At 35.9% G+C, this 144179-nt stretch overlaps 1 pseudogene; it reads right to left on the bottom strand.

Moving 5' to 3' along the window:
• Positions 1-56583: 56583 nt before the first annotated feature.
• LOC127232902 (shugoshin 1-like) lies at positions 56584-93984 on the bottom strand (annotated as a pseudogene).
• Positions 93985-144179: the final 50195 nt, after the last annotated feature.

The raw sequence follows: 144179 nt of genomic DNA, 5'->3' as shown, positions 1-144179 counted from the left end.
ATTTTTAATTTGAATTTGAAACAAGCTTGTTTTACATATCAATCCCAGTTTCTACACCCTCCTGTCCTGCCCTGTTCCCAACACCAAGCCCCATCCCATCCTCTTTCTGCTATCCAAAGAGGGAGAGGCCTTCCATGAGGAGTCTTCAAAGTCTGGCATATCATTTGGAGAAGGGCCCAGGTCCTCCCCCATGTGTCTAGACTGAGAGAGTATCTCTCTCCATGGAATGGGCTCCCAAAATCTATTCGTATACTAGGGATAAATACTGATCCACTACTAGAGGCCCCAGCCTCTGCCCAGCCCAAATAATACCCAAGTTCAGGGGATCTGGGTCAGTCCTATGCTCATTTCCCAGCTATCAGACTGGAGTCCATGAGCTCCTCCTTGTTCAGGTCAGATTGATGAGTACCTTATAATCATTTGTTTTAAGATGTTTTTAACATGCTAGTAATAATTCTTGACATTCTCTGTGTATTTTTTTTTAAGGTCTAACTGGCAATGTTCTAGTTTGCTTCTCCATTGGCATGATATAATATGAACTCAAACTGACTTATAGAGGAAAGTATTTACTTGGCTTGTTTCTAGTCCATTATCAGCAGAAGCCAGGGCTTTGCTATTGGCAGGAACTGAAGCATAGACATTTAAAAATGTTCTTTATTGCCTTGTTATCAAGCTAGTATTCAACCATTTCTTGTAGAGATAGAGCAGACCTACTTGGGGATATTTCCATATACATTGCATATACATGCATTAGTTAGCGACCAAAATTAACCACAGAAATTCCCATATTTCAACATGATTGAAGTAAATCCACAGTTGAGGTTCCCTTTTCCAAGATATGTCAACTTGATAACAAAATTAACTAGACCAGATTTTTATACATCAAACATCCTGCCTAAATTCACTGAAGGAGTGCCACATATTGCAACGGCCCAGAGACAGAACTCTTATGCAGGCAAGGTAATGGAGACAAGACAGACACACAGATACAAGCACAAAAAAAAAAAAAAAAAAAAAAAAAAAACTTGCATTGAATATACCAAGCTCTCTGATGCAGAAGTACCAGCCTCTCTGAACAAAGAGCATTGTCTGTTATATAGCAGACACTTCAGGCCATACAGGGGAAGAAAGCTGTGATGAACATAATGCACACACTGTCAAGATCTAGAGCTGAGGAAAGATTTGAGGTAGGAAGATTAATTTACCAATTCTCAATGGTTCTGCAGCTATGGTCCTTGAGATGTGCTTCTTGTGTGAACAACACATGTCTAGACCTGATTATGTTCAGGTACCCAGGTGGTAGATCCCATTTATTTTATAATGATCACATGTAAATAAAGATCAGGCCTGTAACCCACTCTTAGTAGCTGAATGGAGCTCCCTGGGACTCCAGGTAGAAAGAGAAGCAAATGCTTACTAAATGGAAGGAGTTGTTAATATAAATAGGTATAGGAGTATGGAACCAAGCAGCAAAATAAAGTTTTATAAGCACAAGAAGCTCCTTGATAGGTCTTCCCTGCACTAATAAAATTAACAGATACAACCAAATTGTATACACTGGCTTCTTTAAGGTATAAAGTAAGTAAGATCACACTCCCCCTTTGGGTATACCCTATTCAATATGTATACTTCCATGCTGCAGCTATAAGCAGCTTCTTATCCAGGGCAGAACTTAGAAAATACCTGAGCATATCGTCCTGAGTCAGGGCTATAGGGTGGCTATTGATGCAGGCCTCTAGAAGGGCACAACTTGCCTGGCCAGTCAGGAAGGCCTGATGACTGCCCAACTCTACAACTCCACCTGTGTCCTGCTAGATATTTATATAGCTAAGGGTAACATGGAAGCAATTATATTGAAAGCAAAAATATAAACTAAAATGAAAAATTCCTTCAATGCTGTATCCACACTTCATTTTTCCCTATAGTTTAGTTATTTAAAGTAGTCAAATTCATCTCATGTTCACTGGAAACTGGAGGTAAATGTCACTGAACACAGCCCAATAACCAATGGATAGAGCTGCTATGCCTCCACTTCATGTCTGAGGTTTCCCTAAATGTCCCCCAAAGAATCAAGGTACCCTATTTGCCCCAAATGTACTGTTTTATTAAATTATCAGTCCCTCTCACCTTCTCCTTATTTCTCCCTTTATTTTCATTTCTTAAGTTCTCTTTTTCTGCATGCTTCTTTGAGAGCATACCTGCATCTCACAGATGTGTGTTTTCCAGAAATAGTGTTCATGTTTTTTTACTCATCATCTTCCTATTGCTGCCTCCACTGCAGTTCTGAATATGTACCTGACTAGGGCAGCCAGAGAATGAAAGAAAAAAAATCCAGATCTTCAGATAAGAATATGTAGCCAGTAGTGACTACAGAAATCCAGAAAGTAAAATAGAACCATTACCAATATAATGAGGTTGGTGAGTAATAGAGAGGAAATTGGGGAGCAATAGAGAGGGAATTAGTTGAGTGCAAGTGGCATGGTCATAGGGAAAGCAGGCTCCTAAGAAATGGTGAGTAAGGTAAACGCAGTAGAAGTTTAGAGCAAGGTAAAGGAATAACAAAATACAAGTAATCTGATAGAGAAAATGGGAAAAGGATCTCTTTAGGCAAAGGGGGGTTAAAAGCACAGAAGGAGGAGAAAAGAAGGTAAAATAATCAGAAGAATAACAGAAAAAAAGGCACAAATACTTATATATGTAACTCTCAAAAGACTACTGCATGTCTAAATATACACACATAGTTTTAATGAACCTTTCTCATCAGTGCTGACAGTACTCCCTCCAGAGAAAAACACTATATTGGTTTGAAGATAAAATTGAACACAAAGAAAGGTCCAGAGAACTACAAGACTGCCGCCAACTAACAATTTGAGCTTCCGTGGAAAGGCTACCATAAATGCCCTTCCAGATAGTGAGATCAACAACTAACTTATCCATGGAGCCCTCAAGTAATGCCTGCTGGAAACAAGAGCAAACACCCATACATAAACACTGAGTCAAGGTAGAACCCAGATGCAGATGGAGAGAAGACCAGGTGGCAGAAACACATAGAGACAGCTTACCTGAAAAAAGAGGAGCTAATGGGCCCCCTGACTGATAGCTGGGAAGCCAGCATGTGATTGACTCAGGCCCCCTGAATATGGGTCTCAGCCAGAAGGACAGCCAGAAGGCTTCACTGAGACAGTGAAGCCAGGATGTATCCCTGGTGCACAAAAGGACCTTGCGAACACATCCCCCATGGAGGGATAACTGCCTTAACCTAGATACTGGAGAGAAGCCCTAGTCCCTACTTCACATGACCTGTCAGATCTACATGACCCCAACTGGATGGCATTCCCCTACTTATGGAATTGGGGCAGGGGAATGGGAGGGGAGGGTGGTTAGGGTGCATGTGAGAGGGCAGAGAGGGTAAAAGGGAAGGAGGGAGGGAGGGAGGAAGTGATGGAGAGGGAACTGGGATCGACATGTAAAATAATAAATTAAATTAAAAACAAAATGCTTTGACTCCAAAATTTAAGTTCAAGGACAAGTTACTGGGGAAAAGGATTTCTATTTTTGTTTCCACAGAAAATGAAAAGCTGTGGATTCCTTCCAGACTAATGTGTTTTGACCAAACCAGACCACCTGAAACCAGCTGGACAAAGCAGCCTTACAGACTACAGCCATGATTTCTGCATCTTCTTAGAATCCCCCATGACAGTGCCCCTTACAAGCAGGATGTAGTTTGGAACGAACGATACCCAAATTCCCAAATATTGTCTATAAATGTTTGTTTTCACTTAAATGGACTTGGTTATATAAAATAAATAAATACATTAAAAAAAAAAAAGAATGACCCCAATACTAGGCATGAGAAGTCATCTTTTGAGTTGTTTGCTGATGTTGACCAAGAGAACAAGAGAATTCCAATGCCTACAAACTTTTGATGTTGTTGTTGGTTACCCCTGGGAAATGAAAGGTAAATGAAAGCTCTATTTCTGAAGACACCAAATCCAGGATCACAAGGTTGTCAGACCCTGCACAAATGACCACACAAACCAATCACAAGATAGCTCCACTAGTGTTCATATATGCATTTTCCAATGACTGTGCACATTCAGGCCATTTTGTTATATTAGTACTTTTTAAAGATTTGTTTTTGTTTTTCATTATGTGTACATGTCTCTGACTGTATGGGAGATCAGTGAATGTGACTCTATAGGTCAGAAGAGGGCATCAATTCCCCTGAATCTGAAGTCACAGGAGTTTGCTGCTGTATTTACATAGATAAGAACTGAAAACAACATAAAATTTTATAATTAATGAAAGAATAATGAAATGTATGCATATACACTATGGAAATGTAGGGCCCAGGGAGTCCTGAGCTGTCACTGACCTGAATGCCCTTCCATGAGGACAAGTTTTTGTGGAACCTTTTGGGAAGCATTGAAAGCTTCCAATAGTTCCACCTAGCCATGATGCATCTGAAGCACATAAATTACTACCATGGCACAATAACAGTATGGGTACAATAGTGGGCAAGCAGCAGGGGTCCAAAGCTCACGGGCCTTCAACCCTGCACATAGAGCTACAGGGGCAACAAAACACAGCTAGAAATACGAGAGATTAACTTCTCCATGAAAGAGGACACCAGTTTTGTCCAATGTCAAATAACCCTGAAAACATACATACAGGCATTTATATGAACTTTACAGATTATACTTTGGAATACATATAAATCACACACACACACAAACAAACACACATGCAATTGGTTTAAAAAATAGAACCTGTGAACTTGAAGAAAAATAGGAAGGATCTAGAGTGAGGAAAAGTAAGAAACAAAAATGTAAATAAATTTTAATAATTACAAAAATTTCTGTATTACATAAACTAATAGAATTATTTCTGCTCTGTGAAAGTAAAATCTTATTTAATACAGAAGAACTCTAGTAGAATGAAAATATTTTATATAATATTACAGTGGCAATTACATATTTTACATTTGTCAAACTCTATTAATTAATTAAAACAACAGTAACAATTAAATAACTCTTGACTGTAGTTAATAGTTTTACATCAATATGGACTGATTACATAAAAAAATGTCTTACTCTAGCAGGATCATTTGGTGGTAAAGGAAGCGTTATACAATTTTCATTCAATTATGTTCCAAGAAATGTCTGACAAATATCATCAGATAATTTTCAAGGAGCTATAAAGTGATTTAATAAAAAGTGAGATTAAGTGACAAATTAATGTGAAGCATTGTGACACAAAGCTAAATACACAAATATCTTATCTCTTACTACTCTATATTCTCATTCACTTTACAAATCATTTCTTTTTGTATCACTTACATAAATTCTATTTGTATCATTTGTGTAAATTCTATTTTTATAATTGCCTACCTTTTGTTACACTACTATAAAAGTGCTTTCTCCTTAGCTGTGATAATTTCTCAGGAAGGGGAGGGACCTCATGATTCACTCTCCCAGCCATAACAACATGTTAAAGGGTCCAATCATGATTAGATTTTATGTATATATTGATAGGTATTATGTGATTAAAAGTGTAATCTTCATGCCACACCCAGAATTTAGGGCTTCAACACTACTCTTCCCACTTTCGCTAGTTTTGACATATCTTCCTTTCCTTTTGGATTATTCCCTACACTTTGGAAGATGATCTGTAAATGCTCCATTTATGGATTGGGATTCAACAGTAATTTATTCAATGGTCTGTTAACAAATTGTATCTATAATGTGATGGGAGATGTCATTCTGTAAATATGTTTCTCTTATTGGTTAATGAATTAAGTACTATTGGCCAATAGGAAAGCAACATTGGCAGAACTAGGAGATGAGGAGGAGAGAGGAAGTAGTAAGGAGTCAACATGTAGAGACCTGAGAGAACAGAGGTCTGGGCCTTCTCTCCAGTAAGATGAGACCATGTTGAAATATTTATATAAATAGAAATGGTTAATATTTAAGGCAAAGCTAGCCAATATGAAACAAGTAACTGGCCAACAGCATTTATATCTAATACAGCATCTCAGTGTGTTATTTGGGGCTGACATGGCCCTGGAACCAGGTCGGCAGGGAAAAACTACTCATAATACTGTCACCACTTACTAGTGCAAAATGAAATTTCCCTAGCCACAAATGAGTATAGCACTAACTATGGATATAACATTATTGTTTAGAAAGTTCTTTGGCAGGCACATCATGTCTATTTAGCAAAGCAACAGCAGTCATTTCCATACTAAAATTTACAACCTTGCTAATGATGGCTTTAGATTGAGTTTGAAGTATTGGAGGTGAACCTCCTTCTTGTGGAGGGGTCATCAAAATCAACCAGAATTGTTATCTAATCCATAACAGGATTGGCACTGTATTAATTGGAGCATATATTCCTGGTGGATCAGTTGTAATACATAAAGGATCCACATTTGTATAAGTTCACTTGGTCATGGTATTTGTCAAAGAAATATAAAAAAAGTAACACAAAATGTGAATATACAATGGCATTTCCTTACTGAAAATTTTACTTTCAAAGTTAACTTTTACTTCTTTGAAATAGAGCTTGCTCATATATCATTATGATTCAGAAAAATACAACTAGAAGCATTTAATTCTAATGAACACAATTTCCCTATTCATCAAAGAAAACTTTGGACTGCTGACATTTTAAGCATCCATCAAAATAAACTTAGATTTAAGTCAATATAAATCACAGCAGGTTTTGAAATGAAACAGTACTTTGTGAATATCAGTACTAGTGTTTCTCTGTAACTTCTGAATGTAGAAAACATCCATTTTAAAGATGCTGTGTGTACTATGGGAGGGATGATTATAGTTGGTCTTCCATTTGGTAGTGAATATTTCAGTGTCAAATGGCTACTTGCAACAAGCAGTTGGATAGCTCTTAAGGCTAGTCTATTCTAGCATGAAATGACAGGCTGAAGTAAAATATTTGCTTGGATTTTTTAATCTGCATATAATTACTTGAGTTTTTATCTGTCTTGATATGTAAATAATAAGTTTTCTTTCATTTATTCTTATAAACTTTAATTTAGAGTACAATGATTTGATTTAGACCTTTAATGATGTTATTGTTAATAGTAACATTGGTCAAGTTCATAAATATGTTGTATCCGAGGCAAATTTTTGACAGAATAGATGCTTTTCATAAATTCTGTGAGACTGTCTCTTACACTTATTGATTTAACAGATCATTAAGCATGATAATATGCCTGTACCCTATAATGTATTTGTTTATTTATTTTTGCTTCTATCAAAATGTTTTCAATATGCACAACAGGAGAAATATCTTTATTAGTGCACATTGTTGAAACACACACTAAGAATGTAAATAGATGAGCACCCATATGTTTTATCTGGAAATAAATATATAACAAAAAATAAAGCAGAGTACATTATAAGGAATTACCATGTGATCATTTTCACACAACAGGTGTTTTTGAGGGGTTTTTTTATATATATAAGCAAGTGGAAAGATCATAAATATTCTACTCAAAGTGAATTAGGCAGAATAGGAATGGAGGACACATCTCACAAATAGAAGAGATAGTATCAGATTGGGCCTGGGCATATAGAAGTCTCTCTCTGCTTTATAGAAATATGTATAATATACAATATATATACACTATGAATATACATATATTGTGTATAGCATATACAATGTGTGTAATATATATGTGTGTTATATGTTACATCTCATATATATGTACAAAATATGTTTATGTGCATGATGCAACACACATATCATATATTTTCATATATGTTACACATGTATTTATATGTGACTTATTAAATTATGTGTATTCTTCATATTAGAAAATCTATTCATTTTACAAAAGTGTGCTGCTAGTACGACCATTTTGGATATATTCTTCTTGTAATTTTTAAACTGGAAATACAGTATATTATTTTTCACTATATTTTGGTAATTGTTTCTCCTCCCAATCATTCCTACTCAAAAATTTCTTTATCTTTCTTTCAAAGCAAATAGACAAACAAACAAGAAGAAAACAAACTAATAAACAAAAAGAAGAAACACATACACATACATAGACACACACACACACACACACTCACACAAAAAAATAATCCATGAAACAGAAAATCAGAGACTATAAGACCACTCAAGTAAAAAAAAAAAAAAAAAAAAAAAAAAGCCCAAATCAAGTATTAGGGGATCAGGGGACAGACAATTCTCCAAAAGTATGTTTCAGTTGGTTTGTGTGTGTGTGTGTGTGTGTGTGTGTGTGTGTGTGTGTGTGTGTGTGTGTCCGTGCGCGCGTGTGCTCGTGCACATGCATGTGTGTGTTGACCATTTACTAACAAGCATGTTGCCTACACTTAAAAATAGTTTGCATACTCAGTGAAACTCCATTGGAGAAGCAGAAGCAATTTTTTTCTTTTTAGAGAGTTTCTTATTTGGATATAGTGCCTTGCTTAATATGGGAGTTCTTGTCTCAGTGCTGAAAATTTTTCTAATTTGGACCTGTATAGGATCAATGCATGGTGCCACTCTCTGAGTTCATCTGTGCATCAGTGCTTCTTCAGTGTTCAAAAGACACTACTGATTACAATGTCCCCTGTCTCTTGACATTTCTCTGAGCCTGTGCAGAGGGATTTGATGATGCAATCCTATTCAGGACCCATGATCTCGTGTTCTGTGCTCTACATCCAGTTGTGTGTGTATGTGTCTGATTAGTTTCAATTACCTGCATGAGGTAGATGTTCTGATTATGGCTGTGTGATAGGATGTTCTATGGATGGTCTTTGGACATAGTAGAATTTTGTAAGGAGTCATTTAAATTGTTGTTTTCCTTCAGCAAAAAATTAGTGTTTGGCTATTCCCTAGGGACACGGTTTATTTACACACAGTATTGTAAACCAAATGGTTTATAACTAGTTGTGTGTTTTCCTTTTACTAGTTTACCATTGTTCTCTACTATCATGATTGCAACTCAGTAGGATTGACAGTTTCACATAGGTACTAGCTTGAAGTATCTCTGTTCAACGAGTTACATAGGCTTTGTCTTCAGCAACAGAGATTCATGATCTGTTTATAGAAAGTAACCAGAAGGGTTTGAAAAAGATTGGGTTTTCTTTTGTTATACCCTTTGGCCAATATCTCAAAATGAACTAATTCCTAGGATAAAATATTTCTGCTGTTAGCAAGAGATGTCTTGTTGTGCTATGTCTTTTTTATTTTTTGGTGACAATATGCTTCTTTCAAATATATATATACATATACATATATATGTATATAAATATATGTGCGTGTAGATATATATATACACACATATGTATATATTTCTTTTTTTATAATTTTTCATTTAAATTTGAAACAAGCTTGTTTTAATGTCAATCTAAGTTTCCACACCCTTCTGTCCTCACCTGTTTCCCCATCAAACCCCAGAGAGCAGAATTCCATGGGGAGTATTCAAATTCTGTCATATCATTTGTTTCAGATCTGAGGACCTCACCCATGTGTCTAGGTTGAGGGAATATCCCTCTATGTGGAAAGGGCTCCCAAAGTCAATTCCTATACTAGGGATAAATACTCATCCCCATAGACTTACCAGTCCTCCTAACTAACACCCACGTTCAGGGAGTCTGGGTCAGTCCTATGCTGGTTTTCCAGCCAACACAATGGAGTCCATGGACTCTGCCTTGTTCAGGTTAGCAGTTTCCATGGGTTTCTCCAGCCTGGAATTGAACTCTTTGCATATCAATTCTGCCTCTCTTCAACTGGATTCCAGGAGTTTGGCTCAGTGTTTAGCTGTGGGTGTCTGCTTCTGCTTCCATCAGCTACTGGATGAAGGTTCTAGAATGGCATATAAGGAAGTCAACAATCTCATTATCAGGGAAGGGCATTTAAGGTAGTCTCTCCACTATTTCATAGATTATTAGTTGGCATCATCCTTGTACATATGTGGACATTTCCTTAGTACCACACTTCTCTAAAAACCTATAATGGCTCCCTCTGTTAATGGTATCACTTTTCTTGCTATACTCTATTCTCCTCCCTGTCTCAATCTTCCAGCTCCCTCATGGCCACCTCTGCTCCTATTCCTCCTAACTCCCTCTCCCCTCCCTCTGGGCTCACAATTTGGCTGGGATTTCTTGCCTCTTGTCCCTTCTCCAGGGGACCATGTGTGTCTCTCTTAGGGTCCTCCTTGTTTCATAGCATCTCTGACAATATAGATTGTAGGGTGGTAATCTTGTGCTATATGTCTATAAAAAATATATGAAGGAGTACATACCATGTCCCTCTTTTTGTGGCTGGATTATCTGTCAGGGTGGTTTCTTCAAGTTCCATCCATTTGTCTGTGAATTTCAAGATTCCATTATTTTTCTTCCCTGAGTAGTATAACATTGTGTAAATGTATCACATTTTCTTCATCCATTCTTCAGTTAAGGGGCATTCAAGTTGCTTCCACATTCTGGCTGTTACAAATAATGCTGTTATGAACATTGGTAGAAGAGGTGTCTTTGTTGTATGAATGTGAATTTTTGGGGTTTATGCCTAAGAGTAGAATTGTCAGGTCCTATGGTAGAATGATTCCTAATATAGTGAGGAACCACCATACTGATTTCCAAAGGGGCTGTACAAGTTTGCACTCCCACCAGCAGTAGAGGACTGTTCCTCACTCTCCACATCCTCTCCAGCATAAACTGTCTTTGGTGTTTTTTATTTTACCCATTCTGACAGTAGTAATATGGTTTCTCAGTATTGTTTTGATTTGCATTTCGCTGATGGCTAAGGATGTTGAGCACTTTCTTCATTGTATTTCGTCCATTTTAAATTATTTTATTGCAAATTCTCTATTAAGTTCTGTACCCCACTTCTTAAATTGATTACTTGGTGTTTTGGTAAGATTCATGAATTCTTTGTACATTTTGTAAATCAGTCTTCTGTCAGATGTCAGGTTGGTGAAGATATTTTCTCATTCTGTGGATTTTTTTTTAACTGCTTCTTTTGTTGTACAGAAGCTTTTCAATTTCAGTGGATCCCATTTATTAATTATTGATCTCATGTCTGTGCTACTGGTGTTATGTTCATTAAGTAGTATCCTGAATCAATTCATTCAAAGTTTTCTCTCAGATTCTATTCTAAGAGTTTTAGTGTGGCTGTGATGTTGAGGTTTTTGATCCATTTGGACTTAAGTTTTATGCCTGGTGATACATATTGATCTATCTGCAGTCTTCTACAAGTCAGCATTCTGTTATGCCAGCACTATTTGTTGAAAATGCTTTCCTTTTTCCCATTGTATACTTTCAGCATCTTTACCAAAACTCAAGTATTCATAGGAATGGAGTTTACTATCAAGGTTTTCAATGCTGTCCCATTGGTATTCTTGTCTATTTTTGTTCCACTAACTGTTTTCAGGACTATAACTCTATAGTAGAGCTTGACATCAGGGATGGTGATGCCTTCAGAATATTTTACAGTGTTGTTTTGACTATCTCGGGTCCTAGTTTCTATGGAGAAGTCAAGTGTAATTGTGATAGGTTTGCCTTTATCTGTTACTTGTGCTTTTACCCTTGCTGCTCTTAATATTCTTTCTTTCTTCTGTATGTTTGGTATTTGATTTTTATGTGTCGAGTGAACATTTTTTTTGTGGTCATCTCTATTTGGTGTTCTGTAAGCTTCATGTCCTTTAAATGACATGACCCTTATTAGGTAGGGAAAGTTTTCTTCTATGAATTTCTTAAATATCTTCCCTGCACTTTTTAGTTGTGTTTCTTCCCCTTCTTCTATACCTATTATTCTTAAATTTGGCCTTTTCATTGTGTACCATGTTTCCTGAATATTTTGTGTTAGGGATTTGATGGACTTAGGATATTCTTTGGTCAATGAATCTGTTTCTCCTAGTGTACCCTCAATGTCTGAGATTCTCTCTTCCATCTCTTGTATTCTGTTGGTTATGCTTGCATCTATTGTTCCTGATCATTTAACCAGCTTTTCTCTTTCTAGCATTTCCTCACACTGTGATATTTTATTGTCTCTATTTCAGCTTTTTAACCTTGTACTGTTTCAATTGTTTCTGGCAACATTCACTTTTTCTGTTATAACATTTCTTTAAAGTATTTTCTAATTTCCTTTTTTAGGGTTCCTATCATCTTCATGAACTTTTTTCCAGGGTTGTTTTCTTCTGTTTCAACAGTGTTGTTGGGAGGGTCAGGTCTTGCTGTTGTGGAGTCCCAAGCCTCTGCTGGAGTCATATTTATCTTTCTGTTGTTGCTTGTGTTATTATACTGTCACGTACACATCCCTTCTTCCAGAGGGTACCAGTGGGGCCTCTCCTTCTACCGGTGGGTAAGACACCAAGGTTCTCTTCCAGTAGGTGCAAGCAGGTCCAGTACTCAGAGGGCTTTCTTCTTCTAGTGGGTGGAGGTGGGACTAGGAAGCTGGCAGACTCTAGATAGTCCAGCCCTCTGGGACAGGCTCCCCCGCAGACCGTCCCCAGTCCTCAGGAGGCTCCTAGCAGGGCACTAAATGGCAGGCTCTTTCTGTGGTCTATAGGTGGAAGCAGGAACACCTCCCCCCCCCAGTAATTTATTTTAGACTAAAGATTTTCTTCTATCTTGTCTTCAGTGTCTTAGATTCTCTGTTCCATATCTTGTACTTTGTTGATAAGACGGACTTATGAAGCTTTGTTTTACTTCCTATAGTTTTTATGTTTCTATAGACTCTATTAGTAGATTTATCTACATCCTCTTTAATGTCCTTGAACATATTCATAATGACCATTTTGAAGTCAATATCTTTTTCTTCAACTGCATTACATTTCCTAGGGCCTCCATGGAGACATATTGCCCACATTGTTATTCAATATGCTTTAATAGTAGCATGAGGCATCTGGCTTTGGGATGATTGGAAATCAGGCTATAGATATTTGGTTTTGCTTTGTAGAGGATAATTTTTTTTTAATCTATGGTTTCTGTTGTCTGGTTTTGGTAGTAGGAGAATGTTCTGTCTGTGATTTTTATGGTTAGAAGTTTTTCTAAGTACCTTCCAGTTCTGGACACTGGGGGTATTGGGTAGAACCAGTTTCAAGATAAACACAAATGAATTGGGATATGCTAGAAAAAGTTAAGTGTGAAATATCTGAGAGTATCCATAGGAAGGAACCAGCTGTATGTACTACTAGGAATTGTTGAGTCCCAGGTAGTAGAGAATGAGAAGCAAGACAGGCCGATGCTTTTGGTCTCATACAGGGCTATGGATTAGAATGGGAAATTGTAATTAGAGGACTGGAAGAAGAGTGAGAATTGTCTATATGTTTTCCTAGTTGAGTGTGTGGTCATAGGGTTTCTGATGAGTTTGTACCTCTAGTGTTGCTATTTGAGGCAAAAGGGATGATGTCAGGAAAAAAGACTCAAGAATATCTGTGCATTTCCCAAGGAAAGGAAAAAGATTCAACATTGTATTTTATAATGTCAGCTGCAGTACCATATGATAATGAACAAGAACCTGATGCAATATATGTTTTAGAATATTTTCATATTTTAAATATTCCTTAAGCATCATCTAGGTTATTCTTGTATGTAAAAATATTCATCTAAATTGTATAAGCCTCTTATATGTTGTTTATGATGGAAATTTATTTACTTTGGAACTCTCTCAAGCATACTTCATATTGGAAATACTTACATTCCTTCTTGAAATAAGGCCTGACTTTGGGCATGGATTTCTTCAAGTCAAGACCTTAAGAAACTTCTTATTTTCAAGAATCCCAACAGTCATCCTCACAAACTTTGCTAAATTGCCATTTTATTAACCTGTGGTCCCATAAACAACTTCAGCTTAATGTTTTGATTGCTACTTCCAAGTTTTGAGGTGTGTTTTGTACAGGACTTTAGTTGTTTGATGAAAATAATAGGAGATATTGATTTTTTCAGATATATTTTGTCCCTTTGTAAGAACTAGGTGAAGATTTCCACCTTTCTCATACTATTTTAAAAGAAAGAGTCTCACTATGTAGCCCACTCTAGGCTCAATCCCCAGATCTTTTGATTATAACATGTACTACCACATGGTGTTTCTTAGATTTTGACATGAAAACAAAGGCTCCCATTTTATTTCAGAGGTGCCTGTGCAAAAAGTAAAAATATTTTGAAGGGACTGTTGTAGAAATAAAAGTGCTGGAAGGAGACCACTCTACTAGCAACAGTAACCATTTATGATGATGATGATTTGGTCAAAATAACAGGGCAGAAACTGTTCTAAAAAAATAGACACAATCTAGCACCATTGCAAAGGAAGGAGTGATAGTTTTATGGCAACTTGACACAAGCTAAAAACATCTGAGAGGAGGAAGCCTCAATTAAGAAAATATCTCCATAAGAAGAGGCCTGTTAAATTGATTGGATAGGGAGGGATAGATGATATGGAAGGACTTCATGGTGGGACAGAATATAATCAAAGTGTATTGAAATTCAATATATGTTAGACTGGGCTGTGTATAAGCTTGTAGGACATATTATTATTTAGTGATTCCTGGGCTGTTGTCTTTGTTTACTTAGGAAAGCAGCCTGAGAAAGGCAGAGGGAGTAAGCCTGTAAGCAGGTCCTTCTTTGGCTTCAATGTTATCTACAACCTCCAGGTTCTTTCTCTGTTTGGGTCACTGTTCTAAATTCCTCAAGGGAAGAAATGCAGATGTGCAAGCATAAAGCAAGTAAAACCTCTCCCTCCCTAAATTGTTTTAGTCCTGTCCTTAAATCACAGCACAAGAAACTTGAAGCAATGTGGAAAGTTTTCTTGGTAGTGAAGAAAAGTAGAGAAAATTTTACAGAAACTAGAGAGGAGAAGACAAAGAAAATGATGATCAATATTGGTCAGTGTTGACACTTAAGACTGTATGTGTGTGTGTGTGTGTGTGTGTGTGTGTGTGTGTGTGTGTACTGTGTAAGTGTGGTGAATGCATATGTATGTGTGTTTATACTTGAATAATCCAGAGGAACATTCTTCTATTATACTACCACTTACTACTTTGATAGAGTGACTTAAACATTTTTAGTATGTTAAGAATGTCTGTATGAAAATCTACTACTATGTAAGCTAATTAATATAAATAAGAGGAAAAACAAGTTTGAAATGTAGATAGCTCATGTGATTCATCAATACTTTCACCAGAGGATATGAGTTATTAAATGAAAAGCTTAATATCAGATATGAGATGTTTTCTACAAGTTATTAGTATAGAAGCCCAACAGGCTCACCCCAAAACAGTGACATTGTTTTTTATTGTCCAGTATAATTGGAAAATAAAACCATAAGTCTAAAGATACTACAAACTTTGGTTTTAAGTAATATAGAAATCAATTTATAATTGGTTGGTAAATTTCTTCTCACATGGTTTCTTCCAGTATTAATGTCTGTTAATGTTGAAATGGCACCAGTGGTTTTACCCAGTACTCAATCCTGAATGCTATAATACTGGCCTGCCAGTCAGAGTATGCTCACTGTTGCAACAGTGGCATGACTGTTTCAGAGTGGCCAAATGGCACTTAATTGAATTTGAGGCTTTGTGCACAAATGATAATTCTTATTTGGTGTAGTAAATCTGTTGAAAGGCCCCAGGCTGTGAATGAAGGAAGGAACCATCACAGGAGAGAATTTATACTTATTCCAGTATATCTATTCAAAACAACATAGGCCCTTTGGAGGAACCTACTATTTTTGTTATTGTGCACAATGGTTGTGTTGCTAAATTCCCTTTTAAATACTTATTTTTCCATTTATAAATTTGTCCTGATCTCAACATTGGTCAAAGAGGCTTTTTGTCCCCAGTGAATAAATGTTAAAAGTAGTGGCTTATAAGTTGCCAGAGTTCTTGAAATAAATAAATATTCACTCCCAAATTACACTTTTAAGTTAGAAAGCCCAAGGGAAAATATCAGGCTCAGGTAGAATCTCAGAAGAGAGCATGGAAAAAAGATGAGTGCATGAAGATGGGAGTATATAGTGGGCAATAAAGTCTTATGAACATTTCATGAGCTTTGAATTTATGAGATTATAACAGCTGTGGTTTATTTGCAAAAGATTAACATGGCCAAGATCCTGCTTCCATGGTATAATGGGTCATGAGTCAGCATCCTTACCTGGGAAGCTACTACCAGCTGATGACTGCTGTGTAGTAGGTGTATTCACTTTCCTTTGGGGTTGTGGCCACTGGTAATTTGTACATGATTCACTGGATAGCTTAAACCCCATGAACATACAGGTAACATTAATTGAAATTAGGAGGTTATTTAGAAGAGGAAATAAGAGGACTTAAAAGGGAATGGAACACATGTTGGGGGTTTCTGTGAGAGTTGGAGAGGTTTTGGATGAACAAAACAAACATATGTTATATACATATATAAATTCTAAAAGAATATATAAAAATATGTTATATATAAACTACATGTCTACTTCTTACTCTGAGTGGTTTTACTATTTAGAATGTGCATGCTTCTTTTCCACTGATAAAATTTTAATTATGCTACAAAAATCCTACTCTGCATTCTATTTCATTTGCATAGATATCACTTGACCTTTATTAAAAATATGCAGAATATATTTGAATAGAGTTTTGATAAATGGTCATTCAAACCACAACTGGAATACTGCAATGAATTCTAAAATTCATAACAAATAAATACCTTTCTTATGTTATTGAATATGTATCTTTAAAAAGCAAGCAGTTATGGGTGCATTGTCTAAATATTTGTCTTTCAGATTGACTACAATACTTTCTTTGGAAATACAAGATAATTTGAGTTTGATTAGTTACATACAGTTTTAATACAAAGAAAGTAAATGTAGCAGAAAAATTCTTCCATGACTGAAAAAAATCACTTGAATTTCGTATAATTCTCCAACTTTCTTTCTAGCTCTTTTCTCTCTTGTCAGCAATACACCCTTAATCTCCTGTTTCACAGATTATAATTCATTCACTTGTTGCTAAGATATTATTAATATATACAATTGACATAATCTTATGTCACTGTAAAACAAGCAGCTCTTTAAGAGATTCAATTTAATTGAATATGGGATGTAATTTAGTGTCTAAATTGACTAAGAGTAGCATAGAATAAGAACCCTAATTTTGAATAGTGCAAAGGACTCTTGTTTGAGTAGGAGTGATTGCAGGAAATATTTCTTAATTTCTTTTTTCATTCTTTTTATTTAAATTAAAAATAATCTTATTATACATACCAATCCTTGTTCCCTCTCCGTCTCATACTTCCACTCTCCTCACCATTTCCCATCCCATCCTCTAGCCATTCCTCAGAGAGGATGAGGCCTCCAATGGTGAATAATCATAGTCTGTCATATTATTTTTCGCAGGACAAAGACCCTCTCTCCTGTATCTGGACTGAACAAGATATCCCTCCACAGGAAATGGACAAAAAATAGTAAGTTCCCACATTAGGGATTAATAATGGTTCCACTGCCATTTGGTCCCATACAGTGCCCAAGCCCTCCAATTGACACCCACATTCGGGGGACTAGTTTGGTATTATTTTTATGCATGTTCCCCAGCAGTCCTACTGGAGTCCATGTGCTCCCCCTTATTCAAGTCATCTGTTTCTGTAGGTTTCCTCAACATGTTCTTGACCCCTTTGCTCATCACTCCTCCTTCTCTACAACAAACACCTCTAGGAGTTTGGTTTAGTTCTTAGCTGTGACTCTCTGAGTCTGCTTCCATCAGCCACTGGGTGAAAGTTCGAGGATGTCACTTAAGATAGTCATCAATCTCATTATAAGGTAAGGGCATTTAAGGTAGCCTCTCCAGTATTTCTAAGATTATTAGGTGGGGTCATCCTTGTGGACTCCTGAGAATTTCCCTAGTGTCAAGTTTCCTTGCTCTCCCTCTCTATCATTCCCCCAAAAGTACCTTCCTGTAAAGATATTATAAAAAGAGGTTGAGATGATAGGTATAGTTGTAAAATTATTTCCTCTATAAATAATTTACCATAATGTTCTTTTAAAATTCAAATGGCAATGTACTCAAATATAATCCAAAAGAAGCACTTTAAACCTTTGTAAATAAGTTGTAAGCAGAATTAAATACATAACTGTATCCATAAAGTGAGTGGACAGGTGGGGCACTCCTGATTACAGTAAATCAAACTCAGATGTCAAGGTGACAGATACACAAGATTTAGTAGAGTGATTTTCTTTTTTTTTTTTTTTTTCTCTGAGAGACAGCTAAAAGTTTGGGAATCATCTAGCAAAGAGAATAAATAGAATGATCTAACATATACAGGGATACAAAAATAAAGTCATATTTCATAGGTGAAATATAGGAAAATACAGTTTCAAAATAACTAATATGAGAATTCTATATTCTTTATTTTTACCCATTTGTCCATTCATTAGAATAGGTTCAGTGTAAGGGGCAAGATGCCCTTTGTTCTCATAGATAAGCACTATAGGAATCTGGAATGGTAATCTTACAGAACTTTTCCTTCAAGAAAACAAATGAAACACGCATTATCTCTCCAGAAGCATGGGGATTTTCATATATTTTATCCTGGTGACCTTTGTGTACTCTGTATATGGGAGACCTCATGTGACCTGCCAGATATCTATCATAAGCCTATTTTTCTTGGTCAATCTATAGAACTTACCTTTACAAAAAGTGTCAATATATTCACATCTAATTTTTATTTATCTTAATTTGTCCCTCAAAGAGATAAATAAAAGCATACTATATGTGTGCTTTGTAGTACATATATGGATTGAACTAATTTTCAACAAATTTTGTTATGCTTTGAAATATCTAAAATAAATCACTGAGGCTCAGATCCCAGAAGTTTGAACAAACACCAGGTTTTGAGTAGTGTTGCTCTTGTCTTCCTTTGGGCTTTCTGGGGCTTCTTCCTTGATGACTATGGTAGTGAGAAAAAAGTCTTACATGTCAGTATAAAATCCATAGGAAGGACAGATATTTGGTTTAGAAGACAGTTTGTTGTTTAATATGCATTTCAACATTGGTTATTTAACTCAATTTGCCCATCAACTTATATATGACTCAATGTTTTCATCATTTGAAAATAAACCCTTAATAAATATATTCTAGGATTATTAATAAGGTTTTTAAGATTTTTAGCTTTCAATGTGTAATTTCTAAAGCACATCTGCTATGATTAATTATTCAGAAATTTCTTCATTAATATTTTTATTTTTAAAAAATTTTAAATAATTTTTTTAGATCTATAGGTATTTGCCTACATGTATGTCTGTGAACCATATATGTTCATTGCCTGTGGAGGCCAGAAGAGAACATTAAACACCACAGAAATTGAGAAAGACATAGTTGTTAGCCACCATATGAGTGCAAACAACTGAAGTTTTTCGTCCTCTGGAAAATCCTCATGGTATATAGAAATGTGACTTAGGACATACCAGAAAAGATTCTGAAAAGAATGAAAGAGCCACGGTATGAGAACAAGGGCTGTGTAGGTTCCGTTTGGTGCATGGCATGGCTTGCATCACTCAAGAACTCACAGGAGTTCTTCTTGCTTACACCATATAGATGTAAATTTCCAGCAATTCAACATACCATCGTGGTTGAAACATGCTTCCCTCAGGACACCTCCCCTAACAGAAGAGCTATTGATAATGGTTTTGATGACCAGGTGTTTGTAATTTTTTTCAGTGGTACAGCGATTACTATATGCCAAGCCATACTACAATATGTAATGGGAAACCAGTACTCATGCTGGCATTGAACACCAGTGCATCACAAAACTGAAAAGACTTGAAAAATGCAAACTTGTTGAAAAGAAGGCAGTTTAAGAAGAAATGGGATTAGAGTATGTGACCATAATGAAATCAATTTGTTCTAAAGGCATGCATAAATTTTTCAAAGGAAAAGATAAAAATTAAGAGGTAAATGGTACTTTCCTGGTCGTCTTAGGTGGATCAGAGGTTCAATGTCTATAGCTCTGGGTGTGGGGGGTATGGAAGTGGATGGTGGTCAGGGTGCATGTGAGGTGACAGAAAGGGTTAGAGGGAGGAAGAGAGGGAGAGGGAAGTGGGATCGACATGTAAAATAAAATTAAAGTAAAAAAAAAAAAAGAATAGTGTTAGCATATGGGAGATATTTATTCACAGGCTATTGAACAAATACATGAATGAACGAACAAAGTGGATTTTATTGTAACAGAAAAGATTTAAATAAGTAAAAGAAATGGTTAGTTTTAAAACATCATAGAAAACCTTATATATGCTTATGTCCACATTCCTAAATAAAAGAAAAATATCCAATAATAAAAGAAAAGAACAATGGAATGAAAATGGCCATTTCTTTCATGAACTTTACATCTCCAAGTTTACCTGCTAGACATAGATCCTGGTAAAACTAAACTCTTGAACTTAACTTTTTGTACTGAAATCATTAAAATATATCAAAATCTGTTAAAAAAAAAAAAGAGGCAAGTGTTAGGTGGCATCTATAACAAAGGGTTCTGGGAAATGACTATCTGTGATCTTGCAATAGTACCATTCTTTAACTAATAATTCATGATAGTGATAGCCACAGAATAATCATGGATGTCTTCCTTTCTCATAAGAAATGAAGCTTCTACCTTTCTTTTCTAGACCAAAATCTAAAACCCATGATACCAGTTCATTTTATTTAAGCCAGGTAGTTGAAAACTCACCAACTATTGTCTGTCTAGCAACATGAATTAATTTAGTAGAACAAATAAATATCCAAACTATTACTGTTATATATGTTGTCTGACTCTAGGCAGATATTATAAGGAAGATAAAACATTATAAATTTATTCTTTCAGTGACATAATAAATTGTGTGGGATTTAACATACAGATTATCCATCTTTCCTACAAAAGTAATATATCAGAAAAGGTATTATTTCTAATTTAATCATATGTATTTAATTCAGCTTCAGTAAAAATAAATGTACCATATAATTACATAACAAAATGCATACAAATTATTTACATACATATGTGCATTTAGATTGCTAGTATATTTATCATAGATTATATTATATGATGATTTTACAATTTATCTGATGAAGTGTTCTAATAGATAATATAGCATCTAAATACTACAAATTTGAGACATGGTAATTCCTGTCTCTTTTATCCTAAATTAACTGAAAAGTTAAAATTTGACTTTGATGTTTCTTCAGGTCTTTTAATTTTTATTCAAATTGATCACAATTCAGTATAAGCATTGGCTAAAATTAGGTTAAATTATTTATTGAGAGCCATGGAAATACTGCTTCCTTGAGATTTGAATCAATTTACTTTGAGTTTACCACTTGGAGGGAGTTCCCCCCAAAAGATTCAATGTCAGAAGATTTGATATATCTATCTGTTTCAGTGAACTTTATGTGGTAAATTGTACTAAAGTAAACCAGAATGCTTAACAAGATGTTTAGTGTTAAAAAGCTGTGAACCATATAATTTTGAACATTTTTTTCAACTCTTATACTAAGAAAGAACATTAATTAGTGAGTGCTGATATTATGAACATATCCTTGGGGTGAGAGATCGAGGTGACAGATCATTTATTTCAGCTCTCATTTTGAGGATGTGAAAAATGAATTTCCTAGTGAATAAACAGAGGAATGGGAGAAACAGGAAAAACAAGCTTTGACTTCTGCTTCCTCCCATGGGATCCTTGTGAAGACTGGATTTATGAGAAATTACTGATTTACACCTTCTTAGTCATGTTAGATACTGTGTATGTTTCACATATAGTTATCCTACCGTGACTTTCAATTTCTAATTTTGACAGCTTTCTCTCAGCCTCTATCCCATCTTTAATGCAAAAATGTATCAGAATGGAATTATCATGAAAAGTAATGTGAAATAATTTGTGTGTCAATATTAACTTGTATACAGATTCTTACAAAATTTATGTAAGTATGTGCCAAAAATACTTGTAGATTATTATGCACTCATCTAGCTGTAGTGAAAAGTTCTTCCAATACATTATTAAAAATTGATGTTGGTACTGTGAGAGGGCCCTGCGTGTCTTGCAATCTGAAGGCTAATACATTTCATATTAGCATTTCTACTTGGAAAATCCCATACTATGCTGTCAAAGGGATTAATGAATTTGCATTAGAAAGAGACCTTGTTATTTCCTTCATATTTTCTTCATGATTACATTGTTTAAGATTTATTAGTAGAGTCAATAGAAATCTTTCAAATTGCCTGATGGTATCATAACATAAAAATTAAATGCTTTGATATTACAGATGTTGAATGCCTTGGGTGCTTAAATCATCAAGATTATTGGTGTATTATTTTGATAAATATCTTATATTATGGAGCCAGAGGGTCCACCTCAAACTATCTTTCACTTTACAGCCTGGAATTCCCTTTCTTGATACATAATTTACCAGCTTTGTGCAAACAAGAGGGTGAAATCTTGAAAGTAAATAATTCCAATAAAATACAATGTTTTGGCTTTTTTACATTACAAACAAACAAGCAAACAAACCAAGGAATACTGCTTTACATAACTTGGGGGAAGTTTTTAAGGGATTTATATGACACATGAAGACAAGTGTGATAACTATAATGTATTTAAGTACATTATATATTTTAAATGCTTGTAATTAAAAATATGATTGTGCACAACATACATTATTCTCATCATTTACAAAAAATAAACAAGTCTCAAATATTTAAATTACTTTGTTGGTTTTGTAATTTTACCAGAGGTTAAGTATGACAATGCACCTGTGGTGACTTTTCTGCATTATGACCAATACTAGATCTCTGTAGTAACTATTCCTGTTGCAAAAGATAAGTGAGAGGTACATTTATCTGTCGTAACGTGATCACTAGCATGATGGGAACCTTCCTGGGATTCAATCCACAGATTAAAGTTATCACACTAAAACAACACAATATTCTTCACAAGGATAAAACAATATGTCTTAAACTGGCTACATGGGGGCTCATGCTGTGCCTTTATCCAACATCATGCTATCCAAACATGGAGAACAGAAAGACTCAATATCTATTTCAGAAAAGGTAAAAGTGAGTACTTCTTAATTTTAAAGATAAGGTTCAGAAAGCAGAAAGGTTAAAAATCTGAAAATTATATCCTACTATTGCAAATATAATGAAATTGATTAATGAAAATCTAGTTATAAAAGAATGGAAAGAAGAATAACAAACTGTACAGAAATGGGATGTATAAAAATTGGAATATGTGGTAATTAAATTAAATCAGGAAACATTATAAAATAATACATACTTTTACAAACTAAACCTAATAGTGTATATATCACAGTTATTGAATTAGAGATTGGAAAATAAAATTTTTCTTGGAAAATTTTACAAAAGAAAATATGACTTGAAAGTAGTGTTAGACACAGTAAAAATGAATATGGCACAAATATAATAGGGATTCATCACAGAAAATAAATAAGTTAAGGGACCAAAAAGGCATTTATATATGAAGTAAATGATCTCAAAAATTATATATATATATAATGTCTCATTCTATGAATGGAAAACTCAACATGTATATTTTAATTGTGGTTAAATGGATGTCTCTAATATAGTCCTCAGTCCCTTCCCAGAGGTTTTTCTCACACTCATGTAAACTGAATAATATAGAGCCAGAGTATATTGTCAAGAGACTTTCCTGTCTGTGAATGATTATGTCAATCATTGATTACTTATCATCTCTATGAAAACCACTATAACTATCCTTTCTGCCAAGTGCATTGAGGAAAATCAGAATTTTCTTTTGAAAATAATCACAGAGAAGTCAAATCAAGACATGAGCTGGTTTGAATAATCTTCTTTTTATGTTTCTATGTTCTTATTCAAATAGTTGTACCATTTAAACAATTTTTTTCTTTTCACCAGATTGAGGAAAATCATCTGTGTTTTATTTTTAATTAGTTTGTTCAATTTGCAGAGCCTAGTTTTGTCTTTCTTTTTGTTAATTATGAAGGATAATCTGCAACAAATGCAAATAAAGGATGACCTACTTGAAAACTCAGCAGTTAGCTTTTAATCTTGAGCTGTTGTCACCAGTAAGGAAATGTCAATTCAAGTGGATTCCAGTGTGAACTTGCAAGCATCAGAATAGATTAGTGTCACACTCTCGTTCGTCTTACTGAATACTATAACAAAATGATGATGGGGCAATATTGGATAAAAAGACAATGACATTTCTAAAACCAACATCCTATTGTGCCCATCTGAAACTCAGCATCACTGGTAATAAATATTCATTTTTCCTGTGTCTTGTATAAAGACATTAGTTATAGATATGGACTATTGTCTTTAAGGGTTAAGCTGAAATAAATTTTAATTATCATTACCAGCATTACTATCACTAGAGCATCTACATGTATGCTATTTTATTATGTGCATACTAAATAACACTATTGAAATGATTTATAAAATATGTGCTCTGACCAAGAAATAATATCAAGTACATGTTTCCTGGCCCTTGCACTGGATTCAAATGCAATTTGAATAATGCAAATTGAAATTCTCAGTAAGTATATGTTAGTTTGAAGAAGTAAATGGTTAATTTTGTTTGCTATGCTATTTTAAATTTCATACATATATACTATACAATGATGTGATTATGTCTACCCTTCATTCTTTCCCTTTCAAGAGCCCTCCACTTTTCCCTAACACTATTACCTTCCAATTTCTTGGCCTTGTGTAATTAACCAAGTTTGCTTAGTTCTATCACTATGTATATTGGTAATATTTCAAGGGCTGTATCTACAAAGAACACTGCTTCTCCTTCTCCAAGCATTCATTACTTAACAATAGCTCATTACTGAGTTATGGGACTTTGTGGCCATCTCTCCACTCTATAATAGGAATTTGTATTCAAAACTCACCTTGTATAGAACTTATAAATTAAGATAGATCTATTGCCAGGCCATATGTTCACCTTCCTTCCATGTGTATGGAAATCATTGTTTAGCTACAGTCATCCAGTGCCTCTGGCATCTACAAGTCCCTTATTCTTCAATGATCTCAGAGTCTATGGAGGAGATGGAGTGGTTTCCATGTACCATTTGTGTACAAGCACTCTTCAAACACATATTCACTGAATCTTGACCACTTGTGTTTTCCTGCATTAAAAGCTGTACTGTAAAAAGAAGTTTCATTAATGAGGACTGAAAGATTTACAAATTTATAGGTATAAGCAAAAGTCTGTAGGAGTCAGAAATATTTGGTTCATTTAGCAGCATAAGAATTTTAAGTATTCAAGCATGGACAAGACTTACCTAGGCATGATATTAGGGCTCTGTTAACAATGCTGTGTATGAGTTCAGTATTGTTTAGCTGTCTTATGTATAATTTGAATGTTATTTGTGGTTCCAAAGCCAGTTTTGCCACTGAAGAGTAAATGGTTATATCTTTCCAGGTTTGGGTGTTGTTGCAGTCTACAGACATCACAACCAGGTAAAAATGACGAGCACTTCTCTCACCTACAATAAAACGATCTAGCATAGTGAAAGCTACCCTTTAAGGAGGAAGTTTCCAGTTAAGTAACATCTTGATTTGTATGTTCTGTGATTCAAATGTGTGGTATCTCTAGCAATACGATTTTACTATTAAGCTCTGAAGGGCAGAAAAGAACAATGAAAGTATAACAATAGTTGTCTGTCATTTCATATTTTTATAGTAAATATGAGTTTCTTTGAAATTTAATTTTGAAGTTTTAGATCAACTCTTAATATGCAGACCTATTGGTACTCTTCCATCTTGGTTCAAAATTTTTGTTTAATATATTTTTCTGTGTTTGCATATGTATATATGTATACATACATACTACACAAACATATATAATATAATATAATTAATATATATTATATCCTTGCTTCATAATCTCAAATATTTCCTCTGTGATTCACTTATAGGGCTTGCTAAAGGCTCATAAAACATTCCTATGTGCAACTGCCACATCAGGGACCATGGGGTTTGTTGAATCATATGATTCTACAGGTACATTACTCTGCTCAGAAATCTGGACCTGTTGATGAGCCTTCTCCTGTTTTAGCTAGCCATTTTCAAATCAGTAGGCATATAGACATGAGTAACTCACCCACATGAGGAATATGCTGTCTCTTGAAGCCATATCATCCCACTAATATTCGGGCTTCTTTCTTGGTGGTTGTAGAAACACAGTGCAATAACTTACCCTTTACTTTAGAAGGAATACTTCTACATATGCTATAACACTTGGCTCCTTGAAATTTCACTTAGGTATGAGGCACTTTGATTTTGATTTCATTTATTTCATTTCCTCTAGACTCTCTTGTTTATTGGGGCTTGTGTGTGTGTGTGTGTGTGTGTGTGTGTGTGTGTGTGTGTGTGTGTGTTACCAGCAAGTCTAAAGTGATTAGTTATTACCTTCTGCTTTCCTGGTCTAATCAGCATAATGTCATTATTATAGTGAACCAATGTATTGGAAGAGAGAGATGATGAATATCACTTTGAACTAAATTATAGTGTGGGATTGGAAAGTTAATATATCCTTGAGATAAAACTGTAATATTATATTGCTACTCTTGCCAACTGAACACAAATTGTTTCTGGTGGTTCTTTTGGACAGGTACCAAGAAAAGGGAAATTGCTAGATCAATAAACTATATACCACATACCAGGATATTTGTTAATCTAAATATGAAAAACACAATGTACACAATAGCAACATTCAGAATCACTACTTGGTTAAGTTTTTGATATTTAACTATCATTCTCTATATTCATTCTTTCTTCTGCACTGGCAATAGAGAAAAGTTGATGGCTTATGTTATAGGAATAATCATTTCTGCATCTTAAAGTTCCTTGATAGTGGCACTAACTTCTGCAGTCCCATCTAGGATGTGATATTGTCCTTGATTCATTAATTTCTTCAGTAGAAGCAACTCCAATGACTTCCACTTTGTCTTGACAACCATATTGGCCCCTACCTCTCCTCAGGTGAGGGAACTAATGGTAGAATTCTGGTAACTTCTTCATATATTTATCCCAATTATTTCTGGAACTTGAGAAATAAACACAGGATGAATTCTGAGATTCATTGGTCCTACTGTGAGTTGTAATTCAGCTAAAACTCTGGAGGCTTATGGAATCACAACTTCCATAAGCCTCCACTTTAACCAGAGAGCCACTATACAAGAATCAGAATTAGGGTCCACTAAATCATTGTTCCAAAAACTGTTTTCTGCTTTGCTCCTAGTGCCCAGTTAATCTAGTAAAAGGTCATGTTTCCCAGGCAAAGGACTGGAGAAAGAATAAGAGTAAGATTCTGGGATAGTTTAGCAAAGTCCTTCCTTCTTTCAAAAATTTATTTACGTTTCCAATTTTACATATCAATCCCAGGTCCCTCTCCCTCCCTCCCTCTCTTCCAACCTCACATGCCCCCCAACCAACCTCCCATCACATCCACCCCCCACTCCTCAGGGAAGTTTATACCTTCCTGGAGGGGTCATTTAATCTGTCAAGTCCTTTGGAGTAGGGACTAGGCCCTGCCTCCTGCCCCTAAATTAAGGGAGTATCCCTCCATGGGGAACATGTTCCCAAAGTCCTTTTGTGCACCAGAAATAGATCCTGGTTCCACTGTCAGAGGTCCCTTAGACTGCACAGGCCTTGTAATTGAGACCCATGTTCAGCAGTTTGGGTCAGTCCAATGCTGAATTCCCAGCTATCAGTCTGGGCACCCATCAGCTCCTTGTTCATGTCAGATGTCTCTGTGTGTTTCTGTAGACTATTCTTGTCTTTCCTCTCTGCATCTGAAAGGAATCTTGAAATTCGCAGAAATATGGATGGAACTTGAAGAAACCATCCTGAATGAGGTAACCCAGAAGCAGACACACACAGCTAAACACTGAGCCTAACTGTAATCCAGATACAGAGAAAGAAGACATGACCATGCTAGAGAAACCCACAGAGATAGCTGACCTGAACAAGGAGGTGCTAAAACCCTCAAACTGATAGCTGGGAATCCAGCATTGGACTGACTCAGACCCCCTGAACATGGGTCTCAGTTAGAAGGCATGGACAATTTAAGGGATCTCTGGCAGTGGAACCAGGATGTGTCCCTGGTGCAAAAAAAGGACTTTGGGAGCACATTCCCCATGGAGGGATTCTTCCTTAACCTAGAACATGAGGGAGGGCCTAGTCCCTACTCAAAATGACTGGACAATTTTGTTGACCCCTCCTGGAAGGCATCACCCTCCCTGTGGAATGTGGAGGGCAATGGGATGGGAGAGTGGGAGAGAGGGAGGAAGGGACTGGGATCAATATGTAAAGTAAGAAAAATAAATAAGTCATCATAGACTTCAAAATTTCAACATATTAAAAGATCAGTCTCTTAAACAGTACAAAATATTTTAATTATGATTACTTCAAATTAATAATTAGTTGTTCAGTTTTCAACACATGATAATGCAGAGTAATATTATTATATTTTCAAAATTGACATCCCAAGCAATACTTAAAGGGTAAGATACATTTTTTTTTTAATGCAAGCAAACTATCATGTCTATTTTTAGAGTATCCTAATCAGTCTTCTGGCTTTGGTAGTTTAACCACTATAGCTCTGCCAGATACTGCACAGAGAGCCTCTCTTTTGACCTTGGCTAGCTTGGTGATATACCTTTAACTCCTGTTGGTAGATGTCACAAAGCTCTAACATCTACAATACACTCAAGTTTCCACTGAAGCTGGGGTTCTACATTCAAAGCTGCATACAGTGGTTTGTTAGGGGCCCTTCATAGTTAGGTACAAAATGCTATTAATATATTTGTTTCTTTGCTTGTTTCTGTCTGCATTTACTATTATAATGTTTTTATGTATTACATTCCTGTTTCCCCTGTCTTGCACTCACTGAGTTGATTTTTATTAGATAAATATTGAAATATTATTGTCCACAAGCTACAAGATCACACACAGTTATAATTTATTTAGCTATTGGCCACTCTTCTGAAATAAAGGTTAATGCAGTAACTGCAATATTTCAACATTCATCTTTTTGAATGACATGTAATAATGTACCTTAAATCATCTGTCACTACAGGAATCACCATCAATTGCTTGATAAACTGCATAATAACTACTACTGGTATAATCTTTCATTGTGCAACACTTCTTGTCTTTCTTGTCTTCTCCATGATTTTATTTACTCTTCTCCTCATGTTATTGCTTTTAGTATTTGAGGCCATTTTGTATAATGGTATCTTCAACTGAAACCTCTTGGTATTGGTATGATGATGGATAAGTAACTTGAAGAAAACTTTACTTTTGCTATATAGTGACTATGCTACAGAAAAGGCCTTGGATGTTTTAGAATATTAAGCTTTGGGGATACAATTCCTCATACTGGGTGGATTGCACAGCCTCAATAGTTGGAGTGGTACTTCGTACTATTGCAACTTGATATGCCATGATTTGCCATTAAAATTGGAGGCCTGCCATCTTCTGAGTAGAAATGAGGACTAGTAGATGGAGATGAGATAAAAAGGAGGTAGGAGGAGAAAATGAAAGGAAATTTGTTCAGGATGTGAAATCAATAAATAAATAGAGTTTGAAATAATACTTTTCTGGATTAAGTTTAATTTAATTCCTTAAATAAATTTCTAGATATAGGCTAGAATGAATTAATCAAATTAACACAGCTAATACAATATTTTGCTTAAGAATACAAACTAGTTTTATAATGGAGATGTAAATAATGCTTATGCAGTAATAGCACAGTGTACCTTAGCAAACAACCTGAACTTTCATCAGCTCTCTTAGCATTTAAGAGACAGTGTTTGCCAGTTTCCTTTTAATTAATTAATTATTTTTATTAATTTCTTTCATTCTACCTACCAACTCCAGTTCTTCCTCCTTTTGTTCCACTTCTCTACATGTCCCATTCCCACCCCTCATTCACTTCTCAGAGGTAGTAAGGTCTTCCCTGGGGAGTCAACAAAAGTCTGGCATACCAAATTGAGTCAGGACCAAGCCCCTATCCCCTGTATCAAGACTGAGCAAGGTATCCCACCATATGAAATGGGGTCCAAAAAAATCACATTAATCGCCCAGGATAGGTCCTGATGCCACTGCTCAGGGCATTCCTATCAGATCAAGTCACATAACTGTCACCCATATGTAGAGGTCCTAGTTTGGTCCCGGGCAGGTTTGCCAGCTGTCAAAAAGCTCCCACTAGCTCTAATCAGCTGTTCTGTGTTTTTCCTCATCATGATCTTGACCCTTCTTGCTCATATAATCCTTCTTATCTCTGTTCAACTGAGCAATGGGCTGAACTCCTGGAGTTCAGTTGAACAGAGATAAGAAGGATTGGTCCTGATGCCACTGCTCGGGGTATCCCTATCAGATCAAGTCACATAACTGTCACCCATATGTAAAGGTCCTAGTTTGGTCCCAGGCAGGTTTGCCAGCTGTCAATGAGCTCCCACTAGCTCCATTATTGCTAGAAGTCTTAGCTGGGATCATCCTTCGGGATTCCTGGGAATTTCTGTAGCACTGGGCTTCTCCTTAATCCCATAATGGCTCCCTATATCAAGATATCTTTCACATTGCTCTCCCCCTCCATCCCTTACCTAACTTGGTCTTTCCGATCCCTCATATCCCTGTCAACCATCTTTTCTTTTTACAGACAACTCCCAATGTACCCAAGAGATCTTAACTACTTTCCCTTCCTGGGGGCTTTGTAGAGGAACAGAATTGACAGAATCTTTCTATATAGTTTTCTATATGTCTGTCTATCTATCTATCTATCTATCTATCTATCTATCTATCTATCTTTCTATCTATCTATCATCTATTTATTTGGCTTGGATTTATTAGACTAACTTATAATACATGATCCAAGTAGTCGAAAAACGGCTTACTGACTCTAAAGAGTCCAAAACCTGGCAGGTGCTCATTCGGTGAGACTCTATGTCTCTGTGGTGCCAATATGACTGTGCATGTGTAGAGGATTCCGGTAGAGCTGCTGGTCATCAGAAGCTTAGATGCTGTGCAAAATGAACGCCACAGCAATAGAAAGAAATAGAGTTGGAGGCAGGCATGAACACAAGCAGCTTGAAAGAGAAGCTCCCTGCTTCTGTTTTCTAGTATCTTCATTGTCATTTTAAATAATCCTAAAAAGACAATTCCTTAAAAGAGTGTCCAACCTCTGACTTTTTAGTTAATTCCAAATCAAATCAAGCTCTTAACCAACTTTTGTCATCACACAGATTTCAGGATTGCTTCAGTAATCCCTGGAGACTATGGATTGTCATAATTTTTGTACTTACTAACAAATAATATTCAAATTAAAATTAAACACCAAAACTTCTCATATTAGGAAAAAAATAGATAATTTCCCAAGGAATTGTTTGATACATAGCATGTTTGTAAATTATTCTTACTAGAATTATTTTGTTCCCCTTCTGTTTGTGTGATGTAAAGATTTATGTATATATAATATTGTATAAAATTAATTTGTACTCAGGGTATGTAATATAGCCTATGTATTTTTAATGTTACCTCAGAAAAGTCATACAGGGAGCTAACTGTTTCTCATCTTGCTGTGTTTCATTTTGGAAAGCAATATTTTAGATTGTTCAATATAAAACATTTCTAAAACTAATAATGATGTTTACTAAAAATACCTATATTAAATTGCACAATGAGTTAAATTTTTATATCATATTAATGCTTAAAAACTTTCTCACAAAATATTTTTACTGTATTTTTAGCTCTGCCATATGTCCCTTATTCATGAATCACATGTACTGCCCCGCCTATAAGTCCAATTAAAACAAAACTTAAAATTAAAACAAATGTTAAGAGCTTTTTGATTTACTTGCTTTGCAGTCAAACATTTGGAAAGTCTTTATTCTTGTTGAAGTCACAGACATAGAAATAATTGAAACAGGTGTTTTACTTGATTTAAAACATTTCTAAAATTTCATTGTAGTGTCATTCTCTACAACAAGGCTACAGAAATGAGTAATCAATTTAGTTTTCATCAATCAGATTTTATATTGAAAAATAATAAATGTGACATGAAAATAAGTGCTTGTAGTGATTCATTTTTTACAAGTCTGTAATGCTGTCAGCCAACCCGTGTACTATGGCACTGACCGTATCCTACATATTGCATAAAATAAAGATATCACAATAGGAAATAATGAAAGTAAAGTAGCACATGTGAAATTTCTAAGGGAAAATAGCCTAAATATATTAATTATATACAAGTTGACTTTTGAAAAAAATATATAATTAATCATATAGGTATACAGTAGGCACATTTCTATATTTGTATATGTATATGTTCTATTTATTTGTAAAAGACATATAGAATATATTTATATTAATATTTGGTCATTCTGCATAATTAAGAAAAACTAATTATAATGCTATTAAGTATACTAATATTAATACTATAAACAAGTTCTAAAAAATAATCCAAAATAACACATTATTATTCTATTGATATTGATGATATTTTTCCAGTTTTTAAAAAGAAGTGAATAAATGTCCAAATACATGTATTATAAAGAAGAAAGTATGTGAAATACAAAACTATGAGTGTGAATAACAATCATTAACTCAAGTATCAAATGAGATAGTGTTTTAAATTCTTGTAGAACTCATTCATCAATACTGGTACAATGATTGTATGTTATAGATTTTTTTGAAGAAAATAGAGAAGATTTGACATACATTCAACTGTGGAGTGACTTCGTATTGCAAATGAAGGGAATGCACTTCTAGCATCCTAATGTGTCTGTGCTGATGGGCTCTTCTGTCGTTCAATGTGTCAAAAGCAATAAAATCAGCTTGTAAGCGATGCCTCAGCAACTGAACACTCCATGCATTCTGGTCATTATGGCAGTATGAAGGCTCAGTTGGAAAAATGGCATATAAATAACGAATAACGTGAACAGGGTCTGATTAATCTTTACTGGCCACTTCAGCTTGAAAGGATTTATGCTTCTAAGGAATTGAACTAAGTAGCATGATTCTAGCTGTATTCTGCCAGCACAAAAAGACTTCTTAGAAAAGGCTGTTTTAGAAATGAGTTCTGGAAATCAGAATAGATAGTTTTTGTATGAAAGTATATACTTTTCACTTCCATTGCTATATATGTGATAGTATTTTGTAATATTTTCCTGGAATGTAGATCTTTGAATAAAAATTCAACTTCAAATTTGAATTGGTATTAGTATTTTTTCTTGTTATATCCTTTGAATATATTCTCTGATATTACTCTATTATGCTTTATTTCATCATAGGCAATGTAATATGTTCCTGTCATTCTCTCTGTCTTTGTGTCTCTGTTTGTCTTTCTCTCATTTTCTGTAGATATTAATCTTTCCAAACATTCTCATAATAAAAAGGTACCTAATATTAGCCCTGGAAGTGGTGGCACATGCCTTAAATCCCAGCCCTCAGGTGTTAGGCAGGCAGATCTCTATGAGGTTGAGGTCAGCCTGATATACAGAGTTAAGGTTTTACATAGCTAGTGTTACACAGTGAAGCCCTGCTTTGAAAAGACAAACAAACAAACAAAAAAAAACAAACAAACAAAACATAAATACACATACTCATAAACATAGAAGGTGTTATGGGAATTCATTTTGCCAATAGCTTTTGGGTACCGGCCTTAGGGCTTGACCTGCTGTGCTACATGAGGAATGAAAAGGTGGAGGAGAAAGCAGTCTTTCTGTATTGTGCTCTCTTGCTCTTGCTTGTTCGTGGGGTCCAAACAGTGAAGAGATGGTGCAGGACCAATGATAACTTCAGCTTTAATCTGTATCTGTGAGTCTACCGTTTTAATTGTACTCCTTAATAAATTATTTTTTAGAGTTTTTTTTGTTTTTTTTTTTTTTGGATAATAGTGGTTTTACTTAAATTTGAAACAAGTTTGTTTTATATGTCAATCCCAGTTCCTGCACTCTCCCATCCTCCCTTCTCACCCCACCTGCACTCTCCCATCCTCCCTTCTCACCCCACCAACCCTCATCCCAACTTTTATCTGCCCTCCAGGGATGGTGATGCCTTCCATGTTGAGTCTTCAAAGTCTGCCATATCATTTGGAGCAGTGACCAGGCCCTTCCTCATGTGTCTAAGCTGTGTGTGTGTGTGTGTGTGTGTGTGTGTGTGTGTGTGTGTGAGAGAGAGAGAGAGAGAGAGAGAGAGAGAGAGAGAGAGAGAGAGAGAGAGAGAGTATCCCTCTATGTGGAATGGGCTCCCAAGATCCATTCCTATAATTGGGATAAATACTGATCCACTACCAGAGGCCCCATAGACTGCTTAGTCTGCCTAACACCCACATTCATGAGTTCTGGGTTGGTCCTATGCTGGTTTCCAAGCCATCAGACTGGAGTCCATGAGCTCCTTCTTGTTTAGGTCAGCTGTTTCTGTGGGTTTCTCTAGCTTTGTCTTGACCCCTTTTCTCATCACTCCTCCCTTTTTGAAACTTGAGTCCAGGAGTTCAGCTCAGTGTTTAGCTGTGGGTGTCTTCTTCTGCTTCTATCAGCTACTAGATGCAGGCTCTAGGATTGCTTAAAAGGTAGTCATTAATCTCATTATCAGTGAAGAGCATTTAAGGTAGCCTCTTTGTTTTACATAGACTCTTAGTTGGGGTCATTCTTGTTGGTCTCGGGATAAATCATTTTTTACAATTTTTTCTTATTTTACATATCTATGATAAATCATTTTTTATACCTTAGTAAGTTCATGCTTCATTAAGGCACTTTGGGCGAGAAGTATTAACATGCTTTCTAAATAGGTGTGGTATCTGTGAATTTAATACAGAGGATTAGGCTTATGTACTATTAAAAGAACAATTGTCTATATCAAATATGATATATTTTAGATGTTCATTTTTATTTTCATATAAATAACTGAAGCATGTGACAATGATATAGCTTTCTATGACTTATGCATTGTCCTAGACAGGGAGACTATCATTTGATAAACAATATTACTTGGCTTCTGAGATGCTTTTCTTAAATTCTTAAATACACAGATCTTGAATGATATATAGAGAGATAAGGGTAAATATGACATCTCATATAAAGACATAATTTACTACTACTACAGAGTGTTTAATTTTATTTATGTCTTAATCAAGCTATTCAAATGCCTATTGGCATGGTAACTACTTTTCACATTATAGGTTATCAATGAATAAACAATGAAAGGTTCTAATCTATATTTTCAATATTATTCTAATGTTTCTCAGGTGCTTAATGATATGCTATCATATTTTTTATATTATAGTTGTACTAATACATTAAATATAAATTGATTTTTTTAATGAAAAATATTACACTATAGTTCAAGGTCAGTGGTTTGGTGTATATCTTTGCTTGTGAGAACCAGTTGTTTAATATATATTGTGGATACTTCAGCCATTGTTCAGGAGAGGTATGCTGTGGACTAAGAGAATAAGGTGGAACACCCAGGACTATATTCTAGGTCTAACTAGTGAATCTCTGCTGGCCATTCATGCCAACTGTAGCATACACAGGAATCAGATACCTACCAACATGTGCTCTATAGTGGAAAATCAATTTTAATAGACAAGTTTCACAAATTAAACATAGATGCATGGAGGACAGGCCCTTCCTCTAGAGAACTATGTGTTTCAGGACCACTATGTCCTATCACATAGGTGTATTCTCTACAATTCATAATGTCATTGATGAACAAACAGACTGATAACAGGCTTTGTACATCATTCTATAGTGTTTGTGAAAAATCCAGAAAGATGAAGTCTGGTCTTTGCTTTGCAGGACTAGAACATCAAAACAAAAACAAAAACAAAAAAAAAAAAAAAAACTGGAACTTTTTCCAATGTAGAAATTTTGGTTTCTCTGATGGCTATGGACCTAAAGTGTTCTTTTATTACTTTTTTCCTCTGTCAGTTGGAGGCACCAGTCACTATCTCTTAGCCAGAGCACCACTAAGTTCTGAACAAAAATGTGGATATATTCAGACAATTGTCTTATATACATCGGGAGGAAGTTATCATTCCTTCATGGAAGTGCAAACATTTTACCTAGTACTTTGTTTGTTTTGTTTTTCCTGTAGAAGCAAAGTACTTTTCTATTACCATTTCCTACTCTGTATCTGCCTTATGGTACCTCATCTAATAATTGTGCCAAGTACCCAGAAAAGGAGTTGAAAAATGAATACAAATCTCTTAGCTAGACTGGAGGCACATGCCCTGGTCTACCTCTAAATCAAGGTTATTTCCCTATATTTGGTGTTTTATCACACTTATAGTTGAAGCTAACAAGCAAACTTGGAATGCCTCCCCATATACCTCAAATATTAATAACATAAACACTGTACAGAATCAGAGACCTGAGGAGAAGCATGTGGCAAATTATATGAAAACAAATATTTAATCAAATAACAATCTCCCCAGATTTTCCTGCCTGCATTATTTACCACACACTGTGACTTGAGTCCCTAACAGATGCAATCACAATTTGTGCTAATTATTTTCATTCACAGATGTAACAAAAAAAAATAGCAACTATCATTTTCAAGATTCAATTTCTTTTCTAGATGACTTGATGAAATATATCCTCAAATTTGTGTTTTCCTATAATCTTGTATGTCACTATCCAGAAGAAATGAGTTTGCAAGCAGTCAATGGTCTTTATCAAACCTCAGGCCATCATTGAAATGATGGTGGAAGTATTAGGGAGTCAAAGTTTTTTTCAATAAATGAAGAAATGTGTACACACTGGGAGTAAAGTGTATGGATGTAAAAAATTTACTCCCATTTAGATCCTGGGTAATAGAAAAAAAACTTTTATTTCACAGCTTATAATTTATGAAACAAGCAAACTTATTTACCATTTTCCAAATTTCATTTCTCTAAAATGTATTGACTGAGCTATTGACTGTAAATATGTGTGGTGACCAGGTGGTTTGGAGACCAGGTGTCAATCATCATTTTCAATCTTACCAGCAAAAAAAGCAGGCCTGCTACATCAGACATTCCTCAAAGTCTAGAGATTTAGATATATCAAGGAGAACTATTTGCAAGGACAGAGTTTTTTTTTTTTTCAGTACCATTACTAAGAGATATGTAGAAATACTGATATGTTGAAATAAATTTATCCATATAAATAAGAAACATGATTTCTGTGTATAAACTCTTTCAACCTACGTTCACATTAGTACATTTATACTTTAGCACTCAATGGAAGCTTATAAATATTTAAATTATGTGACACTATGCCAGTGTTCTGGAAAGAAAAGATGTCATAGAGGGATCAAAAAATTAGGGATAATTTAATAGAGATGACATTAAATAGTGTCTGGTTCAATCTGCACAAGATGTAGCTAGCATAAAATATTAAAATGCAAGTTTTCAGATCTTAGGAGACAAGGTAATAGCAAGAAGTAAGTATACAAATGATCAACAATAGAACATACAAGAGCTCATATAAAAGGTATGTATTACGAAGAAACCCAAAGATTGCAACACAAAGAGATTCAAAGGAGTGGGCTGAATAAGCTTTACCTTCTACGTGTCCTAAAGTGGACATTTTATATAGAGCAGAGGAAAGCTGTTAAGTAGGTTACTTTTTCCTGTGTTTTGGCAACATAAAATCATCTACTGGGGGAGAGTTTTAAAATTTCACAATAGGAAATATCCAGTGTGCTTTTGGGACATGTAAGCCAAGCATATAGATCATCTCATCATCCACTCATTTCTGTCAATCTTTGGGTCTCTCTGGAATACTATTTTTGTTCAATAAAACAGAGTCATGTGCATGTTCTGTTCTCTTGGAAGCCAAAAGAGGACATCAGAGCGTATAGGGCTTTAATTATGCATGGCCATGTGCTATCATATGAACACTGGCAATTGAACATAGGTTCCCTCTAAGACCAACAAGTACTCTTAACTACTGGGTCTTTACCATATACAATTTAATCTTAGAATCTTATTTTCTGCTTATCTGCACAGGTATTTCACTTCCAGTTAGTCAATGATATATAGGATATAGAAGAGATACAGGATATAAAAAAGTCACTGTGCCTTCAAATACATCAGTAAACATATTATTTTTTTCTACTATAAAATAACTTCATTTTTATAATCTTATTTTAATTGCTCAATATTTACATCAGGTATGCGTTTTCACTTGAGGTGTTATACATTGATTTTACAGCCATTTAGATGCTTGCCATGTACCATACAAATTCATTATATACTCAGTAGATTTAAGGCTTAAGGTTTAAGATATAAGTTAAGTATGCATACTGAGGGTTGTGGATATTGAGAGTAATCTAAATTTAGGCTAAGCTTTTGTATAACTGGGCAAGTAAATGTATTTAAGGGTCAAAATATTAACTCAGTAGTGTTTCATTTGTCAGTTATCTGATTCATTGCTCATTTCATATACAAACTGATTGTGTGCCTCACTTCTGTGGTTTGATCTAATGAATAAATCAGCAGACTACTATGGGACACACAATATAAATATTCATTTCCCTTGAAATTTATCTGGTACTTCAATCATTTGGTGCATTTGAAATACCTGGTTCTAGAGCATACATATTTCAAAATTTTTTTAAAAAATTTGTTTTATTTAAATTTGAAACAAGCTTGTTTTGCATGTCACTCCCAGTTCCCGCACCTTCTTGTCCTCTCTGTTCACCCCATCAACCCCCATCCTATACCCTTTCTGCTCCACAGGGAGAGTGAGGCCTTCCATGGTGAGTCTTCAAAGTCTGTCATATCATTTGGAGCAGGGCCCAGGTATTCCCATGTGTGTCTAGGCTGAGAGTGTATTCCTCTATGTGGAATGGGCTCCCAAAGTCCATTCATGCACTAAGGATAAATACTGATCCATTTCCAGAGGCACCATAGACTGCCTAGTCCTCCCAACTAACACCCACATTCAGGGGGTCTGGATGATCTTATGCTGGTTTCCAAGCTATCAGGCTGGAGTCCATGAGCTCCCCTTGTTCAGGTCAGCAGTTTCTTTGGGTTTTCCTAGCTTGGTCTTGACCCCTTGCTCATCACTCCTTCCTTTCTGCAGATGGATTCCAGGAATTCATCTCAGTGTTTACTTAAGAAATACATTGACTATTATTCTGAATTAATTAAGAACAAGATAACATTTTATTTTCTGTTAACCATAAATTAACCTAAAATATACCACCAAATTACCAACCATGTTTTATTTATAAAGTGGTTGCTAGAACAATTGCATGCAAATAAAATATGTCAGATAAAAATTTGGTACTAATTCCCTATAAAATGTATGTTTGGTTTCTTTTTAAATTAACATTTCCATTTTATCCTAGGTAAATCTAATGCAATTCATGCACAAAATATCCAAGAGATCTGGGACACTATTAAAGACTAAATCTACAAATAAAAGGAAGAGGGAAAAGAGAAGAAACCTAGGTCAAATGCACAGAACATACTTTCAACAAAATCATTAAAGTAAATCATTCATAACCTGAATTGAAGATGCCTATGATGATACCAGAAGCAAACAGAACCAGAAAGGGACTGGACCAGAATATAAATCCCAGTTGACCCATAATAATCTAGACACTAAAGGTAAGATGATAGAAGGAACATTAAAAGCTAAAAGGGGAAAAAGTAAGTGAAATAGTAAAGGCAGATACACTAGAATAGACCTTACTTTTTAATTGGAGGATACAAATGCCAGAAAGACATGGATACTGTTCTACAAATTTTAAGAGACTACAGTTGTTCACCCCAGCTACCACAACAAACAAAGCATTTCAATCAGAAAAGTGAAATTTCAAAAAATTCTTGGGAAATCCATTTTAAGCAGTACTTGTCTACAAATCAAACTACAAAGAAGGCTCTAGAAGAAAAACTTCAACACGAAGAGCTTAAATACACAAAAGAAAACACAATAAATAAATAATTGCGACAATTAACCCAAAAGATGGGGAAAAGTGTGCTCCCACTTGCTCAGTTCAACTGTTTCTGGGGTTTCCCCAGCCTGGTCTTGACCCTTTTGCTCATCACTGCTCCCTCTCTGAAACTGGTTTGTCTCAGTGCTTAGTTGTGAGTTTCTGCTTCTGCTTCCATCAGCTACTAAATGGCTCTAGGCTCTAGGATAGCCTATAAGGTAGTCATCAATCTCATTATAGGAGAAGGACATTTAAAATACCCTCTCTTCTATTGCTTAGATTCTTAGTTGGGGTCATCCTCATAGATTTCTGGACATATCCCTAGTGCAAGATTTCTCTTTAAACCTATAATGGCCCCCTCTGTTAAGGACTCTTTTTATTCATACTTTTTTATATCATTAGTATTAGGTTTTACCCTAGGTCTTTGCACCATCTATTCTTGAGTAACCACACAGTGTTGGGTATAGGCTCCTTCTCATGGAGTGGGCTATAAATCATGTGTTGGCCACTCCTTTGTTTTGCATCACCATTTCCCTAGAATACCTTATAGTCAGAAATACTTGTAGGTCAGAGGTTTTGTGCTTGCTTTGCAGTTTAGTTTTCTGTTTTGGTAGCCTGCAGAGTACCTGCTTACACACTAGAATGTAGGGGCAAAGGCTTCATGCAGGGATGAAGCATGTTGGATGTCTCCAGGTTCAATGAGTTGTGTGGGTTTTTGTTCAGAAATATGATCTATCTATCACTTTCCTGCAGCACCATTCACCTGAGTAGGTTGCAGAGTTCTATGGCCAACAATTCAACTCAGTACAACCCAGTTCTGCTATTAGAAGCCTCATTTGGTGACAATAAATGGCAAGTTTAGAAAGTATCACCCATTTTTAGGAAAAATCTGTAGGATCACCTTCATATGTTTAAAAGTTTCCATTGCACTAAGTTTCAATATCATCAATACCTTCAATTCCAGGTGTGTCTCCCTGGGTGCACTCCCTCTACCCTATCTTACTAACTGATCCTCTCTTTGCTGTCGCCACATGCCACCAGGCAGCCTATAATGATCTATTCTGTTTTTTTTTTCTCTCAGGGAGATTCTTATGCCAGAGATCCTTTATAATTACCTAGCATTTCTGGATCTATGGATTATAAATTGGTTATCATTTATTTGTGGCTAATATTCACATATAAGTAAATATAAACTTTTATTTTTCAGGGTCTGGGATACCTCAATCAGGATGATTATCTCTCAGGATTATTACCTCCATCTATTAGTCTGCAAATTTTATGATGCCATTATTTCAGCATCTGAGTGAGTCTTCATTGTGTAAATTAACCATATTTTCTTTATTCATTCTTCTGTAGAGTGACATCTAGACTTTTTTTTCAAATTTCTGGCTATAATGGACTACAGAAAAAGAACATTCTTGAACAAGCATCCTTGTGGCAGGATGGAGTATTCTTTGGGCATATGTTGAGGAATGGTATAGCTGGGTTTTGAGGTAAATTGATGTTTGCACCTTACCAGCAATGGCTATGTATATTCCATTTATTCCACATTCTCATCTGCATGAGTTGTCACTTGTATTGCTAATCGTAATAAGTCTACCAGATTTTGAATCTCATAAGTACCCGTTTATTAATTGATCTTAGTGCCTTTTCTATGTTCTTTTCAAGAAGTTTCCTTGTGTGCTAATGTTTTTAAGGTTATTTCCCACTTTATTTTCTGTCAGGTTCAGTGTGTTTGTTTTTTGGAGAATTTACCTCATTTGGCCTGGCTTGGCTCTATTTACAAAAGATTTTGTTATACAAGTCGTTTACTTGATTGGTAAGATTGCCTCAATACACAGTATCTGAAGTTATTTTGAATGATATTGTTTACTTGATTTCTTTCTCAGCCTATTTGTCATTTGTATATATGAAGGGTACTGATTTTTTTTTTCGTTATTCTAGGATCAAGTTACTTTGTTGACAGTGTTGATCAGTTGTAGGAATTTCCTGGTGGACTTCATCACAAATATATTTTCAAAGTTTTTGAATTAAAAAAAAAGATACTTTAATTCTTTTCTTTCCCAATTTGATCTCCTTCCTTTGTCTTACTGCTTGTGCTAGGACTTCCTATATTTTGAATAGATATGGAGAGAGTGTACATCCTTGCCTTAGTCCTGATTTTAGTAGAATTGTTTGGGGCTATTCTCCTTTTAATTTGATGCCAGCTATATTTTCTGCAAACTGCCTTCTTTTATGGTTAAGGATGTTCCTTGAATCCCTAATATCTCCAGGACTTATATTATGAAGGGGTTTTGGTTTTCACAAAGGGATTTATCTAAATCTAGTGAGATGACCCTGGGTCTTTTTCTTGTAGTTTGTATGGTGGATCACATTTATTGACTTTTATATATTGACCTGTCCTTGCTCATTTGGGATGAAGCCTATTTTATCATGGTGGATGATGTTCTCAATGTGTTTTGGATTTAGTTTGAAAATATTTTAAAAACTAGTATACTCAGGAGTATACTCATGACAGAAACTGCTTCGTAATTTATTTATTTTTGTTAAGTTTTATGTAATTTGGATCTCAGGTTAATTATGGACTGAGATAAAGAATTGAACAATCTTTTTCTGATCTATTTCATGGACATTTTGAGGAGAATTAGAGTTAACTCTTCTTTGAAAGTCTGGTAGAATTCTGAAATAAAAGCTTCTAGCCCTGCCCCCTACCCCTTGAGACTATTAAAGACTTTTTTATTTCACTAGGGGATATAGGTCTATTTACATTGCTTTTCTGTTCTTGATTTAATTTGGGAAGTGGTACTTATCAAGAAAATTATTTGCTTCTTTTATATTTTCTGCTTTGGTGGTATACAGGATTTATTTATTTATTTATTTATTTAGTTATTTATTTATTGTATGGCCTAATGATTCTCTGGATTTTTCTTAGTGTCTGTTGTTATGTCTCCATCTTCCTGTCTGATTTTGTTACTTTTGACATTTTTCTCATCCTATTAATTAGTTCGTATAAGAGTTTGCCTGTCATGTTGATATTCTTGAAGAAACAAGTCTTTTTTTCAATTCTCTTTTATTGATTTAAGCCCATAATTTGATGATTTATGATCCACTCATCTTGAATGTAATTATTATTATTATTTATAATTATTATTATTATTTGGTTATAGAGTTTTCAGGTATTCTGTTACATTGCCAAGAAGATATTTCTTTGGCCCACTAGACTTTCTGTTTATGTGTTTATTTTGTGTTGTTTGTTCTTTCGATTTTGATGATCTGATGTTATCCATCCCCAGTGTTTTCATGGGTGTAGGTAACTTCCTTACTTTGGAGTTTTTCTTTTGGAGTATTCCATTGAGCCATATTTGTAAGTGAATATTGTTTAAATTTGGTATTATCATGGAATATCTAATTTTTTTCTAACTATGGTGAATGAAAGATTTCTGGCTGTAGTATGTGAGCTGTCATCTGTGGTCTCATAAAGTTGGCAGTACATTTGTTCAAGGCTTTCTGGCTTTTGAAGTCTCCATTTAGAAGTCAATTGTAATTCTAACATATCATCCTTTATGTTACTTGGTATTTTCCCCTTTCACCCTTTAATATTTTTCTTTATGTGTGTACATTTAATATTTTGACTATGTGGCAAATGGTCTCTCTTTTCTGAACTAATCCATTTGGTGTTTTGTATGTGCCTTTGACATTTACAGGCATCATGTTCTTTAATTTAGGAAAATTATCTTTTATGGTTTTGTCAAAATATTTTCTGGGTTTTTAAGCTGGGAGAGGGGATTCTTCTCTTACCTCTATTCCCATTATTATTAAGTTTGGTGTGTTCATATTGTCTGAAATTTCATGTCTGTTATTTTTTGTTTGTTTGTTTTTTACATTATCTTTGATCTATGCATGGATTCTTTCTATTTTATCAAAACCTGCAATTCTGTCTTTCATCTTTTGTATTCTATTGCCTCAGTAGTTACAATTTGAATACTTATTTTTTTTCCATTTCCAGAAATCCTTCAGTTGTGTTGGAATATTCTGGGCCTTCTGTGGTAAGATCCTAAAGCTCTATAAGAGACATATTGCCCTACTTTTACTTTTATGCTAGCATCTGTGCATCTTGTATTCTGTTGATCATAGGTTTAGGTGCTAATTTCTGGATGTGTCTTTTTTAGGTGATTGTTTTATTTTTTGGTATCTTTCTTTTCTGGGTGTGATGGTTATGTATTGCTTGCTTTTCTGGCCTGCTCAGATAGTATGTCCAAAGGCAATGACTGCTGGTACTAGAAGTTGTGATACTGGAATGACTTCTGGGAAGGAATGTTGGGAGAGAAAGTATATGTAAACTTCAGAAGTGGGGTCAGAGTGGAAGAGGAGGCCACAGCAGGTTTATAGGTGCAGAGATGTTGGTTAGACTGGGTACTGGGTAATTTGGATCTGCAGGCCAGAAAGAGAGCTGTGGTCCTCTTTCAGCCTACTTGTTGCCCTGGGAGGAGAAGCCCTTGGGTTACCAGTGGGTGCTTCCTCTGTTTTGGGGCTTGGATAAAGTAACAAATAGAGAAGGAAAGTTAGAAATGAGTGATCTGTGAGATCCATGGAGATGCCAACAAGAATGAGAGTCCACCACAGGTGTTCTGCTCTATTGCTGAGGATGAGACTGTGGGATTAAATCGGTCATGACAGAGGGAGAAGAAATCTCAGGCAGCCTACCTGATATTCTGGCAGGCACAGATTGTGTTTTCAGGGGGATGCCTTCTAGAGTTAGGGGCTGAGGAACAGTAAAGAGTGGGGTAGAAAATTTAGGAAGGAATGTCTTAGGGACATATAGCAGATGTGGGCATGCAGAAAGGAAATCTGCAGCTCATTTTCAGTTGCAGGAATTGGGATAGTACAAGGATTGGATTGCAGTGAATGGTGAATAACTTCACTTGGTTTACCTGTTTCCCTGTTCTGCTCAGCTGGTGTGTTACCAGTGAGTGCCTCTTGTTGTAGGAGGTTACGATAATAAGATGAACTGGGGAAAGGAGGCATTGTGGAAAAAAACTTGTGGTCTTTATGGAGATGGGAACAAAAAGGAAAGCTAGATGTCAGCAAAAGAAGTGAGGATGAGACTAAGGAGCAAAAGTAGCTATAGGAGTCAACATTATTGAAGTCTCATCAACTAAATATGTATAGAATACTTAAAGCCAACATCATTAATAATTTTATACTTTGTGTTAACTGTTTATTTTTATATTTGAGAAGTCTTGATATACCCACAAAAGGATTATGCTTTCTTTGAATGATATTGTTTGCTGCTGTTATTAGTTTACCAGGCACTCTTCTCTGTAGTTTCTGATGTCATCAAGGGCAGAAATGATGCACTCCTTATTTTTTCTACCCTGTCCTTTCATGACATTCAATAAACATTTGATGATTGAAACTTTGAGTATCTAATGAGTCCTAGAAAAGGCTGTATTTGTGACAGAAATGTACTGAATTTCCACAATTGTGCTAGCAATCAACATCTAAATTGTAAAATGCTTCTGCCTCTTGTGAACTAATTTTTATTCCAAATATATTCAAAGGATCATGGTATGTTTATGAGAAATTACTTCTGTCCATTTCTGGTGTGTTGATCTAAGAGAAAATAATCTTTGCATTCTTAAATATATACTGAAGCCTTCACCCTGAGTTTTGTTGCAAAAGAAAAAAAAAACAATCTCTGCACTCTTCAATTAATAGCACTGGCTTTTGATTAACATTCCCCATGTAGTTCTCCTATGGGAGTTCCTGGTAGTGGGATGTTGAGTTGAAATTTACTTTGAGGATAGGAAGGCCTGGATGCCACAAACATGCAAACAGACTGGACAACTTGTGGAGAATGAATAAGAAATGAAGTCAATTTTTAGACCAGTATTATTTAGTTTTATCCTAGTAATCTAGGCTATCGAGTCTGTCATGTTGAGTCAACCAGGCAGTGTCTACAATTCATTCCATCTTGCAGAATGTGACAAAATAGAAACTATAAAAGGCCTTGTAATATAGTAGTTGCCAAGAACATAGAATAATGTTGGCTAAACCTAAAGACATTAAAAAGTCACTTGACATAATAAAGCCTGAGATCTATGGTGCTAACAATTCATAAGTAATTAATGTGTAGCACTAATAAAATTCCATATGCCCATGGCAATTGTAGGACAACAAACATTCCCTCTTAAAAACTTCTTTATGACTAGAATTTATCACATATTTCATGATATCAGCATGTAGGAATACAAAATATTTTTCATTGGTATAATTGAGGTGCTATTTCATAAAAATATAAAAATGAAAACAATACACATGTGCTATAGTGAGCACAATGGCCAAGTCTAGAATGTGAGTGCTTCTCTCCACATGAATTTGTCTCCATGAACAGAAATGGAAGGCTGTGTCTCATAGACCCACTTACTTTGCCATCAATTTTTCTTCTTTTTCTATTTAAAGTAGTAAGCAAATCAGAGAATGTGATATTAACAGCCATTTCTGGAATAAAATTTTATATATCCATTTCTATACTGTAACATATTTTTTTCTTCTGTCACCTCAGGACACATGGTATTTAAATGTTCTTTAAGAATTTTTCAGAAAAATCTTTGGAAATAGTTGTTTAACTGAACTAAGTCATAATACTTGGGACATAAAATAGAGGAAAGCAGTGAAGATAAAATTAAATTTATGAGCTGGTAGCCAATGGTCATAGTGTATGTTAATTAGACTAATTGTGAAACTGTACTTCCCAATGAATGGGAATTCAATAGAAATATATGTGCACTGTTATACAATATACAGCTATGGCAGATATTAAAAATATTTCCACTACATTTGTGCATCTGATGTGAAAATACAAGTGATCTCTATATTAAATTCCACCATACTTTACTTCCTCAGAGAATCTCTGTTTATAAAATATATTCTAAAATTGAGGTGTTTTATATACTACATGCAGAAATAGATACTTAAACACTGACACTAAATGGGGAAAGTTACATTTGGCTCACAGGTGTGAAAGAGTTTCTAGAAAGTAGATTTGGCTTATAAAATGATAATAAAGGTTATGTAGGAAAAATCATTGTGTAGTAATGGTTTTAGAAAGGAAGAGGTAAAATCTATTGATGGGATAAGTATGTGACTCTCCTATTTAAAATCTTATATTTCATTATGAGTTTCATCTACTTCATGTGCAATCAAATATATTCAACATACATTCCTATATTAAAGTAAATAATCAATAAATTTTTCATAAACATGGATTTGAATATTTGGATCATTTCATATATAGAAATTATTGTTCTCTTGAACTGTTTTTCATTTGAAAATGAAAAATTAGGACTGTAGTCTTTGCTGTATGTCAAATATCCTCTTATGAGTGACTATATACCACATTTGTCTTTCTGTGCCTGGGTCACATCACTCAGGATGTTTCCTTCTAGTTCCATCCATTTGCCTTCAGATTTCAATATTTCATTGCTTTCTTTTCCCACCAAGTAGTACTCCATTATAAAAAATATACCACATTTTCTGTATCCATTCTTCAGTTGAGTGGTATTTAGGTTGCTTCCAGGTTCTGGCTATTCCTAATAATGCTGCTATGAACATAATTGAACAGATGCCCATTTGGTATAAATGTGCATTATTTGTGAATATGCCTAAGAGTGGAATTGCTGAATATTGAGGTAGACTGATTCCCATTTTCCTGAGTAACCACCATATTCAGTTCCAAAGTGGCTTGTACGAGTTTGCACTCCCACCAACAGTGGAGGAGTGTACCCCGTTCTTCAAATTCTCTACAGCATAAAATGTCATTGTTGTTTTTGATTTTAGCCATTTTGAAAGGAGTAAGATGGTGTCTCAATGTTGTCTTGATTTGCATTGCATTTCCCTGATGGCTAAGGATATTGACCAATTACTTAAGGGTCTTTCATTTGTTTTAGATTCCCCTATTAAGAATTCTCTATTTAGTTTCATACCACAATTTTTAATTGGATTATTTAGTGTTTTGGTAATAGTTTTTGAGTTCTTTCCATATATGAGAAATCAGCCCTCAGTCAGATGTGGGTATGTTGAAGATCTTTTCTCATGCTGTGGGTGGCTGGTTTGTCTTTTTTTTATCCCACTTTTTAAAAATTTATTTTTCTTACTGTACATATCATCCTACTTCCCTCTCCCTCCTTCCTCCCCTTTCTCCCACCCTCCCATGCCTCTCAGCCACCTCCCATCCATTTTCCCCACCCATTCCATATGTAGAGTGATGCCTTCCTGGAGGGGTCATATAAATCTGTCAAGTCATTTAGAGTAGGGAGTAGGCCCTCACTCCTGCCTCTAGGTTAAGGGAATATCCCTCCATAGGGAATGCTTTCCCAACGTCCTTTTGTGCACCAGGGATACATCTAGGTTGCACTGTCAGAGGTCCCTTAGATTGCCTTGGCCTTCTAACTGAGACCCATGTTGAGGGGGTCTGGTCAGTCTAATGCTGGATTCCCAGTTATCAGTCTGGGGGCCAATTACTTCCTCCTTGTTCAGGTCAACGGTCTCTGTGGGTTTCTGTAGCCTGGTCTTATTCTCCCTCTCTGCATCTGGATTCAAGATAGGCTCAGTGTTTAGTTGTGGGTGTTCGCTTCTGTTTCCATCAGCTACTAGATGAGGGCTCCATGATGTGGATAAGTTAGTCGTAAAGCTCATTATCAGGGAAGGGCATTTCCACTGTTGCTCAAATTGTTAGGTGGGGTCAGTCTTGTAGGTCCTTGGACATTTCTTTAGGTTTAGTTTTCTCTTCAAACCTATAATGGCTCTCTGTTTTATGGTATCTCTCTTTCTCTCTCTTCCTCTCTCTCTCTTTCTCATGCTGTCCCTCTCTTCTCTTTCTCTCTTTTCACAAGTCTATTCCCCCCCCCATGACTTAATCTTCCTAGTCCCACATGCTTTACTCTTCTCCTCTTCTCTTTCTCATAGCTCCCTTTCCACTAACTGTCTTCCCCCCACTCCCAATATGCTCAGGAGATCTTGTCCCTTTCCCCCTCTGTGAGGGACCTTGGATGAATCTCTTAGAATCCTCCTTGTATCTTAGTTTCTCTGGCAGTATGAATTATAGGCTGGTAATCCTTTTCCCTATGTCTAAATTCCATATATGAGTGACTATATACATTTTCCTATTTTTGTGACTGGGTCTCCTCTTCAGGATGGTTTCTTCAAGTTCCATCCATTTGCCTGCAAATTTCAAGGTTCAATTTTTATTCCTCTGTGGAGTAGTATTCCATTGTGTAAAGGTTCTACATCTTCTTTATCCATTCTTCAGTTAAGAGGCATCTAGTTTGATACCAGGTTCTTGCTATTACAAATAATGCTGCTACCAACATAGTTGAGCACATGTTTTTGTTGCATGAATGTGGATCATTTGGGTTATGCTCAAGGGTGGGATTGCCAGGTCATGTGGTAGACTGATTCCCATTTTCTGGAGGAACCGCCATACTGATCTCCAAAATGGCTGTACAAGTTTGTACCCCCACCAGCAGTGGAGGAGTGTTCCCTTTTCTTCACATCCTCTCTAGCATAAGTTGTCATTAGTGTTTCTAATTTAGACATTCTGGCAGGAGTAAGATGGTATCTCAAAGTTGTTTGATTTGCATTTCCCTGATTTGCTAAGGATGTTGCGTGCTTTCTTAAATGTCTTTCAGCTTTTATGATTTCCTCTATTGAGAAATCTATCTTCAGTTCTGTACCCCATTTTTTAATAGGTTATTTCTTTCAGGGATCATTTCTATAGTGAGCTGGTTTGTCTTGTTGACTGTGTCCTTTGCTTTACACAACCCAAAAGAAGCTGGGAAACAAGGAGGACCCTAAGAGAGACATATGGTCCCCTGGAGAAGGGAAAAGGGAAAAGATCTCCAAATGGGGGGGATGGGGAATGAGGAAGGAGAAATAGGAGGGGAGAAGGAAGGGAAGAGAATATGAGGAATCAGGAATATTGACTTGGGTTAGAATAGAGAAGGAGAACACAAAAAGAGATACCTTAATACAGGGAGCCATTATAAGTTTAAAGAGAAATCTGGTACTACAGAAATGTCAGGGATCCACAAGGATGACCCCAACTAAGAATCTAAGCAAGTGGAGAGAATACCTTAAATGCCCTTCCTATAATGATGCCCTAAGTGCCATCATAAAGTTTTCGTCCAATAGCTGATGCTAAAGCAAGCACTGAGCTCAACTCCTGGTTTCCAGTTATAGAGAAGAAAGTGTGATGAGCAAAGGGGTCAAGACCATGCTGGGATAAAACCACAGAAATAGCTGACCTGAACACGTGGAATTACAGACACCCCAGTCTGACATCTGGATACCAGCAAAGGAGGGAACCAGGCTGCCTGAACTTGCATGTTCATTGGGAGTCTTGGGTAGTCTATGGGACTCTGACAGTGGAGTAAGTATTTATCCTTAGTGTAGCAATGGGCTTTGGGAGCCCATTTTTTATGTAGTCATACTCTCTTAGTCCAGATACATGGGGCAGGACCTAGGTCTTGCCCCAAATGAAGTGTCAGACTCTGACCATCCTTCATGGGATGGGGCATTGGTGGGGGACATGGCAGGATGAGAGGGAGTGGGAACTTGAATTAATATGTAAAATAGGAGTGTGCTTAATTTATCTAAAATTTATTTTAGAAAAAAGGTAAAGAAAAAAATAGCTGAAAAGAAAGGAAAGTTTCAAATAATATAGTATTAATTAATACAATGCAATAAAATCAAATGCCTTATATTATTTGGCAGACTTTAAATTCAGCCTTTAAAGTCAGACTTTAAAGACTTTAAAGTCAGAGTAGACTTTAAATTTTACTTGTATGTTTATATGTTAGATATAATATAAAGACATTTAAATCATGTAAGATGAGATCTTTGAATAGATACCAGTTTCAAAACTATATATTTTATAATATATAATATATTTATATAATAAATATAATACATAATATGTCAAAATACAAAGCTTGAACTCTATGAATTAATTGATATGCTCAGTTTAGTAAAATCATAGTTCATAAACATATTTATTGTTTGTATTTCTATTGGTAAATTTAATAACTATGACATATTTACCATAAATATATCGTTTTACTATTTACTTAGCCATGCCTTTATGCAAAAACTGGTAAACATATTATTTTTAGCATTCTTCCTTGATATGACACATGTCTGTTACTTTTTTAGTGAAATTAAGAATAGTGAGTTTTCAGAGATATACTATTACATAATTCCCACCAACTTTTGTGTCCAATTCATAACGCATAGATTGCAACCAGAAATAAATGTGCTAGTGACTCTTTAGAGTAACATATTTCTAAGAAAGCAGTATAAGAAGTAATTGTAAAATCTGGAAATCAGAAAAGAAAGGAGATGAACGCTAATTATCCAGAGCAGTAATATAGGTGGAACACTTAATAAAATTAGTGAATGACAAGAGCAGTGAGAAGCTAAAATGAGGGGAGTGAATTGCATGAACATTTGTAGAAAGTAAACTTAGAACTTAACACTATCATATATAATGTTGGAAGCGAAAGTTATGTTCTAGTGGGAACTCGAAAATTCTGACAATAAGAATGTTTGGAATTCAGTATTAGCCAAGAAACATTTAACACTGTCTATATGATCCATTTGCTTTATGATACTTCTGTCAGGTAAGGTATTGTTGAAAAGTGATATTGGGCTTCATTAAAATACAGTAGATAAGACAGATCATCAGATATCTGGTAAGAGCTTATAATTAGAAAAGCAAACAGTTCCAACAGAAAGATAAATACATGTATAAGATACAGGGAGCAAAAGTGAACTCCATGGATACAAAGAAGTTCATAAAGAACAGGGTTATTAAAGTAGTAGTTCTAGGTTCTCCACAAATATAACACCCATGACTTCACAAGTAGTCAGCTAGGTTTTCAGTATCAGTTATAAATATAATTAGAGGTATATAATTAGTGGCCAAGTTATACAGGCCACTACCACACCAGTACTATTACTGTGGCATGGAAATTCATTGTAATGGTTCATATATTCCTTTTCAATGAAGTATATTCTTTATCACTAGTTCTATATGTATAGTTTTCTCCTAATTATATTAAATGCAAATGACAAAAAATGCATTGGTAAGAATTATTTTACTTTTAGATGATATGTTTATCTGTTCAATTTTTAAATGAATATGTATGTGTGGAATGGATGTGAACATTTTGACAGGTATATGTGGAAGCCAGAGAACAATTTGAGAGACTCAGTGGTAGTTTTCTAGCATGTGACTTCTAAGGACTGAATTTGTTATCAGTTATTATGGAAATCACCTTTATTGGTTTCTTGTATTGAAGGACAAAAGAGAAAAGTTAATGAAGGAGTGACCTGGAAACCAATATCTGTTCCTTGGAATTTGCTAACATCCTCTCACAAGGCCCTGAGATAACAAAAATTCACACTGCCCCTCCTTTCCTGTGAGTCAACAGGTGGTAAATAGGGTTGTTAAGAAACAAAGAGATAGCTGCAACTCCGGTATGCCCAGACAAAATTAATTAGCACACCCTGAGGCCCTAAGGTCTGTTGACCCTAATAGCAGACCATCAGGCCTCTAAGGGTCATGTACTCAATGGACAGAGGGTCCCATCCCCTCACTAAGCTTTGGGTTTGCCTTTAAAAACACCTGTGCCCAGGGAAGGGGGCTTCTCTCTAGCCTGCGTGCTGGAGGAGCCCGTTTGTGCAAACGTTTCCTGTTCATTAAAGCCTCTTGCGTTTTGTAGCAACTGGACTGGACATTGAGTTATTGGGGTATCGACCGAAACTGGAAGACTCCTCATTCTTAGGGTCTTACAGTATCTCTGGATCTAGAGCCATTCTATTAATAATTTTAGAAATTATATTAATAAAGTCTCACCACCATGACTGGCTAAGCATGTTCTGTACAAGGAAAACAATAACAGACATGCAAAAGTGGATCTGTAAAAGCCCATCATGTTTCAACTCAAGGCATAATACAAAACAAGAAAAACAAATGGACAGTTTAAAGGAGAAAGCAAAACATTATCATTATAATATGATCTCAAAAATTTAACAAAATGTTTTAAAAAAATAAGTAAAGAAAGCTGAAAGAGAAGAAAAACCATTTTCCTCAGAGAAAAGGACACCAATTGGTTATTCAACATCAAATGTTCAGCCCTTCAGAAAGGTCCATTCAAGTTACATTATACATATATCATATATCAAAAATTAAGAATAAGAGGCTATGAATTTGAAATAGTTGGTGGGTGGGTATATGGGAAGTCTTGGAGAGAAAAAAAATTAGGCAAATTATGTAATTATATTACAATTTCAAAATACATAAAATGTGTCAAACATTGAATACAAAGTAGAAGACAGTAAAATATCCAAATTTAATAAGGACTAGAAGTTTAATTTATTTTAATTTCAGGAGGAATAAAAGATGAAGGGTAGAGAAGGGATAACGAGCAAAGAGAAGGGGGGGATTTTGGAATTGAATTGAATTTTAAACCTAGCTAGGAAATTTGGAAAAATAAGTGTTTGTAGCTATAACACACTAATATAAAGAAACCTCATCATAATTATCTTCATTACCTTTACTCTGGGTTTGGTCACATTAATCTACAAGGAGGATGAAAATTATGGGAACTTACACAGAACCATAAACTCACATGAAAATAAAAACCATCAAATGGATGCAGGTAATCTGACAAACCCAAGTGAGTGTGGTAGGATTGTGTCAGTCTCAAATTCTTATGTGATGCAATGAATATGTGTAGCAAGTGCACAACAAAGTATAGGGTTGCAATTTCTGAACTTCCTTTTTTACTTCTTTTTTACTGAGAATCAAGCTCAATATTTTAAATAATAAAAAGCTAAAATGTATCAGTTGTTAAGCTTCTAATAAACAATAAGGTACTCACTCTGATGTCTTTAAGTTCCCCATCTGTAATTTGTACTATTTAGCCCATGTTAGTAAATTCTCATCGCCCTGAAAGTAATTATATTTCATAACTCAAAATTAATACATATTTATTACTCAAAAGTCAATATAAATACATAAAATACTTTTATGTATTGCTGTGATTGTGTGTCTTAGTTACCAAAAAAATAATTTGGATTAAATACTTTTTCTCATTGAGGTAACAATATTAGAAATAGAAAAACAATACAACCATTTCAAGGATTATGAGGTATGTGGTTTATTCACTAGGGAACAGTAATATGAGAAAGTAGGGTTTCAGAAGGTAGTGAGGGGGGTGCATAGCCATATCTAGGCTGTTGGGAATGCTTGTACACTAAACATAGAAAGACAAAAGTATCTAATCATAGCAAGTTCATGTATTTGGTTATGTATTGTACATGACATTATTTCATCATACAACACCTACCCATGAAGAAATGAAGATATTCTAATGTGACTCTGTGATACCTCCATTAATCAACCACACTATTGAAAAGGCAGATACCCAATGAATTGAAATCTTTCCAGAACTCACAGCAGCAGAAAGAAAAGGCTTCTGAAAAAACTATTGCAAATAATCCTTATAACTCAGACCTTATAATCCTCAGGCCATGCTGAGGAAGAGAGTATAGCTGAAGCAGTAATGTGTCAGTGATAGGGACGAGCTATACTTAATAAGGGCTACTTATTTATAAATTTATATAGACCCATGATTAAACTAAACCCAATGTCATCACCCAAAAGATAGAAGATGTATTTGGGGCTTCCCAATTGTTCTTCTAATATGGTCACACTCTTTTCTGTTCTTTGTTATTACTTATCCATATAATTATCACAGTGAAGGAGTCTAGCTTGTTAAGGCTATCAAGAATGAGACCGTGACCCAACTGCTCCAGTAACAGTATTGTAACTGAATATTTCAGTCCCATTGATATTCAAAAAAGCTGCGTAATTTTTAGACACCATGCTGGAAAGTGAGAGCTTTATTGGCAATAAGCCAGCATGTTGGAAGATGAGAACTTAAGCAGCACCTTATTTAAAAACAAGCATCATCTTGTTTATATGTAGCAAGCACAATTTTTTCTTCAGGATTGGAGAGGTGTGGCTATCACCAGTTTAGTTGCATGTATGTCTGTCTAATGCCAAGCTTTCTCTTGTCCTTCAGGCACCAGAGAGGTTGGGATCTGTAAACATAAAGAAAAGTCAGGAATTACTAACAATGCAGAGCATCATTAGGATCCAAAAAGCATCATTATCCCAAGAACAGTGGATGATACAGCAAAGCACATTTCACCCAGAGTACAAGGGAGAACAGCTGTCTTAGACAAGCAGCAGGAGTTGTCTGGAAAGCAGATGCCAGCAAAAAAGACAATTCTGATTATCATTTCTGATTATCATAGAGTAATAAGTTTAGTCTATCTAAACTAAAATGCCAAGCAATTAAATGTGAAATAATAATAATAATAATAATAATAATAATAATAATAATAATAATAATAATAAAAGGCAAGATGGCTTATTTGGTACACTGCTTGCCAAACAAGCATGAGAAATTGAGTTAAGGTCCCTAAAATGCTAGCATGAGATTGCTGATATCTATCTTCATATTGTCATTTAACATGTTTTTAAATTTCAAATCTATTTCATACTATACCTTGCAGAAATGTCAAAATTGAGTATAATGCAATAGAAATTGAAGTTAATGAGGAGAAAATAGGCAAGATAACATCAGCTATGTAAAAGAGCAGAATCTTTACCTAAACTGTTGTGTTGTTTACTTAAAGTTTTACCAGATGAGTTAATACTTACTGTAGATACTTAAAACAATTACAGCAACTGAAGATTAACATAACTAATATGATGCTCATGGAGTATATACTTCAGAAAGAGACAATAATTTCTCAGCAAAATAAAATAATTTGTTCCTAGAAAACAAGGCAAAAGAGTTTAATAAATTAACAATAGACTGAATGAAAGATACGTAGTAGGAATCCTGAGAGTCTATAAAAGTTCCTCGGCAAGAGAAGAAAGATAAAAAGGACAGAAATGTTGCAGTGACCTCAGTATTTCTCCATATTGAGTTTTCTTAGCATAATGCTTTTATACACTGGCAAATACATGCACTTGCATGCACACACACATGTACCTACAAACGTGCAACACACACACGTACATGCTTTCCCTCACACACTTTTATAATCATGTTTAATCTGATGCATGCCTCATAATTACTTGTTAACATATAAGAAAGTTAATATATAAGAAAGTTTCAATTCACATGCAGAATATGTAATGTTTAAATTTGGTTAAATAATTGATCTCACATAATTTTCTTATGATGAAATTGCATTTATTTTTAGATTCACTTAATTATTTTTTATAATTTGTTGGCTTAAATTTCATTTTATATTACAGCCATAGTTCTCCCTCCAACCCTCTGTAGTAAGATATCCATTCGGCCAGCACCTGTTTCATGGACCACGCCCTTTGGGGGTGTTTGGACATATGCAGATGTGATCTGTGGGGTCTAGGCCTGGGGTCCCAGACCCCAGCTTGGACATTGGTTGGTTGTGGGGAGCATATGGGACATCCTTGGAGCAGAAACCCAGGTGGTCATCTGCTCCAGGCAACCTATATTTTGTTCCAGAATCTTATTTCCCTTGCAACATTCTGCTGTCAGAAGTGGGATATTGGTAGGAGTTCCGGTTGGCTAAGCCTTTTCTGCATCTTTTTCATCCATGTTCCTGAGTCTGACTCTTGTGTGTGGTCTTCCAAGTGCTTGCAAGGAAGCAGGTAGGAGTCGTCAGACTCATGCTCAGAGGCAATCAGTTCAAAAGTACTCTCTTCACAGATACTGCTGTTGATGTCACCACTGGAGTAATGGTTCAATTTTTGTTGGAATGGAGTAAGGTGGACACACTCTTCCAGATTAAAATCATATGTGTCACTGGAGCCAATAGATGCACTCAAATTGTGGAGTGTACAGTGTACTCATCTTTGACTTTGCTGCCCTTATACCTCAGTGAGAGTTTTGATTTGCATCTCTGGTTGGCTCTTCTTTGCTCTGCTCTTCTTTTTTGTATAAGTTTATGCTTACTTCTCATTTGTTCCGGTTTAGATGCTAAAATGACTTCTTTTGTTTTAGAATTCTTTCCTGGGTATGTCAGTCTAGGGAATCAGGTAACTTAGACCTTGTTCCACAGACAGTCATTTTGTTTAAATTTTCAAGTCTGTGCAGAATTATAGTTAGGTCTCTACACTCACTTCTAACTTCCCAAGATTGTCCAACCCAGTTACTGGCTTCACAGTCCTCCAAAGCAATGGTGTGACTTAGATTGATAAAATTTTCTTTAAATGGCAAAGGAAAGACACAAGACCAATGTAAGATATCATTAGTATACTTGACTTTACCTGAATCAAAATCACTCAATATTGTGCCTGGAGGAATAAGACTTGGTTCTTTAGTTTGGACTAGTCTTTTTCTTCAAGAGCAGTTTGCTGTCAGGTCTTCCCAGAGATGTCACCAATGGTGATGCCACTGCAGGAGACCACTTCTGAGAGATATCCTTTCTGGTTCTGGTCAGTCTCTCCACTTTGTTGGGAAGTTAGCTTATTTTTTACTAGGTATAATTGGCAGGAAAGGTAATAACTTTCTCTTTTCAGCTGAAGGATAACATTTTGGGCTGAACTTCCTGCCTACCCTAGTATTGTTATCTTCCATCTCAGGTCTTTTATAAGGTTGAAGATTAGACTGTCAAAATTATTGTTCCATCAAACAAGGTAGAAATATTAGGTACAAGATTTAAACTTTCCAGCTTTGGACAACTGTATAGTAATCTCTGTTATGTCTTCACCCTAGGAATGGATATATATATTTTTGGCATTTGCTCCTGTCACTGGAAATAGGTGTGTATGTTCTTACTTTTCCTTCTCCCAGACCATACTTTATATTTATTGTGCTTGCATGTAGTTTTGTATCAAGCCTAAATCTTCTCTTTAGACTAAGAAGGGAATTGTAGTGAGATATCCACCCTGCCCACACTTGTTGCACTGATCATGCCCACTGTGGGGAGGAGACAGGGGCAAATGTGAGCTGTAGGGTCTAAGTCTGGGGTCCTGGTTCCCGGTTTGCACTCTTACTTCCTGCTAGGAGAGCATCCGGGGTCATCCTTGGAGCAAGAACCCATGGCGGTCACCTATTTCAGGCATAAGTAATTTCACCCCAAATAAGCATCAATCATCCTATATTGTGTTCCAGAATCTTATTTCCCATGTAATAAACCTCCTCCTACTCCTTCTCCCAACCCCTTTGTCTCCTCCCACAGTCCACCCCCAGTCTATTCAACATCACAGGTAAGGGCTCACATGAGGAGTCAATATAGTCTGGCACAAATAGCTTGGGGCAGGGGCAAACCCCTCTCCCATGCATTAAGGCTGAGCTTGGCATCCCACCATAGAGAATGGGCTACAACCAGCTAGCTCATTTCCCAGCTTTATATTGTGCTCCTACTGGCAGGGGCCCCTTTGATAGTAAAAGCTTCACAACTGTCTTCCACAAAAGGATGTCCTAGTTAAGCCTCCTGAATCTATGAAGCTATCAGTCTAAAGTTCATGAATTTCCATGAGCTTGGTTCAGCTGTCTCTGCAGATTTCTCCATCAGGATCTTGACCTCATTTGAACATATACTGCCTCCTCCCTCTCTTTGACTGGTGGATCTCTGCATCAGGTTCCATTAGTCACTAGATAAAGTCTCTACGATGGTTAGTTGGGGTACTTACCAATGTGATTACAGGGAAGGCCAGTTTCAGCACCCCTTCCACTATTGCTAAGAGTCTTTGTTATCCTTTTAGATTCTTGGGAATTTCTCTAGCACAATGTTTCTCCCTAACCACATAGTGGCTCTCTCTATTAAGATATCTCTTTCATTGCTCTTCCACTCCATAGCCCCATCTTCGAACATTTTGTGCTCTCATGTTCTCATTACCCATCACCTCTCCCTTACTTCCTCAACTGCCTCGAGTTTACCCAGTAGATCTCCTCCCTTACTTCTCTGGAGCTGTGTATTTTAGGCTGTGTGTATGAGTATCTTGCCTGCATGTATGTGTGGGTACTATATGCATTGTCTGTTGCCCAGGAAAGCCAGGGGATGAAATCATAACCCTATGGAACTAGAGTTAAAAACAGTTGTGAGCTATCATATGGCTCTTGGGGGATCTAATCTGAGTCCTTTGCAAGAACAGCAATGGCTGTTTACTGGCAAAACCTTCTCTCCAACAACTGGATGATGACATTTCTAAAGTCATTTAATTTAGCTATCAAAATGTGCAATGCAGAATTATTATCTATAGTCATCAATTTGCACAGTGTCATACTAGGGCAATTTGACCCTCATTATCGGGGTAAATTAGTACCCATATCTTCAAATATTCAGAAAAAAATATAATCTGTCCTTCCTAATAGTTTTGCTGAAATTACAGTTTTAGAATTCTGTAGGAAATCTATCAATATAATATCATTTAAATAAATTACATTACAACATGATGATCAATAAATATAGTCACAACACCCATGGGGTCAAGGTAGGAGGATTTTTAAGAATTTGAGAGTATCTCAGACTACAGTGAAAACCCAGGCTCCAACAAATTAAAAGCTTAGAAAAAGAATTTAGCATGATTACAAACTATTAAAGTACAAAAAAGAACTTTACATTACGGAATATATGGCCTGGCTTGTGTACCTACAGCTTATACTAGTAATTTGCCATTTGAAAAGTCTTTAGTTCTGCTTGTATGTTATTATAGGACCCGATTACCAATCATAAATTAATACTTTTATCAGTACTGTGAATTATACTTGTAACTTAAAATCAGTTGTTCCTTTGTGGACTAACTTTTGCTTTTGCTAATAGCTTAATTTTTTCAATAAATTATGTTTCATAAAGCCCCTAAATTGCATTTCACACTCAGGAGGGCAATGGTACATATATGTTGTTTTTGTATACTTCACTTTTGAAAATAAATGAGAAGGTAAAACTTAGATACTTCAAGCATGTAGAAAAGTAAAAGGATCAAATAGTATTGCTCTCTACCATTGTTGACTGTGTCTCTATCATCAGAAAAACTCCACTGTTCAGACAGGACCAAGCAATTGACATATCAACAGAAAAATCTTCATGGTGTTGAATCAGTCCTCATTCACCTTTGAGAAAGTAATAAATAGAAAGTTTTAATATAAAAATTTGCATATTTTAGTGTGAAAAAGTGATTGTCTTCCTATGTCTTACTGTTAGTAAATCATATTCAATTGATACTAATTAATGGCTAGGAGTTATGAGACTTTAATACCCATGCAAGAAATTAAATAATCATTCTTAACCGTGAAGACAGTCTACACACTTTGTGTTCAATAGCACGTGATTCCTGTGACTATGAAAAGAGTGTAAACACGTTGATATCTACATGAATTCAAATAGGTGACACATAACAAAGCCTTCTTAGAAAAGAGTATTCAAGACTTCACTGTTAGTTGTTATTTTTTTTTAAAATAAAGAGCATTTTATTACACTTGAAACTGTAATATATGAGTGATGTTTGAAAAAATTGAATATTCTTGGAATTTTCAAAATAACTCATTGTAATACATTTTCTCTGCATCAAAAAACTGTCAAGATATTGGAATTGGTATTTAAAGTATAATGAGAACATGATTTAGAAATCATCCTACATCCTATTTAAAAGCATTATCTGTAAAATGTGAACCCTTATATGTAAAAATTCCATTGAATTTAATAAAAAAGATGACCACACATTTTACAAATGACACTATTGAAACAATAGTTTCAATATCAGTTGAGTCCCCTTTGAGGATCATAAGTAAAGAAACTCTTATTTAGAATACTTAGCAAAGGTGGTCATAAAACAGATATTGAAATATTCTAAAGTCAGCTATCCTTTAAAGATTATATTCTCATACTCATTTCATCTATAATTTATCTATAGCAAGAAAAAATAAATAATTTAGTTAAGAATATGTGACGGGAGATGTCATTCTGTAAGTGTTTCTCATACTGGTTCATGAATAAAGCACTGTTGGCCAATGGAAAGCAAGATAGGAGGGACTAGGAGACAATAAGGAAAGAGGAAGTAGTAAGGAAGAATTAACATGGAGAGACTGGGGAGACCAGAAGCCGGTCCCATTCTCTGGTAAGATGAAACCACGTGTAAATACTTAGATTAACAGAAATGGGTTAATACTTAAGACAGAGCTAGCCATAAGAAACTAGTACCTGGCCAACAGTATTATATCAAATTCAGAGTCTCGGCGTGTTAATTGGTGCTGTCGCAGTGGTGGGACAAGACCAGCGGTGGGAGGAAAAACCTTACTCCTTACAAATATGAAATTGTTTTGTGTTTAATATAAAACCAAAAAAAAAAAAAACAAAACATTATTTTTAAACTTAAAAATAGAAATGAGAAATTTGGGGCAGAAATTTATATTCACACTAATACCATTGGTAACAGGATAAATCTTTTAATTCAGTTTCTTGTTGTGCACTTTCAGGAAATGTGGAAGATTTTTTCCCTTAGGTTTTTGAGAATGTCACAGGAACAGAAATATGCCATTTGTAATCTTGAGAAATTGGATTCTGTCACTTGATTTATACATGGAAACAAACTCACTAGTTTTTTTTTTTTTAAATAACTTTTTAACTTAAATTTGAAACAAGCTTGTTTTACATGTCTATCCCAGTTCCCTTACCTTCCCCTTCTACCCTGCCTCCCCACTAAGTCCCGTCCCACCCCCATTCTGCCCCCCAAGGAGGGTGAGGCCTTCCATGGAGAATCTTCAAAGTCTGTCATATCATTTGGACCAGCAACTTGGTCCTCGCCTATATGTCTAGGCTGAGAGAGTATCCTACCTGTAACAATTGGCCATGTGTTAGGTAATGTTTTATAAGTGTTTTAAGGACAAGATGATGTTTGGGGAAGTGGGAAGATGGTGGGAGAGGAAACTGGGATTGGTATGTAAAATAAAATTGTAATAAAAATGAAAAAGGATTTAAAAAAATAGAGATATGTATAAGACTAAAAAGAAGTGCAATCTTATACTTTTGATTTAGAAAATTACTATCCTAGTATGTATTATGATGAATATAATAATTTAAAATTAATTTTTAAAGTAACAATATACAAATTTTATGAATACATAAATTATGTTATAGATGTGAGTAAAACTCTATCAGATATACTATTCATCTTAAATTATATATTATTTACTTTGAAAGAATATAACTATAAGTAACCATAATATGAAGCAGAAAACATAGGTATTAATAAGCAGAAAAAAAGAAGGACTGAAAAATGGCAGTTCTAGCAAAAGCCTGTATAGTAAGGAGTAATTTTCTCTCATGATTACATGGCCTCTTCTGCTTGCCTGGATCCCACTAGACTGATATATTTTTCAAAAGTAAACATTAAGTGTCCCATAAAAACAGTTTTTTAAATTTATAGCTGTGATTATGAAAGTTGCAAGATAAAGCTATATAGACAACATGTAGCTCTCTTAGGAGAGTGTTTTGTTTTCAAATATTATTCAAATTTCAGAAAGATTCAAGAGATCAAAGAAATTTGAGTCATTAACCAGAATTATTGACAAACTTTATTACTATGTCAGCATTTGATTTTAGGCTTTCTAGGTTAGAATAAACTTGATGGTTCTAAATTTACTAATGAAAATTTCTTCATTTCTTGTTGTCAATCTGTGACTAGCTGTGTAAGATGTTGACAATGGAAATTTTATGTGCATTTTTAATGCATGTATGTCTATGTACCCATGAAAGCTAGAAGATTGTATTTAATTCATGGAAATCAAGTTCCACAGGGTTGTGAGCCACATGTGACTGTTAGGCACTGAGCCACAATTCTATGTAAGAGTCTTAATCACTGAACCATTTTTTTGGCCCATTCTAAAGTTTCTTATTCAACACAGGAGAAATCCATCAAGACAAAGTCTCTATTCTGAATATTTATGCCCCAAATACACAGATACCCACATTTGGAAAAACAACAACAACAACAACAAATTATTAAATTGAAATCACACATAAAACCTCACACACTTGTAGTGGGTGATTTCAACATCCTACTCTCAATACTAGACAGGTCCATCAGACAGAATCTTAACAAAAAATCAAAGGAATAACAGAAGGTATGACCCAATTAGTTTTAACAGACATTTATAAAACATTCCATCCAAACACAAAAGAATATACCTTCTTGTTAGCATCACATGGAACCTTGTCAAAAATCAATCAAATACTGGGCAGTATAGCAAACCTTGATAGGTACAAAAAATTAGAATAATCGCATGTATCTAATCAGACCATCATGCTTTGATGTTAGAATTCAATAGCAACACAAATTACAGAAAACTTACAAAGTCAGAGAAATTAAATAAGGTACAATTGCACCACTCCAGGATCAAGGAAGAAATAAAGAAATTAAAGAATTCAATGAGAATTAAGACGCAACATTCCCAAACTTATGGTACATTTTGAAAGAAGTACTTAGAAAAAAATTGAAAGCACTAAGTGCCCCACATGAAGAAACTGGAAAAAAGTTACATTAGAGAATTAACAGCACAACTGAAAGCTCTAGAACAAATGAAACAAACTCATCCTGGAGGAGAAAAACCAGGAAATAATCCAGTTGAGGGCTGATATCAATAAAGTAGAAACTAGGAAAACAATACAAAGAATCAATGTAATGAAGGGTTGGATCTTCCAGAAAATCAACAGGATAGGTAATCTTTATTCAAACTAACCCAAAGGGAAAGAGAGTACATGTAAATTAATGAGATTAGAAATGAAGAGGGGGACTGAACAACTGACACTGAGGAAAACCAGAAAATCTTCAGGTCATACTTTTAAAACATCTCCTCCACAAAATTCAAAAGTGGAACATTTTCTTGATAGATACCACTTGCCAAAATTAAATCAAGAACAGATAAGCAATTTAAATAGACCTAACATATAATGAAATCGAAGAAGCCATCAAAAGTCTCCCAACCAAAAAGAGCGCAGGGCCAGATGATTTCAGTGCAGAATTCTATAAGAAATTAAAAAAATACCTAATACCAATACTCTTCAAAGTGTTCCAAACAACAGAAACCAAAAGGTCATTGCCATGCTATATTTTAGAGGATATAATTACCTTATTACCCAAGACACACAAAACACAATTAAGAAAGAGAACTATAGACCAATATCCCTCATGAATATTGATGCAGAAATACTCAATAAAATACAGGCAAATTGAATCCAAGAACACATGAAAGAACTCATCCAACATGAGCAAGTAAGCTTCATCCTGGGATTGTAGGGATGGTACAGCAAAAGAAAACCCATCAATATAATCCACGATAGAAGCAAAATGAAGAAGGAAAAACCACATCTCACTAGATGCTGAAAAAGTCTTTGACAAAATCCAACACACTTTCATGATAAAGGTCTTGGAGAGATCAGGATAACAGGAATATGCCTAAACATAATAACAGCAGTATACAGCATACCAACAGCCAGCATCAAACTAAACGGAGAGAAACTCAATGTGATTCCTCTAAAATCAGGAACAAGACAAGGCTGTCCACTCTCTCCATATCTCTTCAATATCTCTTCAAGTACAAACTTGAAATTCTAGCTAGAGCAATAAGAAAACAAAAGAAGATTAAGTAGATAGAAATTAGAAAGGAAGAAGTCAAAGGCTCTATTTGCAGATGATATAATAGTTTACATAAGTGACGCAAAGAACTCTAACAGGGTACTGCTATAGCTGATAAACACCTACAGCAAAGTTGCAGGATTCCTTGATTAACTAAAAGAAATCAGTACCCATAATATATACAGACAATATATAAAAATGATAAAGGGGCTAAGAAAGAAATCAGGGAGACATCACCTTTTACAATACCTACAAACAACATAAAATATCTTGGGGTAACACTAATCAAACAAGTGAAAGACCTGCATAGGAGAACTTTTAGCCTGTTTAAAAAAAAAAAAGAAATTAAAGAAGATACCAGAAAAATGAAAGATCTCCCATGTTCTTGAATAGGTAGATTCTATATATTAAAATGGCAATCTTGACAAAAGAAATCTACAGAATCAATGCAATGTCCATCAAAATCCCAGCACAATTTTTCACATAACTTGAAAGAACAATACTCAAATTTATATGGAAAATCAAAAGACCCAGGACAGCCAAACAACCCTGTACAATAAAGGAACATCCCTGACTTTCAGCTCTATTATAGAGCTATAGTCCTGAAACTGCTTGCTATTGCTTAAAACATAGACAAGAAGACCAACGGAACCAAACTGAAAACCCTGATATTCAGGAGATCTTGTCCCTTTTCCCTTATGTACCTTGTATGTCTCTCTTAGGATCCTTCTTGTATCCTAACTTCTCTTGAAATGTAGGCTCATGATACTTCGCTTTGTGTTAAAATCCATAAATTAGTGAGAACATGAAATGTTTGTTTCTCTTTTTGTAACTGGGTTACCTCAATCAGAATGGTTTATTCTAGTTCCATCCATTTGCCTGTGAATTTCAAGATTCCAATGGGTTTTTTTTTGTTTGTTTGTTTTTTTTTTTTTTTTTTTTTTTTTTTTTTTTTTCTGCTGAGTAGTTACTCCATTGTGTACAGCTACCACCTTTTCCTTATCCATTCTTCGGTGGAGGGACATCTAGGTTATTTCCATGTTCTAGCTACTGCAAATAATGCTGCTATGAACATAGTTGATCTACTGATAATATTGAGAGTAGGGGTGGGCAGTGAGTGGAGAGGGAATTAGGAGAAAGAGAAGGAGAGAAGAGGAGGAGAGAGGAGAACATAAGGGACAAGGGAGATTGAGTCAAGTTGGGGGAGGAATAAAGGAAAGCTAGAAAAGAAATACCATAGTAGAGGGAGCCATTATAGGTTTGAAGATAAAAAGGTACTAAGGAAATGTCAAGACTTCATCTAGTAGCTGATGGAAACAGAAGCAGACACACACTACTGAACACTGAACTGAAATCCTGGAATCCAGTTTCAGAAAGAGAGAATTGATCAGCAAAGGGGTCAAAACAATGCTGCAAGTACCCACAGAGACAGCAGTAGGAAGCTCATGGACCCCCTACTGATAGCTGGGAAACCAATCTAGGACTGACCCAGACCCCCTGAAGGTGAATGTCAGTTAGACTAACTGGGAAAGTTAATGGGACAGTGGATCCAGAATGGATCCCTGGTGCATGAAAAGACTTCAGGAGCACATGCATTTAGCCTATAGAGGGAGGGCATATATGCTAGCCTAAATGATTGACTGATCATGTCTGATAGAAGTTGGAGGGGAATGGGACAGAAGGGAATGGGATATGGGAGGATGTGAGGCAGAGGGAACTCAGAGCAATATGTAAAAATAAAAAGAAAAGAAAATCTCTGACATTAACCCACACACCTATGAACACCTGATTTTTGACAACGAAGCTAAAATTATACAATGGAAAAAAGAAATCATCTTCAACAAATAGCATTGGAATAACTGGAAGCTGGTGTCTAGAGGACTGCAGATAGATTAATATCTATCCCCATTCACAAAACGTAAGTCCAAATGAATCAAAGACCTCAACATAAATCACCCACACAAAACTCTTAGAAGAGAAAGTGGGAGGAACCCTTGAATGAAGTGGTATAGGAGACTGCTTCCTGAATATAACCCCAGTTGCAAAGACAATTGAGATCAACAATTAATAAATGGTATCCCCTGAAATTGAAAAGCTTGTGTAATGTAAAGGACACAGTCAACAAGACAAAAAGACAGCCCCCAGAATGGAAAAGTTCTTACCAACCCCATATCTGACAAAGGGCTGATTTCCAAAATATACAAAGAACTCAAGCAGCTAGTTATCAAAACACAAAATAATCCAATTTATTATTATTATTAAATAGGGAATTCTCAATATAGAAATCTAAAATGGCTGAAAGACACTTAAGAAAGTATTCAACATCCTTAGCCATCAGGGATATGCAAATCAAAAAACCTCTAAGATACAATCTTACTGCTGTCAGAATGGGTCAAACCAAAAACAGCAAAGATGGTTTATGCTGGAGAGGATGTGGAGAAGGGGGTATACTACTCCACTTCTAGTGGGAGTTTAAACTTGTACAGCCACTTTGGAAATCAGTATGGTGGTTCCTTAGGAAAATAGGAATCAGTCTACCTCAAGATCCAGTAATTCAACTCTTAGGCATATACCCAAAAGATGCACATTCATACAACAAAGACATTTGTTCAACTATGCTCATAGCAGCATTATTTGTAATATCCAGAACTCTAAATGTCCTACAAGTGAAGAATGGATGCAGAAAATATGGTACATTTACACAAAGGAGTACTATACAGCAGAGAAAAACAATGGTATCATGAAATTAGCAGGCAAATGGATGGAACTAGAAGAAACTGGATTCAAAGACTTTTTTGGTAGGTAGACTTTGATAACTGCTTTTATTTTGTTAGGGGTTATAGGTCTATTTAAATTATTTATCTGTTCTTAATTTAATTATGTAAGTGATATCTATGCAGAAAATTATCCATTTCCTTTAAATTTTCAAATTTTTTGGAGTACAAATTTTCAAATTATGACCTAAAGTTTCACTGGAGTGCCTTGGTGTCTATTGTTATGTCTCCCTTTTCATTTCTGACTTTATTAATTTGCATGTTCTATCTCTGCTTTTTGATTAGTTTGCATGAAGGTTTGTCTATGTTGTTGCTCTTCTCGAAGAAACAATTCTTTATTACATTGATTCTTTGTCTTGTTTTCTTACTTTTTATTTTATTGATTTCAGTCCTCAATTTCAATATTTCCTTGTATCTACTCCTCTGGGATGAGTTTGCTTCATCTTTGGTAGCTTTCAGTTGTGCTGTTACTTACTGAAAGTAATTGTTCTCCAATTTCTTCTTGTGGGCGATTAGTGCTATGAATTTTTCTCTTAGCACTGTTTTCAAAGAGTTCCAATTATCCAAATATTTGGGTATATTGTATCTTCACTCTTTTTTGAGTTGTAGGAAGTGTTTAATATTTTTTTTTGTTTTTACAACATATGATCTTAATTACTGAATCATCTATCCAGATCATGGCTTCATTTCTTAGGCCTTGAACCACACTTGAGAAGATATCAAATACTCATACTACTGATTTAATTATACTAAAAAGTCTCCATTTTGATGTTTGTTCATATACAAATATGAACAATAATATCTTTTAGAATGGAAATATTGTGACTTGACAAATTCTTGAAAATCGAGTCAAGACATTCAACAAGTTTATTTACTGTATAGTTGTCTCTGATACATAATTTAGAATTCTTCAAAGAACACTGTCATCATATGATGTTTAGTAGATATATTTATATTTTAGGTCTCCTAATTGGAGAACTAATGAGTGTTGATTTTCTTTAGCAATTATCATTCTATTTCCTCTTCCTCCTTGAATTTACTCTTGGATGCATCATATATTTCTTATGAAAATCTGTCTCATCTATCAATTTAAAAAATAATAAGTGTCTGTGTTCATGTGTGCGTGTGTGCGTGCGTGTGTGTGTGTGTGTGTGTGTGTGTGTGTGTGTGTATGTGTGTATAAACTTTCAGGGTTTTTTTGTTTGTTTTTTTTTCTTGTTACTGCTGATGATGTTTTTTTGTTTGTTTTGTTTTTGTTTGATTCTTCTACCATATGGACAGTAGAAATCAAACTAAGTGTGTCTGATTAGGTGGCAAGCATCTCTCCACCAACAAAGCCAATTTAGATTGTTGTCTAAAATATTAAGTAAATTTATGATTAATATATTATAGCTGTTTATACCAGATGTCTATTTTTTTAGGCATGCACCTTACAGTTCTCTATTTATGATTATTCTGATTTATAAATGCAGAGTTTGGATTTCAGTGAAAAAGTAGAGGAATTCTGAAGTTCATATACTTTGTACATAATGGAACCAAATCTTACTTTAAGTGTCCCCTCCCATTCTTTTAACTTCCTCAGGCTTCATACAATAATAATCCTTCACATATGTCTTACAATGCATTTTGGTTTCTTTTATATCAAGGAATTATATCATCTCAGAAAATGTGAGACAACCATTACACTCTCTATTTAACAAGAGAACACTTTAAATAAAAAAAAAAATGTGTCATACAATATAAGCAAATTTTATTGGTATCTATAAAGATAAACTTTATTGGTAAAACACTGGAACAGAATATTTACCACACAGTTCTTATTTCTTAAGTCAATCTTACCTGATTTTAATAAGGAATTTAGGACTAGAAGAGCAGACACTTTTCAATAAAAGAATGAAATATAAAATTTAATGCTAAAATTTTCAAAAGGGTACAATATACCAATACCAACGTATTGTGTTAAAACCTCTATTTGGAAAAATGGAAACTTCTTAGGGACCTGAGTTCTGTTGCAAAAAAAAAAAAAAAAAAAAAAAAAAAAAGAAACCTTATTTTGTCCTTTCCACACAATGTATTCTTTTGGAATTCTGGAAGCTAAATGAAGCATACATTGGGGACATCTACCATTCCCTTCTCATCACATCTGCTGCAATTTCATGAAGCCTATTGCATGCTCAGTGGGAAAGAAACTAACTATCCATCTGTGCCATGTATTTTGTTTGGATACTCATGCTTCATTAGTGGGAGTATTTTCAAGTGTGTGATAATCTTATTATTTCTCAGAGATTTTCCATGAAATCTAGATATGAACAATTCAATATAATACCTCACTTTATCTGAATATGCTTCACATTTATTAACCTTTCAAAATCTGAAAATGATCACACTCTACCAAAAGGATAAATGATGGCACTTCCCTTGAAAAAGATATTCAAGGAAGTGATTATATGTGAATTAGTTATGGAATTAATGGTCTCAAATTTTGGACTGGATAAAAACTACATATGGATCCTTCAGAGAGCAATGGCAAAGAGCTGTATATAAGAAATCTGGTACCTTTTTTTGATGCACAAAAAAGTACAATGGCAGCCTGAACAACATGCTTTGTTTATCATATCATCAATTTGCAATAAAGAAATCCCTTTAGAACTTGGGTGAATTTGTCCCTGCAACCAGAACACCCTCTGCAGGAGAATAGTCAGCATTTATTGATGAACACATAAAAATGAAAATAGATAAAATTATCAGAAATTTATGATATTATTTAAGAAATCATATTAATAAAATAATAGTAATGTATTGCTTTAAATGGTTGTGGTACTTTAACTGCATTCTATAACATATTCTGAACAAGTACCACCGGTTTATGTAATGAGTTTGTAGCATGCTCATGTGTGATGATTTACATCATAGATAAGAAGAACTACTTTTTAAAAATGTCTAAACTAAGGGAATTTTAGACTTTTAATTAAAATCCTCCTTACTTTGTCACTAATAGAGGAAATATAATACACTGGTACTATGCACCAGTGAATCATAACATGTAAATTGATGTATTAGTTATTTTAAAATTCATAACATAGTTTAAATGCAAATAACATTTACAATATAGAGAACATGCAAGTTATCTCTAATAACACTTCTTTTTCATCTTTACTTTCGGATAAGTTCTTAAATAATATGAGGTATAGCCAAAAGTATAATTTCAAGCCATCACAAAAGGAGATAGCTAGAGACAGAGATTAAAAATACCCAATGATTTTTTTTTTTAATTTTAGTTGAAAACAAGCCTCTATGTGTAAGATTTTGGTGAAAAATGTCTTTGTAAAAGGCACCTAAAATCTGTCAATTAACATGCTCATAGAAATGCTATTTGCAAGATATTTGAGTGAAACCAGCACTGGGAGTGCAGGTTGTTACAAGGACAGGTACCAAAGACATTTAGTATACTATCGATTGAAACTGAATTTCCTGGAGTGAATACTCAGCACAACTTTAAATAATTCTTTGCTTCCTACTGTGAGAAATCATAAGTAAAGTGGGAAAATTTGTTCATTGAATATTTTGTTCTATGATAAAAGCCCTTAGATTTTCATTGATCTTACTTTCATCATAAATCAATTAATTCAGTGAATATAAATACTTTTTGAAGGGAATATGATGACAATCTGGGGAAATATTATTGATGTTATAGAATCTCCACTTGTCACTGAATAGTAGGGGTTATTATATTTTTTCTTTGGTTTCAGTATGACTTTGTTTTTTACAAACTTTTCTGCCAGTGGGAAATATGTGTTTAAGTACATATCCACCCAGAAATGCAAAACATACCATCAAAGCATACAGATGAATATTTATCTTTTATGTTTCAGATCGCATAAAGTATTGCCTAAATACAGGGGACATAAAAATGTGAGGATATGTGATCTAAATTCTTAGTCTGCTCTTTAGCACACTTTAATAATCCTTATATGTATCTTTCATTTTGATTACTGCCTTTGTGTAAAAGAGAAATATATTTTCTTATATGAAGACATTTCTCAGTCTTCTCTACCTCTAATAACAATGTGTTTAGTAATAATAAATGAAGTATGTAAGGCCTAGTGCTAGTGAATATCTGGTGGAACACAGAAAAATCTGCTTCTTTAAGTGAAACATGCATGTCTCCCGTGTGTCAAAGACAAAGTGCTTGGTAACTGGTAACTGTGGGAATGTGAAAAGTGAGTTTTCTCAACTGTAGCAGAAGAAAGAATACAAGATATTTGCTTCCATTTCTTTTTCATTTGCTCTTTGACAAAGGGGAATTTATGTTCAGTTATTTATTCAGTATATTCTTGATTTCAGGGAAGATTTACCCAAATTATATGTATGCACCTTCTGTCAACTGATGTAATAGTGGTATTTATTTACAATTTTGTAATTTCTAAGGCCTGATACCACGAAATCAGGTGGAAAGCTCATATCAGAGGGTAAGTTTGTATCTCATAATTAATTAAGCACCAAATAAATTGTAATATATTGGGAAGGCTGAGATTCACCCTCAACAAGAGAGGTATTATTTATGGTCATATTTGAGAATTGTAAAGCCATATTCCAAAAATTAATCAAACAAAGCAATCAAATAAACAAAAAGCTCTTTAAACTGCCACTATTTTCACTGTCTCCAAATAGGATTTCAAGTACTAGGGTCACTTTTCCAGTATTCAGAGCCGTATTTACAATCCTCTGAACCTGCTGCAGAGATCTTTGCATGCCTAGGCAAGGTAATCAGAGACTTATAAACATAATGTCTAAAAGCTGCAAATCAGGTAAATGGTGCTGATACTTCTTCAGTTACGGTGGGGAAAGGGCTCTGATGCAATAACCACATCTTAAAATATTTGTGATAGGAGATGCCATTCTGGAAATAAGTTTCTTGTATTGGTTAATGAATAAAGCACTGTTCGCCAATAAGAAAGCACGATAGGCAGGACTAGGAGACGATGAGGAGAAAGGAAGAAGGAAGGAACAGATTCAACATGGAAGACAGAGAGAGGATAACTCCAGACCCTTGCTCCGGTAAGCTAACACCATGTGGAAACATTTAGATTGATAGAAATGGGTTGATATATAAGACAGAGATAGCCAATAAGTAATGTTAGTAAGAGGCCAACAGCCTTATATCTAATACAGTGCCTGTGTGTTATTTGCCACTGGCGCAGCACAGGGACAAGGCTAGCGGGAAAAATACTTGTAACAAATTTGGAAGTTTATTTTTATTTTGTACTTTCTTTGTGGAAGTAGTCATACAGTACTGAGTCATACTTTGATATATTTATACAATGTATACTTACAAGTCGTAATAACTAGAGCTTTTTATTTCTATAAATATATTTTACTTGTTGTCCTTAGAAACTAAAGGTATCTCTATTTCTTTGTAAACTTTCTAACAAGTTGCTAGGATTTTGGTTTTCCTAATTCTAGTGGTTAGCATATATTTCACATATGTGTTATACAGTTTTAAAAAGAACATCATTTGCCAGTTTAGTCATATTAATATTATTATTGAATTTCAATAACTTATTCATTTTAATAAATAATTTAAAAAACACCTTACCATTTGATATCCACCTCTAAAATTCAGATTTGTTATATAACTTTTTATGCACAAGTGTTTCAATAAAAAAAAATCTGAAGAAGTTGTTAATTCTGTAGTTGTGCATCAAAATTTCATTTGATTGATAAGCTGGTACAATAACTTATGAAAGAAAAAATACAATAAGTTTCAAGTTATCAATGTAGTAAATTATGACATAAAACCAGTTAATTGATATACACATGTGCTGTGGTAATAAAGGTTTTTTTGTTCTTGGCCTTGCCTTTGCAAAGCAGACAGCTTTTGGTTAGCTTTTTGAACAGGTACAGAAGAAAAGAAATGTAATAAACCAACAGTTGCACACCAGCAATGGGGGATTGTGTTAATTTACTAAAGCTATGAAAGTACATCTTTTACATCAGCTGTAATTGAAATCAACACTTGGTTAAGCTAATGACAATAAACTGTCTTTCTCTACAGTCAGTTTGGTATTTTTACAGATTATGTATATGAGTTAAAACATATGTTGAAATCATGATCCCCGTCTTCTTAAGACTATGAAAATGGTACTAATCTTTATAATTTTCAAGGGATTACATATTCCTTTTGTTAACAATTTTTCTAGGTAGAGACTCATTCAAAGGCTTTCACACAGACATTCTAATTCAATAATTCTCATTCTACAGGTTTAGAAAACAATTGAGAGATTTTTCCAGCTGTACAACATGCCAATTCTTAAATTGCAATTTACAATTGGAGAATTAGCTTCATAATCATCCCTGTGATTAATAACCAGTGGTCTGAGAAATCAGACACTCAATGTAATGGATATGAAACAAAATTCTTTTGAATTTCTTGGTTCAGTGAGTTATTAATCTGACTGCTGAGTCACAGGGATATTTTGAGTTCTTCACCTAATATCATGGTCAATTTCTAGAATTCCCTGAAATTTTTTATTAATGTCATTTCTATTTTAAAAATATATAAATTCTCTTGAGAATGCATAGGAAAACTTCACTGCATAATTTTCATAATCTTACTGATTATTTTGTCAAAGTAAACTACCCTCCACTTTTGCTATGGTTTCCTTTACAATCCTTTTGACAGTCACAACTAAACTGAACTCCCAATGCAGAGTACATTTAGCAGGTCTTCTCCTCACTAAGTACATAAGCCATGATATTAGAGCCAATGTGTATGGAGATAAGAAGCCTGGCAAAATATTCAGGTTTGTATCATGTGTTATCTTTGTCTTTTGTCCTTTACAACATGTGAAAATGGGAATTGTCTCAGGGTAAAGGCAGGCATCACTCACTATACATGGACTCTCTTCTCCTTCATCTTGGACCTTATAAATTCTCAGATCATAAAATATGATTTCATGATATTGATAAATTGCCTTGTTTGTCCTATATTGCTAAAGAAGCACAATGTATGACACTTTACTGATTTTGAACCAAATGGTTAATTGAACAACTGAGAGGTCACAGATGCTGAGATTTACACCAGATAAAATTTTCCTGTGAATGTTTACCAAGGAAAAGTTCCATTCTTTCATATCTTTTTTTTTTAATTTCTAGAAAAATCATGATTCAGTATCCCAATTTCCCTTTGCCTGTGGCAATCTCTGTCTGTATATTTGCAACAAGTATTGGTTTCCTCTTTGTTTGCATGAGTCTACCCTTTTACATGTTCCATATCATCAAGAAAACAATCCAGTAGAACTGTTTCTATTCATAGTTGCACAATTAAATAAAAAGTTTTAGTGAAAGTGTCCAATAAAATTTATTTACGCTTATCCCACATTAAATTATCTCTACCAATTCTTTTCCCTATTATTTGTTATTTCTTTCTAGATGTAATGTTAAGATTTTAATATTTGAGCAAAATCCAAGCTAGTTTTTTTATGTTGTGTGTGTGTGTGTGTGTGTGTGTGTAGCACCCCTTTCTGGGATAGCCATTCTAATTCAGTTTTAAAAGTCTTGGGGCCATTTACAGATCTAGAAAAAAAAGTAATATAAATGGTACCTGAAGCAATTTGCATTGTATATTGATGGGGAATGTCCTTCTGTATGCTGTGAATATATGTTTAATCTTGTGGGTTGATGAATAAAGCTGTTTTGGCCAATGGACAGGCAGGATTTTGCCAGGCAGTAAATCCAAACAGGGACAAAGAAAGGTAGTAGGCAGAGTCAGGAGTCTCCATACAGCTGGCAAGGAAACAAGAGGCCAGGGCATCACTGGTAAATGAAGAAAAATTAGAGACACACAGATGAATAGAAATGGATAAATAATTAAGAAATAGGTAGCCAATAAGAAGCCAGACAGTTTGTAATTAAAGTAAACCATTCTGTTTATTTGGAACTAAATGCTGCTATACAGGGTGGAACAGAAGATTACATTTACACGTGGCACCCAAATATCTGGCAAGAATTTCAACTTTATCTTGGCAAAAGTTTAAAAAGAGTTCTGAATACACAGAATTGGAGCAGCACTGGGCTTTCTGGTCTCAGAGTCTCATGCAGGCAATGATGCAGAAACACCTTGACATTGAGGCTTGAGCACAGCATGCTGCATGGAAGATTTAACTTTCACTCATATAAGTACAGACAAACAGGTTTATGGGCAGTGTGCTATTAGCCACTTGTTGAATGCATAGATCATAGTAGAGGAGGCAGTGAGCACAGTTCCAAGAACTGGCAGTAAACATACCACCACCATGCCAGAAAGTCTAAATGGCTGAAGGAAGCAGACAAAATGTCCATTTTAATCCCAGCCATGAAGTTTAGCTGAATAAAGACCAATATCATCAGAATAAGATAGATATATAAAGTAAACTATGGAGGACCCTGTATTTTATAAAATCTAAATGGTTTTGAGGAGGCAGTGAGCACAGTTCCAAGAACTGGCAGTAAACATACCATCACCATGCCAGAAAGTCTAAATGGCTGAAGGAAGCAGACAAAATGTCCATTTTAATCCCAGCCATGAAGTTTAGCTGAATAAAGACCAATATCATCAGAATAAGATAGATATATAAAGTAAACTATGGAGGACCCTGTATTTTATAAAATCTAAATGGTTTATGGTGTGTTTTAAAATGTATGTAGCCTTGGGATGGAAAAAAAGATTGAGAAAGTCCTTAAAAAAGAAATAGAGTATATGGCTGTGGTTGCACATGCTTTAATCCCAACACAAGGGAGGCAGAAGCAGAAAGCTCTCCCTGAGTTCAAGGCAAGCCTGGTCTATAGAGTGAGGTTCAGGGCAGCCAAAGACACACAGGAAAACCCCATCTCAAAAACCAAAAAGTAAAAACAAAAGAAATAGACTATTTAAAAAAGCCACATATATATGGAAAATACACAGAAAGTCTGGATAGTCTATGGTATTGTGTTGTCTTTGAATTATTTGACAAATGAGGTCAGAACAACAGCTGGTAAGACATTTAATCATAAATGCTGCTGGTTTAATACAATGTATTAACATGTATTAAGGAAATGTTACATTGGAAAAAAGAGTTTCTGCTTTTGTTTCCACAGAAGATGAAAAGCTGTGCTGTCCTTCCAGACTAATATGGTTTGATAAAACAAGACCCTCTGTAGCAGTGGCCCAGGTGATTCAACATCTAAAACAGTATCACAGACCACTACAGCCATGATTTGGACATAGTTCTGTTTTTTTTTTTTGTTTGTTTTTTTTTTTTTCTGGATCCCTTTGGGATTGACAGAGCCCCAAACAGCAGGTACAGTTTGGAGAAAACTATAGCCAAATTCCAAAATATTGTTTATAAATTTTTGTTTTCATTTAATTGGGATTAGTTATAAATGGTTAATGATCACAGCCAATGTCTTCCTTTAAAAAGAAGGTATGGATGTGATACAGGAATGGATATTTTGCATTGTTATGGATTTTGGCTTATTGATATGAATTTTAGATCAATTGTATTTTATGTATATTTCTTCTCTAGTTTATATATTGTGTTTATACAGCTCACTTAAAAATGTAACGTATAATTGAATACAGATTATAGTCAGTCAACTATAATAGTAAAAATTCATAGTTATGTCAGTTAGGTTTTCTAAATATACAGAGATATATTTCAAATGAACAGGCATTCCTCAAAACTTTTCAAAGACCTACAGAATACAGCATACTAAAATTGACTAGTATAGTCTTTCTTGACAAAGGGAGATACAACTTTTCCTGGAAACCACCAATTACATCAGAAAGGGATATGGACATTAAGGAAACTAGTTATAGCGATTTCCTTCAACATTGCAGAAATAGCCATTTGGACAAGAAGCTTGCTTTTGCCTTGACAACATTCTGTCCAAACTGGCAAAGAAGGTAACAAAGAAAAGTGACTGCTGAACTTGCCAAGGGACTAGATGATCCTTCAAGGTTCCCAATTCACCAAAAAGTCTGCCAGACATTTGGTGTCTATAGGTGCAAGAGGGATGCTCAATGTTACAAAGGAGCTTTGGATGACTGTCCAGGCAGTGAGATGTCTGTGTCAAATCTAGAGTTCACATATTATCTGTGTGGGGTCTTTGATGGAGTTGAAGAGAGATTGTTTTCCTTAGTTATGATAAAAGATAAGTCACATATAAAACTATAGGCTCACAAAGGTAGAATAGATGAAAGAATATTTTCATTAAATTTTGCCAAAAGTTAGTGGACTAAATATTGTTCATTATAATTCTTGCTTGATATCAGTTTTGTTATATATAAATTTACTTTGTTAAAATAAAACTTTTCTTTTTATTTAGACAGAAAGGAGAAGATAATGGGGGGTATCCTTCTATATGCTGCGAATATATATTTCTCTTATTGGTTGATGAATAAAACTGTTTTGACCAATGGACAAGCAGGATTTAGCTAGGCAGGAAATTCAAACAGGGATAGAGAAAGGTAGGAGGCAGAGATAGGTGACTTCAAGTAGCTGTTAAAGAAACATAAGACCCATGAAGCTAGATATACAGATTAATAAAAATGGGTTAAAAACTAAGAAAAATGCAGTCGATCAGAAGCCTTGACCATCAGCCAAACATATACTAATTAGTATAAGCCTCCACGTGTTTATTTGTGACTAAATTGATGCAATATAGGTTGAGAAAAAGCACTTCTGTCGACAGTATATCAAATGCCTTAAAGAAAGTAAGTGTGGCTTCCTGAAGATAGCACTGAAGATAGCAAATATAATTTCATATCCTGATACTTTTCCTTCATGTGGAAAATAGATCAATATAATTGTTGTAGAGAGCCCACTACTACTGAGTGCAGTAAAATTTATCCTCCTGCCAGCAGTGGTAATCATAATTCATCAAAATTAACAGAACAATGTTCTCAGCCTCAGGAGGGTCTTCATACACATCAGTAACCAAAATAAAAGCATAATACTCTTGGAAGGAGTAAGTTTTTCCTTTCACCACCGGTCTTGTCCCGCCCCTGCGCCTGCCCCAATTAACACACCGAAACTCTGTATTTGATATAATGCTGTTGGCCAGGTACTAGTTTCTTATCTGCTAGCTCTGTCTTAAGTATTAACCCATTTCTGTTAATCTAAAATTTTCCACATTCTCTTACCAGAGAGGCAGCTGGCATCCTATTCTCTCCAGACTCTCCATCTTGACTCCTCTTTACTCCTTTCTCTATCCTCGTCCCTTGTCCCTCCTATCTTGCTTTCCTATTGGCCAATAGTGCTTTATTCATTAATCAGTATGAAAAACATATACAGAATGACATCTCCCATCATCTCCTCTTTTCTGTCTAAATAAAAAGAAGGGTTTTAACCTTAACATATCAAAATATATAACACAACAGTTATTAAATAAGAATCACAGTTAACAATATTTAGTGCATTAACATCTAGCAAGATTAAAAGAAACTATTCTATCATCTATCCTATCATTTGTGAGTCTAAAGTCCTATATGTAACTTCCCTTAAAGCTTAACTAAGAAAAATTATAAACATAACTATCTGTCTTCAACTCCTTCAAAGACCACAGAAGGATAGTATATAAACTCTAGAAATGACAGAGACATCTTGCCTTTTCAGTCACCTGAAGTTCTGTAATCTTTCATCTTCAGCCCATAGGCCATAGTGTATCTAGCATACTCTTCAGAAAAGGAGGAAACCTTAAACTGTCTTCATGTATTGGCTGTTTGTCAGTCACTTTTTTCTGTGCCCTGCAGACTGGCTGGCAGATTCTTGCATGAAGCAGGAACCCTGTGGCAATGTCCATCTTGTTGGATCACCAGGAAAGCTGTTTCAGGGGGTCTGGCTTTTCATTTTCTGTGGAAACAAAAATAGAAATCCTTTTCCCTAGTAACATGTCCTTGGACTTAAATTTTGGAGTCAAAGCATTTTTAAAATATATAAATTGGATTGATCCAGCAGCATTTGTGTTAACAGTTGTTGTTATTTCCTCAGTAGTCAAAACATACAAAGACAATATAACACCATACAGTAACCAGATTTTTTTCTGAGCTTTTCATCTTTACGTGGCTTTTTTATTATTCTGTTTCTTTTCAATTTTTTTTTTTTTGAGACAGGATTTGTCTGTGTAACTCTGATCTGTCCTGGAATTTACTCTGCATACCAGGTTAACTTTGAAATCACAGAGGTCTGCTTGCCTCTGTCTCCTGAGTGCTGGGGTTAAAGGCATGTGCCACCATACCCAGCTCCTCCTTGTATTTTTAAAACCATTTTATTTCTTTTCTCTCCCAAACCTACATATATTTTAGAACACACTGTAAAACTTTAGTGCTTTTTTGAATGTGAATCTGTCTTTACTGTAAATCTTTATCTTTTTTTGGCCATGAGTCTTTTATCTGGTAAACAACAACTTTGCTAAAATGAAAGTCATAGTTGTTTCTGCCTCGGTTTATCTTTGATAAACAGATAAAGCAGTGAGAGCTGTGGTCACTGTCTTGGTCTATGCTCCCATCCAGCGGCATGTTGATTGCTTGGAGATGTGGTCATTGCCATTGCCAGCTCTCGTACACACCAATAAATTGTTAGCAGTGCTTCTTAAAAGCCATGTGGTTTTTTTTGCCGCTTATGCTGAGTCAGAAAACTTTCTTTAAAGGAGCCCCAGAAATTTTTGCTTGTCTCACACAAAACAGAGTGCAACTCAGAAAAATGTTGTTGCCATTAAACCTTGCTTGTCTCTGTTCTTTTGTTTCTAAAAACCATTTTTTAAGCTTTTGTTAAATTTTAAGTGGAAGTTCTTATTAGCCACATGGGTGCCATTTGTAAGGAGTAAGGTTTTTTCCTCCCTGCCGCGGGTCTGGTCCCACTGCGCCAGCCCCAAATAACACACCAACACATTGTATTTGATATAATGCTGTTGGCCAGGTACTAGTTTCTTATCTGCTAGCTCTGTCTTAAGTATTAACCCATTTTTGTTTATCTTATATTTCCACAGGCTTTCATCTTACTGGGGAATGGGACAGGCATCTCATCTCCCCAGCCTTTCCATGTTGACTCCTCCTTACTCCTTCTTCTTTCCTCCTTGTCTCCTAGTCCCTCCTATCTTCCTTTCCTATTGGCCAACAGTGCTTTATTCATCAACCAGTATGAGAAACATATATACAGAATGACATCTCCCATCATACTCTTGCTTAATAAATGTTCTTATTTAACATAAGATGGAAGAAGCATGGAATATCATTTTGTATTGTAATCTACATCATCATATTTTGAGATATTGCTTTTAATTTTCAACAAGTACACCCCTTGTTTGAAAATGATAAAGATTCCTCTTGGGCCCAGTAGAAGATTCTAAGTTAATTATACTGTGTTTGGAATGGGAATTTGAATACCTCATGCAGTGATAGTATAGTTTTCTTCAACTGTATTTAGGGCAAATGGCAATAGTCATTGTGGTCCTTAGTTTTCCTCAAAATGTTTAAATGTTCTCAATATTTAGAGAAGAAATTCTAACATTAGAGTTACCCAATGTATATAATGTATTTATCTCTCTAAACAATTTATGCCATGTGTTATTTTTAGTATATTTATTACGAGAAATAGTAGCTATACTTCATGAGATTGGTAAACATATTCAAGAAACCAATATGTCTCTTTGATTTTGTGAATAATTACTCATTTTCATATTTTAGGCCTTTTTGTTTCTTCTGTTTGAATAATTTATGTTCATACAAACATGGTTATCCTCACTAATTTTTAGAAATTTCGCATAATAGTATGCACAGATACCTCAAACAAAACACTCTTAACCTGTGTGTGCACACAACTTATCCTGCATTTGTGCTTTTGGTCCTGTTTTATCAGGTGTATGTTTGCTCATTTCTAGATAGTGCCTTCTCTATGTCAGAAGTTCTATGTATAGAAAATCTCAACAATTTGATTTCATAAACAAGATAAACTCCCAGCACAATTATTCACTGACCATGAAAGGATAATAATCAACTTTATATGGAGAAACAAAAGACCCAGGATAGCCAAAACAATCCTGTACAATAAAGGAACTTCAGGTGGAATAACCATCCCCTACTAAAGATCTACTACAGAGCTATAGTCATGAAAACATCCTGGTATTGGCACAAAAATACAAAGATAGACCAATGGAATCAAAGCAAATATCCAGATATTAACCCATACATCTACAAACACATGATTTTTGACAAAACAGCTAAAGAATACAATGGTGTGTAGAAGACGGCAGATAGACCCATGTCTATTGTAATGCACAAAATCAAGTCTAAATGGATCAAATATCTCAACATAAATCCAGCCACACTGAAGCTCTTGGTTCAGTGGGGGCCACCCTTAAACAAATTGGTATAGGAGACTGCTTCCTGAACATAACTCCAGTAGTATAGACATTGAGATTGATAATTAACAAATGGGACCTGGTCAAACTGGGAAGCTTCTGTAAGGCAAAGGACACAGTTGACAAGACCAAACGGCGGCCCACAGACTGGGAAAAGCTCTTCACCAATCCTACATCTGACAAAGGGCTGATCTCCAAACTATAAAAGGAAATCAAGAAACTAGTCAACAAAACACCAAATAACTCTACTAAAAATGGGATGTAGAACTGATTAGAGAACTCTCAATAGAGGAAATCAAAAAGGGTGAAAGACACTTAAGAAAGTGCTCAACATCCTTACCCATCAGGGAAATGCAAATCAAAACAACTATGAGATACCACCTTACTCCTGCTAGAGTGGCTAAAATTAGAAACACCAATGACAATTCATGCTGAAGAGGATGTGAAAAAAAAGGGAACACTCCTCCACTGCTGGTGGGAGTGCAAAGTTGTACAGCCATTTTGGAGATCAGTATGACAGTTCCTCAGGAAAATGAGAATCAGTCAACCATAGGACCCTGCAATCTCCCTCTTAGGCATACATCCAAATGATCCACAACCATGCAACAAAGACATGTTCATAGCAGTATTTGTAATAGCAAGAACCTGAAAGCAGCCTAGAGGCCCCTCAACTGAAGAATGGGTAAAGAAGATATGGCACATTTACACAATGGAATACTATGCTGGAAAAGCAAAAACAAACAAATAAACAAACAAAAAAATCAAAAAGCAAACAAACAAACAAACAAAAAAAGACAATGAAATCTTGAAATTCACAGGCAAGTGGATGGAAATTGAAGAAACCATCCTGAATGTAGTAACCCAGTCACAAAAAAGAGGAACATGGTATGTACTCATTCATATACGGATTTTACACATAGAGAAAATATCACCAGCCTATAATTCACACCGCCAGAGAAACTAGGAAACAAGGAGGATTCTAAGTGATTCATATAAGGTTCCTTACACAAGGAGAATGGGACAAGATCTCCTTATCATATGTGGTGTAGGGGGGCAGTTAGTGGAGGGGTTTCTAGGAGAAAGAGAAGGGGAGGAGAGGACTAGGAAGATTGAGTCAGGGGAGAAATAGATGTGAGAGAGAGAGAGACCATGAAAGAGGGAGCCATTATAGGCTTGAAGAGAAAACTGAACCTAGAGAAATGTCTAGAGACCTACAAGGCTGACCCCAACTAACAATTTGAGCAACAGTGGAAAGGCTACCATAAATTCCCTTCCCTGATTATGAGAATGGTGACTAACAAATCCACCATCATAAATCCCTCATCTAGTAGCTGATGGTAACAGAAGTGGACACCCACAACTAGACACTGAGCCAAATTGTAATTCAGACACAGAGAGGAAGGACAAGATCAGGCTACAGAAACACATAGAGACAGCTGACCTAAACAAAGAGGAGCCCCAGACTGAGAGCTGGGAATCCAGCATGGTATTGACTCAGATCCTCTAAACCTTGGTCTCAGATAGAAGGCTTGGGCAGTCTAAGGGACCTCGGAGTGTGGAACTAGGATGTATCCCTGATGCGCAAATGGACTTTGGGAGCACACCCCCCATGGACGGATACTCCCTTAACCTAGAGACAGGAGAGAAGGCCTAGTCCCTACTCCAAATGACTTGACAGATTTGGGTGACCCCTCCTGGAAGGCATCACCCTACATGTGTGGGGATGAGGGGACAGGACAGTGGTCAGGTGCATGGGAGGGTGGGACAGAGGGTAAGAGGGAGGGAAAAGGGAGGCAGAGGGAACTTGGATCAATATGTAAAATAATTTATTTTAAAAAAGTAAGAAAAAAGATCTTTTGTTGACTGCTACTAGGGAAATTTGATAGTTCTCAAACACTAAATGAGTAGCTACATATAATCAATGCCTGCAAAGAGAGAAAGAAGCAGTTCTGTACAAAGAGGAGTGTACTGATCTTAAGTTCTTAGCAAAATTCTGTACATATAAATAGAATTTCAGGAGGAGTACATGAAGACCTATGGGATATCAGTGAAAGTGCAGGGGACACAGAAGAATGTAAATCAAGACATAAGGATAAAATGATATTATTGCAGTTTAATAAGGATTAACATAAACAAATAGGCTGAATAGATGTTTATTCAGGGAGAAATAACTTACAACCTGGACAGATGAATAACCTGGCAAGTTCCACTGGATGCTCTCCTCTCCACATTCTGCCAGCAAGAGAGCCTTCCCAGCCACCTCCTCAGACCTAGTTCCACAGGTCATTTCTGCCCCTGGCTCCACTTCCCAATGGGTGTGGTCAGTGCCACAGAAGGAGACAAAGTAAATATCCCACTACATGATATAAAATACTCAGGATTATGTTCTCAAAACATTAATGATTTTATATTTAAAAATTGAATAATTTACTATCATTTTCAGACTAGATATAATATATTCTGCTTCAAATAGACTTGAGGGACACAGTCATTTTACATAATTTGGAATAAATTGAAATTCAAAGTGTACTTTTTATCATAGGTTCAATAATTCAATTACTTCGATTAGATTCTCAAATTATTATTTCTAATCTTTGATTCACTGGCAAAAATCTTCAATCTTCTTTCTTTCTTTCCCATATGTACATTTAGATAGACATGGTATCTAGTCTGCACATTTATTTATTTTTCTTAAATTATCCAATACCAGTCAAAAATTCAAAACAGCATATGTTTCCTAATATTTAACACATATATTAGGTATGTTTACTTGAGTCGTCCTAAGCTAAGTGTGGAGGATTTACAACATCTACAACTAAAGTTCATGAGAATCTCCCAGAGATTCCAGGACATCTGAAATAGCTAAAACAGTCTTTCTATGGATAACACTTCCCTCAGATTTTACTGTAGTTTTAGAGTTAAATGTGGCCTGAGAAGCCTGACTATGGTGTGTTCTGTGGCTAATAATCCTGTTGTAAACATCATGCTGTAGTGTTAAAGGAATAATTCATTCAGGTGTATTTATAGAGTAAAATCACTGAAAATGTAAATATGTGGGTGAGATATATTCTTATCTAATGTCAGTTATTTTATTATTAATGTTGTATAATTTATCATCTAATAAATTGACCTCTCTATCCTTATATTTATATGTTAGCATCTATAAATCTTTTTTGCCTTTGATACATATTATTTGGTGTTTACTAAGCTATTTTTAAAGAATGTCTTGAATGAAATACCTGTTATCTTATTACAAAATAATTAAAACTTAGAGCTCATTTATTGGCTTTTTCTGCATTTTATTTATTTATTCTGTGTATATATGTTGTGAATATATTTGCATGTGCCATGACCTGCTTTCAGAGGTCAGAGTATAATATGTGAAGTCAATTATCTCTTACTACTATGTGGGTACTAGAGATTGAGTTCATGCTATAAGCCTGTCAATGTGCATATTTACTCACTGTATCATCTTACATGTCCCTTCTTTTTGGTTTTATAAAAATGGAGTATATGAGAAAAGTCTTTGCATTGTTCATGGCCTGCAGTAATGCCTACCTTTTAGAAACTCTGCACTTGAACTGAATTCTTTACAAGATCAATACACATTAAGGCAGGGCTTCCGCTAAACACTCAATAACAGCTAGTTAGTGGTTTGATGATGAAAAAAAATGCACCTTTATATTTGATAAGACACTATTTATTATCATGATATAGAACTGTCTTGGAATATTATTGCAAAAATAATAGATGTGATGGGTTAGTAGACTGTTTTGTGTTCTCAGTTCCAACTTACCTCACATAATTATTTTTAAAATCCATCCCTTTAACTACCTATTATATATAATCATCACTCCTCCTTCCTATGACAAAATAAAACAGCTAACCTGTTATAAAACTGATTTAATTCAGGTAGTAAATGCCTTTCAAACACATTGCTCTTTTTTATAAGGAGCATGTTTCTTAGTGATAACTATTACTTCTTTTCTGAAACCTTGCATAGCTTCGGTTCTTTTGTAACCTCAGAATAATTTCATTTTTTTATTATTCATAAGATAGTTCAGAATTGCTCTTCTTTTGATAGCTGCAGTATGACTGCTTGTTTCCTCTGCTGGGAAACATAAAGAAAACCACTCCTGGGACAAATTCAATCCTAACAGGATGCAAAGGACATGTGGCAACACTACTGACAAGTAAACAAAACAAGATTAAGTGAAATGAGATGCATTGAAGAAAATCCTGTTACTCATAAGTTTTATAATGTTAGACTGTGTATGTTCTTAATTTTTAAAACTCTGTGTTGTGTGTGTGTGGGTTTGTGTGTGTGGTGTGTTCAGAGCACATGTGGGGAGTGTCTTAACTTATGTGAATAGGTCACTCATCCTATTAAGTGGGTCCTGGGAATTAAGCTAAGTGTCAGTTTTATCTATCCTATATGCAAATTCATTGGCCTTTATCTCATGATAATTTCAGTGTCATTTCATTGTTTAATGACTGACCTTAGTCCTATTTAATGAACTGCGAAGTAAAAATGTTTCCTAGTTAATGTTACTATTGCTGTGAAGAAAGACTAACACCAAAGCAACTTGGAGAAGAAAGGATTAATGTGACTTGTGATTCCACTTCACAATTAATCATCAAAGGATGGCAGTACAGGAACTCAAACAGAACAGTAACCTGGGGGCAGGAACTGATGCAGAGGACATGCAGAAGAGTTGCTTACTGGCTTGATCCTAGTGGCTTGCACAAACTGACTTCTTATAAAATACCAGATGGTCAGCCCAGAGATTGCACCACCCACAAAGAATTTAGTACTCCCACATCAATCACTAATTAAGGAAATGGCCTACAGGTTTGCCTATATTTTTAGACAATTAACTACAGGCTGGCTGTAAATAGTTGTCTATAGTTAATTGTCTAAAGGTTCCAAAAAGTCAGCTCTTGATCCAGGGATGGATCCTAGTACCACTGTCAGAAATCTCTTAAACAGAATAAGCTACAAAACAGTCATCCACCAATAAGGGCCTAATTTGGTCCCATTCAGGCTTCCCAGCTATCAGTCTAGGGTCTATGAGCTCCTACCAGTTCCGGTCAGTTGTCTTTGTAGGTTTGCCTATCATGATCTTAACCCTACATCTTGTTAATATAACCCCCTCCCTCCTTTCATATGGACTCTAGGAGCTCAGCCTGTTGTTCCTAGTGCTTGGCTTTGCATCTGCTTCCATCAGTTACTGGAAGTTTTTATGATTATGGTTCAGGTAGTCCCTAATCTGGTAAGGCCTGTTCAGGCACCCTTTCCATTATCACTTAGAATCTTAGGGTCATACATGTGGGTTTCTGGTAATTTCCCTAGCACTGGGTTTCTCCCAAACCCTATAATGGCTCTATCAAGATATCTCATGCTTTCTCACTCTGTCCCTCCGCTAATTTGACTATCCTATTCCCTCATGTTCTCATTCCCCTATGTTCTCATTCCCATCTCCTACCCTACCAGCACTGCCATCAGTTGAGGGGAACTGGTATTGTACAGGAAAACAGAAAGCTTGAACTAGATTTTCAGGTCTGAAAGATAGACCTAAGCCCAAAAAAAAAAAAAAAAAGTCCACATGGCCACATGGATCGCAGCTTTGTACTTATGACTTTGCTGAGATAATTGCATGGAAACTGAGAACATATGAGAGTCAAAGAATTCCAAGAAGACTTGAGGAATGGGATTACTAAATAGATAAGTGTGTAAAAGTGCTTGCTACGAAGTCTGGTGACGTGACTATCAACTGTTAGAAACAGTTAATTGGCTACAGAAAACTGGACTCGTACTTCCCACGTACACAGTGCATTACACGCACATTTGTGCATTGGCATGTAAACATACTGGAATATGCCCACAGCATGCAATGTAATTTTAAAAATGTAAACAGATAAATTAATTTAAAAATGTGACAGAAGCCACAACCATACACAAAGAACTACAGGCAATAAAGTAATGTTGAGAGAGGGGAAATAGTACTCCTGGGGCAAGAAAATAGCCACTGACTCTCCAAATGGTCAGCCCGAAAAACACCCAAGTAACACAAGAATAACAAGGTTGTATTTATGTATTTAGAAATATGTATATGTATATGTGTGTGACATATATGTAATATATAATATATAGAAATAATTAAGAAAAAGGAGGTATATTTGAGAGGGTTTTGGAAGAAGGAAAGGGAGAATTTATGTAACTACATAATAATTTCAAAATAAATAATTAAAAATACATTAAGTAACATTATCATATCTCTACCATTATATTTAAACAGTTTTGTAATGTTTTAAAGGACTTTGTAATTTTTCTTGAATCAAAAATTGTTTAGAATAAGATATTAATCAGTGAGAAAGAAATAACCTGGTTGATCTCTTCTATTAATAAATATAAAACAAGATGATTCAACATAATATTTTATGCTAGATGGATTGCAAAAACCATAATAAACATTGAAATGAAATAAAATTAAAATGAATATGAAATGTAATTAATAATAGTCTATGAGGGTTTAGTTGTGGCTATTATAGCACCATGAAGTTAGGTTATTTGTACATAAGGAACTCATATTGTCAATGAATGTTTATTGTAGAAATAATAGTTTCTCAAAGTTGTACATTCAGTCCTGAAACCATCTATTGACTTTGAATATTTCAGTAAAATGTTATCCTTAATTATCTGTGAAGTATAAAGAAATGTTTAGAGGAATACTTAAATTTTATTTTATATTAATTAGTGGTGACTCTGAAGATCCATATGAGGAAAATCAAGTGCTCTGTCTATTTAAACTAGCTAATTTTCACAAATGAAGACATCATTTACTTCTCATATTCCTCTTATCTTTTTAAACTATATCCTAGATTTTAACATGGTTTTGATTAAAGTTGGCATAAATTATTCTAGGTGTTATTTTTCACATGTGTGCTCTTCTCTGTATGGAATGGTGGATATAAATGATGTACATCCTGACCTATGACCTCCAAAATCTTAAAGGTTAATGTAACAGTAGGATGATTGATGGTCTGTGCATAGCTATGATTCATTACAACAGTGTAATAAGAGATTTTTTTTCCAAAGGAAATTATTTTTCATTAGATTGTAAGACATTATTTGCAGGACTTTAGGTCAGTTACACAAGGGAAGTGTTTTTCTTTTAAAATCCATGAATAACATGCTGTTTTCCCTTTCTTACTAATATTACCATTATTGTGTGGCAAGATACATATATAAATAGGTGAAATATCTTAAAATATGTTAAACTATATTTATATACACTAAATTATAATGTTATAAGCATATATTTGTATTTTATTTATTTATTATATCTATTTAAATTAGAAACAACTTTATTTTACATATCAATCTTATTCCCCTCTCCTCCATTTTTCCTATGGCCTACACTAACCCCCCATCCAATTCCCCTTCTGCTCCACAGACCGGTTGAAGCCTTCCATAGAAAATCATCAAAGTCTGTCACATCACTTGGGGGAGGGCATAGGTCCTTCTCCTGTTTATCTAAGCTTAGAGAGAGTATCCCGGTACGGAGGATGAGCTTCCAAAGTCTATTAGTACACTGGAGATAAATAGTGTTTTCCTACCATAATACCAATAGACTTCCCAGACCTCCTAACTGACACCCATGTTCAGGTGGCCTAGTTCAGTCCTGTGCTGATTTCCCAGCTATCAGTCTGGGGTCCATGAGCTCCCCCTTGTTCAGATGAACTATTTTTATGGGTTTCTCCAGCCTGGTCTTAACCGCTTTGGTCATCAATCAAATATATTAATTTTCATTAAACATATCAATCCAAAAAATAAATAGTAACTAATATTAACATCAAAATTGTCTTGGTGAATTATCTCCCATTAGAGTATAGTATATAGTCTTTAATTTTTTTCTGTGTGTTTTTGTGTGCAAGTATGCATACATGTACATGTTCTTTTGTTCAGGTATTCCTGAAATCCAATGGACTCCAATCCTCCTTTAGTCAGGATTATAGGAAGTTTATACCCTTGAAATTTATGCTGGGGAAAGAAAAAATAATGGACATTTTTTGACTCCTTTAAATTAGTTCAAGGACTGATAGTTAAATTTTTAATAGTTATATATGCATACTACATGTTATGATCTAATCATCCACTATTCTTCACCCTCTTACTCTCTGCCTGATGGGAGATGTCATTCTGTAAATATGTTTTTCATACTGGTTTATGAATAAAGCACTGTTGGCCAGTAGGAAAGCAAGATAGGTGGGACTAGGAGACATGGAGGAGGAAAGAGGAAGTAGGAGGGAGGAGTCAACATGGAGATGCTAGGGAGACCAGATGCAGGCCCCATTCCCGGGTAAGCTGAAACCACGTGGAAATACATAGATCAACAGAAATGGGTCAATAATTAAGACACAGCTAGCCAACAGCATTATAGCAAATACAGAGTCTCTGTGTGTTAATTGTGGCTGGCGTGATGGCAGGACAAGACCAGTGGTGGGAGGAAAAACCTACTCCTTACATCTGCCCTCTCAACCTACTACATTTCCTTTGGAAGTATGTTTGCTAATAATAATGACTCCACTTTCACTTCCATGCTTGAGTCATTCCTTTGTCTGTGTCATTATTTGTTTTGCTGGGCCATTAATGACATTTACATGTTCATCAAGTCACAAAACAATCCTCCATCCTAAAACACATTAAAAATCTGCTTGCTATATAGAGGCTCTCATGGGTAGAGGCATTGTTCATAATTGGGAGCAAAATGTTTGGGTATTGTTTAATTTATGCTGTGCTATGTTAGACCAAGCATCATTCGTTGTTTCTCTTCTCTTCTCTTCTATTCTCTTCATTCCATTTCCTCTTCTAAAACAATATTTATCATATAAAGCTACATGTTATGAGCAAAATATTTTCGTAAATGTTTTATTCTGCTAATGATTCATTTAAAATTTCCAAGTTTAAAAATTTTCTGTGGTAACTTCACTATTTGTTTTCTCATAAGTGACATGATTGAATTATTTATGTAAAGTATTTACTTTATGTATTAAAATAACTATGATTTCTCAAAACAACATAAGTGTACTTGAATAAGATCTCACTGACTTACAAAATAGCACACATGGTGAACAGACATACATGTAGATGAAACATCCATACTCACTAACTTAAAATAAGTAAATATGTAAAAATCTGTCTCAGAATAACTCAGTTTGAATATTATATTGTTATATAAAATATGGTGTCACTTAGCCATGTTTAACTGATCTCTACTCTGTCTAGTCACTGCCTCCTTAGATTTAGCAAGAATCGTCCTTATCCATTACTTGAGTATTTGTCTCAACATAGAATCAGGAAGGAGAATGTAACTATGAACTGGAATCTCTGAAAAAAGAAAAGGCTGAACCAGAATAAATACTTTCCTTAAGCTGTTTTTTCACAAGTAATGTTTTGTCATAATGATGAAAGACTGAGTAAGAAAACATTGGAATGGATAAGTGGATCACTGATGTAACCATATTTGGCCATATACATCTGCTTCAGAAGCTTATGAACGAGGTTGGCAGAAGGAATTTGGAAAATTTTGAAGACATATTCTAGGAAATACTAAGAATGATATAAAAATAGCTAAATGAGTTACCTGGTAAGAGCTCTGAAAAGAAGAATGAACAATGTCAGAAGTATTGGTATGGTATCTATAGTGAGTTTAAGGACAGGCAACATTATATAGTGAAACCCAGACACATGATCTCAAAAGGTAAAATGGTACAGTCAGATTTTAGTTATAAATATGAATACATATACATACATATATAAAAATGTACATGTACACACATAAACATATATACATATGCTCAGAGATTAGAACAAACTGTTCTTTTTTCGAACCCCAAATTTGGTCCAAGAACCATCTAGGAAACTCACAATTTCCTGTTAAACCAACTCCAGGAAACATGACCAGGACTCTTCCTCAACCAGTTTATTCAGGAACCTTGTACATCAGCTCCTGCCTCCCCCCAGCCCCAGCAGGCCCTTAAATGAGCGCTCACTGCCCAATCAGCTCATGCCACCTGGCGATCCCAGATAGGCCACAGAAGGAGAAAGCATACCAGATCCATCAAGCACTTCCAAATAAGTCTTGTTTACAGCTAAGTTCAGACTACTTGGCATCCAGCCAGGCGCCATCTTGGGGCTGTGGCTTCCCACAGTTTCCCCTTTTTTGTTTTAAATGCAACAGGCAAGGGTAGAGGTCTGACCTCTAATGAACAAGGGACATTTTAATGGCCCCATGCCGTTATCAGCCAAGCTGATGCCACACAAGTCCTGTATCTTTTCTCAGAGATGGGATTATGATACCAACTCATATGGAATCAGACTTGCCCTCCATGAAGCAGCTAGAAGCTGGCCTCAAGTGCAGTACTTCGTCTTGCATCCTGAGCATGACTGCTTAGCCTTTTAACACAGTTAACCAAGCCTGAGGTGATTGCCCTGCCTCCAGGGCTGTGAAGGCTTGTGCAATCATGGCATTACTTCTCCGCTGTGTAACCCTCATCCTGCAGATACACCATAAGGCAATGAGACTGACTAGTATTATCACCCCTCCCAGGGCACCCATTCCCGCCCATTCTTTCAGGTGGTTCATGGCTTGAGTGATCCATGTGGATAGTCCCTCTGCAACCGGGACATCGACCCAGGTGGAAATCACATGCATGATGGAAAGTCTCAGGTCCTGCATTAACTTATCGAATTCGAAGGACCAATTGCCTAAAAGATACTGAGAAAACTGGTTAGAAATATTGGCAGCCACTGAATACTTTTGATATGGCACAGAGGTCACACATAGCCCGTCATCTTCCTTTCACATCCTATTTGTGCTAACTGCCACAACGTGTCAATCTGTTCCTGAACTAGATCAATTCGTTGATTCAGGACCATAATGCCACCTTTCAATTGAGCATTAAGGAAAGATTGTATGTCCAAACCAGTGGCTACATTCGCTGACAGGTTATTTAAGGCAGCTGCAGTCTGGACAGTGGAATGCATGGCAATGGCAGCCGTAGTGGCTCCCATAGATCCAGCTGTAATGGCAACCAGGATAGCAGCAGTGATTCAAAAATCCCTCCTCTGTCTAAAGAGGGTCATGGTGCTCGGGCTCTCTACCAGAACCAGAACATACATGGGCATTCTGGTCACAAGTGCCAAAGGAAATTTTCCTCCATCCCAACATTAAGAATAGAATCATACTTGAGGTGTACAATTTAGCATTCTCTCACTAGATCTTGCAAAGGTGCTATTGCTAATCACAAACACAAAAGGGGGCCAAACACACATAGGGGTGGGTGCAAAAGACATATTCCTTCCTGGGGCTATCAACTTTACTGTGCTTCCAAACAAATCTGATGTATTTCATTGAAAGGAGGCACTTCTTACCATTCCTCCTTTAATCATAGTCATGGGGGAGAGATCATTGCAGCTACCATTAACGCCACAGAGTAGCCAATAATCAAAAGGATTAGAGACTCCACATTGATCTGGGTTTTGATTACAATAAGGAGCCCACCTGGGTTGCCGGGAAATAGTCTAGTTAACCCTCTCCTGGGCTCTAGGCCATCAACTTCTAATCCAGGTGGCATTACTCTTCAAAATGATTTCAACTTGTGCCCATTAAGAGCTTCCACCTGCGCTATTGCAAAAGCAGCAGTTATTTCAGGGGGTCTAGCTTGCTCAAACCACATTAGTCTAGAAGGAATCCACAGCTTTTTATTTTCTGTGGAAACAAAAATAGAAATCCTTTTCCCCAGTAACCTGTCCTTGAACTTAAATTTTGGAGTCAAAGCATTTTTAAAATATATAAATTGAATTGATCCAGCACCATTTCCTTTAACAGTTGTTGTTTCCTCAGTAGTCAAACAATACAAAGACAATATAATACAGTATCCAGATTCTCTCAGAATGCAACAGCTCCTGAAGAACAAGATAAATGGGTTGTGATGTTGAATTCCCCATACTCTCATTTTGGTTACTTTTACCTTGTCTCATCCCGGAACTTTATCGCTCCTAACGGAGACCTTATTGCCTCTTTACTGAGGTCCTTAACTTGGTCCCACCTTACCTAGGACTTATCAGTCGACTACCCTGACTGCAGGAAGTTCTGAGCCATTCACCCATGGAAAGAGGTTCCCAGTATGGGCCACCACTCATCGCGTTAACCTGGGCCAGCAAGGTAACATGACCATGACTGTTCTTCAAGCAGTTTTTTCAGGAACCTTGTATATCAACATCTGCTTCCCCCAGCCCCAGCAAGCCCTTAAATGTGCGCTCACTGCCCAGTCAGCTCATGCCACCTGGTGAACCAGGATAGGCCACAGAAGGAGGAAACTTACCAGATCCATCAAGCACTTCCAAATAAGTCTTGTTTACAGCTAAGTTCAGACTACCTGGCATCCAGCCAGGTGCCATCTTGGGGGTGTGGCTTCCCACACACACATAAACATATATACATATGCTCAGAGATTAGAACAAACTGTTCATTTTCAGAACCACAAATTTGGTCAAAGAACCATCTAGGAAATTCACAATTTCCTGTTAAACCAACTCCATGGATCCAGCCCCTCTGATCTCCATGTGCACTCACCTGTACTCACATGCTCATATCCACACATAGTCAAAAACACATAATTAAAAGTGATAAAAATGAAAAAGTGATGATCAATTAGTATTGGGGCAAAAGGCAATATGCCTTGATGATACTTGAGAAGTGAGAAAGACTCGGACTACTGAAGCCTGAAGGTCAAGAAAGCAATAAAATATATGAAATACTTCGCAATAGCAAATAGATTCTTAGCAACCTACAGATTCATAGTGTCTTTCTTATCTCAAACATCCAGGCACGATGAAGTTACTACAACTGTGTTTCAACATTTCTTGCTGTTGTTTGAGCTTGTAGGTGATCTTGATTTCATCCATATTGTTTGTAATTTCTCAAACATGCAGACAATAAGAAAAACGTTGTTCTAGGTCCTTCTCTCTAGATGTCAAAGGAAGGTAGGTAAGTCTAAGGAACATAGCACAAGGTCTGAATTCCTTTACTGTCTCGAGTGTTACTAATAAGGTACCCATATATCATACCTCAATATGACATTAAAATCACAAAATAATTTAAATAATTAGTAAGTACACATTGAAAATTAATGAACATCACATAGAAATAAAGTAATGATTTATACTAACCTCTAACATTGTTTTGCATGAGACCACTTTATAAAACTCTTTTTGTGAAATTATAGAATTGACCCACTTAAATGATGTTTATAGATTTCTTTAGTTTCTCTTAATTTATGTATATGTGTGTATGTATCTCCTTGAGTTTATATGTACTATGTCCAAACAAATCTCTGTAGTATCCAGAATAGAACATTGGGTCCCTTGGAAGTGTAGTTATAGCTGGTTGTAGGTCACCATGTAGGAAAAAGAAAACAACTTTTATGTCTTTCATAGGACTTATGAGTGCTCTTAAATGCCTAGCCATCTCTCTAACTTCAACATAATTTATTTTATACTTTCAGGAAAATCACATTTGAACATACCATAAATATATTGATAAAATTTCTTCAATAAATTTTAAAAGCAATGTTTAGTATTTATTTCATTATGTGAGTGCAAATGTTTCTATACATACACAGATTAAACTTAAGTGTACAATATGTGAGACTACATTCTGTTTATCTACTATATGTGGTCAGGGATAGCACTGATATAATCAGAATAGGTAGAAAGCACTTTTATTAACAGTCCTCTTATTGGCCCTTCAATAACCAGAGGTGAATACAGAATTCTACTCTAATGCCTTTTCAAAAAAATAACTAGGGACAGCCTTCCCTGGGAATTCCCTGAATTGGCCCTGGATCTCGCTCCTCACTGTGTTCTGTCCCCAGCAAGAACATTCCTGGTGCTCTGATACACCCCTACCTACCCACACCAAGAGCCTGCCCTCTCTCTACCCTGTGCACTATTGCCCACTGCCCCCTTCTCTGGTTGAACACTGGGACAGAGGGTGGATTCAACAATCCTGCCATCTTCAGGGAACGTACTGGAGCTGTTCTGAGCACATTAGACCTGCTTATGCACACTGGACCACCTGGAATCTCCATCTGCCTGATCTCTGACCCCTACACCTGCTCCTCTGCTGGAGTTCCCGACACTTTAGAGATCCACCTATCCCCTTGATACCATCCTGAGTCCTTGCCTACTGGATCTTTGACACCCACCCCAGGCCCCATGAATGAGGGGAGGCCTCCTAGAGACCTTGGACCACCCAGAGCTACAGACATTGAACTTCTGACCTACCTAAGCCCAACTGGGGAGTAACATAGAGTGAGAAAGACCCCACCTGCACCTACTGGAAAAAGCAATGAGAGGTGGCAATATAAGAAAACACCTAACAAAAGAAAGACAAGCATGACACCACAAGAATCTAGGGACTCAACACCAACTACACCTGAACATGCCAAAGCAGATGAAGCAAAATGGAACGACTTAAAAAATATCTTCATAAAAATGATGTAGGCCAGGGACAGAGGGTGGAGCCAACAGTCAACCCTACTTCAGTGACTTCTCAGAGCAACTTTGAACAAAGGAGACCTGCCTATCCACAAGGAACCAACAGTAATTTCCAACTGCTTGGTCTCTGACCCCACCTCCAGTTCTCTGCTGGAGTCCTGGGCCCCTCCCAGAGATCCACCTATTTCCACAGGTCCACTCAGAATTCTGGCCAGCAAGATCCCTGACCCCCAAAGCAAGGCCTCTGCTAAAGAAAGAGGCCTCAGCTGGAGAGTTCCAGTTTCCAGTGAGATCCAACTATCCTGCAAAAACTTCCCAAGTTACAGCTCAGCCTTTGTCCTCTTCCACCAGCCATTGGCTAGAGGTGAGTCTGGTCCCAATTGGGGTGGCCTCTACTTTACAACCTCTCCCCTCCCCCCCAACTCCCTGGGTTGGCCCTGATCCCGCTGCTGCTCCTGTGTCCTGTCCCCATCCAGAGCACTCTTGGAGCTCTGATACATACCCACCCATCCCCAACAGGAGCCTACCCCTCCCACCCTGTGCCCTACCCTGCCCACTGTTCTGCCACTCTGGTTGAGCACTGGGACAGAGGGTGGAGCCAACAGTCCACCCTACATAGGAGATTTCTCAGAGCAACTCTGAACAAAGGAGACTTGCTTATTCACATGGAACCACCTGTAATTTCCACCTGTTTGGTCACTGACCCCACCCCTAGTCCTTTGCTAGAGTTCCAGGCCTCTCCCAGAGACCCACCTAAATCCACAGGTCCACTCTGACATCCTGCCAGCAAGATCCCTGACACACAAAGCAGGGCCTCAGCTAAAGAAAGAGGCCTAAGCTGGAGAGTTCCAGTTTCCAGTGAGATCTGACTATCCTATAAAAAACTTCCCAAGTTACAGCTCAGCCATTTTCCTTTTCTTCCAGCCATTGGCTAGAGCCATTGGCGAGAGGCATCTTCTACTAGATCCTCACCCTGACTGCATCCCTGGGTCCCTGTCTGCAGAGAGACCTCCTAGAAAGCTTGGACCACATAGAAATACACACATCGAACCTCTGACCCACCTGAGCCCACCAGGGAAGGAACATAGACAGAGGGAGAGACCCCACTGACACCTACTGGAAGAAGCCATGGGAAGACAGCAATACAAGAAAACACCTAACAACAGAAATATAGGCATGACACCACTAGAATCTAAGGAATCTACACCAACTAGACCAGTATACAACAAAGCAGAGGAAGCAGAAGGGAATAATTTAAAATTACACTCATAAAAATGATAGAGGCCCTCAAAGAAGATGTGAGAAAAAATCCCTTAAAGAAATGGAGGAAAAAGCAAACAAAAAAGTGGAAGAAATGAAAAAATTCCTTAAGGAAAGTAAAGAATACAGAAAACCAAGAAAAAACAATTAAGAAGGTGAAGGAAAGGGTTCAAGACTTGAAAACTGAAATAGAGAAAATAAAGGCAACACAAACTGAAGGAATGCTAGAAATAGAAAAAAAATGAGCAAAAAAATCGGGAACAACAGACGCAAGCATAACCAACAGAATTCAAGAGATGGAAGAGAGAATCTCAGGTGCACAAGATAAACTAGAAGAAAGAGATTCATTGACAAAAGAAAATCCTAAATCCAAAAAATCCTTAACACAAAACATCCAGGAAATGTGGGACACCGTGTAAAGGCCAAATCTAAGAATAATAGGCATAGAGGAAGGTGAGGAAGTCCAGCTCAAAGATGCCGAAAACATATTCAACAAAATCATCGAGGGAAATTTTCCAAATCTGAAGAAGGACATGCCGATGAAAGTACAAGAAGCAAACCAAACTCCAAATAGGCTGGACCAAAGAAAAAAGACCCCTCAACATATAATAATCAAAACACCTAGTATACAGAATAAAGAAAGAATATTAGGAGCAGTTAAGGAAAAAGGACAGGTAACATATAAAGGCAGACCTATCAAAATTATACCTGACTTCTCCATGGAAACCCTCAAGGCCAGAAGGACCTGGATAGATGTTCCACAAGTATTAAGAGAACATGGATACCAGCCTAGGCTACTATATCCAGCAAAACTCTCAATAACTACAGTTGGAGAAAACAAGATATTTAATGACAAAACCAGATTTCCCCAATACGTATCTACACATCCAACCCTAAAGAAAGTATTGGAAGGAAAACTCCAACCCAAGGAAGGAAACTATGCATACAATCATGTAAGCAATAGATAATCCAAGTACACCAGAAACCAAGGGTAAATCAGAACAAATATATTTACAATACCACTGCCAAATCAAACCTAAAACAAACAAGCATCAACAATCAATGGTCCTTACTCACCCTCAACATTAATGGTCTTAACTCACCTGTAAAAAAGACACAGACTAACAGAATAGATACTAAGACAGAATACATCCTTCTGCTGCATGCAAGAAACACATCTAAGCTTCAAAGATAGACATTACCTCAGGGTAAAGGATTCAGAAAAGATCTTCCAGTCAAATGAAAAAAAAAAAAAAAAAAAAAAAAAAAAGCAAGCAGGTGTGGCTATCCTAATATCTAACAAGTTAGAATTCAAACCAAACTTAATCAAAAGAGATAAAGAGGGTCATTTCTTATTCATCGCAGGAGAAATCCATCAACACAAAATCTCAGTTCTGAACATCTATGCCCCTAATACAAAGGAACCCACATTCATAAAAGAAACGCTACTAAAAGTCAAAGCTCATATAAAACCTCACACACTTATAGTGGTAGACTTCAATACACCACTCTCAACACTAGACAGGACCACAAATCAGAAACCCAACAAAGAAACAAAAGAACTAACAGAAGCTATGTCTCAACTGGGATTAACAGACATCTATAGAACATTCCATCCAAACACAAAAAAAATATATACCTTCTTCTCTGCTCCACATGGAACCTTCTTTAAAATCGACCACATACTAGCTGGCATAACAAAACTCAACAGATACAAGACAATAGGAACAGTCCCTGTATCTTATCAGACCACAATGCTTTAAAATTAGAATTCAACAACAACTTAAATAGTAGAAAACCTGCAAACTCATGGAAACTGAACAATGTGTAATTGCACCGCACCTGGGTCAAAGAAGAAATAAAGAAAGAAATTAAGGACTTTCTAAAATTCAACGAGAATGAGGACACAGCAACCGAAATAATGGGAAATATTGTTAGCAGTGTCACTAGGGATGTTCATTGCTCTAAGTGTCCATATGAAGAAAACAGAGGATAGTCACAATAGAGACTTAATAGCACAACTGAAAGCCTTAGTAAAAAAAGAAGCGAACTCACCCCATAGGAGCAGATGCCAGGAAACAATCAATTTGAGGGCTGAAATCAACAAAACAGAAACCACAAATTTTCACTGACCTTGAAAGGATAATATTCAACTATATATGGAAAAACAAAAACCCAGGATTGCCAAAACAACCCTATGCAATAAAAGAACTTCAGGAGGCATCACCATTCCTGACTTTTAGCTCTACTACAGAGCTATAGTTCTGAAAACAGCCTGGTATTAGCATACAAAATAGACAAGTAGACCAATGGAATCAAATCGAAATCTTGATATAAACCCACACATTTATGAACACCTGATTTTCAACAAAACTGCTAAAAGAATATTATGGGGGGGGGAGGGAGGAATACATCTTTAGCAAATGGTGCTGGCACAATTAGATGATGGTATATAGAAGACTGCAGATAGACCCATGTCTGTCACTATGCACAAAACTCAAGTCCAAATGGATCAAAGTTCTCAACATAAATCCAGCCACACTGAACCTCTTAGAACAGAAAGTAGGAGGTACACTTGAACAAATTGATATAGGAGACAACTTCCTGAACATAACTCCAGGAGCATAGACACTGAGATCAACAATTAATAAATGGGATCTCTTCAAACTTAGAAGCTTATATAGGACAAAGGACACAGTGGACAAGATCAAATGACAGCCCTCTAACTGGTAAAAGATTTTCATCAAGCCTACATCTGACAAAGGGCTGATTTCCCAAATAAACAAAGAACTCAAGAAACTAGTCAGCAAAACACCAAATAACCCTATTAAAAATGGGGTACAGAACTGAAGAAAGAATTCTCAATAGTGTAAAACAAAAAGTTTGAAAGATACTTAAATAAGTCCTCCACATCCTTAACTATCAGAGAAATGCAAACCAAAACAACGTTGAGATACCATCTTACTCCTGCCAGAATGGCTAAAATTAGAAACACCAATGATGACTCATGTTGGACAGGATGTGTAAAAATGGGAACACTCCTCCACTGCTGGTGGGAGTGCAAACTCATACATCCATTTTGGAGATCAGTATGGTGGTTCCTGAGGAAAATGGGAATTAGTTTACCACAGGACCCGGCAATCCCCCTCTTAGGCATATACCCAAATGATCCACATCCATGCAATAAAGACATCTGTTCAACTATGTTCATAGCAGCACTATTTGTAATAGGAAGAACCTGGACGCAACCTAGATGCACCTCAATTGAAGAATGGATAATGAAGATGTGGCACATCTACACTAAACTGTTTTTATGAGGCCACAATCACCTTGGTACCCAAGCCACACAAAGACACAACTTAGAAAGAAAACTACAAAACAATTTATCTCATGAATATTGATGATGCAAAAATACTCTATACAATACTGGCAAACTGAATACAAGATTACATAAAATAAATCCTCTACCATGACCAAATAGGCTTTATCCCTGTGTTGCAGGGATGGTTTGACTTACAAAAATCTATCAACATGATCCACCATATATACAAACTGAAAAAGAAAACCACATGATGATCTCCCTAGATGTTGAAAAATCCTTTGACAAAATTCAACACCCTTTCATGATAAAGGACTTCCAGAGCATGGATAAAAGGTACATACCAAAACATAATAAAAGTAATATACAGTAAACCAAAAGCCAATATCAAACTGAATGGAAAGAAGATTAAGGTGATTCCTCTAAATCAGGAACAAGACAAGGCTGCCCTCTCTCTCCATATCTCTTCAATATTGTACTTGAAGTTCTAGCTAAAGCAATATGACAACAAAACCAGATCAATGGGATACAACCTTCTCTGTTTGCAAATAATATGATAGTTTACATATGCAACAACAACAAAAAAAAAACTCTCTAGGGAACTCCTACAGCTGAGAAACACCTTCAGCAAACTAGCAGGATACAAATTAAACTAAAAAAAAAAAAAAATCAGTAGCCCAACTTTATTCAGATGACAATGTGTCTGGGAAAGAAATCAGAGAAACATCAACCTTTACAATAGCCACAAACAACATAAAGTATCATGGGGTAACAAATACCAAACAAGTGAAAGACTACATAGTAAGAACTTTCTGGTTTTAAAGGAAGAAATTAATGAAGATACCAGAAAATGGAGAGATCTACCATGTTCTTTGATAGGTAGGATAAACAAAGTAAAAATGTCAAAATTGCCAAAAGTGATCTACAGATTCAGTGCAATCCCCCTTAAAATCCCAGCACAATTCTTCACTGACCTTGAAAGAATGAATAATAATCAACCTTATATGTAAAATCAACAGTCCCAGGGTAGCCAAAACAACCTTGTACAATAAAGGAACTTTAGGAGACATCACAATCCCCAACTTTAAGCTCTACTATGGAGTCCTGAAAACAGCCTGATATTGGCATAAAAATAGACAAGTAGACCAATGGAATTGAACCAAAATTCCTGATATTAACCCACACACCTATGATCACTTGATTTTTGACAAAAAAGCTAAAAGTATTCTATGGGAGGGGGAAGCCATCTTCAACAAATGGTGCTGGCACAACTGGATGATGAGTTATAGAGGACTTCAGATAGACCCATGTCTCTAGCCATGCACAAAACTCAAATGCAAATGGAAGAAAGACCCCAACATAAATCTAATAACAATGTACCTCTTAGAGATTAAGTGGGAGGTGCCCTTGAACAAATTGGTACAGGATACTGCTTCCTAGACATAATTGTAGTAGCACAGACACTGAAAAGGACAATTAACAAATGGGACCTTCTCAAACTGACAAGCTTCTGTAAGGCAAAGGAAACAGTAGAGGAGACCAAAAGGCAGCCCACACACTGGGAAAATGTCTTCACCAACCTCACGTTTGACAGAGGGCTGATCTCTAAATTATACAAAGAACTCTAGAAACTAGTCAACAAAACACCAAATAATCCTGTTTAAAAAAAAAAATGGAGTACAGGGCTGAATAGAGAACTCTCAATAGAGGAAATCAAAAAGGCTGAAAGATTACTTAGTAAGTGTTCAACATCTTTTGCTGGGTATAATAGCCTTGGCTGGCATCTGTGGACTCTTAGTACTTGTAGAACATCTATCCAGGACCTTCTGGCCTTGAGGGTTTCCATGGAGAAGTCCTGTGTAATTTTGATAGGTCTGCCTTTATATGTTATTTGGCTTTTTTCCTTCGTTGCTCTTAATATTCTTTCTTTATTCTGTATGTTAGTTGCTTTGATCGTTATGTGTTGAGGGGTCTTTTTCTTTGTTCCAGTCTATTTTGTGTTTGGTATACTTCTTGTACTTTCATGGGCATGTCCTTCTTCTAATTGGGAATGTTTTCTTCAATGGTTAATTGAATATGTTTTCTGCACCTTTGAGCTGGGCTTCTTTGCCTTCCTCTATGCCTATTATTCTTAGGCTTGGCCTTTTCACGATATCCCTCATTTCCTGGATGCCTTGTGTTAAGGATTTGTTGGATTTAAGATTTTCTTTGCTCAATGAATCTATTGCCTCTAGTTTATCTTTAGCACCTGAGATTTTCTCTTCAGTGTTTTGGAACTTGCTTTTACTATCAGTTACTCATGACAGTAGCCATAATTACAATTGCAGGAGTGAAACAGTCAGAGAATCTTACTTCAGACATAAAGGTAAATTTTCTGAATCAGTAAGTAAAAAGTCCCATCGGTATGCAAAAATAATGTCTTCAGCTATGGCTGTCTTGATAATGGCATTGCCTAATTACTTTTTAATTATGCAAGAGATTATTATCTAGGAAAAATGATTTTCTTTAAAGTAAAACTCAATGACTATGATGTTGAGGTAACAACAAGAAGATAAACAAATGAAAATGTATTTATGAAACTTAGGCTATCCTGCTTCTCACTGTAGAGAGAGGCATTGGGTACATGCTATGTGTGATTACTTGGCTGATGACTATAGTTAATACAGATTCTACCTGAGATAATGGATAAGGAAGTAACAGATTTAATGCATTTGCTTAGTATTGGTGACTTTCCTTGCTGTTAGTTTAACCTACCAAGGTTTTTGATAAAGTTGGTCAAATATGTTAAAATAACAATCAGTGACCTAAGAATTAGTCAAATATTATATTGGTGACTAGAGGGAAAAACATAATAGAATGTCAGCATGAGGTTAAAATGAAGTAATGAGTAATATGATGAAATCTAACATCTATAGAGAAACATTTAAGCATGGAAAAAATGTGCTGAATTGATGAGTTGAAGCATACAAATTTTAAACACAAATGAGCAAAATGCATTTTTATGAAAGATGTGCTTTTTGGGGAATGATTACACATTTTCCTTAAAGAATAGTGTTTCATTACTGCCTCAGCCTTTTGAAACTCTTTTAAAATGTTAGCAAAAAAAAAAAATAAGAAGAAAGTAAATAAACTTTGTAGTCATTATAACTAAAATGCCCATTCTATTTTGATTTAGAAAGTATCAAATTATTATTAAAAATGTATCTTGCATTTATTAATTTTGTAGATATTTATTAAATACCTAGGTTTTATATAATAAAACTGCACTACAACACACACCATTTCCTAGATAAATATTATGATGGTGATGGGAGTGAAAAATAAGCACAATATATATATTACTGAAGAGTGGTTTGTATCAAGAAGAGAATAAAATGAATGCCAGTGATTTTTCAAAAATTAGTCACAGTTGTTTCATGGAGAAAGATATGTGAACAGGTAAATTATGTTCATAATTAAGAGAAAAATATTCCATATGGAAAATAGAGTATAAGAACAATGGGTAGTGCATTTCACAAAAAGTAAAAAGTCTGATTTAATATGAGCCACAGGAGGGATAGTAGAAGCAAGGGTCAGATCTTAAATTATAGGAAACCTATCAGAAAGACATTAGGTCGTCATGTATTTCCCTTTTGATTGATTTTGATTATCATTTGTTTATTTTGTGGTACAAATGACAATCTATACAACTTGAGAAATGCCAAAAAAGAAAAATCAACTTCCAACATCAGAGATAATTACTCAGCTATATTTATTACTTTATATATAATAGGTAGGAAATGGCCATCATGTAAGTGCCTCTCAATTGGATGAATGTATATATTTTGGAATGTGTGTTTCCATACAATCAATTGATCTAAATAATTATATATCACAATACTAATAAGTGTCACAAAAACTGAAGCTATTTACTTCCATCTCTTTTCAACAGTATTGTATATCTATATTCCTACTATTTTATAAGTTGATTAATATTTCTCTAATATACATTATACTTAAAATAATTATGCAGCACTAACCTTTGGGGGAATAATTTTGTTATTCATTCAGTGGCAATGAATGGTTGGATGCCAATAAAAAGTCAAAATACCCCTACTTCTATTTTCATACTACTAATATTCAAACTTTCTGAAAATAGCCCACTTAGGAAGATGTTTGCATTTACATCAAAGATAATATTTTGCTTTAATGAATTTGCAAGTCCTGATATATGTAGAAACCATCACAGTTACAAAATTTAATAATGACATTTTTAGTATTATCATAAACATACACATGCACTTACATTCACTGAAACATAATATATATTTCAGCGCACTGTATTCTGTTAGAAAGAGTAGATGATTCCCAGCTCAAAACAATAGAGATGAACACATAGAGATATTTATTACCATAAGCCTGGTATCAGCAACTGGATTATATATAGCATATATAAAGGCATGGACATATATCTAAAAATAACACAGATCTAAAACAAATGTATCTTCAAAATAATGTACTCACCAGAGTGAAAAATTCATGCACAGAAAATTATAAATATTAATCTTCATATCTATGTACATATATGTGTGTTGATATATTCTTCATATATTTCAAACTATATAAAGTATTATCATAGAGAATGTTATATTTACAAGGGAGAAATATTACACACATATTTTTGTGAATACAATTAGATGTTTGTATTAAAGTTCTCTAGAGTAACACTATATAATATATATATATGTTCATAGATATATATGAAATTTATAAGAATGACTAACTGGCTTCAGTCTACCTAATCCAATAATAGCTTACTGTGGTTGGAATGTTCAAAAATGCAGTATTTGTTGATCCCATGAGGCTGGACATTTCCGCTCATATTCAGTATATGTTGCAATCCCAAAGAAGTAGGTGCCAATGCAGGTAATGAATCGAATCCTAGCAAGGTGAGGGCAAACAGGCAAAAAAGCAAAGTCTTCATTTTCCCATGTCCTTCCATAGGCTTCCAGCAGAAAATATAGTTCAGATTAAAGATGTATCTTACCAACTAGAAATACAAAGTAGAAGCAGATCTTCCTACTTCAAATTGATCAAGTATCCCTCAATGTAGGGCAATTCATTTTTGGATTTTTACTTCCATATGTAGTCAAGTTGACAACTAGAACGAGCCATGATGAATTGTATGATGTATTATTTCTGATTTATTAATGCTTGTCTGAGGATTCAGAAAACAAAGTCACCCACACACCTTTAATTCCAGCTTCCAGAAGCTAAGAGGTGGTGGTACACATATTTAATCCTAGGACTCAGGATTAAGAGGTAGAAAGATCTCTATGAGTCCAAGGCCACTCATATCTACACAAGACTGATCCACTTCTAAAGAGAAACAGCTCACACAAAGATGATCTCAGCATCTGGGATCATATGCCTTAAATCCCAGAATTAGGAAGAAATATAAGACAGGAGCAAGGTCTAAGTATCAGGCATTCATTATCTAGCCACACTGAGGAAAAGAAGGATTAATTCTCCAGCCTCATTGAGGATAGGAAAACATTCCATCTCAGATTCTATAGCCATGCTGAGGAAACACAGCGGGATCAGGCCATTCAACCTGATGTAAAGGTGGGAGCTAGTGGCCCACTACTTTGCTTTTGTGGTTTTCAGCTTGAAGTTTGAATCGCAATATCTGTCTCTGGGCCTTTTATTTTTCATGCAACAACAAATCTGTCCCTTGTCAACTTGGCATGTAATCATATGATCAAATGCCACACTTAATTCCAAATGAAAATAATAATCTGAACATAACAATTCCTAAGCATAACTATCCCACATAAAATTACAAACACATTATATATTTAACCAGATCATAATTGCATCTAATATGATATTGCTATCCCTCATACAACCCCAAATACATTACAAAAAAGTTAGAATAGGTGTTAATATCCCTTGAAGGACACTCTTTTAGTACCTCAAATTTAAATGCTACAATCATTGATATTTTCCTAATTGGTGTTACATCACATTACAAATTTCAAAGAAAACAAATATCTGTACCAATGCAGTTTTACAAAATAGAGTTGAAATATTCCTGATAAGTATAATCCTCATTTCTGCAACTAGTCACATGGCTTTAGCTGCTATTTATGATTACCTTCCTCTACTACCAATTCTTTGTTTCCTCCAACTTCAGCAAGAACATCAGCAGCTCTTGGTTCTTCTGGAAGCAATAACCCATACATTCGTTTCTGCAGGGTCTGTACCTTTGGCAATCTTATGTGAATTAGGCTGTGGCATTTTCCCATTGATTTTAACCACAGAAAATGATAGTGCCAAGAGATGCCCTAAAGGATCTTTCACACTCCACACATAACCTTTCTTACTTTCATTGTAGAGAAACAATCTAGTTTACCCATGATAATTTGGATAAATAACCCCTCCTAATATTGTTACTCCCTTCATAAATCATTGTTTTAAGGGCATTAGAAGCCTAAAGTTGCCAGGGGGGAAGTTAAATGAAAGGTTTATTGTGACTCCTGGCAGGAGTATTCCTCAGTCTGGAACCAAAACTTCTAAGTCAGCATAGCTTAAAGTCATAGGAACAAGAAGCAAAAATTTTTATAGTGGTTCACTAAAGTTGATAATGAGAGGAACTATATTCTTTTGTACCCATTGACAAATCTATTGATACTGCAGAAGCAGTATTATATATTTGATTGTGACTAAAGCATGTACCAACTTGTGGAGTACACTGCCTTAGATATCCAGGTTGTTGTCATTGAATTGGTGCTTTTATTCTGTCTAGAAAAGGTTTCTTCCATCTTTTTTTGTCAGGCCAGTTACTTCTGAATGATGATAACACTAGTGAATTCCATGACTGTGAGCCCCTTGTCTTACATCTCTGACTGTCAGAAACAATAATCTATGAAATGTCATGATGATCGATCAGATGTTCTGTGGTTCCATGTATGGTAATTTTGGCAGAATCATTACAGGCAAGAAAAACAAATCTATAACCAGAATAAATATCTACTCCAGTATGTACAAAGTGTTGTCTATTCCATGAAGAAAGTGGTCTAATATAGCCAACCTGGAAATAAGTTGCTGGCTGATCAACCCCTGGATTGTTATCTATATATGGTGCTTGGTTGGTACCTTCATTTTTTTTTTTTACTTTTTTATTATTATTTAATTTCTTATTTTACATATAGATCTCAGTTCCCTCTCCTTTCCATTCTCCCATGTCCCCCGCAATGCCTGTCCATTCCCCACCCACTCCACAGGGAGGGTGAGGCCTTTTTGGAGGGATCATCAAAATCTGTTATGATCTAGGCCCTCTTTCCTGGCTCTAGGTTAAGGGAGTATCCCTCCATGGGAAATGTGCTTCCAAAGTCTTTTTGTGCACCAAGAATACATCCTGGTTCCACTGTCAGAGATTACATGCATTTCCCAGGCCTTCTAATTGAGACCCATGTTCAGGGTGTCTGGGTTGGTTTAATGCTACTTTCCCAGCTATCAGTCTAGGGGTCCATGAACTCTTCCTTGTTCAGGTCAGCTGTCTCTGTGGGTTTCTGTAGCCGGTTTGGCCCATTTGCTTATCACTTCTCCCTCTCTGCAACTGGATTCCCAGAGTTTGGTTCATCAATGTCAGCTTATGCTGCATAGGATGTGGAAAAGGGGGAACACTCCTCCACTTCTGGTGTGAGTGCAAACATGTACAGACATTTTGGAGATCAGTATGGTGGCTCCTCAGGAAAATGGGAATTAGTCCACCACAGGACCCAACAATTCCACTCTTAGGCATATACCCAAATGATCCATATCCATGCAACAAAGACATCTTTTCAACTATGTTCATAGCAGTAATATTTGTAATAGCAAGAACCTGGAAGCAACCTAGATGCCCCTCAACTAAAGAATGGATATAGAAGATGTGGTATATTTCACATTGGAATACTACTCAGGGTTGGTAACTTCTATTGAAAGATTTAGCAATCAGAAGCATCTGCAACCCTATCAGCTCTGTTGAGTGGAAAGTTTATATTGTTGAGCTCATGTGTAATCTTGATCACTGCCACTATGGCCAATTTGTTCTTGGACCCATTGGGAAAAGAAGGGATGACTGGGATGAGTTTGACTCTTCACAGAACAAGCCATCCTATTTATTTATTGAACTCCTCCTTTGCTGGAGTCAACCTTTGATGAACAATTACAGGGAACACACTTATTTTCACATTCTTCCTTCATTTGCGAGATCAGTCCACATACTTTTTCCCCATAAGTCTTTCACATCAATTTTCCAATCATACTTTTTCCAAGTCTCCGACTACATAGACAATTCATTGGCTAGAGACAAAGAATCAGTGAACAATCACACATCTTAAAAATTTTCAGTCCAGAGAAGATATATGACCATGTGCACTGCACCAAGTCTTTCCACTCATAAAGATTTCCCTTTACTGGTGTTATTCAGGATTGTCTCAGAAAGGGATTGTAATGTTGTAGCTGTCTAATTCTATGAAGAACTAATGTGAAGAACTAATAGTAAACCAGGCCCTAGTCTTATCTTCTTTAGTAAAATGAGCATAGGGATATAGTTACATACTTGAGAGTAGACAGCTTTGTAATGGAATTAGAAAGTATAGACATTTGCTCAACTTCTTCATGGAACTTGCTTGTGCCTTCAGGACCAGATTGGGCCTAACCATATGCATACCACTTCTATTTGATGGTAGATTGCTACTGTGTATGTCCTACTTTATGAGTTGGTGGGTCAAATAACACCAGGTAATGATAGGCAACACAAATTGCATGGTAGCTTGGTGGCCTATTATCAAATATTCACTTTCCCCTAAGGCCCAAGAGCATGGTAAGAATTTCAAAGAAAAGAACAGTTATCTACAGATGATGGTAGAGCTAGGCTACAAAGTTACAAATTTCATTTCTGTGATTCTCCTCAAGGTGCCTGACAAAGTCTCCAAAGAGCTTCCTTACCTGGCACTGTCACTTCAAATACAACTAGATCTATTGGATCATATTATGCAAGAGGTAGTATAGTCTTAAAGGCAACCTGGACTAGATGAAAAGACTTCTGCTATTTCAGGGTTCACACAATAATGAGTAGTCACTTGGCTTATGCATGGGAATAAACACCCAAGTGAGGAAGGTGCTATCCAGAACCCAAATAATTTATCATTTACATTAGAAGGAATATCTCTGCATGGCCCTTACAACTGGGCTCTTGATAATTTCACTGATACAGAAGGCCCTTCGATTTTGTTTGGATTTATTTGTCATCCACTGATATATACATTTGTTAACAATTCCTTGCAAGTAGTTACACCTCCTACTCACTTGGTGAAACCAGCATAATTTCATCAACATAGTATATTAATGTGATGTTTTGTGGAAGAGAAAATGATCAAAATAACTTCTAACTACATTATGATACAAAGACGGAGAGTTAATATATCATTGAGATAAAAGAGTAAAGATATACTGTAAGACTTGTCAACTGAAAGAGTCACTAACTGATTGAGTTTTTGATAGTCAATTGTCATTTTCCTTTATCTATCTGCACTGGACAGATAAGAGAGCTAAAGACAGATGTGTTGAAACCAACCCCCACCCCTGAACCTTTCACATCCTTGATGGTGGCCCTGTTTTCTGAGATTCTTCCAGGAATATGATAATGTTTTTCAATCAATATTTTCCTTGGCAGATGTAATTCTAAAGGCTTCCATTTAGACTGACCAGCCCTAATGGACATCACTCCACAGGTAAATGAACCACTCTGAAAATCCTACATATATATATATGTAAACACACACACACACATTTTGGGACTAGTGATTTAATACAGAATGAGTTCAGAGTCCCACTGTACTTACTGTATACTGCATTTCAACCAAAAATTATTAATCACCTGACTTCCATATATGCCTAATTTTACTGGAGGGCCACAATATTTCTTGAAATATCCTGAAATCATAGTCAATTCAACACCAATATCAAAATGACCGCAGAAATTCTGATTGTTTCTTTTCTCCCAGTGTATAGTACTCTTGTAAAAGGTCATAGGCCCCTCTGGGCTATTACTGGTAAAAGGTAAACAGTAATTTTTTTGGTATTATATCAAGGTCCTTCCCCTGATGAAACTGGCCACCACTTCATTCAACAATTTCTGGGCTTCCAAACTGGCTCAAGTCCTTCGGCCATGATCCAATGTACTTTTATTTCATATATTTGATTTTTTCCACTTATAGATATGAAAGAAAAATCCAGTAGGGTTTTTATCTTTTTTCATGCCTGGAAACACAATGATTGATTTATTTCCCTGTACCAAAGGTTTATATGAGTAATTCCACCATAAAATTTATTTTATCTGTTCTCACTGTTATAGTTTACATCATTGTGAAAATTGCTATGTCTATGCTGCCCATCACAATAACATGATCATCTCATCATTGGCAATTCAGGATTGCCACCTCGCTCCTGCTACCTCAGGGCACAATTAAACCCATTGCTGCATTTAATTCTTCCAACTGAAAAGCAACACCTCCAACCCTAAGGTTTGGCACAAGGAAAGGAGCTTCAAAAAACTCTTCACATGTGCTTACACTCCATTTACTATTTTATAGCCTATATGATTAGTGAAAGGCTTGGCTTCAGGGCCTTCCATTGTGGAGGTTTGGATTTTACACAATGTACACACTCAAGCACTACAATTTTCTTCAGCCTTGAAATCTGTTCATTAATAATAAACTAATAAGGCATTTAAAGCATTTCCAACTCATTTTAATAGGCAGTCTTTTGATAAAGGATTGAGCCAACCATATTAAAACTTTGACAACTTTTTAACTGTGTGAGCTTCTGCATTAAACCCAGGCTCTCTACTGAGAGACAATTACCAATAAAAATTCAACCTGATCTAGTTTTACGTTCTTCCCCCTATTATCCTACTCTCTTAAAAATCCACTCCCACACATTTCCCCCAGACTTCTGCTTTAATAAATTAGTAAAATCACTAAACGTTTAAGCAGTGTAATATACCTCCTTGTGGAATGTACTTTCTTCCTCTCCTCTAGAGGCCTTCTTTGCCTAGAGGCAATGTTTTTCTTTTAACGACTTATTCATGTATTATCCATACAATATTCTGACTACATGTATGCCTGTGAGTCAGAAGAAGGCACCAGATCTCATAAATGGTGTGAGCCAACACTTGCTTTCTGGGAATTAACCTCAGGACCTCTGAAGTTCAGTCAGTACTCTCAACCCTGAGCCATCTCTCCAACCCCAAGAGGCAACTATTGGTGAGTCCTAAGAGACATCAGTATTTTCCTGCCTGGAATTTAATTCTGAGATCACTGTTGGGTTGGAAGACAATGAAAAGTTAATTTCCTCAAAAGTGAAAAGAACAATATGTAAGGTTATGAGCATATAAGCACATCTTCTGCTGAAGGTTGAAAGATTATTTCTGTAAGTTTGTTAAACGCTTACAAATCTGAGGGCCCCCTCATTTTAAGTAAACAATAGGCAGAGTATTGGGAGAGTTAGAGAAGTGGAATATTTTTGTATCCATGCTTCCTGTTGCCTTGGAGTGCCATGCTGACTCAAGTGGTCTGGACTGCTTCCTGGGACCGAGATTGAGTTCACAAGCCATGCTGCCCCTGGGGCCATAGTGATATGGGTAGCATCTTCTGTCAACTGGCCAATGATAATATTCAGGAATAGCTTGCTGCAAAGGACCATGTCTGTGACCATGGTCCTACAACACATGAGGTCAATATTGATATCCATGTCCCCATAGTAACACCAAAGGCAACATGAAGCATGGGGTCTGAGCTACACTCTTTGTCCTTGTCGGTCGGTGTCCAGGGACCATGATACCATTAGATCTATTCTGATCTGAGTGTCTGGGGCTACTACTCAGAAAAGGACATTGACAAGCCCAAGCTCCTGCCTGAGGCTATGGCCTATGCTCCACCTGTAGCTGTTGTCTGCAATAAACTCTGAGGCACAGATTACTACTAGGCTCCATAAAGAAACCCAGGATATGGGAGGGAGACTATGGCTTGGGTGAAGTCAAAGAGGCCATGCCATAGCAGAGGCCTGTGCTACCCCTGGGGACAGGGTGTCATTTGGGCTCAGGATGCCACTGAGGGCCCTGAAGCTGCCAGGGTCCTGATTAACATATGTGGTTCCAGTTGTACAAGCTCTATGAAGAACCAGTAATTCAAATCAGCAACCTAACTTGGTGTCTGAGGACTAAGATGCATCAATGTTTGAGTGAACTGTTCTGATACTCAATGGTATGCTGAAATCTGAGCTGTAGCTGAGGGCCATATCAGGGTCTACAGTCCAACATGCCCAGTGCTCCTGCTACTTTCAAAAGCATCCACTCAAGGGCAAGAGTCAAGCTAGTGCCTGCGGGCCATTACTGCTTATGGAGACAGTGGTGACATCTATTCCCAGGTGCTACTAAGGGTCATGTTCCAGTCCATGCTTCAACACTGGCTGCAGATTTCACCTGAAGTCTGGGCTCCACAGTGCCAATAATAGTCATGTAGAGGCCCAGAGTTGGGGCTGCAACCTGAGAATTTGTTGCTGTCTGGTGATTATACAGCTGCTTTATCCATCCCTGCCATAGTGGCCATTCCCTACACTCATAGCCAAGATGTCATCCAGGTCTAAGTGGTAGCAAAGGGCAACTTATGAGGTCATAGTCCACCCACAGATGGAGTTGTTGTTGATGCATGTGGCCATTGATACCTCAGAGTTCTTAGGAATCATGCAAGATAAAATCAGAGGGCTATATTAAGCTATACCCACCCTTTAATGATCTGGAAAAGCTGGCCTTACTTATCAGTGTCCACTACAGTAAGTGTTCTGCCCTATGCATGAGAGAGAGAGTGCCCCACCCCTTATCACAGGTGAAAATGAGCTTATTCTGAAGACATTCATGTAGGGGAGCTCCACCACCACACCTGAGGAGGTTGGCCCTAAAGGCTCAATTTGATACACTACCACAACTGGGCTTTAGGTTGAATCAACCTATTATCTACCCCATCTAGGTCTTGGTAAAGCTCATGAAGGGACTGTATCTGTGGAACGATATCTGCAAGACAAGTAAAACTCAGAGGATCTCTAGAGAAGATCCAGTGAGGATGATGTACCAAAATCAGAGGCCTTGAATGAGACCAATGACTCATTGCAATTTACATTTGCCAGTTGTTTACAGGGCTGTAATCCATCTAAGCCAACAATTGCTGTCTCAAAATGGAAAGTCCAAGTAAGCAGCAGCTTTTTGTCCTGGAACTAGCTCTTATAGACCAGGCTGGTCTCTAACTCACAGAGATCCCCCTGCCTCTGCCTCCCAAGTACTGAGATTAAAGGCTTGCACCTCGAGTGCCAAGTTTCACAATTACAATTTTTAATTCCAGGGTATTCATAGAAATGTGTCCTTCCACAAGAGCATTTTCTACTTACCAAATGCCTCAATCTTAGGTGAAATTGACATTGCCTATTATGGCAGCCAAAAATTTCTAATACCTTCTAAGCTACTGGTTAGACTGCTTCCCTATCTTTTCAATTCATGCTAGAATTTGATGTTGCATGGTCCTGCACAGTTCCAGTGTATGCTCTCAAAACAGTTGTGACTTCATATGAGCACCTGTCATTTTTTTGTGAATAAGACATTGTTACTTCACATTCACCCATTGCCTCTGGCTCTTACACTAAAGCTTGTTCTCTGCAACCTGTTCAATTACAGATCTTTGTATTACTCACCATCTGCTGCAAATAGAAGCTTCTCTGATGAGGGTTGAACCATGTATTATGGGTGTGAGTGTAAATAAATAGAAGTTGCTTCAATATTATGCCAACTTTTCCGTATAATAATAGTAGATTTTCTTCTACACTGTATAGCCCATATACCAATAGTATATTAGCCCAGTAATGGTGCAAGGTAAGGGTTTCATCTTGTGGAATAAGACTCATAGTCAATCAAAAGTGGTAGCTTGTTCCAGTGATATTTGTATCATTACTACATCAGCAGACATGTCTTTCAGAGTCAGACATTATTGTGACTAGAAAGGTTCATATAGGGATTATATTGTTGAAAGTTTTCCTCTGGATGTGGGCAAAGCAATTTCATCACACTGTATCTAGTAGATAGCACAGCTAAGACATTAAAAGCCTAGTGGCAAGAATGGGTAACTTCTCTTGCAGCTGCTGACTAGTAAAGGCCCAAAGACCCCTAAGTATTACTGACTATTGTTAAAGTTCTTAGTTTGGTTTTTCCATTGCTGTGGTAGAACACTGTGACCTCAAACACATTGAGAATGAAAATATATATTTTCTCATATTGTCAAATACAGACCATGGCAGAGATGTCAGGGCAGAAACACAAGAGGGTAGTAACCCAGAAGCTGGAATGGTACAGATGCCATAGAGGATTACTTCTTATTGTTTTGCTCCTTACTGCTTGCTCATCCTATTTTCTCATACTATCTGAAACTTCCTGTTTAGGAGTGACACTGTACCAAATACATGGGACCGTCTATGTAAATCATGCAGCAAGGAAAATATACTATGGACTTGCCTACAGGCAGAGATTTATGGGAGTATATTTTTCAATCTTGAGTTTCTTTTACCAAATGACTCTAGATATTTCATGTTAGCATAGATGTAACCATCACAGATACTTGCCAAACTTGACAGTAAGACCCTACTATTGAAAGCACCACATGTTAGAGTCATGGTCCATGGAAGAGCCAACTGCCACTTACCTGAAACCTTCATGAATACTGGATAGCTTTAACCATTGCTGTTTCAATTTTGCATTCTACAGCTCCACTTTACTTTGATTATTATTTTGTGGACATATTTTACCTTAAACCTAGATGCAAAGAAATCAAAACCAAAAGAAACAATAATGTTTGCTAACAGAGATGTGGATGTAAGTAGAAAAAACACAAATTCTGTATATGAAAAGTTGACAGTCCAGAAAAATACATTCTCTGAAAAGAAGACACAATCTAAGCACCCTTTCCAGCATAAGATCCCAAACATTTAGCAAGGAAGTACAGAAGGTATTGAGGTGGAGGGGAGCAACCTTGCTCAGAGGACTTAATGGGAAGATAGCCTTCATATGCACTGTTTAAATGTTGGAGTGATAGAAAAGTTTCTCTTTGCTTTAGTTAGTCAATCTCCTTTGCTTTAGTTAGTTGAACTCCACATGCAGCAAATAAACCTGTATTTCCTCTCAGAGATCAAATTGTCTAATAACAGGGGTGTATGAAGTATCATGAAATATGGGAAGAGATTCAGATTCTCACATTAGCTGCCCATACATAGATAGAGATTCTCAGGTCAAAGATGAGTGACAGCAGGATGACAGCAGGAAACTGAAACCAGAGCAGGAAGCTGGCTCTGAAGAATTCAGAATAAGCACTAGAGGAAGAAAACACACTATCATGATGAAAGCACACACTGAAATGGTTTGCTCACCAGTGGGTATATCATTTCTATTTTTGTAGCTGGTCTAGGGTAAAGGAAAGCTGTCTGGGAAACTGTTATAAAACAACTCACATTCAACATTTCCCAGTATGAAATATAGCTGATACTAGATAACAAATCACAGAATGAACGAGAGAAGATAACAACAAAGGATACCAAAAAAGGAAACCAGAAGGTGATGTTGAGGACAACTGAGAAAGGACAGTTATACACTGAGGTCAAGGAAAAGGCCTGGTAATTCACAAATGAAGGATAAAGAATTTACTTCTATTTTTTAATCTTTTACAAAAAGAAACCTTTCAAGACTAGAGAACCCCTATTAGGACTCACAGATTCACTACATTGCAAAGCAAAGTATTAGCTTTTACATTTTGCGTTTCACTGGAATATGCAGTTTTAATTGCAATCTACCTCAAATTAGAATAATCTGGGACAAGCATATTAGAGTTTGCTGAGATATCCCAATAATACTGTGACAGAATTCAATAGTTTTCAGGGCATAGATTTCTATGATGGAATGCAAAAGTAGTTATTTGCCAACAGCCCTGCTTGCTTCCATTAGAAGTATTATGTGACAGATTTAGATGGTGTGAGAACTGTGGGAAGCTGTTCACCTTTGTTCAAAGTCCAAAAAATTGCAGGTAGAATAATTGGAAATTTCCACAGATGGAAGACATGATCCTTGATTGTTAGCATAATTGCTTACAGTCCCTCAATATCTCAAATTTCAGTTTTGGAAGAAGTTTCTTTACATAGCATTCTGGAGAAAATAACTGATGAAACCATGACATAGCTCAGTTCAGTGGATGCAGGGAACTAAGGCTTCATTCTCCATACTGAGGAATCCAAACTAGGTCATATATAGCTAAGTTCGGCAGATGCAGGGGACTAAGGCTTCATGCTCCATAATGGGGAATCCATCTCAGACATGGCTTTGTTTTGATGTATTGTGTTATAGTTTCTCTTACATTGCAGCATTCTAATCTCAGCAGCTTCGCCATTGAAGGAGATAACAAATATAGTGTTGCATCTGCACAGCTAGAGTACCAAGCTTGGCAAGGGTATTGGGATTGAAAAACTTAAAAGACCACCAAGAGAAGTTCAGAAGAAGCTGCTGCCATCACTATATATTACAGAGAGTAATGGGCTTATATACCCAAGCCAGGGGATGGGCAAAATATAGGAGGAATCATGTACCACCCACACCTGGGGTCAAGGCACACCTGCATTCTGCACCTGAAAGTTTTGAAAACAACCTTGTTTTCTCAACCTTGTTTGCATAAAAGTTCTACATCTGGGTGGGGAGAAGAAAGCTGTAAGGGACAAGTACTTAAATTTCCCAACAATATAGTTCTGACTGTACAGCATCTATAATGGTGTTTCTGAGTACAACTAATGGAGTCAAGGAGTCAGTAAAGGCATTTCCTTTCTGTGAGAAGAGGAAAAAATATAGTGGACAAAATAAAATATCAAATCAGTCTCTGATGGGAGATGTCATTCTGTAAATATGGTTCTCATACTGGATAATGAATAAAGCACTGTTGGCCATTAGCAAAGCAAGATAAGTGGGACTAGGAAACAAGGAGGATTCAAGGAAGTAGTAGGGAGGAGTCAACATGGAGAGATTAGAGAGAGCAGATGCAGGCCCCACTATCTGGTGAGACCACATGGAAGTACTTAGATTAATAGAAATGGGTTAATAATTAAGACAGAGCTAGCCGATAAGAACTGGCCAACAGCAGTATATGAAATACAGAGTCTCAGTGTAGTATATGGGGCTGGTGAAGCAGTGGGACACAGCTCAGGAAAAACCTTACTCCTAACTTATGGCACCATAAGGTTGCTAATAAGAACTTCCACTTAAAATTTAACAAAAGCTTAAAAAAAATGGTTTTATAAACAAAAGAACAGAGACAAGCAAGGTTTCTTGGTAGCAGCAATTTTCTCAGTTGGACTCTGCTTTGCAAGAGACAAGCAGATATTTGCATGGCTCCTTTAAGAAAAGTTTCCTGTCTCAGCATAAGTGGCAAAAACCTCACTGCTTTTAAGAAACTCTGCTAAAAATTCATTGGTATGTAGCAGAGCTGGCAATGGCAGTGACCACATCTCCAAGCCTGCAGCATGCTGCTGGATGGCAGCTTAGACCAAGACAGTGAGCACATCTCTCAGTGCTGGCCATAAAATAGCTGCCGCCATCTTGAATAAGACCACGGCTAACACAGCTATGACTTTCATTTTAGCAATGTTGTTGTTTACTAGATAAAAGACTCGTGGCCAGAAAAAGATAAAGATTTACAGTAAAGACAGATTCACATTAAGAAAAAGTGCTAAAGGTTTACCGTGTGTTCTAAAATATATGTAGGCTTGGGAGAGAAAATAAATAAAATGGTTTTAAAAATACAGTGAGGAGATGGGTGTGGTGGCACACACCTTTAATCCCAGCACTCGGGAGACAGAGGCAAGAAGATCTTTGTGATTTCAAAGCAAACCTGGTATGCAGAGTAAATTCCAAGACAGATAAAAGTTACACAGAGAAACCCTGTCTCAAAAAATGAAAAAATAGAAGTAAAATAAATAGTAATAAAAAAGTCACTTAAAGACGGAACACACAGAAAAACTGTGTATGCTATATGCTATTCTGTTGTCTTTAAATTTTTTCACTACTGAGGAAATAACAACTGTTAAAGGAAATGCTGCTGGATTAATTCAATTGATATAGTTTAAAAATGCTTTGACTTCAAAATTTAAGTCTAAGGACAAGTTACTGGGGAAAAGGATATCTATTTTTGTTTCCACAGAAAATGAAAAGCTGTGGATTCCTTCCAGACTAATGTGGTTTGATCAAGCCAGACCCCCTGAAACAGCATTCCACGTGATGCCACATTCAAAATAGTTGGGACAAGGCAGCCTTGCAGACTACAGCCAGGATTTCTTCATCTTCTTAGGATTCCTCATGACAGAGCCCTTTACAAGCAGGAAGTAGTTTTTAAAGGATGATGCCCTAATTCCCAAATATTGTTTATAAATATTTTTTCATTTAAATGCTGTTGGTTATAAATGATTAATGATCACAGCCAATATCTTTTTAAAGGTAAAAAGGAGATTATGATATAGATATGAATACTTTGTTTTGGAATGGATTTTCATTTATTGATACAAATTTAAGGTCCATCTTGTGATATGTATATTTCTCCTCTTGTTTAGGTATTATGTTTGCATTGCTCATTTAGAAATGTAATGTATAATTTAGTAGATTATAGATAGTTACCTATAATATCAAAACTTATAGTTGTTAGTTAAGATTTCTAGATGTACAGACATGTATTTGAGATGGATAAGCCTTCTTCATACCTTTTAAAGATCTACAGAATATGGCATTTAAAACAATTTAGGGTTTTTCTTGACAGTGAGATATAAATGCTCCTGGCAACACCACCTGTGTCAGAAAAGAAGATGGACATCGAAGAAACGCATTATGGAATTTGCCTGCAATGTGGGCAAGATATTGCTCTTGTCTGGACTGTTTTAATTTGTGCTGTATAAACTGGACCTGCAGGACCCACAGGATAGTGACCGTGATACAAGATGGACATTGCCACAGGGTACTTGATTCATGGAAGAGTCTGCCAGACAGTCTGCAGAACACAGAGAAAAGTGACTGACAAACGGCCAATACAAAAAGACAGTTTAAAGTTTTCCTGCTTTGCTGAAGAGTCTGCCAGACACACTATGGCCTATGGGCATAAGTTAGAAGATTACAGAAGAACTTCAAGTGACTGACCAGACAGTGAGTTGTCTCTGTCATTTCTAGAGTTTATACTATCCTTCTGTGGTCATTGAAGGAATTGAAGAGAAATAGTTATGGTTATAGTTTTCCTTAGTTAGGATTGAAGATAAGTTACAAATAGGACTTTAGACTCAAAAATAGAATAGATGATGAAATATTTTCTTTAAATCTTGCTAAATGTTAATGGACTAGCTATTATTAACTGTGATTTTTATTTGATAACTGTTGTGTGATACATTTTGCTATGCTGTTAAAACCCTTACTTAATTTAGACAGAAAAGAGGAGATGATGGGAGATGCCATTCTGTAAATATGTTTCTCAAACTAGTTAATGAATTAAGCACTGTTGGCCAATGGAAAAGAAAAATAGGCAGTACTAGGAGAGAAGGAGAATTCAAGGAAGTAGTAAGGAGAAATCAGCAAGGAGAGACTGGGGAGCCCAGACACTGGCCCCACTCCCCAGTAAGATGAGACCATGTGGAAATACTTAGATTAATAGAAATGGGTTAATACTTAAGACAGAGCTAGCTGATAAGAAACAAGTACCTGGCCAACAGCATTATATCAAATACAGGGTCTCTGTGTGTTATTTGTGGCTGGTGCCACAGTGGGTCCAGGCCAGTAGGGGAAAAACCTTACTAGTAACAAGTCTCTGACTAGCTCCATAGTTTGATTAATCAATGAAAATAATACCAAGAAAAATCCTTGTAAAAATTTAATGCAAGAATCTGTTGCAATTTTATTACAATTCTTTGGAACTAAGCCAAAAAATAAAAAAGAGAACCTGCCTTGTATTCAAATTGATGTATAACAAAAACTATATTTTAATTTTCTTGATCATTAAATTACAAAGGAAATAATGCCAATATAGCTAAAGTTCATATTAAGTTTCTTTTATAAAGTCATATTAAAAATTTAAAGTATTTCAATCAGATTAAGTAAAGCTAAGTTTAAAATAAATACAAACAACCATAACTTGTGAGTAATTGCTTTAGAGTGGCAGGGTTTATCAATGGGATTATTTTGAAGGTTCAAAGTTATTGATGTTGAGCTGAAATAATTGCGAGGTGAATGTCATTAGATTATAAGAAATAATTTTCGTATAATAATTGTAAATAATTCTGTAATCTTTGTGATTATAAAACCGAAGACTATGTATGATTAAATTATTGTTGTTCAGGTGTTTTATTGCTTTTCTAGCACCTGGGAAGCTCTGGTCTGGCCATCCATAACTACAAAAATCATAAGGGGTTATTTATGCTTTATATACCAATAGACTAGAAAGATCCAAAGTTCAAGATTTTTGGCCACTATGTAGTAGCCAAAAATAGTAAACCCATGTGAGTACTCCTATGACATTATTAATTTTGATCCTTACTTTTAAAACTTCCATTTTCCAAACAAAACTGAATAGTAGATGCAAGTTCCTAAAAGCTTTGGAATTTTAAACTCAAAACTTTACAAAGCTATTTTTAAAATGAGTTGTCTCATATAAGTTCATCAAAGATAAAAGTGCATCAACTTTTCATTTTAAATTATAGTTATTCCCTTTATTCCCTACTAGCAATACACAGAACAGCTCAGTTTTGCTGAATTTTTATTTATTTATCCAACCATAAATTTCTTGCTTATGATTAATAGGCTATGAAATCAATTATAAAATGAAATCCAATAAAAAATTAATTTATGGCAGGGCAAACAATCCTCATGTTTACCAAGGAAAGAATCATGCAGAAATAGATTTTTAATATTTTTATTAGTTTTGTAAATATGGACCCATGTGTATAGTGCATTATTTATAAATTACAAATGTCAGCATCATTATTCATACATGCACACATACAAATATTGATGTTGAAAACAATATTTCAAATAATTTTCAATAGTAATACAATTGGAAACATTTTAAAACCATCATCTCTCATTCATATTCACTTGAGTATTTAAAATTAGCTTATAAAAACACACTTTCTCCAGTATTGGGTTCTAAAGCAAGTGACATGACATACATACAATATTTACCTGGAAGTCAATATTGAGCAAAACAACATTCCATTTTAAATATTTGCTGATGAGACTGCACATAAAATTCAGTGCAATGAATACTTATCTAGAAAGTTGTCTGTGTCAATGTTTTCAATCCCTCACATAGCCAAAAGTAGTAAATGGAAAAAGGAAGGAAGAAAGAAGGTAGGAAAAAAAAAAAGAAAGGTTAAACTATTTGGAAAATAATAAAATAGAATAAAGTATGGGTAATATGAAAAAGTAATGATTTTGTATTAAAGAACAACTTGAAAATATCCATAAGCTTTAGGTACATTTAATTTTACCATATTTCTGTTATTCCTCATCAGGACCCCAAATAGCTTTCTAATACAAATATGGAATAAAATTCCTAGACTGATACTTCAGTGAAACAAGAGTAAAATTTATATAGAATGACTCTAACCTTCATCCTCTAATCACATGTAACCTAACTAAACTACACTATAGGTATGTAAAGATACTCAAAGGTTTACCATTAGCAAGTATCCCATTAAATTTATGTAGCCCACTAATACTTTTCCAACCATCTCTTAAAAATCTTCTTTGGTTTATGTCTTATCAGTAGCATTTTAAATAGTTTCTATTTAAATTAAAAACAGTTTATTTTACATACCAATCCTAGTTCCCTTTCCACCATGTCCTTTCCCTTCTCCCACAATCTCAGTATCCAACCCCCCATCCATTCCTCAGAGAGTGTGAGGCCTCCCTTGGAGAATTCTCAAAATCTATCACAATATTTGGGGCAGAGCTTGCGCCTCCCCTGTGTAACTAGGCTGAGCAAGGTATCCCTCCATAGGGAATGGGTTCCAGAAAGGCCATTCATACACTAGGGATAAATATGGGTTCCACTTCCAGAGGCCCCATAGACTAATCCCACAACTATCAGCCACATTCAGATGGCTGAGTTAGGGCTTATCCTGGTTCCCCAGTTGTCAGTCTGGAGTCTGTGAGCTCCCACATGCTCAGCTGTTTTTGTTGTTGTTGTTGTTGTTGTTTTTTTTTGTTTTGTTTTGTTTTTGTTTTTTGGTTTTTGTTTTTTGTTTTGCAATCCCCAGCATGTTCTTGAAACTTTTGCTCATCAATCTTCCCTCTCTACAACTGAATTCCAGGAATTAAGCTTAGTGTTTAACTGTAAATCTCTGCTTCTGCTTTTATCAGCTACTAGATGAAGACTGTAGAATGCCATTTAAGGTACAAGTTACAAGCAGTTTTTCCACTCATCTGGTCTCACAGCTGCACCAGCCCCATATAATTCACAGAGATGCAATATTAGGTATAATGCTATTGGACGGTTACTAGCATTTCTTACAGGCTAGCTCTATCTTAAATATTAACCCAGTTTTATTAATCTAAGTATTTCTATGTGATCTTATCTTACCAGATAGAGGGCCCAAGGTTCTACCCTGTTGATCCTATATCTTGAAACTCCTCCCTACAACTTCCCAAATCCTCCTTGTCTCCTACTTTTACCTATCTTGCTTTCCTATTGGCCAACAGTGCTTTATTCACTAAACAATAAGAGAAAAATATTTACAGAATAAAATCTCTCATAATCTCCTCTTTTCTATCTAAAATTAAGTAAGGGTTTTAACCTTAACAGAGAAAAATAGCTAACAAAACAGTTAACAATATTTAGTTCATTAATATTTTGAAAGATTTAAAGAGAAATACTCCATCATCTATCCTATATTTGTTGAGCCTAAAGTCATATATGTAACTTGTCCTTAATCCTAACTAGGGAAACCTATAACCATAGCCATCTGTCTTTAAATACATCAAAGACCACAGAAGGATAGTATATAAACTCTAGAATTGAAAGAGACAAATCACTGCCTGGTCATTCACCTGAAGTTCTTCGGTAATGTTCCATCTTTTGCCTATAGGCCATAGTGTGTCTGGCAGACTCCTCAGCAAAGCAGGAAACTTTAAACTGTCCATCTGTATTGGCCATTTGTCAGTCACTTTTCTCTGTGTCCTGTAGAATGTCTGACAGACTCTTTAATAAAACAGGAATCCTGTAGCAATGATCATCTTTTATCAGGAGTCATTTTCCTGTGGATCCTGCATGTCCAGTTCATATAGCATAAAGTCAAACAGTCCAGACAGGGGCAATATCTTGCCCAAATGGCTAGGCTTGCCATATTGGAAGTAAACTCCATAACAAATTTCTCCCATGTCCATCTTCCTTTCTGACATTGGTGGTATTGTCAGGAGAAATTATATATCACTGTCAAGAAAAACCCTAAACAATTTTAAATGCCATATTCTGTAGGTTTTTGAAAGGTTTGAAGAATATCTATTCAACTCAAATTCATCTCTGTATATCTAGAAATGTAACTAATTTAACTATAATTTTTTACTATTATAGGTAAAACCTAACTAAAGTTTTGACTATTATATGTAAATATCTAAACTATATACAAAATTATACATTTTTAAATGAGCTATATAACACAATAACTAAACAAGAGGAGAAATATTGATCTTAAGTTTTATCATTAAAAGAAAAATCTAGAGACACTTTTGTGGAACTTCCAGAAGAGCCTCTGAGAACACTAAACCTGACTATCCACATGGGAACTCCTGTAATTTCAACCTGCCTGGTCTTTGACCCCCACTGCCTATCTCTCATGGACCAATCTGTGTTCATGTCTGCAGGATCCTTGACATCCCAGGGCCTCTGCTAAAGAGTCCTCAACTGGAGAGTACCACGCCTAGGCTAGAACTGCCTATAGTAATGAGAAACATCCTGAGTCCCAGCATTCAGGATTTTTGACCCCCATCACCAGTCTTCTCTTGGGGCCTGATCGCTGACCCCCATCACTGGGCCCCTGGCTGTGGAGAGACCTCCTAGAAAGCTTGGACCACATAGAAATACAGACATCGGATCGCTGACCCACCTGAGCCCACCGGGAAAGGACCATACAGAGAGGGAGAGACCCCACCATCTACTGGAAGAAGCTAGGTGAAGATGGCAATACAAGAAAACACCTAACAACAGAAATAGGGGCATGACACCACTAGAATCTAAGGAATCTACTCCAACTAGACCAGAATACAAAAAAGCAGATGAAGCAGAAGAGAATGACTTAAAAAATATCATCATAAACATGATAGAGGCTCACAAAGAAGATTTGAGACAATCCCTTAAAGAAATGGAGTAAAAGACAAACAAAATATTGGAACAAATGTACAAATTTCTTAAATAAAATACAGAAAACCAAGAAAAAACAATTAAGCAGGTAGCGGAAAAGGTTCAAGACTTGAAAACTGAAATAGAGAAAATAAAGACAACATAAACGAAGAAATGCTAGAAATACAAAAACTAGGCAAACGACTGGGAAATGCAGACGCAAGTATAACCAACAGAATTCAAGAGATGGAATAGAGAATCTCAGGCACGGAAGATAAACTACAGGAAATAGATTCATCGAACAATGAATCTGGTAAGTCCAACAAATCATTAACAAAAAACATCCAGGAATGGTGGGATACAATGAAAAGGCCAAACCTAAGAATAATAGGCATAGAGGAAGGTGAGGAAGCCCAGTTCAAAGGTGCTGAAAACATATTCAACAAAATCATTACGTAAAATTTCCGATTCTGAAGAAGGACATGCCCGTGAAAATACAAGAAGCATACCAAACACCAAACAGGATGGACCAAAGAAAAAGGACTCCTCAATATATAATAATCAAAACACCTAACATACAGAATAAAGAAAGAATATGAAGAGCAGCAAAGGAAAAAGGCCAGAAAACTCATAAAGGAAGACCTATCAAAATTACACTGGACTTCTCCATGGAAACCTTCAAGGCCAGAAGGTCTTGGATAGATGTTCTACAAGTACTAAGAGGCCATGGGTGCCAGTCCAGGCTATTATACCCAGCAAAACTATCAATTACTATAGATGGAGAAAACAAGATAATGAAAAAGCCAGATTTTCACAATATGTATCTACAAATCCAGCCCTATAGAAAGTTTTGGAAGGGAAACTCCAAACCAAGGATACTAACTATGCTCATAAAGATGTAGGCAACAGATATTCTCACCTTCCCAGAACCCAAGGATAAAGCAGGACAAATATATTCATAATACCACTGTCAACAACAAATCTAAAACAAACAAGCATTAATAATAAAAGGTCCTTACTCACCCTCAACATTAATGGTCTTAACTCACCTGTAAAAAGACACAGGCAAACAGAATGGCTAGGAAGACAGAATCCATCCTTCTACTGCATACAAGAAACACATCTAAGCTTCAAAGATAGACATAACCTCAGGGTAAAGGGTTGGGAAAAGATCTTCTAAACAAATGGACACAAGAAGCAAGCAGGTGTGGCTATCCTAATATCTACCAAGTTAGAATTCAAACCAAACTTAATCAAAAGAGATAAAGAGGGTCATTTCTTATTCATCGCAGGAGAAATCCATCAACACAAAGTCTCAGTTCTGAACATCTATGCCCCTAATACAAAGGAACCCACATTCATAAAAGAAACGCTACTAAAAGTCAAAGCTCATATAAAACCTCACACACTTATAGTGGTAGACTTCAATACACCACTCTCAACACTAGACAGGACTACAAATCAGAAACTCAACAAAGGAACAAAAGAACTAACAGAAGCTATGTCTCAACTGGGATTAACAGACATCTATAGAACATTCCATCCAAACACAAAAAAAATATACCTTCTTCTCTGCTCCACATGGAACCTTCTTTAAAATCGACCACATACTAGCTGGCATAACAAACCTCAAAAGATACAAGAGAATAAGAACAGTCCCCTGTATCTTATCAGACCACTATGCTTTAAAATTAGAATTTAACAACAACACAAATAGTAGAAAACCTGCAAACTCATGGAAACTGAACAATGTGCAATTGCACCACACCTGGGTCAAAGAAGAAATAAAGAAAGAAATGAAGGACTTTCTAAAATTCAACGAGAATGAGGACATAACAACCCGAAGTAATGGGAAATATTGTTAGCAGTGTCACTAGGGAAGTTCAATGCTCTAAGTGCCCTTATGAAGAAAACAGAGGATAGTCACATTAGAGACTTAATAGCACAACTGAAAGCCTTAGTACAAAAAGAAGCGAACTCACCCCATAGGAGAAGATGCCAGGAAACAATCAATTTGAGGGCTGAAATCAACAAAACAGAAACCAGGAAAACAATACAAAAAAAAAAAAATCAATGTAACAAAGAGTTGTTTGTTTGAAAGAATCAACAAGATACACAAACCTTTATCCAAACTAATGAAGAAGCAGAGACACAGCATGAAAATAAACAAAATGAGAAACCAAAAGGGGAACATAACAATGGACACAGATGAAACCCAGATAATTTTCAGGTCCTACTTTTTAAAGCTGTATTCCACAAAATTTAAAAATTCAATGTAAATGGAAAATTTCTGGAAAATTATCACTTACCAACATTAAATCAAGAACAGACAAACAAGTTAAATAGACATATAACCTGCAATGAAATAGAAGCAGTCATTGAGGGCCTTCCAACCGAAAAAGCTCAGGGCCAGTGCAAAATTCTACCAGAAATTCAAGGAAGAACCAATACCCATACTCCTCAAGTTGTTCCAATAATTAGAAACCTATGGTTCATTATCAAACTCTTATTACAAGGCCACAATAACCTTGGTACCCAAGCCTCACAAAGACACAACTAAGAAAACTACAGACAAATATCCCTGATGCACATCGATGCAAAAATACTCAATAAAGTACTGGCAAACCCAATCCAAGAATACATCAGGGAATCATCTACCATGACCATGTAGGCTTCATCCCTGAATTGCAGGGATGGTTTATCATATGAAAATCAATCAATGTGATCCAGCATATAAACAAACAGAAAAAGAAAAAACATATGATCATCTCCCAAGATACTGAGAAATCCTTCAACAAAATTCAAAACCCTTTCATGATAAAAGTCTTGGAGACATCAGGGATAACAAGAACTTAACAAAACACAGTAAGAGCAATATAAAGCAAACCTACAGCCAACATCAAACTGAATGGAGAGAAGCTTAAGGCATTCGTCTAAAATCATGAAAAAGACAAGGCTTCCCTCTCTATATATATCTCTTCAACATTGTACTTGAATTTCTTTCTAAAGCTATAAGACAACAACAGGAGATCAAGGTGATCCAAATTGGAAAGGAAGAAGTCAAACTGTCTCTATTTGCCCGTGATATGATAGTTTACATAAGCAACCCAATAAACTCTACCAGGGAAGTCCTACAGCTGACAAACACCTTCAGCAAACTAGCAGGATAAAAGATAAACTCAAAAAAAAAATCAGGAACCCTATTTCATCCAGATGGCAAAAATGCTGGGAAATAAATCAGGGAAACATCACTCTTTACAATATCCAGAAACAATGTAAAGTATCTTGGGGTAACACTTACCAAACAAGTGAAAGACCTATATGATAAGAACTTTGTGGCTCTAAAGAAAGAAATTAAAGAAGATACCAGAAAAGGGAAAGATCACCCATGTTCTTGGATAGCTAGGAAAATCATAGTAAAAATGGCAGTCTTGCCAAAAGCAATCAACAGATTCAATGCAATCCCCATTAAATTCCCAGCATATTTCTCCAATTACCTTGAAAGTTTAATAATCTATTTTACATTGAAAATCAAAATAACTGGGCTAGTCTAAACAACCATGTACATTAAAAGAACTTCAGGAGGCATCACCACCCCTGACTTTCAGCTCTACTACAGAGCTATAGTTCTGAAAAAAGCCTGGTATTGGCACAAAAATAGACAGGTAGACCAATGGAATCAAATTGAAATTTTGATATAAACCCACACACTTATGAACACCTGATTTTCAACAAAACAGCTAAAAGAATATAATGTGGGGAGGAATAAATCTTCAACAAATGGTGCTGGCACAATTAGATGATGGTATATAGAAGACTGCAGATAGACCCATGCCTGTGACCATGCATGAAACTCAAGTCCAAATGGATCAAAGACCTCAACATAAATCTAGCCACACTGAACCTCACAGAAGAGAAAGTAGGAGGTACACTTGAACAAATTGATATAGGAGACAACTTCCTGAACATAACTCCAGGATCACAGACACAGAGATCAACAATTAATAAATGGGACCCCTTCAAACTTAGGAGCTTCTATAAGGCAAAGGACACAGTGGACAAGGCCAAATGTCAGCCCACAGACTGGGAAAAGATTTTCACCAATCCTATATCCGACAAAGGGCTGATCTCCAAAATATACAAAAACTAAACTGTCTGTCAACTGAAGAATGGATAGAGAAGATGTGGAACATCTACACAATGGAATATGTCTCTGCAGAAAAAAATAATGGAATCTTGAAATTCGGAAGCAATCAGATGGAACTTTAAGACACCATCCTGAATGAGGTAACCCAGTCATAAAAAGAGCAACATGGTATGTACTCACTCATATATGGATTTTGGACCTAGAGCAAAGGATCATAAGCCTATACTTCACACCACTAGAGGAATTAGGATACAAGATGTATTCTAAAAGATTCATATAAAGTCTCTCATAAAAGGGGAAAGGGACAAGTCCCCCAGGACACATGGGAGGCGGGGGGGGGCAAGGAATGGAGAAAGAAGTAGGAGAAAGTGAAGCGGAGAGAAGGAAAGCACATGTGACTGTGAAGATTGAATCAGAGTAGGAATAGAAGATAGAAGAGAGAGAGATTGAGAGAAAAGAGAGAGAGAAAGAGAGAGAGAGAGAGAGAGAGAGAGAGAGAGAGAGAGAGAACACATAAAAGTGGGAGCCATTATGGTTTGAAGAGAAAACTGAACATAAAGAAACATCTAGGGACTACAAGACTGCTGCCAACTAACAATTTGAACTACCATTGAAAGGCTACCATAAATGCTCTTCCCACATAGTGAGATCAACAACTAGAGTATCCACTATCATGGAGCCCTCATCTAGTACCCGTTGGAAACAGAAACAAATACCCATACCTAAACACTGAGTTGAACTAGAATCCAGATGCAGAGGGAGAAGACAAGACCAGCTTGCAGAAACACATAGAGTCAGCTGACCTGAACAAGGAGGAACTATTGGTCCGCCAGACTGATAGCTGGAAATCCAGCATGCTACTGACTCAGACCCTTTGAATATGGGTCTCAGCTAGAAGGTCTGAGCAGTCTAAGGGACCCCAGACAGTGGAACCAGGATGTATTTCTGGGATCATGGGGGAAGGATGGAGTAAGGTAGCAGAAAGAGGAGGAAGAAAGGAGAAGGGGATAGAATATGAGGGGTCATGAAGATCTAGTTGGGGAAGGACAAAGAAAGAAAGAGATACCTTGATAGAAGGAACCATTATGGAATTAAAGAAAAACCTGGCACTTAGGAAATTCCTAGGAATCCTCTAAGATGACCCCCAACTAAGAATTTTTCGTATCATTTTGAATACATCCTTGTTCTTATATTTTGTTTATACTTTTTATACCTATTGAGCCTTATGTTTTGACAATTTTAAAGGTTCCAGTCTTACTCTTTTGTTTTTGTATGAACAGTTTTTTAAAAATAATTCTACCTCCTCTGCATCGTATGTGTCCACTTGTCCATATTTACTTTTTGGTTGACAATCTTTCTAGAATGTACATACTTGTAATAAGTGTGAGCTACTTATCTTTCTTTCTTCTTTCTTTTTTTCTTCATATTTTATTTGGGGTATCATTTCTAGATTAGGAAGGTCAATATGCCTGAAGACACATGTCAGGATTTTGTTTCCTGTTAATAGTAACCCTCAATACGTGTTTACAGACACTGTGTATGCCACTGCTGAGGGTTAAACCTTTGTATACTGTAAATATGTTTTATAGTCATTGGTTAATAAAGAAAATGCTTTCACCTATAGCAAGTCAGAATAAGGCTAGGTGAGAAAGCCAAACTGAAAATACAGAGTGGAAGAAGGGAAGAGTCAGAGGAAAATTCCCCCAGAGAAGCTAGGAATGCTAGTGAACAGGTAAAACCTTGAAGCCATATAGCAAAAATTACATTAATAGAAATGGGTTAATTTAACATATAAAAGCTAGTTAGTAATAAGCCTAAACCATAGGCAGAATATTATGCAATTAATATGAGCTTCTTTGAGATTATTTTCCTCTTATTTTTTTTAAATTAGAAACAAGGTTGTTTTACATGTCAATTCCAGTTCTCTCAACCTCTCATCCTTCCCTGATACCCCCACCAAACCCAGCCCATCCTCTTTCTGCTGCCCAGGGAAGGTGAGACCATCCATGTGGAGTCTTTAAAGTCTGTCATGCCATTTGGGGCAGGGCCTAGGCCCTCTTCTATGTGTCTAGACTGAGAAAGTATCCCTCTATATGGGATGGGTTCCCAAAGTTCATTCCTATACTAGGCATAAATACTGATCTATTACTAAAATCCCCATACTTCCCAGTACTCCTAACTACCACCCACATTCAGGGGGTCTGAATCATTCCTATTCTGGTTTCCCAGCTATCATACTGGGGTGCATAGCTCCCTATTGTTCAGATCAGCTGATTCTGTGGGTTTCTTTAGCCTGGTCTTTACTCCTTTGCTCATCACTTCTCTCTCTCTGTAATAGGATTCCAGGCATTCAGCTAGTGTTTAGTTGTGGGTGTCTGCTTTGAGATTATTGAAAATCAGGTGGTCAGGGAAATAAGAAAAGCCCCACCTCCATTTACTTGACAATTATTAGATTCCAAACTTTTTCTTAGTATTTCATCCAGGCAAATTTATTCTAATCTTGTGTATAAAACTATTAAATATTTTCAAATTACTTTAAATGGTATACTTTGACAATATAAAAGTATATATATATATATATATATATATATATATATATATATATACACATATGCACACACACACACAAACATACACACACACAAACACACACACACACACATATATATATGGGTAAGATTATGTGTTGATGGGACTCTATTTGTGAGTGTGTGTGTGTGTATTACGTTTTACACACACACACACACACACACACACACACATATATATATATATATATATATGGGTAAGATTATGTGTTGATGTGACTCTATTTGTGAGTGTGTGTGTGTGTGTGTGTGTGTGTAACGTAATACTTAATCATTTATTTGTGCTAAAAATATTTCCAAATCTATTTATGTAGCTTTGCCTAGCTTTCTCTTCATACAAAAAAGATTATCAAAAAACCACAACTGTATTGTACTTGGTTCAGAGACTCCTAACAATCTATTTATGGAGGTTGAGGAATAGAAAACTTTCATGTTGATGATTGAGGCCTTATTTTGCTAATATATAATGTGTGATGTGTAAATCAATTCTCTCTCTCTCTCTCCCTGGTATTCCTTCAATTCCTGCATAGATAAGAAAATGTACTTTCATTGGGGTGCTGTGCCCTCACTAGACTCTAACATTAGTCCTTTCATCTGTGTTTGATCATCTATATTCATAGGCATAGTTTAAAGGAGGAGTGAAGACATCCTTTTCAGATGTTTTACTATTTTCTATATATGTGACTACCCATTAAGGGCAGAGAAGCTTGGAAACAAGGAGGACCCTAAAGGAGACATACACGAACCCCATGAGAAGGGGAAAGGGAGTAAATTGGGCCCACAGGGGGTGAGGGGGAGAAAAGTAGGGGAAATTGTAAAGAGAATGAGTGGGGAGGGAGGAGAACACAAGGGATCAGGAAGGGTGAGTTGGGGGAAGAGCAAGAAAAGAGATAACTTAACAGAGGGAGCCCTTATGGGCTTAACAAGAAACCAGGCACTAGGGAACTCTCAAGGAATCCACAAGGATGACCCTGAGTAAGAACTTAAGCAGTAGTGGAGAGGGTATCATAAATAGATTTTCCCCTATAATGACATTGATGACTACCATAAATGCCATCCTAGAGCCTTCATCAAGAAGCTGGTGCACTTAGAAGCAGAGATTCGCAGACAAGGCCTGAGCTGAACTTCTGGAAAACAGTTTGTAGAGAAGGAGGAGTGATGAACAAATGGCTCAAGAACTTGCTGAGCAAAACCACAGAAACAGCTGACTGGAGCAAATGGAAGTTCATGGACTCCAGACTGATGGCCAAGGCACCAGCATAAGACTGATTCAAGGTCTCCAGAACATGGTTATCAGTTGAGACTTTAGGGCAGTCCATGGGGCCTCTGGAAATGAAACCATTATTTATCTCTAATGCATGAATGTGATTTGGGAGCCCATTCCATATGGAGGGATACTCTCTCAGCCTAGATACAGTGGGGAGGGGTAGGTCCTGCTTCAAATGATGTGTCACAATTTGATAATCACCCATTGGAGGCCTAATCCTACCTGGGGATTGACTAGTGGTTGATGGGAGGTTTATGGGGGACATGGAAGGATGAGAGGGAGAGAGAACTTGGATTTGTATGTAAAATAAGATTGTTTCCATACTGAACCGCTTAGAAGAGAAAGTGGAAGGTATCCTTGAAAAATTGGTACAGGAGACTGCTTCATGAACATAACACCTGTAGCACACTGACATCAACAGTTAATAAATGGGACCTTCTCAAACTGAGAAGCTTTTGTAAAGCAAAGTACAGAGTTGACAAGATGAAATGACAGCCCACAGACTGGGAAAGGACCTTCACCAACCTCACATTTGACAGGGGGATGACCTCAAAAATATAGAAACAATTCAATAAATGAGTCACCAACACACCAAACAGCCCTATTGAAAAGTAGGGTACAGAACTGAATAGATAATTCTCAAGAGAGGAATGCAAAATGGCTGAACACACTTAACAAAGTGCTCAACATCCTTAGCCATCAGGGAAATGCAAATCAAAACAATAATGAGATACCACCTTATTCCTATCAGAATGACTAAAATTAGAAACACCAATGACAGCTCATGCAGGAGAGGATGTGGGGAAAGGGGAACATTCCTCTGTGCTGGTCAGAGTGCAAACGTGTACAGCCATTTTGGAGATCAGTATGGTGGTTCCTCAGGAAAAAGGGAGTCAGTCCAACACAGGACCCAGCAATCCCACTCTTAGGCATAAACCCAAATCATCCACATCCAAGCAACAAACACATGTGCTCAACTATGTTCATAGCAGCATTATATGTAATAGCAAGAACCTGGAAGCAACCTAGATGCACCTCAATTGAAGAATGTATAAAGAAGATGTGGCACATCTACACAATGAAACAATACTCTGCGGAAAAAAATAATGGAATCTTGAAATTCACAGGCAAGTGGATGGAACTTGAAGAAACCATCCTGAATGTGGTAACCCAATCACAAAAAACGAACATGGTATGTACTCATTCATATATAGACTTTGACCTAGATCAAAGGATCACCAGCCTATAATTCACACCGCCAGAGGAACTAGGATACAATGTGCATGCTAAGAGATTCATATAAGTTCCCTCACAGAAGGGGAAAGGGACAAGTCCCCCAGAGCACATGGTTAATTGTGAGGGCAGTGAATGGAAAGGGAACTAGGAGAAATAGAAGGGAAGGAGAGGAAAGCATATGGGACTAGGAAGATTGAGTCAGTGGATGAATAAAAGACAGAAGAGGGACAAAAGAAAAGGGAGAGAGAGTACATAAAAGAGGGGGCCATTATTGGTTTGAAGAGAAAACTGAACCTAAAGAAAAGTCTAGAGACCTACAAGACTGACTACAACTAACAATTTGAGCAACCGTGGAAAGGCTACCATAAATGCCCTTCCCTGATAGTGAGATCAACAACTAACTTATCCACCATCATGGAGCCCTCATCTAGTACCTGTTGGAAACAGAAGCAAACACCCATAAGTAAATACTGAGTTGAACTAGAATCCAGATTCAGAGAAAAAGGACAAGATCAGTATGCAGAAATACATAGAGACAGCTGAACTAAACAAGGAGGAGCTATCAGGCCCCTGAATGATAGCTGGGAATCTAGCATGGGATTGACTCAGACCCCCTGAACATGGGTCTCAGCTAGAAGGCCTGAGCAGTCTAAGGGACCTCAAACAGTACCAGGATATATTCCTGGTACACATAAGGACCTTGCGGACACATCCCCCATGGAATGATACTCCCTTAACCTAGAGACAGGAGAGAAATCCTAGTCCCTACTTCAAATGCCTTGTCATATTTACATGACCCTACCTGGATGGCAGAGCCCTACATGTGGAGTGTTGGGGGGATGGGAGGGGAGGATGCTCAGGGTGTATGTAAGGGGAAGAGAGGGTAAGAGGGAGGGAGGGAGAGGGGACTGGATTCGATTTGTAAAGTAAAAAATAAATAAACTTTAAAAATAACAACATAAACAACAGCAAAAAAAAAATAGACCTACTGATAATAATCATCCTAGTTTGTGGTTATTTTTTACCTAACAACATTGACACAGGATTTTCTCTTAGTATGGTTGTTTTCTCATTGCCTGAGGGAGTAAAAATATGAAATGCCATTAATTGGAAAGTCAGAAACTTTATATAATCTCTTCCAATGAGTTTTGTTGTTGCCCTACCTCTCTTTCCTCTCTGGTAAATTCTATGTAGCCTGTCTGTGTGTTAATGGAAACAAGCTCCATCTTTTTACCAGGATATATTAGTTTCTACTGTCCCTCACTACTTTTAGGGACAGTCTTCAATATCACTGAGGTTACTAACACTTTTTTTTCATCAAAATATAACATGTAAATGAATCAGGAAATACCACACCTCAGAATCAAGGCTTATTTCCTTGTCATATTTAAGTGAGATCTAATTTTTCAAATCTTCATATTTTAGTTAATGTGTGCCTAGTATGGCTGCTAAGTGTGTTGAGTTTGGAATCTATCCCTAGACAATTGTTGATATGCTTTTTAAATAAAAATAATTCTTAATTTTGACATAAATAATAAATTGCTTACCCATATACTGGAGTTCAAACCAGAGTTAAATGATCTTAAACCAGTAATTTAAATTTTCTTTCTTACATTTATTGCAAAATTTGTATTATAGTGCAGAAAGTAACAACCCATTTAAACAATTAAATGGCATAATTCATCCACATTATCATTTGTTTTAATCTGCATTCTCCCTATAAATTTGCTGTGTATTAGGAATGCTTTTTGCTCAGGTATGTATTTTGTGAAAAAAATTAAAATTCGGCAATTCACTGTGTTATATCTATGCTATTGTGTCAGATTTGAACGGTGTGTGCCTTCATGTCCAGAAGAGTAAGAAATGATTCCACTTCACATATGAGTAAAATAAGCTACTGAACTTACATTTTAGTTAGAAATTGAGTTGCCAATAAAGTACTTAAAGGAAGAAGCTTTCCATATTAAATCTTACTTCAGGTAGTAACCAAGTTAAGTACCACATCTAAGTCGAATCAAGACTCTAATTACTATCAAATCACCACAGTCACTTGATGACACTTTTGCAATTGTATTCTCATAATACATGACCTTCCATTTTGCAAAGTCTTCAAATTGTGAAATAAACTAGCCATTTATTGATTAGTCTTTCATAGTAATGCAATATAACATTTTATATGTAATTGAGATACTTATAAATCCAAGAATAAAGTGGCAGAACAAATACCACTGTACTGCTAAATACAAATAACACTGCAGACGTATTGGATTATTGAACATTAAAATGTTCATGTTTTATTGGGAGCACATACTTGTCTCTTTAAAAATATATGTTTTTCAGATTCTGTGAAGAGCTATAATAGAAAGTCATGATTAAATAGGACGCTTCTGAAGACTTACTGTGTTAAATTATTTAGAACAATGTTAAAAATATGTTTAAAATATTCAAAAATCTAATAATGAAATACTGTATTTAATGGTTTGTGTGTCTATTCATTTTGCTGTATCATATAAATGTTTCTTGTTGAAATTAAGTTAAATTTCATTGTTGAAATTAACTATAAATTAATTAAGGACCAAATATTGCTTGTATTTTCTCAAATATGTCTATAGATGGAGTATAAGAAATAAATATATTAGAACATGCTACCAAAAGTGTTCATTCAAAGTATATGTATGGTATGATATAGATACAGTCATTTGAGCCAAAGCTTCTTTCTGTACCAGGCAAGTGGTTTTATTATTTTTATTTACTTATTTATTTTTTTTTTACCAAGATCTATATTCCTACTCTTCAACTATATCTTTAATTATGACTATAATGGGAAAGTTTCAAAATCTGTATATAAGGCATGAGAATATTTTTTTCTTAGCTTGAAATCAGAAATGTAGTGGTATAGAGACAAAAAAAATTGATGAGGAGTGGTTATCATAAGTAATAATTTAGTGTTTGCGAGATCTGATAGAGTGCTAATATCTGAAATGCATAATGAACTGAAAAAACCTGGACACAAGCAAAGCAAATAATGCAATTAAAATTCTGAACATAGATGTAAGTAGATAATAATCAAAAGAGCAATCTTAAATGCCTGAGAAGTACTTAAAGAAATGTTCGCTGCCTTTAGTCATCCGAAAAATGTAAATCAAAACTATTTTCAGGTTTCATTTACACCTGTCAGATCAATAAAAATTATGACAGCTCATGCTTGCAAGGAAGTTGAATAAGGATAACACCCTTTTTGATTTTCATGATTTTGTTCTTGGTGCTGATAAAAAGTAAAGAAATATGTCAAATATCATCTGCTTTAATTATGATTAATAATACTATAAATACATATTTAGCTTTTTAGAGCAAGCTCATGCTCCATCCTGAAATAACATTCTTCAAATAAATAGATGCAAGCCATTGATCAAATATACCCAAAAGTACAGACCTATGAGAGCTAGGAGTTGTGATACGTTCAGGCAATGTAGATGTTCACAATTAGTACCAGCTTTTTCTTCTGGATTTGTTGTGCTTACAGATGTGTTAGCATGGATTTAAGCATACACAAAGTTGTTCATATAATTTATAGAATATATAATTGCTAACATTTGATTTATAGATTTTCATATATACAGCACATGCCTGAAATCTTCTATAAACATTTCACATTTTCTTCATATGAACATGTTTTGTGAAAACAGAGTAGAATGTTCATGAATATATTTTAATACCCTTTGGGTTAAGTGACATATATTTTGAACATGTCTAAATATTCCTTGTGAAAAACAGTGTTCTCTCTTGTATACATTTACAATTATTTTAATTCATTCATGACATTGCTTTAATTCATTATGCTGATTATTATTTAAGCTCAGAAAAAAATACAACTAACATTATTGATACATACTGAGCAGGTTGTATTTCAGATTATAAATATATATATATATATATATATATATATTTATATTCTGCATGCAACAACATTTTCTTATAAAGAATTCATGAATTTGAAAGAGAGCTAGGATGCATGATCATTTTATTTAGAAATGTTTGGAGGGGGAAAATGGGAGAAATGAGTCAAGTATAGTCTAAACAATATAAGAAAATATGGAAAATAAATTTTAATAAATTTTAATTCTGTGTGTATGTGCATACCCATTTGTAAGAGTATATACATGTAAGTGGAGTGGCATTCAAAGACCAGATAAGCATGTACCTGGAGTTACAGGCAAATCTGAGTGAATATATATGGGCACTGGGTACCAAACCTGGGTCCTTTACAAGATCAATAGGTATACTTAAACTCTGAGCTGTATCTCCAGCCCAACACTCATTCTTTTAAAATTATGTAGCACATTTGTAGGATGTAAATACATCATTTCCAACGTCAATTTAATTTCATAATGCAAAAACAACTCTTTTATCCATCAATACAAAAGACCCTTTATAGTCAATCTTAGTTTATTCAATTTAATATAACTTTATTCAGGAGGACTATGCATAAAGAAAATTCCACCCTAACAGAATTAGAAAAAAATTATAATAATTTTCACTTTTATCATAGTATTTTATATATCTAGTTTTCATATAAAGCATAATGTAAGCACAGTTTTATATAAATGAATAAAAAGCCCCAAGGAATAACCACATATCTTTGACATCATCTTTTGCTCCTAGAATGCAAAGTATTTGTTTATGTTATTATTGACCATGCTTTCCCACTTTCATTATAATTAGGATGTTTATGCTAACTTTCCAATTTCCTTTTTCATTATTATTTTGTCTCTTAATTTTGTACCTATCCTAATTAAATATCTAGAATACAAATGCCATTGTAAACTTTCAATATTAGAGTGTACTCCCATATTCAAACTTGAAATATATGTAATGTTTAAATTTAGTAATGTATAATTTTGTACTAAAGCTGTTTGCTCAAGTTTCTTTTTGTTGTATTTCAGCCATGACGAGTTATTCGAGTTATGTATTATTTTTATTTATTCTTCCAGGTGTGTTTCATAGTGAATATTTTAGTTTCATACTTTCCTTTACTTCCTGTTCCTTCATGTTATTGCTCTCCTATCTACAAAAGCTAAGATATAAACAAATATTCTATATGACCCAGAGCCTGCCCCCACCCACCTTTTTTTCTATTGGAACTGATGTTCCCCTGCTCATCTGCTCCTACTAAGCTTTGGACCAGAGTGTGGGCCCAACAACCCATCCACCTCAGTGGAACTTCCTGGGTCTGCTCTGGGTACACTGGACCTACCTATCCACCCAGGACCACCTTGAGGCCACACCAACCTGATCTTTGTATCCCATTCCCAGGCCCACTGCCTGAGGTTAGTCTGGAACCAGTTCAGGCTGATTCACCACCACATCCTTTCCTGGGAACACCCTAGGTTAGCACTGCATATTGCCCCCCACTCTATCCTGGACCTGGATAGTACAGTCCTAGTACTCTGCTCCATACACCACCCAGAGCCTGCCCTATGCCCACCCTTTGTGCTACTGGGCCTGCTGCCCTGCTGTCCCACTGCTCCCAGTGAGCACTGGGCCAGAGTGCAGGCCCAAAACCGCTCCACATCCATGGACCTTCCTGGGTCTGCTCTGAGCACACTGGATCTATCCACTCCTGAGGCCCCATTTGCATAATATTTGGACCCTATCCCCGGCCCTCTTCTGGAGGAGAGACCTCCAAGAGAGCTAAGATCATCCAGATTTACAGACATCAAACTCCTGATCTAACTATGCCCACTGGGAGAGTAGGGTAAAAAGAGAGGGAGAGAGAGTCCACCAGCACCCACTGGAAGAAGCCATGGGAGACAGCAATACAAGAAAACACCCAACAATAGAAAGAGAAGCATGACACCACCAGAATATAGGGACTCTGTACCAACTAAAACTGAACACCGAAGCAGATGAAGCAGAACAGAACGACTTAAAAAATAACTTCATAAAAATGATAGAGACTCTCAAAGATGATGTAAGAAAATCCCTTAAAGAAATAGAAGAAAAATCAAAGAAAATGTTGAAAGAAATAGAGGTAAAAAACAATCAAACAATTCAAAAAATGAAAAAAAAAATCTCTTAAAGAAAGCAAGGGAAACAAAGAAAATAATAATCAAATATATGAAGGAAAAGTTGAAACAGTTCAAGAATTGAACCAGAAATAGAGACAACAAAGAAAATACAATCTGAAGGAATGCTGGAAATAGAAAACCTGGGCAAATGATCAGCAACTACAGATGAATGCATAACCAACAGAATACAAAAGATGTAAGAGAGAATATCAGTCAATGAAGATAAACTACATGGAATAGATTCATCAAACAAAGAAAAATCTTAAATCCAACAAATCTTTAACACAAAACATCCAAGAAATGTGGGCACCAAGAAAAGGCCAAACATAAGAGTAATAGGAATAGAAGAATACAAAGAAGCACAACACAAGGTGCAGAAAATATATTCAACAAAATCATCGAAGAAAACATTCCCAATCTGAAGAAGGACATGCCTATGAAAGTTCAAGAAGCATACTGAACACCAAATAGACTGGATTGAAGAAAAAAGACATAATAATCAAAACACATACCATACAGAATAAAGAGCATGAAGAGCAGTGAAGGAAAAAGGCCAGGTAACATACAATGTCAAAATTACCCCAGATTTCTCGATGGAAACCCTACAAGCCAGATGTTCCTGGATAGATGTTCTACAAGTACTAAGAGCCTATGGATAGCATAGCAGGCTTCTATACCCAGCAAAACTCTCAATCACTATAAAAAAGAGAAAACAAGATATTCAATGATAAAGCCAGATTTTCACAATAAATAGACAAAATTCAGCCCTACATAAAGTTCTGGAAGGGAAATTCTAACCCAAGGATATTAACTATACTCATGAAGACATAGGCTATAGGTAATCTCACTTCATAAGTACCCCCACACACAAACACACATACACACAAAAAAAAAATTAGGGTAAATAACTCACAACACCTCTGCCAACAACAAATCTAAAACAAGCAAGAATTAACAATCAATGGTCCTTATTTTCCCTCATCATTAATGGTAATAACTGGTGTACAAAAAGGCACAGGCTAACAGAATAGATACAAAGACAAGCATCTTTCTGATGCATACAAGAGATACATCTAAACTTCAAAGACAGACATTACCTCAGTGTAAAGGATGGGGAAAAGATCTTTCAATCAAATGGACCCAAGAAGCAAGCAGGTGTGGCTATCCTAATATCTAACAAGTTAGACTTCAAACCAAAATCAATCAAAAGAGATGAAGAAGGTCATTTTATATTCATCAATGGAAAAACCCATCAGTACAAAGTCTCAATTATAAACATCTATACCTGAAATACAAAGGCACTCACATTTGTAAAAGAAACACTACTAAAAGTCAAAGCTCACATAAAACCTCACACACTCATAGTGGGAAACTTCAACACACCACTATCACCACTAGATGGGACTACCATACAGAAACTTAGCAAATAAATAAAAAAACTAATAGATTTACATCCCAATTGGATTTAACAGACATCTGTAGAACATTCCATCTAAACACAAAAGAATATACATTCTTCTCAGTCCACATGGAACTTTCTCTAAAATTGTTCACATACTAGGCAACATAACAAACCTCACCTTTAAACCATGCTTTAAACACAAATCACAGAAACCCTACAAACTCATGGAAACTGAACAATGAGCAATGCACCATACCTGGGTCAAAGAAGAAATAAAGAATTTAAAGATTTCTTATAATTCAATGAGAATAAAGACACAACATATTCCACCTTATGGAACGCTTTAAAAATAGTTCTAATAGGAAAGTTCATTGCGCTAAGTGCCCATAGGAGGAAAACATAGGATAGTCATACTTGATAATTAATGGCACAACTGATACCGTAGACAGAAAAAAAAAAAAAAAAAAAAGAAAGAAAGAAAGAAATCTTACAATAGAGAAACAGAGAATAGATGCCAGGAAATAATCAAATAATCTATTTAAGGGCTGAAATCAATAAAGTAGAAACCAGTAAAACAATTCAAAGAATCAACATAACAAAGAGATGGAAAGAGGTGGTTTTTCAAGAAAATCAACAACAAACTTTTATCCAAACTTACCAAAAAGCAGAGAGAACATGCAAATCAACAAAACAAGAAATCAAAAGGGGGAGATTAAAATGCACATTGAGGGAATCCAGACAATTTTCAGGTCATACTTTGAAAACCTATACTCCACAAAATCAAAAATTCAAAGGAAAAGAACAAAGTTTTGGATAGCTATATCACTTACCAAAATTAAAGCAAGAACAGATAAACAACTTAAGTAGACTTATATCACCTAATGAAATAGAAGTAGTCATCAAAAGCCTTCCAACCAACTTAAATTTTTAATCTAGTAAATGTATGGAAATGGAATCTATTATATTGAGCTAAGTAGCCTGAACCTAGAAAGCCAAGCACTTCAGTAATTTTTCACATATGTGGATCACAACTTGGAACCAGTAGATTAATGTTTAATTTGTAGTTGTAACATGAAAAATAAAAGCCTCAAACTGATATTGGGGTTCATACATCAAGTTGAAAATCAGAAAATCAAAGCAGCTGACCACTAGCTCTCACCTCTAGCTCAGGCTGAATGGGCTGATACATGAGCACTTCACCAAGTCTCTATCTGCTGCCTCTTCTTAGTGTGCCTTCACTGTCAGTGTATCTTCACTGTCCTTGGAGAATAAATGAATTTCTGAGACCTTGCTTTTGTCTTATACTTCCATAAAGTTGGGATTAATGATGTTAGGAATGATTCATTCCTGTGTAGGTCTGGGTAGTGTTGGATGCAAAAAAGTTCAGTCTATCTCTTAATTCTGAGTCCTGGAATTAAATGTATGTAACATCACCTCCTAGTTTCTGGATGCTGGGATTAAAGGGCTGTGTTATCACTGCCTGGTCTATATAGCTTGAGGCTGACTTTGTTTTCCTGTATCCCCAGTCAAGCTTTAATAAATCATAAATAATATATCACTTCATTTAGTAATCCTTCAATTTCAGAAACTAGAAATCATAGGAGAAAGAAAGGTTGAGGAGAGTAGCACAAAGCAGAATGAAGAGAGGAAGGAAATGATAGATGAAGGGAAAGTTCAGAAGTGAATGTGAGGATAGAAAGGAGAAAAGATAGAAGAATAAACTAATACTAAGGAAATTTTATAAGTTACAGGTAAGCCTTTGTTCTAAATATAAACTTTCTAAATATATTTAAAATAGTTTATTTAGATCTATGCCACATAAGGACTTCCAGACAGCACAGATCATTGAAGACAAAAACCAGTGTTCTTAGGGAGATACATGGCTTCAATTTTTAGTTAAAGATGTCTTGGGTTTTCACTATTGCTATTATTGGGAAAACTTGATGATAAGATTACAATGCTGAAGACACCACACATCTGAGTCAAAGCTCATGAAGAAACTAAATTCATACTAACATTGAAACTTTGTGTCTACTGTTATCTTTCATAGTGACAGATGGTACCATGCACATTATGAGAGGAT

This window comes from Phodopus roborovskii, unplaced genomic scaffold, assembly GCF_943737965.1.
Source record: "Phodopus roborovskii unplaced genomic scaffold, PHOROB, whole genome shotgun sequence".
NCBI classification, from domain to species: Eukaryota; Metazoa; Chordata; class Mammalia; order Rodentia; family Cricetidae; genus Phodopus; species Phodopus roborovskii.
This window is presented reverse-complemented; position numbering and strand designations above follow the sequence as displayed.